Here is a 144,179-nt window from a genome sequence, read left to right as displayed (position 1 = left end):
GGTACTCCTAAAGTATGCTCCTTAGTTGTGCAGTATGACTCCAGACCACCAGAGAATAGATGGCTACAGCAGGTATTGAATCTTTGAATTACCTTAGAAAAAACATTGGGCAAATAAAATTACTAAGATGGCCTTTAACGGTGTATTATAGTTGTAAATTTTATTTCTGGCTTGTTTCACTGTCGCCGAATTGCACTCCCTTCCATTTTCCCAACAAAATAAAATCCATAGTAACTTTCTGTAGTAGATATATTCACTCTTTATTCTTGTTAAGCATTTATTTGGGGTCATACCATTGCAAGACACTTTACAGAGATTAATAAAAAATACACTCTTGCCTCAGAGAGCTTCCAATTAAAATTGCACAAACAGAATGTGAAGGTCACAGAGAGAGGAAAAGGGTGAAGACAGCAGGGATGAGGGTTAGAGCAAATAATAATATGATATTTTATAAATCCAATTCAACAGAGACTGAGTCTGACAAGAGGGGGAGGAGAAGATAGCACCAGTGTGGAATTAATCATGAGAGTAAGTCAAAGAAAGTGGGATTGAAAGAAGAGAGTGAGAATTCTTGGCGTAGAGGAAAAGGTATGAGGTATAACAAGAGGCGCTACAAGAGCATGAGGTGCAGAGCCAATGGGAAATAAGAGGGAGGCAGGACCGGAGCTGTACCAAGCATTAAGAGCAACGTGTTATGCTGGAAGATGTTACTGGCTGCCGTCAAGTGCGTCTTTGCAATATAGACAATTACAGACCTGGTTATAGCCAATGGTTGTACTAAGTATCCTTCTTTCAGGCTAAATGTAAGGAACAATTAAATGCCCCTTTAGGTACTGAGATAGCTGAAAACAATAGAAGCTACCACCCAAGGCAATAGGCCTCATGGCAAGGCCTGAGCAAAAACTAACCCAGAGAGATTGAGGGATTTCCTTGGGACTGGTTTCAAACGCAGCGGTTAGGGGATCTTTTGGCAACAATCTGTGCATATGAGAGGCAGGAAAGACAGGAGAGAGATGAAGTCATGTACATGGCCCCAAAAGGGAGCAGACACATTGTTGCTTGGACATGGAACTCACTGAAGAGGCAGGTTTGGGGATTTCTGAGCCAGAAAACTGCCTGCTGCTGTTTGTTCCTACTGTGGTCAGGGAAACAGGATTTTGTGATTCTTTGTCAATAAACAGGATTGCACCAAAGCATGTATCTGATTGTATCATCAATTTTTCCTTCGAAAGGAAACAAACCTTGAAGGCCCCAATACTGACTAACCACTCAAGCCAAAGGGGAAAGGGAGGACAAAAAGTTTGAATTTTATGCAGAAAGGGACGGGGAGCAGGTGAAAAGGCTTGGGGAGTGAAGTGCACTTCACTCCCCAGGAATTCACAACAGTGATAGTTCTCAGGGCTCTTTGTAATGCCAGTCTATGTAGGACTGCACAGCAAAGTGCTTGCTTAACATTAAATTAAATTAATATTTCATCATGCAATTTGGTGTCTCCTGTGTTTAAACTTATATTCCAAAGGTTAATAAAAGTGAATTTTAATAGCTGCATTTATATATAAACTCAGAGAAGCAAAAGCCTAATGATTCCATTAGTTTTCCATAATGGGTTAGATATCCATTTTGTACACAAAAGATGGATTTATCTGCAGATATGACATAACATCCTCCTCATTCCTATTTTATCATCTTGTCTAGATTCAAAAAGAGAGGTGGGAGGCACTGATGTCAAATGCATTTTAGAAATTAAACAAATACTCTGCTGCTAACACTGAATTCTTAAAGTGCGGTTGTACTCTGGATAACTAGCATCTTGAGGTTCCATGTTGATTATGTCTCAATAATGTTCAGCTCAAATCTACTCAATTTACAGATAAAAAGATGTTAGTTCCTATTTACCAGCCCTGAAAACGCAAGCAGAACTCTGATAGGGTCTGATTTTCAGAGGCGTTGAGCATCAGCAATTCTTACTGAAGTCAATGGGAGCTGCAGATAAGAACATAAGAACAGCCATACAAGGTCAGACCAGTGGTTTATCTAGCCCAGTATCCTGTCTCTGGCAGTGGCAGTAGTCAGATAATCATCACCTCTTCAAATCAGGTCCTAAAAGTCAAGCTGGATAGTTTCTAATTTATGCCTCACCTGCAATAAAGACGGGAACTTAGTTAACAGGATTCATGGAACAGAATATAATCCAGCTCCCTCTCCCACAAGTGTGCTGGATTTATAAAGCGAAACAGAGAAAAGTAGTATGAACTTAATTTGGTCTGAATTTTCCAAAAACACATAAGGTTGTTAAACCATCCATCTCCCATGGAAAGTCAAAGTCAAATACAGTGTTTATATTGTATGTGAACCACAGGATGGAGTCAAGGGACAGCTCTCACTTTACGGAACTACAGAGTCCCTGTGTAAGCTGGTGACATTCCACACCCCAGGGGCATTGATGTAACCAAGACTAGTTGTGCTGGGCAACTTTAACGTTTACACAGGTGACATATCTTGAGAGTTGGCTCAGGATTTCATGGCCGTCATGACAGCCATGGGGTTATCCCAGAGGGGCATTTGCTCAGTTCATACGTACACTCATGAGCTAGCGTAGGGGTTGGGGATTGAAGGGAAATTTTGTCCCTGCCATGGACCGATCATTACCTCCTGTGGCATGAGGCGAGGATTCAGGTCTCCTGTCAGGGCAAAGCATCTGTTTGGATGGTCTGCCCTCAGAGGCTAATGGAACTAGACTAGTCTTGGTGATTCATTGGGACTGCATACCAGTCTTCTGTCTCTACTATTGATGAAGTGGCCTTAGGCATCCTCTCCCACAACTTCATCCTCAAAGGTCACCTTGGTTTACAAATGACGTTCAACAGATGAAGCTAAAGGGAAGATGCCAAGATGGCTAATCAGTACATTAACTGTGTCCTGAAACCCTGGTAGATGATAATCCATGATAAATATTATTGGCTTTCATGTGAGGGGTTTCTAACCATATTCTGAGATCTAACCGTACCATGAAATCCCAATCACATTTTTTTCCAAGGAGTCAGACTTTCAGCTAGTGTTCTCCAAGCCAGTAGAGAAAACCATGAATACATTCTCCCCATCTGTTTGGAAGTGGTTAGTGAGTTGGCAGTGAATTTGATGATTATACAGGAAGATTGGCAGGGAATTTGTGGACTAAACATAGAAAACTTATCAGGTTTAACCTGCTAGCATTACAAAATTCTGTACACTGCCATATGCCAAAAATAAGGGGACATAATATTAGTGCTCCCTTGCAATATAAAGGTTGCTGTGCAAGGCGCAACCTTGTCCGTCAAGCATTTCCCTTTCAAATGTAACAAACACAATAAAGTCATTATGTTTAGAGAGTTCTCTCAAGAAGGGAAAATGAACCACTGAAATATTTAGATAATTCCAGCCAACTGTTGAATAGTGACAATACAGCATATAGAATTGGATGCATTTGTTGTTTGCTCTGGTTGAAGTGGGGAAATATCAGGCCAATTTAGTCCATACTAGATTTACGCGGGAGGGATCTAGTTGTAATGTACATACTGTTCCAGCAAAGTTTCAGTTCAGAAATCTGCTACATAATTATAACAAAATCATCCAAATACAAGCACTTATGACAAGGAGCAATACACCAATGCAGCTATTTCCAAACTTGTAAAATGACGTAATCCAGGGCCAATAATGAAATTTTCGAGAAAACAACAGAATAAATATGTAGTTGGCATGGCAACTAGAACAGTTGGGCCTATATTTTTACAGACCATGAAATATAGCCATATTTAAAAGAAAGATGCAATAACATTACATTTGTACACTCATGAACGGACACAATTCAAATATTTCTGATAACTGTCATCTTTGGTTTTGTATCCTTTCTGAACCAAGGAAAGGAATTATTGTGCCTAACTAAATCAGTGGCACTGTATATCGACAGGCTAAATTTTGCCCACGGGACGCATGTACTATCCCACTGACTTCTGCTTGCATGAGTGAGGCATGCAGGATTTTGCCCATTAATTGTACTTGTGTATTAGTTCTGAATTTTTAAAACTCCATTACCGTGCTTACATTCTGCGTTTTTCTTTGTCCAAGTTAAAAGGTAAAAAGATTTTTTTCAATTAACGCACATTTATCCAGCACCACCCCTGACATGACACTTCACAGACTATAGCAGAGGTGGCCAAACTGTGGCTTGCGAGCCACATGCAGCTCTTTTACTGTTAAAGTACGGCTTGCAGAGCCCCCCAAGCCCTCCCCATTCTCTGCCCACCAGACTGGGGGGCGGGGGAGCTCAGCACCTCTGCCTTGCAGCAGGGTGGTGGGACAAGGGCTTCTGTCCAATGGGGAGGGGAGGGTCTCAGCAGGAGTGGGGCTGAAGCCCTAAGCCCCAGCAGGTGCCTCCCACATGGCTGAAGGCCTGTGCCCCAGCTCTCAAACTTCTGAAGACTGTTGTATGTGGCTTGGAGGCTCAGTAAGTTTGGCCATCCCTCGACTATAGAAAAGCCAGGTTCTCTCCCCAGTGCTGTCCTCTTTGCACCACTCCAGCGGGGCAAAAGGGCCATATTCTGGCTCAGCCCCACCAGTTGAGGATTAATATATGGAAATATACCTATTTCATAGAACTAGAAGGGACCTTGAAAAGTCATCAAGTCCAGTCCCCTGCCTTCACTAGCAGGACCAATTTTTTTTGCCCCAGATCCCTGAATGGCCCCCTCAAGGATTGAACTCACAACTCTGGGTTTAGGGGGGCCAATGCTCAAACCACTGAGCTATCCCTCCCTATTCTCCTGGGATAGAGGAATCTCCTGCTGGTATAAAGCTGAGGGCTGGCTCCTACTCCACACCGACAGTTTGCAATGAAGGGGATTTGCTGGGGGCCTTTCATTGAGGAAAAAAGAGCCATGACTGGAACTTGCTATGCTCTATTGAAACTGAGCAAGTAGATAGCCTCATTGGAGGATCATAGCCTGCTAGTGGAAATTAGAGCATCCCTAAGACTGCTCTAAACTATGCCAGGGCCATATACTCCTCTTTAATAAAAGCATTATGACTGATTCACAATTATTGTTGTGGTTAGTAGCCATTTCTCTATCATGTCACCTACATTCTGGCACCTTGGACTTCAATGAAGGTTTTTGTTTTTTTAATAACTGAGAACCATATGAAAACATAAGGAGGGGAAACAAACACATCACTGCCCTCTTGAGCAGAGACAGCTGTATCCACAGCTGCCACAGAGCACTGCTGTGAAAAGTATACGGTAGCTTAGCAATCTTCTCCGTAGCCTTCTTGAGCATGAAAAATGTGGGGAAAATTGTTATGGAGGGCAATGTGTCAACCAGCAAAACAGTACTGTGAGGGTGGCCTCAACAGTCAACCTTCTCACTTAAGTGACCACTTTAAAAGATCCTTAGAATTTTACAGTATCATTTTGTTCAGCTTTCACTTAAAGGCCATGTCTCTGCTAAACAATCAATTTGTGCTGGTATCTTGGTCAGTCATTTAAGGTTTCACTGTATTTCTGAAATTAGTGCAAGTGGATATTTAATCAAAGGTGGCCAGTTTGCATAGTATGCAGATCTTACTCATGCAGAAATCATATTATTTTCTTCATGCTCTGCTCTGCTCAGCTTCTGAATGGAAGAATGACCAGCTATCTTTCATGCTTAAAAATCTGCTTTTCTCACCCTGATCCATACTCCAACATGTCTATAAGGAAATTTGTTCCATAACAATTCACTTTTCTCCATTAGCCTTAAGTTTTTCCGGATTAGCCGTTAATAGCACAAAGAATAGCTTTTAAAAGACAGAGCAAGATAAGCCTCCCTCCGAACAAAAGAAAAGCCTAAGTTAAGCAAACATGCGTTGGACATCCCGAGAAGCTGGGAACATCACGTAGAGCCAAATGCAGCTCACCTCATTCACAGGAGCACACTTGCTGACTTCACTGAGGCTGCCCGCATGGGGAAGGCAAGCGGGATTTGGCCTAAAAGGCTTTTTAAAATAAATTTGTAATGCAGGATGGGAAAGAGACAATGTAATTAGACATGCTAAATAGTGTATTTTAAATACTAAAAGCATGGACTAGGCTTTACCCTTCAATCCCTATTCTAAATCGGGGCAGTTTTGAAATTTAGGGAGATTCCAAATGCAATAGAATTGGCAAACAATTGTGTTACAGATTACAGCTGCATAAAACAACGTGTATTGAATTATCACTGAAAGGGAACCAATACTGACCTTCCATGGACATTCAATTCATTTTCTTTGATTTCAGTCTCCTGCCCGTGGGTAACTCAATTAAAACTACAAGCAACACATTGCATTTAATTTGGATATTAACGTTTTTTGATTCCACCTATGGAAAAGCATGAGATCTGGTAACCAGAGACCACAGCTAGTTCAAAACTGTATCAGAAGAGACATAATTAACCTATTTAGCTCCAAATATTGCTAGTTAACTTCCTTACAGCCTAGTATATCTTATTCAACAGGATTTTTGGAGGGCAACATCTATCCACACTTCAATTTGTTCTTGTTTGAATTAAATTTTATGAGCACAGCTTTTTTATGTTGTCCTTTAGAATGTTTTTATTGTATTATGGTACAGTGTCCTTAGCACCTGGGTGGTAGGGCATTTAAAATATACAACAATCATAATTATTGTTGCTGTGTTGTTGTTGCCATGTTGTAGATGTTGGTTCCAGGATACTAGAGAGACAAGGTGGGTGAGGTAATATCTTCTATTGGACCAACTTCTCTTGGTCAAAGAGACAAGCTTTCAAGCTAAACAGAGCTCTTCTTCAGGTCACCTATCACCTTGTCTCTTTCACCAACAGAAGTTGGTCCACTAAAAGGTATTACCTCACCACTTAGTTTCTCTAATCATAATTACTGTATTTACGCACACAAATAAGTATTATGTATAAGGACCTGATCCTCTGCCCATTGACTTCTATGTCAAAACTGCTACTGACCCGAAGAACAGACTCAGATCCATAGTCTATTGATGGACATGCACACAGCCTGCTTAGATCCTCCCCACCAACCCAAAGATAATAAATCATTGTAACGCATTCAACTCATTACAGAAGTCATCCCCTAGGATACACTGTGAGCTTTACCTTCTTTACAGGAAATCAAATTGGGGGGCGGGGGAAGAAATAGGTTGACAGCAACCCTTTAAACAGGAAGAAATGTCTGATGATAGTGGAAAAAATAACCAAAGCCAATAACAAACATGTTAAACTTAGTACTGGAACAAATTCAGTCAGTAAGTATTGCACCAGTGCTCATCAGGGTCTTCTTTCATACCTGCTGAATACTGATAAATACTGAGGGCCAGATCCTCAACTGGTATAAACAGGCTCAGCCCCATTAACTTCATTGGAGTCTCACTGATCAACACCAGTGGAGGATCTGGCCCTCTATTTCAATCAGTATCAAAAGGATTGTGTACTAAGTGGCTATGTGTTACTGCTTGCTGGCATATGAATTTGATAATGTTATTAGCCCAGTCCTATGTGGCTATTGACATTAAGTATTAGCTTTTACTGTAAAACCATTCTACTTCTTAGTGCATATGACAAAAGAAGTGGTGGTAACTATCCTCCAATTAATTACGTTCATCAGCAAGGAGGCATCTTAAAATAACTAAAGAACAGTAAATCATCTAAAGTGAAGCAAGGAAGGGGAAAAGATCTTCTGTGAATAAATCTTGACACAGGGACACATGCCTTTGAAACATCCTTTTGAAGTGGTCAAATGTGAAGTCAGCTGTGATAATCAAAGCTTCTGATGGGAAAGCAAGGGGGAATCATTTGCACTGGCCTCTGTTCACAGCTATAAGTCATGTTCGCCAGAACTTCACTTGAAACCCAACTGCAGGACCTGAGGCAGCAAAAGCAATACTCCTGAAGAACTAATTAATAATAATGGGAATGCTTGTGTCTAACAGGACTGAGCTGAGCCTGAGGAAGGTGTCATGGCACAAAGCATAAACACTCTTCTGGGAACCAGCAGAGCCTTCTCTCTCCATACGCCATATTTACAAAATGCTAATCTACCTATTTTAGGTACTTACATTACAGTACTGTCTGAACGCCTTACAATCTTGAATGTATTTATCCTCAACACCTCCATCAGGTAAGGCAGTGCTATTATCCCCAGTTTACAGATAGGGAACGGAGGCACAAAAAGACAAATTGACTTGCCCAATATCACATAGGAAGTCTGTGGCAGAGCAAGAAAATGAACTTGGCTCCCCCATTTCCCAGGCTAGTCCCTTAAGCACTGCTAAGCCATCCTTCTTCTCTTAGGCCCTAAGGTCCTATTTCAGCAACATACTTAAGCACATACTTCACTTTAAGCATGTGAATAGTCCCAATTGATTTTAAGTGCACGTGCTTAAGTATCTTGCTAAACAGGGTGGAAGTGTTGATATTAGTGACTAAAAATACATGGGGGGAATATCTCTGGTTTGTCAGCATCCACGTCTGGCACCCAGCGCCGGCCATGGCAGGGAGCGGATTCATTTTGTTCAGTTTGTGTTTGATCTGTGTGTGTGTCTTGTGCTGTTTCATTTTTGATTGCTCAGTTTATTTTATTCCTTGGTCATTTTATTACCCGGCTATCTTGTTTTTGGGTGGCTGCAGTGATGGGGTTTTATCGAATGCTAACCCTAGCGTGGGTAGTTGATGTAATTTATCTTTAGATTTGTTTTTACAAAGAGCCTCACTGCCACAGTAAAGGAATAAATGTAATCTACCTTCTGAGCTGCAAGAAACTGTTTGTCCCCCAAAATATTTTCTCACATTCCAAAACAAAAGGCTTATGAAATAAAGCAGGTTATTAATGAGGGAGAAAGCTCATGGAACAAAGAACTCTGATGAGCAGTCTGGCCAACTGGGGAAACCAGGCCTGCAACTTTCCTCATCCCAGAAAACAAAGTATTTTCTGATGACCACAGCCCTGCGCAAAGTTGATAATCTGTTTAATTAATAAATAAATGGACAGCAATGCAAAAGAACAAGGGCCAAAGCAGCTGCACAGTCTTGACATTCCCAGTAATAGTGAAGAAGAAAGAAAATGACAAAACTTTTAGCGAGATGGAAAATTCAGCCCAGACCGCCTGAAAAGTCACAATTAGAAATCAGAGAGGAAAATCATGTACAGATTGCTCCCAGGGCAGGCCTGCTGCTTGCAATTAACACTAGTTCATGTTAGGAAGGGGCTAATAGAAAAAGTAACTTGTCTTTGCAGGTCCCGTCCATTGAAAGTCAGGAAATAAAAGAAAATAGAATTAAAAGTGAACATGAGCTGTGCTGTCTTGATCCTCTTCCAGTGCCCTCCCTTCCATCATGTATCTAAGGGCAGCTCTCATCCTCTCCTCAGCTTCCCTACTATCATTCCAATCATCTTCCTCTTTCTCTTTCACCAGCACCACTCCAGCCTCTCCCCACTGTCCTAGGACTTCTTACCTGATTAGTTATATAATATGGCACCTAACGCCCCAATCCAAGATCAGGGCCCTTTTGTGCTAGGCGCTGTACAAACACACAGGAAGAGACAAGAGCTTACAGTCTAACTGACAAAGGGTGGGAAGGGAAACAAGCACAGAGAGACAAAGTGAATTGCCCAAGGTTTCACAGCCAGTCAGTGGCAGAGCCAGGAACACTACCCAGGATTCACGACTACCAGTCCAGTGCCCTGTCCCCTGGACCTCACTACCTTCCCCCTTGCTACCTCTTAAGCTCTACTTTGGTCACCTCTTTTTTCACACAGACCTTCTCACTTCCCCTAGACTGGCCCTTTTTTCACCTCTGTCTATACGAGCCAAAGTTATTCCAGCTGCCCCACACCTCCACCTCTTCCCCTGGCACTTGTGCTATTCGTAATGCCTGATCTCCCTTTGGTTAATTTGCAAACTCACACTGATTCAGGTATTTACCACACTGATTTCCAAACCACACCCCTTTGACCGTTTCTGACTGGCAAGTCTATCAAACCATCTCTGATATTGCTAAAGCAGCTCGTGACTAAATGATGATTGCATCAAACTAGAAATTATTATTGTTTATAATCCGTCTTTTCCTGGGTTAACGTGTGTATATAAGCTTAGTAATTAAGAGCCTGATTCTCAGAATGGCTGAGCACCAACAAATCCAATGAGTGCTGTGGTTGCCCAGCGCTGCTGGGAAAAAAAAACCCTAATTGACTCTAGCATTTCCCTACACAAGGGCAGTCCCTGTCCCAAGTTTTTATGCTGCAAAATATAGTCCAAGGGCTGGTGTACTACATACAAACCTGTCACTGAAATTACTACACACAAAGAGGTTACCCTGGGATGCACTGATTCAGAGCCTGGTCTAACTCCCACTACAGTTACCGCTCCGAGTGCAATTTAGGATTGAATAAGGTCTGGGAATGGCTGAGCCATTACAAACATTGAATCTATCTCCCCTTGTAAGTATTCTCACACTTCTTATCAAACTGTCTGTACTGGGCTATCTTGATTATCACTTCAAAAGTTTTTTTTCACTTACTTAATTGGCCTCTCAGAGTTGGTAAGACAACTCCCACCTGTTCATGCTCTCTGTATGTGTGTATATATATCTCCTCAATATATGTTCCATTCTATATGCATCCGAAGAAGTGGGCTGTAGCCCACGAAAGCTTATGGTCTAATAAATTTGTTAGTCTCTAAGGTGCCACAAGTACTCCTGTTCTTTTTGCGGATACAGACTAACACGGCTGCTACTCTGAAACCTACAGTTACCGAGAGTCTTTCCATAGACTTCAATGGGAAATTGGAGGGCACCCCACACACGTCTTTTGAGAAGCATTGTATTACCACTAACCACCTCCAGACAGACTTTCTGCTGCGAGAGGCCTCATGTCCTGCAATATGCCAGCTGAAGCCAACATGTCCCAGAGCTGACTCAATTTCAATCTGTGTAAGCAGGATAAGGCAGACAGAGAAAAAAAAATCCGTTGTTTCTAATTAATCTAATCTTGCAGAAAATTAAACCCTATTATATCAAAGAGCTAAACACAAACAGAGAGACTATGCTCAAATAGCATTAAGTCTGGTGCCAAACACTTTGCTGTTGGGCACTGGTATTAGGGACGTTTCAGATCAGTGCATTAAGTGATGCTCTACAAGGGTCCACATGCCCTCAACACAGTGCACAGGAATTCATCTGCAAAGTGCCTATGGATACTAAGCAAAATTACACAGTGTTAAGCCACGTGCACTGCTCCAAGTCTGTACCTACCCTGAAAGCCTGGGACATGAATATGAATGAAAGATGAAGCACTGACATTTTGCTACTCTGTAACAACAACACCAATGCTCTATGCTGCAGACAGAGAAAAGAAATCCAATCACCTCATTACTGTGGTACTAGGGTGATTGCTGCGAGTCCTACAGCATTAGAATTGCGATTGTATCAGAACTGTGACCAGACATTTAGTGCTGCATAGTTTTTTCCTTTATTCTTCTTTGCTAATGTGAATTCAGTGCTGGGAATCCCACAGAACTGCAGATGGTAACCTCAGTGTATCCTCGGAAAGGATTACAGCATGGGCAGCAGCAATGGAAGCTTCCCCACACAGCCTATCTAATGCTTCAGTCCTGACCAAGAAGGTTGCAATATGTCCTTTATACTCCACATTCATTCAGCCTGTGGCTTCTCTGCTCAGATTGCCAGCAAGCAGCAAATGAATGCAGATTGTAATGTGGGGTTTTGTGATATGGACACATCTGTTCACCAGGAAGCAAACTGAGAACAACAGCCATTACCAGAGGATAATTATTTTTCTTCACTACCAACTTGGTCCATATGCTATTTAACCTTATCTTGATTTTGATACTTCACAGAGGAAGATACTCAGTTCCTAATAAACACTAGGAGGGGAAAAAATCCAACTGGATAGGTCATCTTAAAATGATTTACTGAAGATGTGTGGGTGAATCCTTCGGGTGTGAGATTTCTGTGATAGGTTCCTTTGAAGAGATGCTGATTGAGCCACAGGGCATGTCACCATTGTGAAATTTAACATAAACCTCACAGAAAAGTTAGAAATCGACATTACACAGTGAGGGGGGGACACTAAATCAGGATGTCTAGTGTGTCATGCTCCAACCAGGAATAAGATCATTCCCTGGAGGATGTTTTGCCCCAGAAACTTAAGCTGGCAGCCATTAAGCACATAAAGAAAACTCAAGGAGTTGAATGGTGCATGATGAATGAGCAGGACGAGAATGCAACCCAGGTAGTGCAAAAATGCACATTCAAAGTGCAATGCAAACACTGAATTCACAAGGGAGTCCTACAGCAAAGCAGCTTGAAAGACAGAATATTGTCTGCAGTGTACATTCTGTTCACGTGATGTCAAATTTCTCAAGCACAGGGTCGGTTGGTACATTGGCTCATAGCACCATGCCACAGTCTTTCATTTCCTTTATAATTTAAACATCTGTCAGAGGGTCCCAAGTTACACAGCTGGATAAAATGGCTGTTAGTCCTCAAAGATAAACAGCGGGTCTGATATTTAATTGAACAAAGACCTTGCCTGAAGTGAAGATTTGCCAGCTCGCAATCAAGTTCATTATGCCAGTGATTTGTTACTGTTCCACAATCACTGGCATCAGCTTCTGAGTAGGTTTCTTTTATAGGTTTATATCAGTGGAAAGCTGACACAGGAAATAGCCCTGAGAGACCATTAGCAGACTGTTGCTTTATTCTAAGAATGATCCCAAATTAGTTCTAATCCTATTGTTGACCTTGGAATTCTTATGCCACATAGGGCATAATTCTTATGCATCCGAAGAAGTGGGTTGTAGCCCACGAAAGCTTATGCTCTAATAAATTTGTTAGTCTCTAAGGTGCCACAAGTACTCCTGTTATTATAGGGGTGGTGTGTTGCTTGTAAATTATAAAGTGCAAAGGGTTACCATGACCAGAGACACAGGTAGGAATAGATCCCAGGACTTCCTACCTCCCAGCTCAATGTTCTAGGTTATGTGGCCTCTTCACCTATGCCTGACTTTTATGTGATGTAAGAATCTTATATCTTCTAGCTGCATGCTTCCTGAAACATACCTATGCCATGTGTACCTGGGGCTAGATCCAGAAAGGGACATAGGTGCCTTGCCAGCCAGACAAATCCACAGCCCTGAGTTAGGTGCCCAGGCTCCCTACGCAAGGCCTGGGGAGAGGTACCTAAGAATGTGGGCCACAAAAGCCAGCCCGCTGAGGAGAGATCCACCTAAGCTAGCCAATGGGAGATGCTGACTAGAGGGGTGTATCCAAGCTTAGGCTCAGCAGCATTCAATTTTTACTTCTTTTCCAGTCTCAGTGATTAATAGCAATTTCCATTTCGAAGATTTTTTTATTGTTAACTATTTTTATTTTTACAGTTGCTGGAAATCCAGAGTGGGTAGGGCCGGGGTTGGAATTAGTGCTGGCAGCAGTGCTGTTGATGGCCACCTATACAGCCAACAGGCCCAAGACACCAGGATGCAAATAAGTCCTGGGGTCCTGGCCGGGCAGAGCAGAGACCTCCAGCCAGGACTGCAAGGAGGACGAAACCCCGGCCGTGGAGTACTGCTGAACAGTTCCAAGCTGGAGATAGTCCCACACTCCTGGCTGGGGAGTGAGGGAAGGGGGCTGTGACAGCGGGGCTGCGACAGTGGGGCTGCAGAGGCTCCCTGCAAAGCCAAAGAGACAGTGACACCCAGTCCCTGCTGGCACAAGGTGTGGGGAAGAGTGTGGTCCCTGTGGGGCATGGCAGAACAGAGACCCCTGGTCAGGACTGTGAGGAGGAGTCCTTGGCCATGGGGAAGGCCACACCTCTGCTGAATGGCTCCATCCCTGGGCAGGTTTGATGATTACGTGCTCTCCCATAAGAGACAATCACGGTGGGGTCACAAGAAGCAGAGAGTCTTCTCAAGAGCTTTGGAGCAGCATGTGAACCTGGCAAGGCTTATCTGACTGGACCCACTATACCATTAGTGGGGCACCCAGCATAGGGCTCAGCACTTCTGAGCAGCATGTAAACATCCTGGATGCCCCAAGGCCAGAGAAGGCTGGAAGAGCAGGGTGATGTTACGGATGGCCAATCCACTTGAGATAAAGAATTAACCTGAGGCTTCATCCTGGACTCAGGCTTATCCCCAACATTTTTTTTTTTTTTTTTTTTTTTTTTGCGGTAGGAAGTAATTGATGTTTAGAGTAGACCCTGGTCCCCCACCTTTTTTTAAAAAAAATCATCCCATGTTTTTGCATTTCCTGGGTCCAGCCAAAAGATGGAGAATATTTCTGGCCCAACTAGAAGCAGCAAATCTCATAAATCTCAGAGCCTGTTCTTGATTTCTAGCTAAGTATGCCAGATCCAAGACCTGTGGGTATTTTGGATGAAGTTCAGGAAAGCACCTGACTTATGGGCATGTCACTGACCCAAACCAGCCTCTAAGCCTTTTGCTGTTCACCTATCACTAGACACCATGACATGCACAAATGAGTCCATGAGAGCAAACAAAGCTAGCAGCTCATGTTTTAGGCCTAGAGTAGCAACCTTGGCATCATGCCTGTAGCAAACTGGTTTGCTATTGCAATTTCTCTTACTTCTGAGCCCTCTTGCAGAAGGAGAGATCATTGTTTTGAAGTAAGGGATCCTGGAGTTTGGAAAGAGGGCAGGCATGGTTTGTAAAACAAAGACCCTATTAATTTTAAGGGTCGACTTTCAGCTTTGCTACCCATGCATATTTTCTTTTTTTCTCCTGGAAATGAAGATGTTAATTGGAGCTGACAGTTTTCACAGGTTTTCCCCACTAACAATATTTTTAGTAAAGTCATTCCACAGTGGGGCCCAATTCTTCCATTACTTCAAACACTTTCCCAAGCGAACTTTTTAACCTTTCTTTTGAAATGTTTGATGCCACTTGCAGGGAAAAGAGCCCTATTGATTTAACATCTATCAAGCACAGGCAGTTATGAATTCCAGGCTCTTCTTCTGAATTTACGGAGGTCTGAGGTGCTATGAATACTGGCAGGCTGCTAGTTTGTTTTATCTACCCAGCCATTAACCAACGATGAGCCTGAAGCACAAATCTGACCCTTGGGGAGGTTGGAGCCTGAACACATAACTGGATACAAATATGATGACTGGCCCTTATCACTAGAATGGTTTGAACAAAACAGGTAGATGCCATAAGCATTAAATGCTGCCATCACCATATAGAATCAAAGAAGAACTGGGAGGGGAGTGCTTTCTTCACAGAGTCTGAACTGGAAGATGGTCTTTGCCCTATTCTTGGGACTTTTTTTTTTGTCAACCCCAGCAATGAGACATCTCTATAACCTAGGTGCCACTGACCCATTTAGAGCAGTAACATTTGCTAGCAGGATATTAATTGCACATGAGAACAACACATCACAACAGGAGAGCACAGGAATAAGAAAAGGAAAACTTTGGACAATATAACAGGACTTAAAAGCACTTACCACCTGGAAGAAAGGGAAATGTAGCAAGCAACAGCCAGTTACAAAATGGACACTTTAGGGCTGCAGCTGCTTGGCTCTGCCATATTTAAAGGACCAGCCCCAGAAAGCCATGGTAGGGGCAAAACCTCCTATCAGAGAGCAACCTCCCAGTGAGGAGAGGCAGCAGACTACAAGGGGTGCAGATGCAGCTCGGGAAGGTGCTGCTTCTGTGTGTTGCATGCTCCCCTGCTATCATAAAGTATTGATTTTTTTCCCCTATAGTCTGACACTAGCAGTTGCACAACATGTATTTTTTTAAGTTATGGTGCTATAAAATACACTTACATGATCAAAAAGTGAAGATGTAGAAACACACTTAGCCACCTCACAGCTTTCCTACACACATGGCCTAGAATTCCTTCAACAGCTGCGCAGGTTCCATTTTGATTTCTATTGTCACAAACGATACCTAACGTTTAGGGGGATTTGTGGATTTGAAGTGCTGATGTTAGTGGCAAAATATTTGTACTGTGATGCAAATAGCTAAGCGGGTTCTACTTAGCATTACCAGAAATTATAACACATGGTTTGGAAAGGCCTCTGCAAAATAATTGCTCATTTGACAGTAAAGAGACAAGTGGGTGAGATTATATCTTTTACTGGACCAACTTCTGTTGGTGAGAGAGACAAGCTTTCGAGCCACACAGAGCTCTTCTTCTGGCTCAAAAGCTTGTCTCTCTCACCAACAGAAGTTGGTCCTATAAAAGATATTATCTCACCCACCTTGCCTCTCTAATATCCTGGGATAGACACAACTACAAATACACTTCATTTGATAGTGGCAGTGGGTTTAACAGGAAGCTTGTGTCACAGCTGACAGGGACACTTCTTCCTGGTGCTTCAACCCAGTTCTCCTCATATGCTCACAGCTCCCAATGACTTCATGGTTCTGCTAAGGTCAAGAGGAATTTGCTGGTGTAGGGAATTCCCTAAGCTGCTGCTCTTCAGCTAAATGACCCCTGGAACTCATAGACAGGGCGGTTGCTTAAGTATTCTATTGCCACAGATTGAGCCCCTAAGTGTTGATATTTTGCTAACTTGTTGGATCCAAGTATGGTTTGTTCCCACAGCTGTGATTACTGATTTGTATACATAATTGTATTGGTTATATATAACAGTTTCCATATCATATACAAAGAAAAGGCTCCGAACAATCATATTCATTACATAATGTACCAGCATTTAAATTCCACTCTGACTAATTCTAGAAATAAATCCAAACAAAACTTAAGCCACAGATTACTTTTAACCCATTGACATCTAGGTATAAATAAGCTATAAAGAGACTGTGTAGCCTAGTGGATAGAATACTGGACTAGGACTCAGCTGATCTGTTTTCTAGTCCTGGCTCTACTACTACTAGCCTGCTGGGTGACCTTGGGCAAGTCACTTTCCTTTTCTGTGCCTCAATTTCCTTATATATAAACTGGGGATAATAATACTGACCTCCTTTGTTTCAAGATTTACTGATGAAAAGCACTATATAATCCCTTTGTCTGTGACCTGCCTGTACTGTCCTTGTAATCATCCCAGATGTTAGCTGTACAGTCCTAAAAAAACCTCCCCATCATGTGGAAAAGAAAGGGCTAGGTAAAATAGATGAGCAAGAAAACACATCTGCTACATCAACAAAACATGGTGATCCTCTCCTCCATAGCTATTTTATTACTGATATTTTTTATTATTATTAATCTGTCAGCTAAGGTCCTTTATTCTGGAAGTTTTAACAGATTTACATATTATTGCCATGTAAATATCGGCAACAAAACAATTATTACAATAGTGAGCTTTTGTTTAGAGAAACCATATACAAAAATAGCAGATCTCTACATGGAACTAGCCCCATATGGCTCTGAATTCATGGTAATTTGGGGAACATGAAACATAACATGCCTCCATCAGCATAGTATCTGAGCTCCTATCTGAGTTTTCATGATAACACAAGATACAAAAACACAGTATTATACATGCAATATAACAGGGGAAAAGTTCATGGTGAAGCTGTACATTATAGCAGAATAGAGGGGGATCGGGAACCAGACAAAAACATGTTATTTATTGCCTCATCGCTTTACCTATTACACATCGGTTGCCTTTCCTTGCAAATGTCAAGGCCGATTAACAGTCTGGTTAAGGTAACCTGACATATGTGATATAAACGGGTATGGCTTTGATACTTTTCACGTGGCTAAGCCTGGACCAGATTCTGCTCTTGTTTGCACCAGTATAAATCCAGAGAAACTCCTGTGAAGACAATCAAGTTAGTCTAGTGTAAATGAGAGGAGAATCTGTCTCTATGAGCCAGACTACATATGCTGAGTAGCACCGTACTCCAGAAGTAACGCCAGTAAAATAGATGTGGAGTAAGATTCTACTTACCGTGAGTTAGAGCAGCAATTGGATTCATTATGAGCAGGGCTTTGCAGGCAGAAGCCGGATCATGATTTGATGCCAAGACACTATAAGCATATCCCGGCACAGAAGCCTGAACATGGCAGACTCAGTTGTGACACACAGACAGAGCCCTGCTTTAGGGGAGGTACGAAGGTGCAATAAACATCAGGAACTCTGCTAGGTGTTCTCCTTGAAGCTGCTGCCTTCAGTTCAGATCCTCAAAGGGATTTAGGCTCCTAACTTCTACTGAATTCCTCTGCGGATCTGGGTCTCTGTGCTCAGTGCAAGCTAATGCAGGGCCAGTCTTTTTGGGGACACACAATAAATAATGTGAGTGTTTGTACAATGGACATAATAAAAACATATGTCAGAAAAATGACAATTGAGAGACGTGAAGTCTGAAATACTAGAAAGTCACAATTGTCAGGAGACAAACCTAAATGAAAACGAAATGTTTATAAGACACCATGTCCATAGCCCTTTTCCAACACAGGACACCACCCCTCATTAATTGTAAAATTAGGACTTAGCTCATCCAGCCTCTACATGAACACGTTTGAACTAGATCCAAAGCCCACACTGAAGTCAATACTAATATTCCCCTAAGTTCAATGGGCTTTGGATCAGGCCTTTACTGAGGAAGGGACTCATAGGCCAGGCCTAGGTTTGGAAGGCTATGTTGGTATAACTACACTGGTATGCCATACTGGCAAAAGGCTCCTAGTATATGCACCTTATACCAGCAAAGCTCGCACTTATGCCGTATGGCTTATTTAGGGTGACCAGATGAGGGAAAGAAAATATCGGGACACATGGGGGGGTGCCCGCCGGCGGAGCAAAAAAAAAAAAAAAGCCGAGTCAGTCCTGCGCTGCCGACGGATATCGGGATAAATTGCATCCCGACTGATAAATTTTATCGGGACGTCTGGTCACCCTAGGCTTATTCTAGTCCCCTGAGTGAAATAAACTATGCCAGCAAACGCAGTTTTGCTAGTATAACTGGATCTACACGAGGAGCTTTCGCTGGCACAGGTATGTCTGTCACACATTATACCCCATCTCACCCCTGGCAGACAAACCTATGCCGCCAAAACTTTGTAGTGTAGACTTGGCCCAAGCTAATGACCTCTCCCTAACGTACAGCTACATTACACTCCCACACACGTCTTTTTCTGACTTGTCTCTGGACTCTAATTTGCTGTTGCTCCTTTTTGTTAGGAGTTTGTTCCAGGGGGAAATGTCACCACTTTGGCCTATAAACACAGTTACTTGCTGTGATCATGACAAAGTTCTCACAGGCAACACTGAGTTTTCCTGAATTGGTTCAGTTTTGCCATTTTCACAGCAAAAGAGGCTGTTTTTCATGGAGAAATAGGAGTTTACCTTTTGGAATTTCATTTTCACAAAGGCTGACTAGACACTGGAAACACCCCTTTTTCTGGTCTTGTGTATTAGTTCAGAGGATTTCCTAATGGTGAGAAGTCTTATACCTAATTATAACTATTATAATTACAAGTCTCTGAAGGGAAGGGACGACTAACAAAATTAACTGTTTAATTGATCTATTTGCCTGCTTAAATAAGTAGAGGAGACTATTCCACACCACAAGTGCTGGAGTTGAAGTCTGGCTTTAATCCATGAGAAATAAAGTTTTCAGAGGTCTGATTCGGCAATCAAAATGACAATGTGAAATGAACTCGTGTTCACCTGGGGCTTGCCTTGTCAGATACAATAATGCTTGTTCCAATCAGGTCAAATAAGCAATAACCCATTTGCCTAGTTTTTATGGGGGTCACTGCAGCTTGTCACTTCATTATTAGATACATTTGAACATAGACACTTAAATTGTTTTTTTAACTCCTGGCACTTAGAAATGTACTTTCTTTAACAAAATGAGAAGAGAGGAAAACATGCTTGTTGCTGCAAAACTGCAAGGTGCTGCAGACCATCAAGTGGGCCCCCCAGCTCTCTACCTATAGAAACAATAAGCCTAATTTACTAAAATTAATTATATATGAGCTCACAGAAGACTTTCCATTTTGGAGACAAAGTCGTCCTCTGTGGCTGTTTCATAGAACTAAAAGTAAACTCGCATGGATATTGCCTGATGCTGCAGATACAGGAGACAGAGCATGCTCTTTTAGGTGTTTTTATGAAACTGTCCTAGAAAATGTAAAAAGGTAAAATATTCAAAAGCACCTAAGTGACTTGGGTGTATAGGTGCATAACCCCCATTGATTTCAATAGGAGTCTGTCCCCTAAATACCTTTGAGGATCTGGACCTAAGATCCTTTGAAAGTCAGTGGGATTTGCGCTTGTCTATATATGGAGTTTCTCTTGATTAATTCCAGGTGTGGGCACTCCACTCAGGAACAAAAGAGCCTTCTTCCTGTTTAGCTTAATCCACTTTGAAAAAAACCAAACAGCTATTGTACATTAAATCCACACATCACCTTAATCCACATTAACTTTGAAGTGTAACCAAGCACTTGAGCCCCCATATCCTATAGATACTTTTGAAATCTTTACTTTAAGGCCCCAGTTCAGATAGGTACTTGTGCTTAAAGTTAGGTACATGCTTATGTGGAGTCCCAATGAATGGGACTCGCTGAATCAGGATTGAATCCACCAGAATGTTCTAGAAATTGAATAGGGTTTTATAGAAGTTACTTGAAAAGCTCTATAGAAATTCTTCAGGGCACGTGCCTGGAAGTCACTAGTGCATGGACTCTGTAACCAGATGGAAGGGGACACTTTTTGCCCCAAGGTTATTTGGGCATCCAATAACAGTAAGGCTGCAGAATGATTTAATGGCAGGCAGATGCCTTGCATAGTGGCAGATGTTGCGGAGGTGGCTAGTTCTTTGAAATGCTTCCCTCTTCCAACCAGCCGCACCTTAGACATGGCTGGGTTCCTCTTCAGCCAGCTGATGATGATGATTTTGATAACCAAGGGGATGGTTTTCGCAAAGCATTGAGAAAGCTGGGAGTTATGGTCCAGTAACCTCCATTCTCCCCACTGCAGCCAGTCCCGATCCAGCAGGGGAGTAAATAGGGAACTTTACTCTACTGTATGACTGAGTCAGGACTGTGACAATCTAGCCCACTGTGAAATATTTCAACAGCCACCCCATTACTTTACCCTAAAGATGCTGCAATAAGTAATTTTTGGCAACATCTACACTGCACACCACAGGCAGCGCTGTGTACCGTATGGGTAGGTACTTGGTGCAATGAAAAGCAAGCTGTGTCCACACAGCAGGATGTAGCTACACATGTCAGTGAAAGTCTCTGGGAGGAGAGGGCTGTGGGACACTACACTACTAAAAATAGCAGTGCAGATGTGGGAAGCACTGCTTGGGTGAGCTGAAAGCCAGGTAGGGTACATACCCACAGGGTTCAGGCATGTCTTTACTCTACTTGCCTAAGCAGTGCCTCACTGTTGTGACAAAGTTCCTCCTCTATCTTGGTGGATCCTGCGCTTATTTGCAGATTTTCTTGCTTCAGAGATTCACCATGTGGGTTGGGGGGAACAGCCCAGGGACCTTCCCCTCTGGAAGAACCCACAGTCCAGGTCAATTGGGAGGTTGGGGGGGAACCCAGGCCTGCCCTCTACTCCAGGTTCCAGCCCAGGGCCCTGTGGACTGCAGCTGTCTATAGTGCCTCCTGTGACAGCTGCATGACAGCTACAACTCCCTGGGCTACTTCCCCATGGCCTCCTCCAAACACCTTCCTTATTCTCACCACAGGACCTTCCTCCTGGTATCTGATAACACTTGTGCTCCTCAGTCCTCCAGCAGCACACTCTCTACTCCTTGCACCTCTTGCTCCTAGCTCCTCACACTCACACCACAAACTGAAGTGAGCTCCTTTTAAAACCCAGGTGCCCTGATTAGCCTGCCTTAATTGATTCTAGCAGCTTCTTCTTAATTGGCTCCAGGTGTCCTAATTAGCCTGCCTGCCTTAACTGGTTCTAGCAGGTTCCTGATTACTCTAGTGCAGCCCCTGCTCTGGTCACTCAGGGAACAGAAAACTACTCATCCAGTGACCAATATATTTGCCCTCTACCAGACTCCTGTACCCCACTGGTCTGGGTCTGTCACACTGTCTACACTGCTATTTATACCCATGCTGGGGGGGGAGAGGGAGGTTTGCAGTAGATGTATACTGCATGCCACTGTAAGGAGTGTGCACTGTAGACATACCCTTTAAATCCTTTCCTGCTCTTCCCCTCCCCCACATTGAGTTTGTAGTTTTGGATAGGAAGGAAAACCCTTCAGAATTAGAATGCAGTAAAGAAATGTAGTAGAAACCTCACATCTAACAAGAGAATCAGAGGGCTCGGCAGTATTAATCCCTGCAAGATGTACAGTAAGCTATGTATCTGTAATAACTGAGTAAATTCAGAACCTAATTAATGTACAAACATATTATCACTGCTTGTCATCCCGTCAGATGAACAGATACCAGATTTCACAAATCAAGGAATGAGTGTTAATTGCTTTATTACACTTGCACCATGACTCAAAGTAGAATGGAATAAGTTCTGGGTCCTCTAATTATGCCAACTCTTTAGAGATTAAATAGACGGTTGTCAAAATCCTCAGCTTTCTCTCTGGCTTTCTATGGAACATTTTCAAGGTGAATAAGACCTTGTAAATATTTCCACCATTCAGGAACTGCCAGAGGTATCCTGGTTGCCCCTAGCAGCATGAGACAGCACTTAGCCATCAAGCCAGCAATGCGTTTTGACTTTATTTTACATTAATTCATTGCAATATCATCAAAAAATATAAACAAAGGAAGCATAGAAGCTATGGGGACTCATGCAGAGTGAACTGAAACATACATTGCTCCAGCAAACTTTTCTTTTGATGGAGATATACATTTAAGAAAGGGAAAGGGAAAACAGATGCGAGAAAGATCCTACTCATCTTATGAATGTTAGACAGTAGGTGGAAGATTGTTCATTGGATACTTTCCTGTTGGGTAAAGATATGCTATTTGTAAAAGAAAACGAGCCTAATTCTCCACTATGTTACATCCTGTGCAAAGTGGGTGTATAACATTCTGTTTTGATAGCATTTTATACCCAGTTTGCACAGGGGTAAATGACTGCAATGCAGACCAGCCCTAAACAATATCATGGGTTAATTGCCAGGAAGAACCCACACATTCGTTCCCTAGATCAATGGTCGATTGCGCCTTAATTTTATTTTACCCTCTCACATTTTACTGTCAGCCTTGGAACTAGTTGGTTATATTGGTGCAAACCCAGTTTACCTTCATTGACCACAGCCTGTGCCTCAGTGTGCTATCTGTGCACTGGGCTAATACAGCCCTGCCTCACAGGTGATAATGTGTGGGTAAGATTTAGTATTAATGATTGTGAGGTGCTCAGATGCCCTGGTGATGAAATCTATTTATGTACCTGGACAGACAGAAGTACAGCTCAGCTGGTCCGGAGAATATTGTCCTTTGTTTCTTAGTCCTTGTAGCTCTTAGGGCCAAGATGTGGGGCTTGCTAGAGCTGGTAGGTTTATAGCTCTTGGAGTGAGCCTAAGTCTCCTAGTCCCAGATCCTCAAAGGCACTTAGGAACTTAACTCCCATTTATTTCAATACCTTTGAAGATCTGGGTCTTATTTCTCTCACTGAAATAAATCCGGTGCTGGTTTCATCTATCAGTATTACAGCCAGGAAATCCACAGCTCCATTTCTGTGAGGAGCAGACTAAAATGGGCTAGGGTAGGTGGGTGACTGTCAGCAGAAAGATACGAATTACCCATAATACACTACATCCCTGTGAAGAAGCCTAACTTTTAGAATGGTTAAAGTGGAAAGTAAAGTACAAAGCAGCCAAAGGCACACAAGCCACCAGATGGAGGGAATGCTTTATAAACAACCCGCAGCTCAGCACCCACAAACAGAGCCGTCAGGACATGAACTGTAGCATCTTTTTATTGCTTAAAGGCGTGTGTGTTTTGTTGAGGGGGGCAGAGACTGTGGAGGTGGGTGAGAGATGGAACAGAGGCAGGAGCTGCAGAAGCTTCCTAAAAGTGGGGGGACCCACTGGCACCTGAATAGTGGCCCCACCCCTCCCCCAAGGTCCCACCCCCACACCACCCCTTCTCCCTAAGGCCCTTCCCCCATCACTTGCACTTACAGCCAGTAAAAAGTGTGTGTGTGGGGGGGTGGCCCCCTCACCTCCCCCGTTCCGGTACCTCTGAAAAGACAGCTAAGGTAAAAACCTGCATTGTCACTTCAGGGAGTGACCAACAGGAGCTAGCAAAAGGTTTGGTTCCTGCAAGCGGCTGCGGGCTCTGAGCTCCCACTGCAGCCAGTTGGGAGAGGAGCATGTTCAGTACTGCACAGGATCAGGAGAGAGAAGAGAGTTCACTGGAAGTGATACCTCCAGCCTGTGATTTGGCTTGTACAGAGCATTCTTGAACAGCACCAAAGCAGGAGATTATTGCATGGTGAGGCTGTTATTTTGAGTACTGCTGTACATGAGCATCCAGACTGAGCCCGCTGCATTTATGTCACATACCTTTCATGCTCCTTTGAATCAAGATCCCAGGAAGAACGTGTCAGTGCTTTATATACTAAGATCCTCAATCTGCAACTCATGCTGCTTCTGTTTCGGCTGCATTGCTGCCAGAAGAATTACCTCTAGCTGTCTGGCAGCCTGTGAGCGAGTTCAGTGCTCAGAAAAGCGAGAGCTAAATAGCACTGGGGGCGGCACGGTGTGGGCAGATGCTGTACAAGCCTCCCAAGGCTGCTCTGCTACCGCACCTCAGTCCTGACCTGCGGTTAACTCGGCCAAACTGCAAGTGTGCATGCCTGAGAGCGGGGTGGAAGAGGGATAGCAACGTGTACAAATGGAGGCTGGGAAGAGACCATCAAAGTCATTCCAATTAACTGTCTAACAATTTGATCCTACTCCCATGGACAGCAGTGGCAAAAGTCTCATGGACTCAAATGGAGCAGGAAAGATCCCTAAAATAGAATTTATCCTCGGGTCTCTAGAGGTGAGAGGCTAGCTCCTACAGCCAGCTTTTTGGCTGTGACAGGGTTGCATAGCTGGTCTGAAATCAGGTGGTGTCTGACTCCATTTTCTGTCTCAGGGCCATGTGTCAGCAGTCACCTTCTGGCTGGTAGGGTGCTTTGAGCCTTTGCTAAATTGGGGATTTGGCCTCCTAGCCAGACCAATGAGGCCTCCCCTTCCCAGGGAACAAATAGAGTCTAAAACAAAACACACCTTTACCCTGCCCAGGCAGACTTCACTCCAGTTGATGAAGGGCTGTTATAACAGCTATTGACCCTCTGAATGCATCCTTCCTTCACCCTTTCCCCAGGGCAAAACAGTTCTTTGCATTGTGTTGTAGCGTCCTGCTTAAAAGCACTTGGTGGCACCATAGAAGAGCCCATACCTTCCCAATATTGCAGGCCCCTAGGATATTAAACCACGAGCAGCAATCTGCCTTAAACCAGAGACTTCCCAGGGGCACTTCCTGCTACTGTGTTCTCAGCTTTTCTGAATCATCACTCTTCTCCAGGATTACCCACGCAGTCCTGGCCCTAAACCATTTTTCAACTTTCTGGGAAGTTTCTTCTTAGTGCACCTTGTGAGGTTGCACTCCATATGTTTATGGAAATATGCTTTTGAGTGTAAATATAATGTAACTGGAATATGCTTTATGCAAAAGGTCTCTTGTAAGGTATCATTACAAAGCTTATAATCTACTGAGTGTGGTCATCCTATTTGTATGAATGTATCATTCTTGTATCTGAAAATAGGAATATGAAATATAACTCTGAGGTCCTATTGTAATTATGAAAAGTGTGGGCCATTTATGGTGGTTTGGAATCTTAATGGCTTCCATTAACTAGGACAATTGATTGTAAATGGCTCTGTTTACTTATAAGCCTTTCTGTATACGTGTGTGCCAGTGAGTGGGTAATGAAATCTTACAGTGACATGTGAACATGTCACATGATACTGGAATCCATCTTTAACCTGGTGCTTTTCCATTTCGATGGAGGGGTGGGAATCCAGAGAGAGACACAAAGGATTCCTGCCTTGTGCCAAAGCTATAAAAGGGGATGGAACAGAACAAAGGGGGTTGCCAGTCATGAGAAATCCCCTAGTTGCCACCTGAGGTGGAACTAACAAGAACTGTACCAGGGGAAAGGATTGGGCCCAGACTAGGAAGGAGTCCAGCCTGTGAAAGAAGCTTATTGGAACATCTCTAAAGGTGATATTTACCTGTATTCAGTTTCTTAATGTATTAGGCTTAGATTTACATGTTTTGTTTTATTTTGCTTGGTAACTTACTTTGTTCTGTCTGTTCTTATTTGGAACCACTTAAATCCTACTTTTTATACTTAATAAATTCACTTTTGTTTATTAATTAACCCAGAGTAAGTGATTAATACCTGGGGGAGCAAACAGCTGTGCATATCTCTCTATCAGTGTTATAGAGGGCGGACAATTTATGAGCTTTATATTTATGACAATATATAAGCTTTATACAGAGGAAAACATATTTATTTGGGGGCTGGATCCCAGTGGGAACTGGGTGTCTGGGTGCTGGAGATAGGTGACCTACTGAGCAGTTTTTGGTTAAAGGCTGCAGCTCTGGGGGCGTGGCCCAGACCTGGGTCTGTGTTTGCAGCAGGCTAGTGTGTCTGGCTCAACAAGGCAGGGTTCTGGAGTCCCAAGCTGGCAGGGAAAATGGGCTCAGAGGCAAATTCAGCACATCAGGTGACAGTCCCAAGGGGGTCCCTGTGACCGAAACCGTCACACACCTGTTTCTAGACCACCTTCCTGACGCTCTTTGTCCTTCCCTGCTACCTACCCACAGAACCCTCTCAGGTCATGCCTCATCCTTATATAGAGCACAGAGTGTGCTTTATATAGTACTGCAATCACATGATCCCCTAGTCACATGGTCCAGGACTATACCTCCCATTAGTCCCTCTGAACTAAATCTCCCCACCATAGCTTTGGTCTGAGCTGACTGGAACATGCTTGACCTATAGTCTCCCTTAAAAGGTCAGTGCACATCCTGTTAAAATGCCTACCTTTAATCATGCCAGTTAATGGGGTATTACGCATTTCAGCGCCCATTTTTCTTGTGGAGATCTCCTAAGGGAGCATTTGTAGGACATGTTCCACTGCAATTTAATACAGCATAGCAAGTTTTAGTGAATGGACATATCCCCTGAAGTTCATTATAAACGGACGTGGTTAACATTCTATATATGTCCTTGAAAAGGTAAGGCTCAAAATAAAGAGACATTATCAACTTTAAAAAAAAATAAATCTGTTTACTGCCTTTATTTATAAGCATAAAATGTTTTGATTGTTTAATATTACGAAAATCAGTTGTAGCAATGGTCTGGCCTGGAAGAGTCATCAAACAAAAATTTAGCACTTTTCTTTTATAGCACCACGCCTCTGAGGATTTCAAAGTGTTTTACAAAGCTCACAACACTCCTAAGTATTATTATCTCCATTTTATAAATGGGGAAACAGAGGCTCAAAAAGTTTAAGATGAACATCTTCAAAAGTGACCTCTAATTTTGGATGCCTCATTATTCAGCGGCCCAGCTTGAGACACCTTGGGCCTGATTTTCAGAATTGCTGAGCTGTCCTCATTGCTCCTGACTTCAGCTGGAGTTGTGGATGAAAAACGATGGCCTAAGTACCTTGCCATGATCTTTCACCATGGCTGTGAAAAAGCCAGGAACAAAACCCAGCTGTTTGCACTTTAAACCACTATACATGTGTGGAAAGCCCTATTTAAAGCTTGTTCTTTATTTGTGTCCCCTGGACTTACAGTACAGCCAGCTGCGCTCACTCAGAGCAGTTAGAGTCCAGCATGTTATGCTCTACCATTTGTACTGGTTGCACATCCACATTGAAGGACAACAGCCGGCGGGATTTGATGTAGATTCATTGTGTTCACAACACTGGGTTGGGTAAATATTTGGTTCCTCAATGCAGAGTATGAAAATAGATAAAGCAGCAATAAGCTCTTTCTTCCTCCACGTACTGATTAACAAGCTATGAACCTGAGCAGAGTTTTGCATTTAGGGGGAAATTACCTGAGATGTGAAGGTTGGATCTGAACTAACCTAAAGTTCAAGAGAATTCCAGTTTGGATCCATCTTAAAGAGGAATTTGGTTTTGGAGCTGCAGCTGACTTTCCCAAAATTTGAAGATTTGACATTCTGGATCAGTAAAATGCCATTGCAGATTTGTACTTCTCGTGTTTTGCAAAATGAACAAACACAGATTCATTGATGGCAATTCAGTTGAAGAAGGTGGACAAGATGAAGTGTCCTCTTCACAACTGCTTCTTTACCATGCTCTCCCTAAGTTTCACTCAGGAAACTGAACACTTTAGAAAAGACCATGTTTAAAATATCACAATGAAAGGTGACCTTCTCCATGAAATTATATGCACCGCGCAGTGGTAATTTCTCTTTCATGTGGGGGTTGTTTCATACACCATGAGTGAATATTTCAGTGTAGATTTCAAGTGCCTTTTTTTGGTGGTGTTATTTTTGACCAAATAATGAAACAATGTATGCTACACAACCTTAGATAACATCTATATCCATTTCAACAAGCACACCACCATGAAAACTGCTGGTACTATAAACATGCCTATTATGATTAATAAATGAACAGTGTTGTTTAGTATGAGGCAGCACTGGGCTCTAAGGACCAAGTCTAAAGGCTATTAGAGTTAATAGAAATACTTCAGTGGGCTATCAATCAGGCCCTAAACATACAAAGTCCATATCTATTCCAAAAGATAATCTCAATATTTCAATACATTTTTCCATAGATTTTAAGGGCCTGATTTTTATAGTGTCCTCAACCTGGCCTCCCTCTTTGCACTCACAATTTTGCATTTGCAAATAAATAAAATACAGTTTTGCAGATGTAGATATCTAACCTCCTGATTTGCAAATGAAATCCAGTTGTTAGACTGCTCAGTGAATTCAGTTGTCTGCAAGTGTTTTTGCCCCCAGATTGTAAGATCTCTGGGGCATTGTATTTGTTGTTGTGTTTGCACAGCTGCACAATGGCGGCTTGGTCCATGACTGAGGTTCCTAGGCCAGGGCCGGCTCCAGGCACCAGCCGACCAAGCACGTGCTTGTGGTGGCACCTTGTAAGGGGTGGCCAATCTTGGGGTGGCGGGGGGCGCTCGGGTTTTTTTTGTTGTTTTTGTTTTGGCCGGGCAGCGCTGGGGAGGGGGTTGTTTTTGTTTCGGTGGCGTGGCGCTGGTGGGGGGGTGTTTCGGCGGCGCTCGCGGGGGGTGTTTCGGCGGGGCAGCGCTGCGCTCTTTTTTTTGCTTGGGGCGGCAAAAAAGTTAGAGCCGGCCCTATTCTAGGCAATACCACAATACAAATAATAATTATTCCAGTGCAAAAACAGGGTAGCCAGGATTCATGCAACAGGCGTTAAATGTTGCATCTTCCTGTTTTTCCAACACTAAAAATGATGTAACTTGCTTTTATCATCTTTTCCTTCATGTGTTTTAGGGGCAGGAATTAAAGGCTTGTCTCATTTAACATCTGCTAAAACCCAATGGTTTCCATCTGGAGGGCAAAGATTTATGCAAGCTCAGTTTGAAATTTAACTGCAAACTTCTAATAGAGGTTGAATGTATTTACTCCGAAAAGCAATGATGTCAAGTTTCTACAACCCCCTAATGGCCTTGGGCTCATTTTATTTAATGTAATCACTCCAAAAAAGGATCAGCTTTCAAACCCTTTTTTCCACCCCATCGTGTTTCCAAGATAGTGATATCAAGAAAGACCAAGCAATTTCATTGAGATATGGACCTGAGCTTTTAATTGCCTCAGAAAGGGACTAGACGTAGGTATGTGTAAAAGTAAAGAAAGTACTCTAACTAGCAGTATCAAGCCAAGAAAAGTCATTTTTTAGATCAAGCAGAAGCAACATCACTGCCTGAAAGAAATCAAGGAGAAAATGAAGTTTATTTTTATCTAGAAATCAAACAGCTAACCAAAGAACATATGATCTATGGTACTTTATATTCCTGTGACATGTTTAGAGAAAGCAACGATGAATATTTTAATTTTACATTTTTCTTTAACAATGGAACCTTCAATATCTCTCCAGCTACACGCCAGATAAATTCCAATACTCCCAGCCCGGCTGTACACAGCAGGGCTCTGCACGCGTGTGTGAATCTGATGTCAAGGCACCCTTGTGTAGGATAGGATACATGCGCACTTCCATATGACACAGGATTTATGCTTACAGGTCTTTGCTCGTCACATTTCAAGCTCCAATAGCTTTTAGAAATCTTGTCAAGCCATTCCTGAAAGTCTGGAAACCTCTAGCTGAATAGCTCACTCAATAGATGGCCAATATGTTCAGAATAAGCTGGAGAACTATTCCTGTCCCTCTCGGGGCGGGGGGGGGAGGAATGAATGATAATGTGAAATCAAAGCTTGTGACAGTTTCCAGGTTATGTCTGGACAGTGATTCACTGAACAGGAAGCATTTCCCAGCACCGCATATGCTTCTCCACGCTGCCCTGCCAACAGGCCTCAAACCTGACCAATTCCTGGGGTGAGAGCATTTTAGTCTCTATGCCCATACAGTCCTTGGACTCTCTGAGGAGCCCACCACAGTTGCTAGCTGAGAAGTTGGGTTTGTGTATAGTGGATGCACTGTCCTGAGCAAGGATTGCGGTGTAAACTGCCCCACCGCAAGAGCAACCCCAGGAAGGATTGTGCTTCAGAGACACTCCTCCAAAGCAGAGCTGCTCTTCTGTTTACTCCTTGGTCCCATTCCCAGGGCATCAGTGATTTACTGCCAGCCTAGACAGCAGTCAATGACTAGCTGCGCCACCCAGGCTCAGTTACTCTGGCCAGCGAGCAGAGCTGGAACCAAGACGCTGATCATTCCCCACCCCTCCTTGTCAGCTGTCCAACCACCTTGCTTGCTCCTCTGAGTCCAGACTCAAGGTCTAAGTAGCCCTGGTTAGGTGTTTTAGCCTCTTGCCTAGCATGTAGTCCAACCCACAGTCTAACCCTAAACAAATACTACAGATGTATGCTTGGTTTATTACCATCTCTAGTTGTTTATTTTCACTATTTATTATTATATCATAGTGAATCAATCTCGTCAGTGGTTGATTAGAACCACTTGTTGCTCTAGTTTATTGTTTATGTTTATATTAGATAAATTTTTAGAACTGCAATAAAGTGTTTAACAAAATCATGTTATGGATTTGTTTGATCTTTTCCCTTTTCCCATCCTTATTGCCAGCCCAGAGTCTTAGGCCTGGTCTACACTACCCGCTTGAATCGGCGGGTAGAAATCGACCTCTCGGGGATCGATTTATCGCGTCCCGTCAGGACGCGACAATCGATCCCCGAATCGACGCTCTTACTCCACCAGCGAAGGTGGGAGTAAGCGCCGTCGACGGGAAGCCGCGGAGGTCGATTTTGCCGCCGTCCTCACAGCGGGGTAAGTCGGCTGCGATACGTCGAATTCAGCTACGCTATTCGCGTAGCTGAATTTGCGTATCTTAAATCGACCCCCCCCCTGTAGTGTAGATGTAGCCTTAGACAGCTTTTTCAAAGGGAGATGGAGTTGCTTGGTCTTTCTGCAGGAAACGATGCTATTTCTTAGAAACAGAAAGAATTCTGATTGATTTTCATTGGTTTGGTTGGATCAAAAGCACGCGGATAATACAAAAAACATGGTCTTGCCAGCTGAGCAAACAAAAGGTGACTTAGGGCATTTATAACTGTGTATCGTATGTCTTCGTTACTTCTTTATGATGCTCACAACGTTACTTTTGTCAGCACTGGGTTATTTTAACTTGACAATGTAACTCACATTTATCTCCTGGTCCTTTCAGCTGTGAAGCAAACTCTTCAGCATTCTAGTGTGTTTTTCTCTCTTATTCATTTGCTGTTGCTATTTCTGGAACTCACTATCGCAACCTGCAGTTGAGATAATGAAACGCAGTGATCATTCCAACTGTTTTGGCTGCTCTCAACACCTCATGGCTTTGCTGGGGTTAAAAAAAAAAAAGTCATGTTACTTTGCCAGGGTTGCAGGATAAGGGGGATGAAGATGAGGTACTGCTGCATGTAGAGGGGATTAACTTAATTCTTTCAAGTTGTTATTAATATTTTCACAATGCATAGTGCTACAAAGCCTTATCAGCATACAGTGGTGCTGGAACAGGTTTTTATAGTGGGGGTGCTGAAGGTGGAAACCATCTATTTGGATTATTATTACTAACAGCACTTGTAGTTCCGGCACCTATGGCAGTATACGCCAGGTGAAAGATTATGTCCCTGCTCCAAACAGCTTACAATTACTATCAACTGCAATCATCATTACACCCACTAGTGTTTCCAAGCTGGGCCCTTCATATCCAACCATATATATTTATGCATGTGAATAGTCCAATAGCTTCCTGGGGTAGGGTTGCCAACCCTCCAGGATTGTCCTGGAGTCCCCAGGAATTAGAGATTAATTTTTAATGAAAGATTATGTCATGTGATGAAACCTCCAGGAATACAGCCAACCAAGATTGGCAACCCTATTACTGGGACCACACTTGTGCAGAGTTAAGTACAGGCACGTATGTTTGTAGGACTAGGCTCTTAAGCAATGTCTTCACTAGAGAAGTAACTAGTTGTGAATCACTCAATTGTAAACTATTCAAGACATGGCCATTAGGCCTGATTCTGCTCTCAGGTAATAACAACTTGATTAACTATTAAAGGAAGGTAATATAATTAATGCTAATCCACATGGGTTTATGGAAAAGAGATCCTGTCAAATAATTTGATATATTTTATTGATGAGATTACAAGTTTGGTTGATAAAAAGGTAGTAGTGTTAAAGTAATATACTTAGACTTCTCTAAGGAGTTTATCTTGGTATCACACATTTTTATTAAAAAACTAGAATATAAAATTAACATGGTACACTTCAAATGGATTAAAAGATGGCTAGCTGGGTCTCAAAAATATAATCGTAAATAGGGAACCATCATCTAGTGGGTATGTTTCTCAGGGGGTCCCGCAGGATTGGCTCTTGCCTGTATGCTATTTAACATTTTTATCAATGACATGGAAGAAAACATAAAATCATCACTGACCAAGTTTGCAGATGACACAAAAATGGGGGGACTGGTAAATAATAACAAGGACAGGTCACTAATACATACATGGATCGCTTGATAAGTTGGGCACAAGCAAACAATGTGTGTCTTGATATGGCTAAATGCAGACATACATCTAGGAAGAAAGATTGTAGGTCATATTTATCGGATGGGGGACTCTATCCCTGGGAAGCAGCAACTCTGAAAAAGATTTTTTTGGTTGGTGAGGGGTGGATAGCCAGCTGAACATAGCTCCCTATACAATGCTCTGGCCAAAATCCTGGGCATTCCAGGGGAGTCTCAAAAAGGAAGAGAGGGGTTATTTTACTTTTGGCTTTGGGACTTGTACAACCACTTCTGGAATAATAGGTCCAGTTCTGGTGTCCACAAGTCAAGAAGGATGTTGCTAAATTGGAGAGGGTTCAGAGAAGAGCCACGAGAATGATTAAAGGATGATTGAAAGTCCTTGAAGACATGTTTTCTATTTAACTTAGCAAAGAGAAGCTTAAGGGATGACTTGATTACAGTCCATCAGTAGCTATATGGGGAACAAATATTTGATAATGGGCTCTTCATTTTAGCACAGAAAGTGCTCAAGAATATGGAGCCTTGCTCCTGGGTTTTGTAGGACCAATAAAAGTTATCATTTTTTTATACGGGAAATGGTTTCTGGTGTGCCACGCTTTACATGGAGCTCTTATAATGATCACTGTGTGATCTATTTTACAGGGCCACCCAGAGGATTCAGGGGGCCTGGGGCAAAGCAATTTCAGGGGCCCCTTCCATAAAAAAAAGTTTCAATACTATAGTAACATGTATTTGGAAATGTAAAAAATAACCAGTGAAACACATTCAAAATTTTTTTTAATAAATTGAAAATACATGAAATACTTTTAAAAACATTAAATGCTTTAATGGTGTGTATACATTTGCAATTACATAATGGGCTGTCGCTGGGTGATGATTGGTGCCAATGGGCTGTCGCTGCCTGGAGGTGGCGCTACTGTTGCCCAGGGCTGGGTGGGGAGCTGGGCTCTGGGTTGGGGGGTGCCCAGCTCAGAGGGGCTGTGCTCAGAGCTGGGGGTCAGGGCTGTGGGGGGATGGGGTTGGGGGGTGCCCAGCTCAGAGGGGCTGTGCTCAGAGCTGGGGGTCAGGGCTGTGGGGGGATGGGGTTGGGGGGGTGCCCGGCTCAGAGGGGCTGGGCCCAGAGCTGGAGGGTCAGGGGGGTGCCCGGCTCAGAGGGGCTGGGCTCGGAGCTGGGGGTCAGGGGGGTGCCTGGCTCAGAGGGGCTGGGCTCGGAGCTGGGGGTCAGGGCTGGGGGGGGTCAGGGGGGGTGCCCGGCTCAGAGGGGCTGGGCTCGGAGCTGGGGGTCAGGGCTGGGGGGGGTCAGGGGGGTGCCCGGCTCAGAGGGGCTTACCATGCTGCTTACTCCCCCCTCTCCTGGAGCCTCAGCGTGCCGCGGCCCTGGATAGCGCTGCAGCGGCGTGTCTGCATGGGACCTGAGCTCCCGCCACTCGGCCCAGAGCCCCGCCCCCTTACCACACGGCTCTGAGCGGGAGGAGCTCAGGCCACGCCGCTGCAGCGCTGTCTGGGGCTGCTCCTGGACGCGGCACGCTGAGGCGCCGGGGGATGGGGGAAGGCGGGGGCGGAGGGGAGCCTCCAACATTCTCGTGGGGGCCCCTGCGGGGCCTGGGGCAAATTGCCCCACTTGCCCCCACCTCTGGGCGGCCCTGCTATTTTATGTAGGTTCCTATACTCCCCTCATCACTGTAGTATCTGTGCAGCTTCCAGTCATGCATTAAGCGATGTGACTAACATCGGTCACATACAGTTCATTCTCTCACATCCTATGTTTGCCTCAAGTATCAGTAATGAAATTATCACTAATCATGGAAATATGACAGGTCATGAAAATCAGTCTCTTGTTTATCCTGAGGTGGAAGATCTAATCTAATACTAGTTTAACCTATGCAGGACATGAGATGCCTGGGAGACTGAGTGTGGGGTGAAAGCTTAAAATGCTGAAGGCCTGTTTCCTTGAGTCATGTGCCAAGTGGTTTGAAATAATGCAATAGCTCTGCACATGGGAAGACTGATCTATCTAGATGGTGATGCTCAATTTTCCACTTTCCCTGCTAATTCACCTTGGACGATTCCGCTAGTGGTTACTGCCACCCACTTCGAATCCTCATGTATCGCAATGGTCAAAAATAGAAATACAATAAAAATGGGAATAATTTCAGGTGGTTTATTTGCAAGTGAAACTGCAGCCTTGAGTAATGTTGTGCTTTGTGTGGGGCCCAGAGCAAATCTGGGGCAAGTGGGATTAAATATAAACAGGTATAAGCACTCATATCAATGCAGTTCCACTGGCGCAACTGACAGCAGAATTCAGCTCATATCACGAGTCAATGTTTAAAAGGACTCAGTGAACACAGAGCATGGGCAAAGTAGAGGTAGTCTGGATCAGTTTCAAAATATTGATATGTTTTAGAATACGCTCAAATTCCACATGGACCCAAGTTTCCTAGACTACATCGGCAAATCGCTAGCTCTACACAGACTACCATATTCCAAAATGTCTTTAAAAAGTTTGCTTCAAACTGTATGCCAAAAAAGTAACAGAACAGTCCTTAGGGGACTACATGCCTGATCCAAAGCCCAGAGTCTTTGCACTGACTTCAAAGCACTTTGGATCAGGCCCCAAAACATTAGTGTAGAAGTAACTGCTTCTAATAACTATAGACATTTTAATGTAAATAAAGACTTAACAACATGAGCATTTACCTGTCTTTATAGATAAACCTCTGGATGCTGCAGACAGCCTTGTTCTGCCTTTAGCATCCCCAGAACTGTGTTTATAGGCTGATGGGCTCACATCAGAGCACTAATAAAACATTTAATTTGTACACAGGGGAGAAGAATTTTTATACAACATAAGCCAAATTCTGCCGTTGCTCCAGCATTGTGTAGACTCACTGAAGTCAGTGGAGTGATATAGGATAGAAATCAGTCCAGAATTTGGCCCTATATTCAAAGAATTATTACTTTGGATGGTGTAACCAGGTGGCACTCACATCTCGTGAGCAAGTGCATGTGCCTGCACTTTCTCTCTGGCTTGCGGTGGGTTCTTCAGTGACTCAGCACTCCAGCGAAATCACACAGTCTGTATGAGATTAAAAACCAAACCCCTTCTGGGGTACAAGTCCAACATGGGGCCTATCTCAGCACCCTCTGTAAAGTCCCTTTATCTGCAGTCTTATCCCTAGGCTCGAGTCTCAGTCTGCCCAGCAGGGCCAATCCTAGTACCCTGGTTTGGACTGTCTCTCAGCCCTTTCTGGGTTCTCTCAAATTATCCCTGCTCTTCAAGCAGGCTTGGCCCTGGTGTGGGGCCACTTCCCCCAGGACTCCCTCCCTAGAGACTCTTTGCCGCTCTGGGCCTTTTGGGCCCCAGCTCTCCAGCCAGGGCACTAAACAGTTCAATTCCCCTTCTGGGACTGCATCAAAGTCCAGGCCACTTTGTCAGTGACTGGTGGGGAGGACCTGGACCCACCCTCTACCCCAGGTCCCAGCCCAGGAACCCTAACAATAGCAGCCATCCACTGTGCCCCTTTAACTAAGGGTACGTCTATACTTACCCGCTGGTTCGGTGGCAAGCAATCGATCTTCTGGGATCGATTTATCGTGTCTTGTCTAGACGCGATAAATCGATCCCGGAAGTGTTCGCCGTCGATGCCGGTAATCCTGCTCCGCGAGAGGAGTAGGCGGAGTCAACGGGGGAGCCTGCCTGCCACGTGTGGACCCGCGGTAAGTACCTTTAAGTTCAAACTAAGATACTTCGACTTCAGCTACGTTATTCACGTAGCTGAAGTTGCGTATCTTAGTTCGAACTGGGGGCTTAGTGTGGACCAGCCCTAAGTTGTGTTGCTGCTATGATTCCCTGAGCCACTTCCCCACAACCCCAGGACGTTCTTCACCCTTCCCTCAGGGCCTTGAACTGGTTGAGTCCCAGCCACCAGCCCAGATCACCTTCTCATGCCCACTGGTCTCTGCCAGCACTGCTCTGTCTGAGGTCCTGTCGCGCCCTCAGCCAGACACACCATTCACACTCCTCCAGCTCCAGCAAGGAACTGAACACTGCTTTGCACTGCAGCTCTTTTTATATGAGCCTGCTGAGCCTGGATTGGCTACTACCTGCAACCCCTCTGATTGGCTGGATCCCACACTGCAGCTTGGAGGACTCTCTCCGCTGCCCTTTTCTGGGGCAGGGTGTGGCAGGACCACAAGGCCTACAGCAGGGGGGCCTTGGGGCCTAGTCCACCCTGCCACAGATGGCTACTGTTTCTAGGGAGCAAGAGTAATAAAAATAAGTTATCTGTGACTTAGTTATGACCCCAACAGCGGTGTGTACCATGGACTGATCTCCTGTTATACAAAACCCAATTTCCCAAAAGACTTGTGGCATTGCCAAAGACCTTGGGAAAAAATGGGGTTGCTCAGTATCTGCATAATGGATTAGCAAGCTAATTGCACCAAGAACTCAGCAGTACAAAGCATTTCAAAGGTAAACTTAACTAAGTAGCACAAGATCACCTGGAAAATTACATCTAATGAATTACACTCCCTTCATGGAAAAAATGTTGCCAGGAAGCTATGTCTGCCGCATTGTCTTGTGTTAAGGTGAGCAGCTGTCAGATTTCTAAGAAGCATTGGAAGGCTGCCTTGTTTCCATGGATACAAGCAGAAAAAAAATTTCTGGAAGAAAGTTAACCTCAGTGGCTTGACACTCAACCATTTTTCTGAACATCAGGAGTTGCTTCCTAGTAGTTTGCAGACCGCTGCTGCACTGCAGCCAGAAATAGAGAGAGAGAGAGAGAGTGTGTGTGTGTGTGTGTGAGAGAGAGAGCGAGAGAGAGAGAGAGAGAGAGAGAGTCAGCTACATGTTATTGATTACCTATTTCAATTTTAACAGACAGAACTGATTTGGTTGAGTTTACCCTAAATTAAAAATATAATGCCACACTACTTTGAACATCTGAGCTGTGGAGGGTCATGTACTTTACAAATATCAGTTAATTAAGCCCTGCAGCACCCCATGAGGTATCAGACCCATTTTGCAGATGAGTACACTGGAGCACAGAAAGTGGCTTGCCCAGGGTTAGTAAGTGAGGTGGTGGCATCAATTAAAATATAAACCATATATCCTAACTCCCTTCCCCCTGCTTCCTCAAGACAAAGGCAAACTTCTCTATGATGAAAATTAGAGAACCATCACAGCTATTGATAAGTACACATATGAACCACATTGAAGTGCACGCATGAACCACAACACTAGATCTTGTGCTGAGAATGGATTGGATATTATGGAGCTTAGTTACTTTGCCACCTTTCTTTTCCTTGGCTCTCTTTATCCCGCTCCAGCGGTTACATTTATTTTCCTGGCCTTATTTTGAAGTTGAGATATAGTCACCAGGGCCGGCTTTAACTTTTTTGCTGCCCCAAGCAGCAAAAAAAAGCGCCGCGCCGCGCCCCGCGCCGCCCCCCCGCCGAGCCGCCGGAGCCCGGCCACCCCCCCAGCGCCGCGCCGCCGGAGCCCGCCGAGCGCCGCGCCGCCGGAGCGCCCCCCCCCCCGCGGAATGCCGCGTCGCCCCCCCCCGCCGAGCCGCCGGAGCCCGCCCCCCCCCCCCGCGGAATGCCGAGCCGCGCTCCCCCCGCCGCCCCTTACCAGGTGCCGCCCCAAGCATGTGCTTGGTTGCCTGGTGCCTGGAGCCGGCCCTGATAGTCACTCTAATCAGTGTGCCAGTTTGTACCTATCTGACTGAAATGTTCCATGGTTTTCTCCATTAAGGCCAGATTGTGACCCCTTTGCTCATAATGAGTAGCACTGTACTCCACAAATAGCTTCGCTGGCTTCAGGGGAAGAAATTTGAAATTAAAAACTGGCTTTTTCAGTTTTTGTCCCAAAAAAATGAACACTTGTCAGTTTTAAACAAAATTTTTCATTTTTTAGGGCTTTGGATTTTTTTCAAAGAAAATTTTTGACAAAACCAATTTGTTTTCATCTAATATTTTCATGGGGGGAAGCAGAAAATTCCTGACCAGCTTTGTACACCTCAGCATGAGGGACGGAATCACAGTCCAGCCCTTAGTCATGAAGCTAGTCCTCAGCCCGAAGTACTGAATCACGTTTCCTTCCACAAGGTATTGACCATTAGTGATTCTTTCTATCTGGCTGGTTTTGTAATTTGTCCCCTGGATAGAATGATTTGTTTCTTTTAATCAGTGCATCTAGTGCGATAGCATACCACTGAGCATTAAAAAGAAATACATCCCAAAGCACCAGAAGCTACAAAGCTGCACAGAATGGCCATAGACTTCACCACCTGCAGAATGAAAGGTAAATCACACTTCTCTTTTCCATGGCCTCTATCAACATAGTGTCCGAGCACCTCACTGTCTTTTGTGTATTCATCCTCACAACACCCCGTTATCCCAGTTTTACAGAGTAGAGGGAGACTTAAGTGACTTGCCCAGGGTGACACAGGATACCTGTGGCAGAACAGGGAACAGGATGCAGAGTCTCCTAAGTCCCAAGCAACCATACTAAACCCTGGACCGCTGGCAGCTTTCTTTTACTAACCATACACTCTAGCAGAACGATTCCCTTTGACTGGAAGAAGGAAGGAGAAGCAGTGTGTGAAGTGCTCACATACTACAGCTGCTTAAAGTTAAGAAGTTGCTTACATGATTGTTGGATGGAGGCCAGAGAGCTCCGCACCTTGCAGGAACCCGGTGGTTGCTGTACAATCCTGTGCAAAGGGAGCTACTGAAGCCTTAGCTGGATGAGAAGATCATTGATACTCATTCAGTTCTAGACAAATAATGACTATCACGAGACTTTGGGCAGCTGATACATGGTAGGAGATGGGGAAAGGTTTCATTTATCTGTTTCAAAGACAATATGACCTCAGATTTTGCATACAGATGACACATCTTATAAAGGTAAAATAACAAGGGACGTCCCAGAAAAATGGGGCCTCCCAGAAGAAATCTGCTACTGAGATGATTCCTCCTTTGGATAAAAATATAATTGGCTCCCTGTGTCTGATGGTATTGGCTCCAGCTAACACATCTATCACCCCACAACTCAGCTGTCCATTGACCCTACTTAATACATCATTGTAATGATTCCCTGCTGCCTTTTAAATTTAACAGGCACTCACAGTAAGGTGCCAAATGACACCGGTTCAAGACATGAAAGTTCAGAGGCACAATAGAGGCTGAGTATTTTACAGTCAATGATTTGTTTTCACCTGATGGTCAGAATGACAGATAGTATGTAGGACAGTGGCAGTGTAAAAACCCAATAGGATGAGAGGATACCTGCTGTGAATCAAACAGGCTTTATGTGAGACAAAAGGCAAAAGAATGAAACCCTGGGACAGTGTCGGGGCAGCCATCTCAAGCAAGACCTTGCAATGCTAGTTGGACCAGTTCTGGAACACACGCAGTTCTCTCTGCGTCTCTATCGCACGCGCGCGCACACACACACTCACAAACATAAAATGCCCTGAAAACTACTTAAAGTCACAGAAGTGTAGGACTGGCAGGGACCTTGAGAGGTCATCTAGTCCAGTCCCCTGCACTCAAGGCAAGTCCACCTTATGGTGCTTGAAGGATGATCCTGTGGTTACGGCATGACTCCAGAGACCTGGATTCAATTCCTTGCTGTGCCCCAGCCTTCCTGTGTGACCTTGGATGAGTCACTATGTCTCTTTGTGCCTCGGTTTCCCTTCTGTAAAATGGTGGATCTTTTCTGTCATGTCTATTTACATTGTAAACTTTTTGAGGCAAGGAGTGTAGCATAGCACCTGGCACAACATGGCCCTGATTTTAGGGCCTCAAGGTGCTATAGCGGTAAAAAATAAAAGTAGAATCATAGTGATAACTCTTTTTCTCCTGTAATGAAGCCAGTAGGAGAAGAACAGCAGGGTCAGGACCTCCCAAAGGATTAATCTGTTCCTCCTCAGCAGGAGCATCTGATGTTAGAAATGTCCCTCTTGTGAGTGCAGCTTTGAGGACAAAGGCCGCAGAACACAGAGGTGAACTGTCAGCTGAGGATGAAAAGGTGCCCGAAATCCCAAGGACGTTGCTTGGATTGACCTACATAGCAGATCCCTACCTTCCTTTGTAAAGCACATCCTTGGCATATGAATCTGCTACAGCTAGGGCTGAACTGCAAAACTCAGATCCAGAGCCTTGTTTCCCCAGAGTTTGTTGGGGAGGGGTTTTAGTTCACCCCATTGTCCTATCATGCTCACGGAAGTTTGCACCATGACTAGTATAAATAAAAACTGATACTTCCTGCCTCCTCCTTTCAGCAGTGTCTTCTCCTGTTATCCAAACAGAGCAAACTGGACCAACAGTAAGCTGTAGATATACCAGTCTCGCACCACCCATCACTGAGGTGCAAACATCTGATATCAAGAACAGCAGTGAGCAGAAACAATCTCCATCTACCTATGTAAACTAGTGTAGTACCATTGACTTTAATGGAACTATGCCAATTTATACCAGCTGAGGATCTGGCCCCAAATCTGTAAATCTACTCTTGCACCCCTTCATTCTAGGAGCCCTCTTATTCCACAGAGGAAAGAAGTGGAGACAGAGGATGTGATTTATATTAATTCATTATCCACATCTGAAAGGAGCTAACAAATTATAAAAAAGTAACAGAAGCGTACCCAGCTGCACATGGTTTTAGTCCAGTTTGTTTTGTATTTGTTAATAATAATTTCTTTTAAAAACTCTCAATTTAAAAAGAAAAATATTTCCCACTGCAATTATTTTTGCAATCCCCAGTCCAATATAATAATAAAATAATAATCTTGCTTTTTATAGTAAAACAGCAGTTACCAATTACAGAGATGTGCTTTGTATATCTCATATAGGCACCTTGTTTATTCTGACATGTAACAATTTTGTCCCCTTTTTTGCACACGTGAGAGAGAGAGAGAGAGAAACAAAAAACAAAAAAACCTGTAATCCTGAAGGAATGGTGTTAATGGAAATATTTGTTCCAATATAAAAAGTTACTGCTTTGTATACTGCATGAAAGCTTTTTTCCCCCCTTTTGATTTCTTCAACAGTCAATTGCCAAAACTGAGTATAAAAGCTGGTTTGGATTTGCACCAGTGTAAAACAACCTGTATAAGCTAATGAACACGTATATTTCAGCAGTGTTAGAAAGAAGAAGGAACTTCAGTATGCTGTTTACAATGGATTTTAGTTGTGAGAAAGCAACTTTAGCAACACATGGTATTTTGCATAATTTAGCAGAAAATGACAGTCCCTCCTAATTCCCACAGGCTAAATTATTTAGTACAGTCCCCTGTTACTTTATGATTACAGTCTGAGTGTTTGTAGTAAAATAATTCATTTCTTGTTATGGGACGGGTTGATATATTTAAAATCTAAATATGGGCTCAAATCTAGAGGTCCTTACTCAGCTTTTACTCAGGTATAACTCCCATCACATTTGGTCTGAGTAAAGAGTGAATATGACCTGAGCATGGACTTCAATATTTGGCCGAAGCTGCTTTATTTGTACAATAACGGTATAGATGTGTTAGCATCTTATTCTGAGCTCACATTGATATAAGTTATGAATAGTAATTCAATTGAAATCATCCAGTATAAGTGAAATCTGATTCAGGCTTTTAGTTTTACTTCATTCTGACATCAAAGTTCAGAAATGATGCAGAATGTGTCTTCCGTAGTAATGAACTCTAGTTTGTCACTGCAAAAGGGTTATTGTCTTGCTCCTCAGAATGCTAGAGAGATTTCCAAATCCAAGGACCAGTTAGGCAGTCCTTTGTCACACAAAACTCCCACTGAGGGCAGTAGGATTTTATGGGAATGAGGACCATAGAATCAGACTTTCTCACTGTCTTGAATTGTTTCACCTGTTTAATTATACGTATAGGTTAAGAAATCATTTTTCAGTCACAGAGGTCTGGATGGAGATGCAACACTGAAATTGTTCCTAGACCATGATAAATGTACTGGCTTGACTGTTCACCAATGCTCTTTGGTCAGCCATAGCATGGACAAAAGCAAGAGACGGGTAAGGTATTTTCTAGGTGGAGTAGCTGGCATCAGACATATAACTAGTTATTTGAGCCACTAAAATTGTCTCTGATATAAAATATGCCTTTGGTCAGACTGACTTTATTCCAGTAGTTTGGTAGGTTGACTGCTGCTGTTTGTTATTGTGGGAGCGAGCTAATCAATTGCCAGGGATGGAATCTTGCAGACAAATGGGAATTCTCTGTTGCAGCTGTTGTCATTCCATGAGCGTAAAGCTATAGAGGAGTAAGAATAAGGAGTTAGTTAAGGTTTTAAATGAAGGTGTGATCACATGATGAAGGACAAAATTCAACTCTAAGTGCCTCCATGAAGAAATGACATACAATGTATACAGAAACACCAAATTTCCTACACAAAGGAGTTTGTTTCACCCCCAAACCTTAGCTCTGAAGAAAAGTCTTGTCAAAAGATTCTGTAATACAGACACAATTCTGACAATATACTTTTGCATAGACATAAGACCATGCTGGCTAGATATAGAGACTATTACAGTCTTACCAGACCCAGCCCTGGATACAATTATTCATGCATGTATGTTGTGCTTATTCCTGTGCAGATTCCCATATGACAAGAGAAAAAGACTTATTTGTAATGCTCCTTGTCCTAGTCTACCCTTTCCTCAATCCTATTGTCTCCCTCCTCCCCCTAGTGACTGCATCTCTGCTGGTGTCTCTTTCCAATAATATATTCCTCTCATTATTTCCTTGGTCTGGAAATGTCTCAGGACTTTGTCTTCACGTACAGCGCTACAGCAACGCTTCTCCGGTCAGCGTAGTTAATCCATCTCCCCAAGAGGCGGTAGCTATGTTGAAGGGAGAAGCTTTCCTGCCAACATAGTGCTGTCTTCATGGGGGTTTAGGTAGCATAACTACATCGCTCAGGGGTGTGGATTTTTCACTCCCCTGAGCGATGTAGTTATACCGATATAGGTAGTGTAGACCTGGCTTCAGTTGACGGGGAAGCAGGCAAGCTGGTGTCTTTATACTGCCTTTGATTGATAGTTCTTTACCTCCTTGCTTCTTGGGGAGGGGCCAAATTTCCTCCTCTGCAAAAACAGTATGTTAAGATACTCACGCTGCCAGCATCTTTTTGTTATGCATAGAAAAGAGTGAGCCTGCATTTCACTGAGTTTATTTACACGTGCTTCCTGGAAAGCGTGGTGTACAGCCTGAGGCTCAACAGTGAAATACCTACCACTGTTATATCTGTACCAGATCTGTACACAGTCCTCCTCCTCTGGAATAGAGTGGATCCCATCATCTGGCTGGTTGCCATCCCAGTAGTTATAGTCATAGGAAGAACCATCTGTCCATTCAAAGTGGCCTTCCTATTAAACATCATCCGGAAATTAGGGGGGGAGAATGGAGAAGTGCCGTGATTTCAACTGAACCTCTTTGGAAGTGTGGACTTCAGGATTGGCCAACAGAATATTCTCTTCTCCCCTGTAGAGAGTGCCGTCATCAATCTGACCTCATTCCTATGTCTATATGGCAAAAACTAGGTTCATGCTGAACAAAGGCCCTTCTTCTATTGAGTTTTGCACTCTGCTAGCATATCGTTTGAGATCATAGAGTACGACTACACTGCAAAGAAAAACATGCAGCGTCGAGTCTCAGTTGATTCACCCTCATGGGGCTTGGGCTGTGGGGCTAAAAATAGCAATGTAGACATTCCCCCTTGGACTGGAGCCCAAGCTTCGAGAGCCTCCCCCTCGGCAGGTATGAGTGCCCAGGCTCCACTTCATTGGGTTTCCTTTTGTTACTGTGTAATTTTTGAAAAGAAGATTTCAAAAGTTACAGAGTAAGACAAAGAAAAATGAAAAAGTGGGTGGGTGGGGGGCTAGACATCATTTATTGTATTGCACTCAACGTGGGTGCTGAAAGCCATTGAACCAAACCGCAAACCCTGAGTAGGATGGAAGCCATGCATTCAGTTGCTATTACTTCAAGCCAGGGGATGCTGGACTCCCAGTACTCACTGTCCTTGTCCCCTACCTGTACACCCCCTTCCCCAAAAAGAGTGGAGAAAGGAGGAAAATATTTTGCATGAAATTGTTCCCCCCCCCCCTTTTAAACTTTTATTGGCTACCTCAGTAGTTGTGGAGATTGAATTATCCTCTAATGTTCATAGGTCACAGCTGAAGCATTGGAAGGGCAATGTGGATAAGCAGAAAATCTTGCTCTCCAGGGCTGTCAGTCCAGCACTTTGTATTATAGTCAGAGGGAAAAAATTGAAAGGTGTAGAGGGAAAACAGAAAATATAATTTTGCCTTTTATGTGAGTCTGATGAAACTGGCCAAGGGTTACATCTCAATGCGCTCCAGGCTGAATAGATTTCCAGTTCTTTTTATGAGAAAACCTGCTTGTATGATGGTCAAGAGGAAAAGCAGGCGGTAGCTAATGTTGTAGCGGTTTCTCACCTCTCTTAGGTCATGAAGTCCCATCCAGATATCGGTGGGTATTCCAGGCACTCGGCTGTTTACCAGGTCATATACAAAGACATTCTCTTCCCAGCTGGTAAAGTACCATAATATGAAATAGTTAGGAGGTTGGTATTAGTGAAATTAAGCAAACACTATCCCTAGGCATTCAGACTGCACTTTGGCACATGGGACCCAATCTTTGAAATTGTCCATGGAAATTTTGGATTCATTTTCTTAGGGCTGGTCCACACTAACCCCCCAGTTCGAACTAAGATACGCAACTTCAGCTACGTGAATAACGTAGCTGAAGTCGAAGTATCTTAGTTCGAACTACAAGGTACTTACCGCGGGTCCACACGCGGCAGGCAGGCTCCCCCGTCGACTCCGCGTACTCCTCTCGCGGAGCAGGAGTACCGGTGTCGACGGCGAGCACTTCCGGGATCGATTTATCGCGTCTAGACAAGACGCGATAAATCGATCCCAGAAGATCGATTGCTTACCGCCGAACCCGGAGGTAAGAATAGACGTACCCTTAGTCTGTGTAAGAGGATGGCTTAGTATGGCAAAACCCAGAGCTGGATGGAAACGCAGGGAAAAATACGTGACAGTGATTTCAAATCCCTGTCCCCTTTCAAAATTAAAAAATTCTAACTTTCAAAAATTCAAAATCATTTCACCAGCTGTAACAGCAAGCAGGAGGTGTGGTAACGTAAAGCATCTACTGCCTATGCTCTGCTGGAATGGTGTGAAATGAATTCAAGCAGGTCAATGAGCTTCCACATCTTAAACCAGTGCTCTTCACTATTTCTGAAGTGGGGCCACTTTGGCAAAAAACCTTCAATTTGAGAGCCACATCAACCCGACACAGATGGTTGAACACTCTGAGTTCTTTGTTGGTTGATATGGTAATATTACTGTTATTGGTAATATTGCTTGGGGTGAAGGGCTGGGAATGGGGGGCTGGTTCTGGGAGGGGGCTCAGGACTGGGGCAGGGGCTTGGGGTGCAGGAGAGGGTGAGGGGTGCAAGCTCTGGGAGGGTGTTTGGGTGCAGGAGGGGACTCCAGACTGGGGCAGTGTGTTCGGGTGCAGGAGGGAGTATGGGGTGCTGGCTCCAGGAGGGGGTACAGGGTGCAGGCAGGGGTATGGGGTGCGGGCTCTGGGAGGGGGTACAGGGTGCAGGCAGGGGTATGGGGTGCGAGCTCTGGGAGGGGGCTCAGGGCTGGGGCATGGGCTTGGGATGCAGGAGTGGGTATGGGGTTCTGACTCTGGGAGGGGGCTCAGGGCTCAGGCGTGGGGTGCAGGAGGGAATATGGGGGGGCTGGCTCTGGGAGGGGGCTCAGGGCTGGGGCAGAGGCTTGGAATGCAGGAGGTGGTATGGGGGGCTGACTCTGGGAGGGGGCTCAGACTTGGGGTGCAGGAGGGGATATGGGGTTCTAACTCTGTGAGGGGGCTCAGGGCTCAGGCTTGGGGTGAAGGAGGGAGTATGGGGGGCTGGCTCTGGGAGGGGGCTCAGGGCTGGGGCAGAGGCTTGGGATGCAGGAGGGTGTATGGGGGACCGGCTCTGGGAGGGGGCTCAGGGCTGGGGCAGGGGTTTGGGGGGCTGGCTCCGGGAGGCTGCAGGTTGAGTGGTAGAAGAGCTATTCAGAACCTGTCCATTGAAGGGGCGGCACTTACTTTGGGCAGCCCCGGCCCCACACCGCTTCTGGAAGGGGCCAACGTGCTCCTGTGGCCCCTGAGGGGGCACGTGGCCCTGTGTGCCGCCCCTCTCTGCAAGCACCGCCCCCACAACTCCCATTGGTCACAGTTCCCCGTTCCCAGCCAATGGGATCTGCAGGGGTGGTGCTTGCAGGCAGGAGCAACGTGTGGAGACCTTTGCTCCCCCACTTTCCCCCCGGGGCTGCGGGGGTGTGCTGGCCACTTTTGGGAGCAGCGTGGGGCCGGGGCAGGCAGGGAGCCTGCCTTAGCTGCCGCCCCACTGCCACCAGAGAGCATGATCAACAGGGAGATGCACTTAGGGTCCATTGGAGCCGCCCCTGGCTCACCGGCCTTGCAGTGAAGAACACTGTCTTAAACCATCAGGAGTGGCTGGGCCTTGGGATGGAGGAAAAAACCTGGAAACAGGACATGGCACAGTGCATAGGTGCTGACTTCCCTCTGCGCGGTGGGTGCTCGACCCCCCCCCCCCCGCCCACCCCTGCACCACCCTTGCCCCACCCCCATTCTACCCCCTTCCCCCAAGTCCCTGCCCCTGCTCTGCCTTTTCTCCGCCTCTTCCCCTGAGCGTGCTGCATCCCCGCTCCCTCCCGGAAAGTCCTAAGTGCTGCCGAACAGCTGTTTGGCGGCGGGGGTGGCGGGAAGCGCTGGGAGGAACGGGGACGCGGTGCGCTCGGTGGGGAGGAGAAGGAGGCAAGGAAGGGGGAGTTTGGCTGCCGGTGGGTGCGGAGCACATGCTAATTTTTCCCCGTGGGTGCTCCAGCCCCGGAGTACCCACGGAGTCGGCGCCTATGGCCTGGTGAATGCCCTTTCGCTCACTAGGGACCTGCTTCAGTACTCCTTGACATCAATGAAAACACTTCTGCATTACCTCTCTGGCAGTTTTCAGTATTAGCCTGTGGGGGGCGGGGGTTGGGGGGAAAGAGAGAGATTCTTGAATTTGAGATGAATTATAGATGTGCCCACGTAGCAAAGTCTTCCTCTGATACCTGGATGTTTAGATCCAGCATTTTGCTTTGGGCCCCATTTCTAATCTGGGTTTGTGAACTGTTCCATGAAACATGGAGTGGAAAACCTTTCTATTTTGAAAGTTCTGAGTCAGACAAAATTGTAACCAAAATTGTTCCCTTGAAAGCAAAGCCACCCTCCTCTGTCCAGGGACTGATTAGCATAATGGGTACAATGTGACTGCAGTTGTCAGAGTGGCGTCTGTTGTAATTGAGGGCCAAATTTTCAAAGAGTCTCCAAAAATATGACCATAAAATTGGCTCAAGCATCTGGTAGGTGGTGTGCAGTTTATATGCAAATGCATGGGGTTTGCATGCACATTCACACGGCCTTTTGAAAATGTGGCCCTTTAAGTTATTATATTGTACCACCACAGCCAAACCCAGGGTGATCCAAATAGCTTTGTTGTAACACAGAGCATAAGGTGACAATTTGTTATTTATGTTAATGTAACTAAACAGTGTTACAGACCATGGCCATTTCACAAGCGCCTCTGGACTTGACTAAGGGCTGGTCCACACTGGGGCGGGGGATCGAGCTAGGAAACGCAACTTCAGCTACGAGAATAGCGTAGCTGAAGTCGACATTTCCTATATCGAACTAAAAGTACTTACTTCGGGTCCACGCGGCGCAGGCAGGCTCCCCCGTCGACAGCGCTTCCTCCTCTTGGCGAGCAGGAGTTCCGCAGTCGACGGGGGAGCGCTTCTGGGATCGATCTATCGCGTCCAGATGAGACGCGATAAATCGATCCCAGAAGATCGATCTCTACCCGCCGAATTAGGCGGGTAGTGTGGACCAACCCTAAGAACAATAGCGATAGATCTGCTTCAGAATTATTGGTTCTACCACTTGAGCTAAAGGAGACTCTCTGATAGACATCTAATTAATACAGTTGAGGAGTTTTGATTCTGTCCATTAGAGGGCAGAGATACACATACACACTAGCTAGTGCATTTCAGTACACATACACAGAATTTACGACAGTGGTACATTTGGCTTGAATGGGTTTGTTTTCTCATAGGAAGGCTAAACTCCAGCTGAGGAATTATTTATATATTTATTTATTGCAGCAGACATCGTTTAGCTGGACTTTGACAATGTTTTAGAAACAGATTTCTTTGATTCTTACCTGTGAATCGACGCTAATTTGGCAGATTTTATGCCAATGGAAAATTCCGCACAATAGAGATCGGCTTCAGCCCATGTTTTATTGATGGGAAAGTATCTGTAACAGTACCCTTCATATTCTGTCCAAAACAGTGGGCAGGAGTAGGACTGAATTGGCTCTGGCATAGCTGGGGAGAAAGGAAAGAAAACTGGAAGTGCATTTAATACACAACAGCTGCGGGGACCCCGGAAATGGTGAATGTCTCTGTTGTTTAGGACCTGTCTCCTTGTTGGCTTTACAAAAAACAAAAACAAAAAATTCCCCCAAGGGCCTAGATTTTCACAAGCAACTGGGGACTTTGCGTGCCTCCATTCTTGGATATCTCCTCAAAATATCTGAATTTCAGAGGATGGGAGCTCAGCACTTTGGAATGTTTGAGCAGAATTTGCCATTTTTGAGTAGTCCAAGCAGGGAAGAAAAATACTTTTGGATGCTACCATAATATAAATATTTACTAACCCTATTGTACATTTTCCAAGTAGGACGGAAGTAACACTATGGAGTTCTGTAGGGGTCAGGTCTGGGCCCTTTCTCATTCACATCAATGCCTGGAAAGAGCAAACTTGTAGGAGAGGTTGTACCACCATTGCAGATAACACAGGGAGGAGGGAAAAGACTCCAATCAAAGGGACCAGGGGAAAAAAATGGGGGCAGTGGTGGGAAAGGGATACATGCAACTTAATGCAGTAAAAGCATTGAAAACAGTGTAGAAAGATGCCAAGAAACATTCTACTCTAAATGGTCACAAGATACAAGACACTGAGGGTGAAATAGTGAGCAGAACTTTAAATCCATCAGTCACATTTCTGGGAGATAGGTAAGAAGGTAAATAGGGCCCTGATTCAGCAAAATATTTAAGTACATGACTGGTCTTGCTGAAATCAATGGAATGATCTAGGTGCTTAAAGTTAGATGTGTGCTTAGGAATCCTGCTGGACTAGGGCTTTAATCACCAGGACACATCACAGAAGTTGAGAAAGCTCAGTCATCTCCATCCAGTCTATCTCCTTGCCAGTGTGGGATTGTTCCCTGCACTAAATTCATTCTTGAGTGCTGTCCTTTGTTTATTTGGTTTAAATCAATGGACTCATGGAGCACTAGTCATCCTTCACAAAGGACGAGCGAGCTCCCAGCTGGAGTGACCACTGAAGACTTGGAAAAGGTAGAGCCGAGGGCAGCAAGGATGAAATGTTTCAGGTTTTGGAAAAAGGGGGAGGAAAACGCTGCTGTTGTTCTTTAGAAAAGAGGAAGCACAACTAATGTGTATGAAATCCTGAGAGGTCCAGCGAAGGTGGATGCCACAAAACTATCCAAGCAAATAACAGGCTCAAAACCCAAAGAGTTCAAACTGAAGCTAGGAACGGATCTGGTATTCAGGGACTTCAAGGGGAATCATCTTTACAATGACCATAATTAACCTGTAGAACAAACTCTGCCAAAGGCAGCAACTGAAGCAGCAAGTATGAGCATATTAAAAAGGGGGGGGATTAGCCAAGTCCAAATCATCACAGGGTATAAATGCTAGAACTAGCTGGACTGAGCTCCTTCCTCCCCAAATGTCACTACGTGAAGCTTCCTTTGGCAGTCATTTTGCACCACATTTCTTTAGTTCCTTCCACTCAGGGCCCTCAAAGCATTTTACAAACATCAGCCGATTAAGCCTCACAGAAGCCCCCTGATATAAGCATTACACTCAGTTTTCAAATAAAGAACACCTGAGAGGCCAAGGTGCTCATTGATGATAACACAGGAAATCGGAGCCACAGCCAGCACTAGAACCCAGCTCTTTTGCTCCAAGGCCTGTCCTTTAACCATTACATCACCATTCCTGAGTACAGAACATAAAACTAGCTCTGGTTATAGATCAGCTCCCCAGAAACTGGGAGACTTGTCACAGTCTGTGGCAGAAGAATGACTCAGATACCTGGAACTGACTGTTCCCAGCATTTCAGCGCTCACAATAGCACTGTGAATCAAACAGCAGGCATTCAGGGGAACTGGAGTTCTGTGAGTCAGTCTCTCCTGCTGACCCAGGGTATTATATGCCTCCATAATGTCAAATATGCTGAGCCCAGTTATTTCAAGTACTGCAAAACAGGCGCTATTTTGTGGCTAATATAAACAGCTACTTTTTCATTGCCTTTCTCTGACAGCCCCAAGCCTCCACCAGCACTCTTCTGTCCCTTGAGCTCAGATAAAAGATAATTATTCTTCCTTTGTGGTGACCCTTCCCCTTTCCCCTCCAGAGCTCTTTAGAGGCTGTATCCTGATACAAGTGCTCTTGGAGCCAGTTCCAGTCATTATCAGCCCTGAGAAGTGCCATGCCTAGATAACTAGGGTCAGTGAGCAACTCGGATCTCAAGAACCAAGTAACATTGTAGAGATGAACGAGTTGCTTTCAGATCATTATGTCTGACTGTGTTAGTGATGGGCTATGCAAAAGAGCTCTAGTCGAAAATCAGATCGATACCTTGAAAAATGGAAGCAGCTTTTTAAAAATCGTAGCAAATTTGTATTCAGTTCATAGAATCATAGAATATCAGGGTTGGAAGGGACCTCAGGAGGTCATCTAGTCCAACCCCCTGCTCAAGGCAGGACCAATCTTGTTAACAGCAAGATGCAATGTTTATTCCCATGGGCCACATCCTGCCATTGTCTCACAGAGAAAACAGTTCTCAGGGCTACCTCACATCCTGTTACAACAAAACCCAAGCGAGAGAGGGACAGAAGTATCAAACACCAATGAACGGAAGTGAGGGATCGGCCTCCAGCCTCCACAGATCCCAGGACAGGAACCACCAAATAGCTGCAATCCACCCTGGGCTCCACCTTCCCTCACGTGTACTGAGGGGTCAGTCATGGAATATAGTTAGTGCTGCTTATAACTTCTGTGCATCTCAGCCTGGCTGTCCACAGGGTCCCTAGCCTCCCTCCTTACGTACTCCCAGAGCGCCTCAGATCCCAGGGAGGGTGGAATTGCCAGGAGAGGCCTTAGTGAGTGATAGGGAGCACGGCACACCAGCTTTGCTGGTTTATGCGGGGCTCTTCCACCCACTCATTTTACTTCTCTTTGCTCCCCATCACACCTCACTACAGGGTCCTCAGCCAGGCAAACTATTGATGTCCATAGGCATTTTAGCTTGAGGGCCAAATCCAAAGCCCTTGGAGAGCAAGAGGAAATCTCCCATTAATTTTAGTGGGTCTTGAATTAGATGTCAGTGGGCCCCATATTCTGATTTTATATATATATTTTTATGCTGCTGATGTAACTTATTACCAATTCCAGATGCAGTAACATTGGCTTGATACATGCTTCTTCCTGCTCGCTGTGGGTTCAGTACAGCAAGTGAGGACTCCTGTGGGTTGAGGACACCCCCAGCTCCTCAGGAACACTCAGCACCTGGAAGGACTCAGCCCTGCCCACCAAGCATTTAGAATGCCTTGGGGTACTTAATTATTGGCTGGGGTGACTGGAGACACTGTGAGCTTCACGGGCAGCCTAGTCATTGCTATTTTTGGAACGCTTGTTAAAAATGGCTGCGAACTCTTCACCTTTAGTTGCACGACGGCACAATGGACAAGCCAAAACCAGCAGCCGTCTCAGTGTTTCGCCTTTTCATGTGAAGCGTTATGGGCGTTTGTTGTGTGCTGGTTTGAAATTTCAATTAGGGTGGTTTTGGCTTCCCTGAAATTTCATGAGAAAATTGTTCCCCTTGATAGAAATGGTTGAAACTAAATCATCAGACCAAGGTGTTCATAGAGGCTTTTGATCTCCTACACCATTTTCCCGACTAGGTGTCATTAATTTGATTAGCTTCAGTGAACAAGAGGTGCCTGGAGGATTTTAAGGTTAAATATAGCAGAAAAGAGAACAAAGGTAGGTCAATGCTTAATTAGCATCTTTCTGTTAGGTCAATGTAGGAAGCCTTTGCACTCTCTTTAGAAGAGGGGTTATTATTCTTAAATTCACAGGAAATAACCAAGGAACCACTTTTATGCTAGAACACTTAAGTCTATTTTTATTTTCAAATCTGTCAGATATAGTATGGCAGACAAGCCCACTTCTCAGCAGGAAAACTTTAACCAAGCCCAGCCCGTCAGAAGGGTATTTACTAGTATGGAAAACAAGGGCAGTGCCATCGGGTCAGTCATATCAATTTTCTACATATGAAACTACGTCAGCAGAACACCACTGTAACCACTGTTTGACCTCCTTGGTAAAATGCTTTGAGATCTCCTGCCGCAAAGAGCTTTATAAGAGCTAATCCTTTATTATTTTTATCATCATTAACGCTTTCACTGAGAGAAGAAGGATCACCTGTGGTTAAGGCTGTGGGCTAGGACTCAGGATACTGGGGTGCAATTCCTGGCTCTTTCTGAGTGACATCGGGCAAGTCACTTAATCTCTGTACCTTGGTTCAATCCTTCCTTTGTGCTTCGGCTGAACACTCTATGAGGCAGGAATGGCCTTTTACTCTATGTATTGACAGCATCCAGCACAACAGAGGCCCAACTGTGATTGAAGCGTCTAGCTGCTCAATATTTCCAACCAATATTTTCCCATGATGCTACTGAGAAAGGAAAACCAACAACAACCTGAGCCCTACAGAAATCTGCTTCTCGAGTCATTTTTTTCATAACAGCTTCAAATTTAAGATTGGAGGATGTTTCTGTGATAAAAGTGTGTAGCTCTGCAATGTGTGTAGCCCAGGGTCTGGGGCAAGACTGACAAGTGATATCCATTCTGGTAGCATTCCTGGCACTTCAAAGCACTCTCAGAGCATCTTTTCAACAGCAGATATTAGCAGTCTTGTGCTGGAAGCAAATCATATTCTTGCTGGAGACTATTAAAGGGCTTGATTTCATCACGGGCTATGGATTTATCAGTAAGAGTCTAAACTGTAAACAAGCCATTAATGCCCTTAAAAAGACGACTTAGCAACTCAGAAAAGAGGGTTCAGCCAAAGGGAGCCCTATGGCTACCAGAATGTATGTGTAGGGCCCAACCAAATTCACGGCCATGAAAAACGCATCACGGACCGTGAAATCTGGTCTTGTGTGTGCTTTTACCCTATGCTATACAGATTTAATGGGGGAGACCAGCACTTCTCAAATTGGGGGTCCTGACCCAAAAGGGAGTTGCAGGAGGGTCGCAAGATTATTTTAGGGGGGTGACGGTATTGCCACCCTTACTTCTGCGCTGCCTTCAGAGCTGGGCTCCTGGCCAGCAGCCGCTGCTCTCCAGCTGCCCAGCTCTGAAGGTAGCACCGCCGCCAGCAGCAGCGCAGAAGTAAGGGTAGCAGTACCGCAACCCGCCCATACAATAACCTTGTGACCCCCCCCACAACTCCTTTTTGGGTCAGGACCCCTACAATTACATCACCATGAAATTTCAGATTTAAATAGCTGAAATCATGAAATTTACTATTTTCAAAATACTATGACCATGAAATTGACCAAAATGGACAATGAATTTGGTAGGGCCCTAGTTATGTGGCTTTGACTGTGCCTGCTACAGAGATTCAGAGACTTCAATAAACCGTGCTGTATTGCAAATAGCATACCTAGCCTTTATGAGATTAATGCTCTTCTGGGGCCCAATCCTCAGAGGTGCTGAGCAACGTAAACTGCACTAAACTTGCTGGGTATCAAGGGTCCCCTACCAATACTCAGGAGGCACTGAGCACCTCACAGGATTAGGGACCTAGAGTAGACTGAATGAGAGAAAACTCCCTTTACATGTAATGATCAACTAACTATCTGCTATGGAAACCATTCCTGGATCTCTGCTGGGACTAGATGCCAGCAAGTGTGTATTCTCTCTTACTTCTTGTTCATGCAGTTAGTGTTGTCAGGATCAAGGGGTAAGCACATTTTTGGGGAAAGGGATGTTAATTTTTCTTCTCTTTCCTCTAATGTAGTCCTTTTGATTTTTCATCTCATTTAGTTTACAACTTACCTTCAGCCACAGGAATACTTGTAAATACAACATGAAAGCATAGAAGGACCTGATGTTCCATCAATGCCCCTCCACTGCCATGTTCGATATATAAAGAGGGTAAAATCCTGACCCCACCGAAGTCAATGAGAGATTTGCTATCAGCTTCAGCGGGGAGAGGATTTCCCCCAGAGTATGGACAAAATCAGAGAAATGAGAATTTAAAAATGTTTGGAGTAAGGAACTGAAATGGATTTTCCAGAAGAAAATCCCAGTCCTAGAATGCTTACTCGCTGCCTTATCTGCAATGGCCTGCAGAACTGAGCCACGTACATGCTTTCGGCAATTCTCCCAATTCAAGCAACACATGAGGCATCTGTTAATTTATTTATTATTTATTTCCATTTTGGAAAGGGTTGGGGACGCAACATCACGTCTTGGTGCGATAGATGATGTTAAGCAAGATCACAGAAAATGTGCACAATTATGGAAGGTGTGAGTATGCAGGGAATGGGACACATTTTACAAGCTCCACAAAACAATTCATATGAAGACTTTGGCACCATCTTCTACAGACATAACCTAACAATAACTATACACTCCCAGTGAGGATACAGAGTGCCACCCTAAGATAGATCTGTAATACCTCACCAGAGTAACTTTTCTACATTCCCCTTACACTACACTCGTTTTAACCTCTCCCTGTTGTTGAATAAAACACACTGCCAAAGGATAAGCACCAAAAGAGGAGTTTATGATGGATAGAAAAAAAATAAGCCAATGTCATTAAGTATTACTGAGAGATTGTATGTGAATAAGGGCTGTCCTTAAATACAGACACCAAAAATTACATAGGGTGTCTTCAATATTATTATCATGCAAAATATTTAATTTGTATGATTATTTGCCCCCTTTCATTACATGACTGCTTTCAAAACAAGCAGGTCGTGACAAGGCTTTATCTTAAGTGGGTGTGTGCGCACGTATTGTACTCTGAAAGTCTCTTTGAAGCCAGCTGCTCCTCTCTTCTGCAGAACGGCAGGGCAGAGTTGGAAGGGAGTGGTGACCAATGGTGAGTGTGGAGATTATAGATTATCCAGGCAACGGACTGAAACTTTAATTGTGCTGCAAAAGTGTCACAACCTCAGACACATAAGAGAATTTTTTGTAAATATTTTTTATCAAAATGAAGTTATTTTTATGGAATAAAATTCTATGGTATTTGTATTTCAAGATGTAAAAATACTATAGTCAATTCTGTAGATCTCCTGCAGCACAGAAATACTATACGTCTAGCTGCAACCGGATAGGAAGCATCTTTGATTTTTCTCTCCTCAATTAGTTTTTGAGGAAGCTCCCATTGATTTGTTGCCTGGCACCAAAGCCAAGCTTGTGGTAATTATTTTTCTCACTAGTTCATTGAACAATACTTATTGGGTGAGAGTCTGCTCACAGTCCCATGTAAATTTAGAAGAACACTATCAAAGTGAGTGTAGTTACTCTGGAATTACACTGGTGTAAATGAACAGAATTTGGCTTATTCTATCCAAGTAAAAATGTACCGCAAACCTGGGTAATACAATGAAATCACAAAGCCAGTTAAAATTTTATTAAAATACTTCTCTCCCCTAAAAAAGTACACTTTGTGATTAACTGTAGAGAAACTCTTCAGCCAGCTGTATATGTGTTATATGATCTAATATGTAGAGGGACAGTTCTCACATATAACTTCACTTTATGTTAAAAAGGGTGAATAAAAGAAACTTTGCAAATCACTGTTCTCTGCTTTTTGCACTTCCACAGAAAGCTGAATATCCAAAGAGTCACAATCCTTTACAACTTGCAATTGCTTTATTAATTATTATTGAGTGCAATTACTAAATCAGATTAAGAGCATTGTAAACATAATGTAAACTTCTTGGCACCATTGTACAGGACCACATATTGTTTATAAGATTAAACTGAACATGCCTCCAAAACAAAGAAATAAAGTCAACAGAGAGAATGCTTCAACACACTGGAACAGAAAAGATCAGCATTACTTAATAATACATCTTCCCAAACTAAGCAGATTATTGAATTTACAAGTTTGGGTTTTATGGAGAAGTTAGCAAAACTGGTAAGGAGAATTGCATACATTACAGGATGCGTTTGTAAAAGTGCCTGATTTTAAGCCATCAATAACCTAAAGTTTACTCACCCAAACACAGTGATTTGCACTCACCTTGACTGATTTTAATATTTGTCTGTGGGAAAGCCTGGGTAGAGAGCAAAACCATTGAGAGGAGCACACAGAAATCCCATCTGATCACCATCTCTGACTGAGAACAAAATTTCATTTCCAGGTGTGCAGAGAGCCAATGACATGAAGCCTTTCCTTAGTTCGGAATCGCCTTGCTCTGTTGCTGAGATTCCTGGAGCAGATGTGAATATACTTTTTACACTGCACCCTCCCCCGAAACTCCAAACTTTCACAATGACATGCTAGGAAGGCTGGCCAAGCTCCCTCCAGTGTAATATCACACTCTACACAACAACCAAGAGCTTCCCAGCTGAGACATTACAGAGAAGCTGCTCCATCCCATTTCACTAGCAGAAGTTAGTTGCTTTAAACCATTTTTTTTTTTCAAAAGTTCTGGTGAGGTTTTAGAAAGCAGGCATGCACACCTCCTAGTCGTGAGCCTTCGAATGTTAAGTTCTCTGTTCAAGCAAACCACATCCCCTTTCTGCTTTCATGGCTGCTTCTTGAGAGATTTTGTTTGTGTCTATTGACTTATCCATGTTTTATGCCACTCTTAGCACTGCACGGCAGACGTATGAGAGGTACTTTCTGGCAATACAGTCCTACATTCTGGAGCAGCAGCACTCAGAATGGGACCTAATTGGTTAGACCTTACGGTTCGGTGCTGGAAAGATTTGTAGATTTCACACGATGTACAGAAAAGTCACAACTTCAAACAAATAATAATGGTGGGGGAAGTCTGTGTTAATATCAGCAAAAGATGTACCTGACAAGCAGCCCTGGAGTTATAGGCGTGCTAATTTAAGCCTTGACACTGCAAGTTCTCCCAAATGGGTGGACCCCGGCACTCATATGGACCCCCTCTGAAGTCCAACCCTATTAAAGTTAATGGATTTCTGCATGCGTTCAGTGGGTCTGCCTGCATGGAACAGCTTGCAGGATTGGGGCCTTATGTGGTGTATTGAATTTTTTTTTCCAATCCATTATTCCTGAATTTTATGCAACTTTTCTGAATGCTTTCAGCTCCACATAGATCGAGACGCTAGAGCCGGAACCTGTATCTGCCTGCAGCAATGCATACAGCTATGCACGAAGCCATGGGATGGCCCAACCCTCCACCTTTGTTTGACCTCCAGACTGAAAGGCTTGAGCAGTGAATGCAAGAGCCTGCTGGTTATTAAGGAATTACATTCCGAGTGAAGGGCAGGCTAAGAGCCCCAGGGGCTGTCTCTGACCCTTCTAATTGGCCATCCGCGTTGATATGGCAGCATTGCAAACTCACACTTCGAGGCCCGGGCTTCCCATCACAACATGGGTAAACACTTCAGAAGACAAGAGGGATATTTCTCCCTCTAAAATGGAGATACAGAGAGAAAACAAAAACCGATCATCAGGTCACGCTTCCTTTAATTCCATTATTTATTTATTTTTATATGGACTCTGTAAACAAAGCGGTGAGATTCATGAGCATTTGGGGCTGACGTGGCCATGTTGATAGCCAAAGAGATGAAAATGTCAGTCCATGGGGAGTTCGATTCCTAATGGGTTTTGGATCAGAACCTATATGCAGTTCGAATTCTCCTCCCGCAGCAGATTTACACCAGTGTAACTCCATTGACTTCACTGGAATTACTCATGATTTATCCGGGGTAAGTGAGAAGAAAATCAGGACCAACAACTTGGCTTTTCTTTTTGTTGTGCAATGAACATAACTGACCGAATTGGACACATACCTGAGTCGGGCTAATAAGTACCACCTCAGTATACATGGCACAAATAAATAGATCTTTATTTTCAATAAATATACACTCTCCATCAGACCAGACAATATGCCATGAAAAAATGTACAGAAGCATCCAACAGAACAGACAGCTTGATTGTAGCTAAAACTCACTCAGTGATTTGAAAAACTACCTTGTTTAGTACATAAAACACAGAAAGACCCACTGCAGCCTGCTAAGAAGGGAATTAAAACCGTGTGTTGTTTTGGGTGTTCTTATCTGCAAAAGCTCCCAAAGCAGGATCTTTTGCACAACATAAGAAAGGTCTTTAAAACTTGCCATGGCTTTTCCAGAATACACTTTATCGAAAAGGTTTATTTTGCTATATCATACTCTATCTACTTTACATACAGAGATTGCTATATTAGAGTGGCAGGGTCTCATTACTGACATAACATTAGCTCCATGTTATACATGGTTGTATGTGAGGGTCTGTGTGTGTAACACTGCACATGCACACACACAAACACATACACACACCCAGACGCACAAAGGCACACATACATACTAACAGGAGTTTAATTTTGTTGAACTAGTACAAAGACAAAACTGGAGTTAGAAGTGATTTTACCACATGTTCTATCATTTAAAAAATAAATACTCTAACCTATTTACCACATTCACCAAAGAGAACACACGAATACTTACATCTCCAATAAAATGAATCATGGATCGGTACTGTAAGGGTAGCGGAGGCAACTCAAAAAGTTTCCAGTTAACTCAGAATCTCCATGGCAGATCAGCCTATAATCTGCTCTGCAATACGTTGGAGCAGGTAAAGAACGCTTCTGCGTTAATAGTGACCTTTTGAATAGTCTCCATTATAATGTACATGGATTAAAAACAGTGGTGTGGATGCAGCAGATGATGCAAGTAGTAACAGGTCCAACAGGCCACATTAGTAGTGACCCTGCGAAAACACTGGGCACATGAACAAGTGATACATGGTTTGCATTATGAAGGTTCACTGAGGCACGTAGGCTAACGCAGCCAGTTTGTTACCAGCAGCTGTAACAGTTACTTTCAATTCCATGGAAATCACATGGGAGCGTGTGTGGGTTTGATTTTTTTCCTCAGTTGTTTGCTTGTGTTGGTGATGAAGGATCATTCTCACGTCACCTCAAGAGATGCTGGAGAGACACGATCACACTCAGCCCTGGACCGCAGGCTGTGCCATTGCTCCACGGCTGTTCGATGGGAATTGAGCATTCGACGCCAATGGTTTGACTCTGGTGAACCTGTCGAATACTGACCGATCACAATCCTTCCAACAAAGTCATTGCTGCTTTTCACGTTGTGGCCATAAACTGAAGAAACAGAAACGAAAGCGGGTCAAGATCAACACCTACAACAAACATCCCCATCGCATCTACAGAAAGCCGCCCTTCTCTCGGTTACTAACACCACATTCGGTGAGTGCAGAAATCCCACCAGGCAGCTGGGACCATTTTAAGATCCAAAGAACCGTTTCGCAGTTGGAATTGTACAGGAATGAACCCAGGTAAATTGCAGAACTTATGTACAAACCAAGAAATCCTCATATCCCCACAGCACAGCGAGGAGCAGAATAATGCAGCAAAGGAAGGGGGAATCTAGAGCAGTCAAAAAAGGAGCTCAGTAGCAAACGGTCCTCAAGAGTGAGATCCTGGCCTCACGGATTGGGAAGTTTTGCCATTGACTTCAATAGGGCCAGGATTTCATCACTAGAGAATAACATCAGAGTAATGCAGTAAGGGAACAACCCAGAGGCCACTGAAATCAATAGAAAAAGACTCCTCCAGACTTTGATGAGTTTTGGAGGAGGTCCTAAGATTAGCAGCATCTTTGGCAGAAGGGAAGAAGGAATCTTCCTGCAGTAGATGTCTGCGGTGATCAAATGTATTTTTGTATTAGACCATATGCCACATAGAGGACATGGACAGGGCATGGAATATGGTATGTAAAATTCTGGTTATTGTATAGAAAAGACTTTGCAGAAATTGTAAGCAAAATGCCTCAGCATTTTGGCCTATGAAAAAGGTTATGCAGACCTGGTTAGCTGCTTAGAAAAAATAAATGTTATTTTATAGATTAAAATAAGATTCTAATCTGAGATGGATACCTTGGTGCCAACAAATTAGAGCTTGTTACAGTGGTATTTAGAAAACAGAGAAAGTAAAGGGAAAACAACTAGCTCATACACAATTATAGTAGAATTTTTTTATGTAAAAAGAGGTTGAGATTTTGGTCCAAACACACTCTAAGGATGAAACAGGTAAATATAGTGACGGATTTTAAGTGAACGGATGCTATATATACTCCTTTCATTTTCTAGTTGCAAATGTGCTAATTAAAATTACCAGAGATCTTGATCTACAGAAAACAATCAGACATGACAAGGCTGTCCAGGGTGATGTCTATAAAGGGCCAATTTTCAGTAATTATCACTAGAGCTACTTGTTAAAAGTCCAGCTAAGCAACAAAGAGGGAGGAATAAACCTAATATCCTGTTCCTTCTATTAACCTCCCCTAGTGGAACAAATGGCCACCCACAGCAACAGAAATCATAATTATGCAATATAAAGGCATAACCCTGGAAAGCAGGGAGCACTCCCGTGAGATTGGATTGAGGGCACCCAGCAGCTTGCAGGACAAAGTCCTCCATCAGTGCAGCAGGAAGGTGGGTGAAAGGGTTTGAGAAAGCCAAAGGCTTTGTCTACACTAGCACTTTTGTCGGTCAGAGGTACACACCCCTGACCGACATCAGTTTCATCGACAAAAGCGCCGGTGTGGACAGCGCTATGTTGGTGGGAGATGCTCCCTCCTGCCGGCACAGAGCGGCTACACAGGAGACCTTATAGCGGCGCAGCTGTGCTGCCGTAAGCTCCATAGTGAAGGCACAGCCAAAGGCAGAGGGTTCCCAGGCACTAGCTAGAATCGGAAGGATCAACAAAAAATCTTTAAAACTGGATGGATTTCTAAACTTCCAGTACAAAGTGATGCAGAATGTAACTCTTCCAGGGGATTAATGGAGGCAAGTTACCAAGCACTGGATGCTCTATCCCTATTCCCTACAAGAGTCTTTTTATGATTCTATATTTGCTATTATACTAACACCACTCAGTAAATATGCTAATTAACTATGTATAATGTACTGTTCTTAGCATGCAGCAGGAATGGCCTTTGGCTTGTAAAACAATCAGTGCCTGAAGCCCTGGGCTTCCCCTTTTCTGTCCTTTTGGCTAATACATCATGCTGCCTCAGGCTGCTAACTCAGGGCCCAAGCTGGCTCCCATCAAAGTCAGTAGCAATACTGCCATTAACTTCAGCCAGTGCAGAACTGAGCCCTCTGTTCATGCCACTGTGTGGTTGGTCACATCCCATTTAGGGTTACACATTCTTAGTTTACTCCATTGGCATTATTTGCTTGTTAAAACAGGAGCAAGCAGAAGCAGGGGATTGGACTGAGGTAGTGCCAGGAAAAGGGTTGCATATACAAAGTGCCATCTGCAGAAGGGGGAAGTTTACTCAGGAATAGGGTGACCAGACGTCCCGATTTTATCAGGATTGTCCCGATATTTGCTTGTTTGTCCCGCATCGCGACCGATGTTCGGTCGGGACACTGGACAAACAAGCAATTTTGCCCTCCGCTCCTGCGGGACCCGAGCGGGACTGGGGGGCTGGGGCCTGCTGCCCCCACTCTGGGGCCGCCCGCGGGATTGCACCAGCTGGGCACCTTCCCCTACGGGGGGAGGTGGAGACGAGGCGAGCTGGTGCGGGGGGGGGGGGGGGGTTGCTCCGGCGGCTTTTTTTTTTTTTTTTTTTTTCCCCTCCGCCACCCCCTGCGTCCCGATATTTCAGTTTTGTCATCTGGTCACCCTACTCAGGAATCTTCAGACAAAATTCCTGACTCGTCATCACCTGGGGAACAGGGTTTTGCAAGGACAGGGCGTAGACCTGTCCCTCTGCACTGTTCCCTGGGGCCTTCTCCCCTCATGGCACAGCTTACATACCAGACCCTAACACCCATGGAGCAGGAGATACAGCTGCAACTATCAGCGTGAACTCCCACAGCAATTCCCAGTGGAGCTCTGCCCCAACCAGCAAGCCATTCCCTCTAAACCTGGAGCTCTCCGAATGCATGATGTTCCCTAGGGGGAAACAGACAATAATGTCTGTGTATAATGCCAGCTCCCATTTTCTCTGACACTTACGGTATATCCAGATGTACCTGATGTTCTATCAAACTATTCTGGAATATTTCTAGTTGACACTATTAAAATGCATAAAAGTTTTGTCTCTCAAATTCTTGACAGTTCCAGTTTAGAAACAGTTAACGTCATTTTGCTGAGCCTGTGCTATAAAAACAATATGAGCTCCAAACATGGAGGGCAGTGTTTGAAAATTCCACTTTAAAACTCTGAATGCCATGTGTGTCTTTAAACTACAATCAATATTTTAATTTGATTTATACCCCAAGACAGGAAGTCAGATTCTGGTCTCAGCTACACCAGTGGAGATCTGGAGTAACTCGATTCGCTCTAAGGGAGCTACTGCAAAGGAAAGGATGGTGCGATGAGAATCAGCGCTGTTTTCTGTGGAATGGCCATGCATGCAAGGCAGAATTTCAGACTATCCATCTCTTTAACTAGTACACAGCCTGTCGGAGTTATTAATGAGCTCTCATAGAAGGCAATGCATCTCAAACATACCCAGCAGGACTATGAGAAATGCCTGAAAGATCCCAAGGGGGATTTATTATCTGACAGTAAACAAACATTATGCAAAAAACAACAACAAAAAGCCCCCCAAAAAACACCCTCACCCAACTTCTATAACGGTATTTTTTTCTCTTTGTTTCAACAACGAAAGAGGAAGCAGAACCCTGAGACACAATACCATGTAATTTAAACCATCAGGGATAGGATGTTCTACACTAATTAATCACAGCACAGATTAGCAAATGCAAAGTATTCCAGGCAATAAAAGGTTCCTTAACAATCAGTTAATGTTGGGACTGTAAACTGAGTAGCTGAGTTCAAATGTGGGGATCACTTATTGTTCTGGTGATGCTAGGCAGATTGGATTGCAGTGATTTTATGTGCACTTGCCTTTTAAAAAACAGGAGTACTTGTGGCACCTTAGAGACTAACAAATTTATTAGAGCATAAGCTTTCGTGGGCTACAACCCACTTCTTCGGATGCATCCGAAGAAGTGGGTTGTAGCCCACGAAAGCTTATGCTCTAATAAATTTGTTAGTCTCTAAGGTGCCACAAGTACTCCTGTTATTTTTGCGGATACAGACTAACACGGCTGCTACTCTGAAACTTGCCTTTTAAAGTACATACATTTCAAACCATTTTCTTTAATTCCAAGAGAACTACCTGAGGGTACAGCACTCATCTCCCAGCCTAACTACCCAAAGGAGAGTTCCAGTGCTTATCTGGTAGTGTCAGATAATTAGCATATTGAATCGTTAGTATGCTAATTATACTACAGCTTACTACTATCATTATTAGTACTGCTATCATTGGTAGCACTGGTGCAGTTTCACGATTTCTGAAAAAAGGGAAAAGAAATTTCCTGGTGTTCACCTCCAGAATGGATGTTAGACTTACTTCAATCAGGTGGCATTTTAGGACTGCAACAGATAGCCCTGTCCTCTACTATAATGTCTACAAACAGTCTCAATGAATTCACATCTTGAGATAATAAAGGCTGCTGCTTGCTAAGATAAAACATCTTTGTCTGCCAAAAATTCAGCTCCATTTATCAGTCCATGAGCTCATTTTAAAATTCTAGGCAGTTCATCATTGGGAGCTAATTGTTTTATTCTACTGTTAAAACTGTCCGCATTTGCTTGGTAAACCATCTGTAATGGCTCAGAGGAACAGAACTGCTTAACAGGCACCACCAATCAGAAAGCTCTAAAGATACAGCTGTGAAATTAAGCCTCTTTTTAATCAGATCCAAGCCCTGAATTTCTTTTCCTGCTAATTTTGTTTCTTACAAGAACAGCTTGGGAAGGGAAATTTGAAGACTCCATACACAGGGGTAAGAGAAGCTCAAAATAAAAATGGGATCTTTGTAGACTGCACCAGTCGTCCAGCAGATTGTACCAGTTAGATGTGTGATAGGTTTCCCTCACTGGGTGTATTTTATAATGTGCTTCATCTCTCAACTACAGAGGAAGAAACTGTTGTTCATTACCTGCTTTAGAAGTAGAACTTCCTTTATCAGCGTGCCAATTAAGCACTGCCTGGTACATTGATAAGGGTGTGCTAGCCATTCTCTCTTCTCTACACTATTTATGCTCTCTTAGTAATTGCACACACAGAGGGTTGGTTTAAAGGGCAAACAGCACATGCTCTCCTTTCCCAAGGTGTATGTATACTCAGAGTCCTGGTGAAGACTCTCAGCTGCTTCAGACATGGTCATTGCTACGTTTGTCCCATTATACACACTTGCAGGTCTCCGATCTATTTATTCACATTAAGAGAATTATAGTTTTGCCAAGATACGACACAAGCCACAAGCAACCCTAGCTGGCACAGTGAGGGGAACAGAGTTGCCACCTCTGCAACAGGAATTATTCTGGCCAGGCAAGATTCCACAGGGAGAGATGAGAGAAGCTGACCAGCAGTAATGGGTGCATCCACTATCAGACAACTAGCAATTGCTTCTAATGGCCACATCCGCGCTAGCTGAGGAGATAGAAATGCCCCAGACACACAGACCACACATCTTTGGGAAGTTCTGAGTGAGCCAAATGCCCTGTGTACTATGCATATATCCAGCCTTCCTGCCTTCAGGCCTGGGGAAGAGGCTCCAGATGCCCTCTTTCCACCTCCCTTGTGCACCAGAGTGAAGCACATAAGCACTCGTAATTGGGATTGCTTCAGATGAGGCAGCTCTAAAAGAAGGCAGGACTCCACCCAAAGGAGGTGTCCAAGTAGTGCACATTCATTTGTTAAATAACACAAGGCTTGCTTCAGTGAGGTCACTGCAGGCCTAGAAGATGGGTTAAGTCATAGACTTTTAAGGCCAGAAGGGACCATCATGATCATCTAGTCTGATCTCCTGCACACAGTAGGCTACAGAACCTCACCCACCCACTCCTGTCACAGGCCATTAACCTCTGTCCTCAACACTTGATTTAAAGACTTCAATTAAACTGGTACTAGGTCTGCAAACCTGATAACCCGGCAGGGCTTTTTAAAGCATAAAATAAAGTACTTTTCTCATCATCTGGATTCCCCCAAACTCAGCCAAGTTCTGGTTATGACCAGGTGGACACTTATTTTCCATTTTAGTAATCTCTCTTCCTAACAGAAATTGCACAACCGGATCTCATGAGGTATTTCTGCATGATAGTAGTCATTGCTGTGACAACAGCATCCATTTCGAGGCCAAGATAGAGCAAAAAGCAATTAAAAAAGAAGAGATCAGGTGACTGGACATACTGTGCTAATCAAACTAATTCCTTCTGTATCTGCACATACCGCAGCCGGTCATTGAAGAGATCCACTCTGGAATAAAAAGGTTCCCCTTACCCTTTTAATGGAAATGTTGAAATATACATGAAAATTGGGTTCGTTTATGTGCACTAAAAGAGCTGCATTTTTAAGGATGAAGAATATGGTGCAAATAACATAATTGTATATTATCTATTTACTTGTGTTCTTCCTAAATGCTTTTTTCCTAGCTAAAGTACTGGTTGGACTTTGTGCACTGTGATGAGGTTGTCTCCAAATTCATTGTGAAGTATGGGGACCAACGGATCCAGCCACGTAACTCCTTCCTCCGACGAGCCCTCCTGTCAGTACTCCTGATGACATTGCATGAGTAAGGGGTTGCTGGATCATTTCCTTAGGCCAGTGGTTCTCAAACTTTTGTACTGGTGATCCCTTTCATGTAGCAAGCCTCTGAGTAAATTATAAATTTACTTATAAATTAAAAACACTTTTGAATATATTTAACACCATTATAAATGCTGGAGGCAAAGCGGAGTTGGGGTGGAAGTTGACAGCTCGCGACCCCCCATGTAATAAACTCGTGACCCCCTGAGGGGTCCCGACCCCCAATTTGAGAATCCCTGCCTTAGGCCCACCTCGGCCTGAGTAGCCAGGCCAGGCACTGGGCAGATGTGTGGAGAGACACTTCCTTCCAAGCCTGCAGAGTAACTGCTGAATGGCTCGAATAGGCTACTTCAGTGCTGTGCATGTTCCTAATGCAGAGCCCCATGATACTGGCCATTGGGAGATTCAAGCAGCAGCACATTCCCAGCCATGTTCCTCTCCTAGCCAGCCCACGCATTGCCCCCACCAGTCCTCTCTCTGCATGCTGCGACACAGGGGTCCCTACAAAGCTGTGTGCTGGGGAGCAGCAAGGTTAAGCACCCTCTATGTGACATCTCTTGTCCCCTGTGCATTGGAACCATACAGCTTCACTGCTAAGAAGGCCTCAGTGCATACAGGGGACAGGGCAGTGTGTTTGCCTTAGTGAATAGGAACATTTCACTAAGGTCACAACTCCATTTGGCACAGAGCATTTAATGGGACCTATGCACCCATGCCCCCCAGTGAAGTAAACTCGCTCCTGTGGCATTCTCAGACCCTGTAGGCCACATTCTCAAGAGAGCTCAGCATGACACACACACACACATGGCGCGCGCGTGTGTGTGTGGCTGAGCTCTTCTGAAAATCTGCACCTACTGTCACAATGGGAGCTGGTGGGTGCAGAACTTTCTCAGATCTGGTTTTGTGTGCCCACTGTCCTCTTCAAAGACTTCTCCATGATCTCACTGGTCTTCTAAAAAAAAACACATGCAGACAATCGTGTCTCCTGATCACTTGCAATTGCTTTTCATTTGGTAAATATTGTTAATGGTTTAAGGAGGTTTGTTTCTTACAAGGCCAGTTAGCTTGTGGGCAAAGTGACTCATTCCAGCCTCCTCTACCTACACAGATGTAACTCAAACTTGTGCATAGGCTGTGCCGGTGTAAAAGATGACTTGCAAGGCAATTTACTCAGGTTTCAAACTACAATGGTACAAAAAGAACCCAACAATGTAGGCAAGGCCTAATTGAGAAGTGCAATAAAAGGGAAGCAGTAAAACAACTCTAAGGAGAAAACCCAAATGACATATTTATAATAACAGTCCCCCAGCTAGCTGCATATAGTGCCTTTAGCTCCAATACTATTAAAATAAATGGTTGTTTAAAACACTACAGTACTTTGCTCTTCTAGAGGAGAGACGGCTCTTTTTTGGCTCACTCTCATTTTGAAAATACACCCCATGGAGTGTGCATAGTGGAAAATGAATCAACTGATGGGGTAGAAAGCAGATAGGATTAGCAAATTAACTGCTTATGCACTCCAGGCTCCCTAGAAAACCAATGGAAACGGTACATAACTCATTAGAGACCTCTTCAGTTTGCATTAACATAAAAATCAAATCCACTGGGCTCAGCATCTTTGCCACTATGTAACATTAAGCTGGCTTTTGCATCCTGAATATTTTGCCTATCCAGTACAGGTCTAAGGGCATGGTCCTGCCATTCTTGCACAGAACTTCCACTGACTTGCATGTGATATCATTTTGCTTATCAAACAAGACTTTCAATTTAAGCAAGTCTTATTGAAAAGTTGGATTGGAAAGCATCAGCAAGCACAGATTTTAATACGTTGGTATTAAAATATAGATTCCGCCTTTGAATGATCATTATAGTTATGAAATAATCTGCACAGAGGTCCTCATTCAGCAAGGTACTTAAGTATGTGCATAACTTTAAGCAAATGAGCAGTTCCACTGAAGTCAATGGGGCCATTAAAGTCAGTGGGGCTATTTACATGCTTACAGTCAGGCAGAGGCTTAAGTACCTTGTTGAGCTGGGGCTGTAAACATATAGATATCCTGAAAAATATGTCATACTGAGTTATTTAGCAATGACTGTATCAAGCTTTAGGTATAAACAAGCAGGAACTCTGCTGCCCCCTGCAGGCGAACAGGTTCAATACCCAAGTAACAAAATAATTTAAAATTAATAAATGGAAATTATTTATTAAGCGCCTGATCTCAAAAGGTGCTGAGAACCCACAACTCTTACTGAAGTCAATGAGACTTGTAGGTTCTAGTCAACTTCTCTCAGGATCAATCCCTAAATCAATTACATAAAGAGATGCTATACTAAACTGTTTAACTCCAAAGGAAAACAATAAGAGAGAAAATAATGAAATGAATGAATCCTTATGAGTTTATCATCCATGTTATAATTTCAGTAGCTTCAGGAGTCCCTCCTGGCTTCAAATGGAACATTTTCCCTCAGTTACTCTGAATTCCCCATTAATTTATCTCTACCGTACATAATTCATTTCCTATCAAATTTTACCAAAGTTTTGTTTAATGTATTTGCTTTCACATTGCATATTTTAAAAGCCTTTAAATAATTAAGCGCTGCTTTGTGCACATCACATGTATACATCTGCCACAACAAATTGCACCACAACTCTGACAATACACCCAGTATGACAATGGAGCCAGTCCAACACTGCCCTGTGGCCATTTCCTACCTACCCAAACATAGCCAAACAAACTACACGGCAAAAGGAAACCAAAACAGAGTAAGAAAACCCTGACGTTTTTCTATTTTTATCAGTACAATATAAACCTAATTTTTCCCCAAACTTTATTTAGCAAAACTCCAGTTTCATCTTTTAGTTCCCTGAGGCTGTTCTGGGTGAGACCACCTGCTGGTTATGCAAATCATTTGCTTCAAAGCTATATAAGAGTTTATTATATTTATATTATTGGTATTACAGTAGCACCTAAAGGACCCAACTGAGTTCAGGGCCCCACATGTTAGGTGTTGTACAAACACATAATAAGCGACATTCCTACCCCAAAGAGCCTACCAAAAGATGTGAGGTGATGAGTCATCCCCAAACTAGAGTCTGATCCCGTATGTGGCTGAAGTCATTCCTGTGCCAGGCTCCAGCCAGTCCACAAGTCAGGACCTGACTCACAGGGCAGGTATTTAAGCTTCACAGGAGAAACAGCAGCTCAGTCTGCCCAATGTAACTTCATGGTTTTGAACTCTCCCTTGCCTGATAGTGGTGGCAGACTCCACAGTCCTTAGGCTGCTCCAGCCCTGTCCTGTCCTGTCCGTGCTCCAGTCCAGCTCCCAGCCCTATGCTTGCTTTGTTCCCACCTGTTCTTGATTCCTTATTCCAGCTCTAACCTCTAGCTCGGATTCCCAATAAAAAATAAATTAATGGAGATATCCCATCTCCTAGAACTGGAAGGGACCTTGAAAGGTCATCGAGTCCAGCCCCCTGCCTTCACTAGCAGGACCAAGTACTGATTTTGCCCCAGATCCCTAAGTGGCCCCCTCAAGGATTGAACTCACAACCCTGGGTTTAGCAGGCCAATGCTCAAACCACTGAGCTATCCCAATTTCATCCACCACTGGCAGGCATGACCCTCCACATCTCGGTTTCTGACAGATAAGCAGACAAAGGGTGGGTTCCCCAGAAGCAGGTCAGTGCCAAGACTAGAACCCCAGTTGAGTCTCCTGACTCCCAGCTGAGTATCCTACCAGACCACGCTCCCGCTCTGAAATGGGCAGTGCTCCAGTTAGCACAGCTTCTTTAAAGCCTGCTAACATTTTCTCCTTTACGCTCCTGAGCACCTGAAACCTTAGGCTAAATAGGGATGAACTGTACTTCTGAACTGCTGACATCAATATTAAAAAGCTAGTTAGTGTAAAGAGCATAAAGTTAAGAATATACAGCCACGACGGGATACTAATGTTATGCTACTGGCAAACAATGATGAAGGTCCTAAAATAAAGAGCACCTCTCATAGTGCAATAAGCAAGATTACAGACAAAGTTGTTTTGTTTTTTAAATGGTTTATGAACATGATGTTGGACTTGGCGTGGAAAGTCCCTTGAAAACCCGCATGTGAAGATGACAAAGAAATAGTGACATTTTAAAGCCACAATGCTCTCTAACTCCTCCCCCACCCAAATAAATTAAGGGTTATGTTGATATACATATATTAAATTATGATACTGAAATATAAAGATTAAGAACTGCTAAATGGTAAAATTAAGCTCGTAATTAGTTATACTTCAATAACTTATAATTATGGACAGTAAATGAGTTTAGATGAGGTAACACTTGTCTCAGCCAATGCCTCAGCCTTACTTTGTCTGGCTTGAGTGTTATTTTGCCATTTTTTCCCTCTTACATAGATTTTCTTAAAATCTAATAATGGTTTGTTCATGGCATATGTTGTGTTTTGGGTCAAAAGCAAAGTTAATTAGCCTGATAAATATACAAACCTGTAATGCTCAAAGTCCTTTTCCTGGGAAAAATAAGGGCAAGATGACATGAATACATAATGCAATGAAAATGGTATAAACAGCAAAAGCTGTGTAAATTGATGCTTGCTCATATGTACAGTATGGTTACATAAGACAAATGCTTAATGCTAATTGGAGAAAAACTAATGAATATGTAAATGTGGAAACATATGCAAATCCAAGCAAAGGAGGGGCCCTAACTGGAGAAATAGCAGACTAGAAACTGAAGGAATGAGACAGAAGGACCAGACTGGGATTGGATGCATCAATGACCATCGTGAAGTAAAGAAGAACTTCCCAGTATCCCAGAATTCAGTGACATGGGCCCCTACCTATTCCATCTTAACTGTTTATCATCTGGCATAAATATATGTTCAGACACTACAACTGACAAGGACTCTGTCTGCATTTTATAAATAAAGATGAAAATTTAAGCCTGAATAGGGTGGACTCATGACTCAGTTTCCCACCTTACGGTGCCAACAACTGGTTCACGGATATGGAGCAAATTCTGCCTTCAGCTACACTGAGGCAACTCTATTGAAGTCAACAACTTCAGTGTAACTAGAATTCAGCCTATATCATTTATCAGAGAAAAAAGAAAATCAGAGACAAGAGGCAGTGGTTTGACATTTATGAATTTGGTCTAAGTGAGTCTGTGAACTGAATGTAAAATTCATTTCCCAGAATTTTCCTTCATTAAGCTACTCTCTGCAACATCTGCTAATGTTAAACTGCAGATGGAATTTTAATCACTATAGCTAGTTATTTAACCCTTGTGCTAATGTTGGGTTGCTGGGATTGATGGGGCAGAGAGTGCAATGCTTCTAAGCAATATGTCTCTATCATCCAGCTGCTGCCTCCCACAGGATAACAATACTAACCAACTTAAGGAAACTCTGCCTTGGCAAAATTATTTCCCGCTCCTGGTCCTGCTGCAAAGACAGCCCCATATATTGGCCTGCACAGCATCCGGACAAAAGAAAACCCAAAATATGAGATTGCACATGGGCTTCAAAAAAAAAAAAAAAAAAAAAAAAAAAAGGTTTGGCTGCTGGTGTATGAAGTTGGTCCAGTAAAAGATATTACCTCACCAGCCTTGTCTCTCTCATATCCTGGGACCAACATCACTACAACAACACTGCATATTTGGAATGTGAAATTCAGGCCTGGCCCTGGGAATTCCCTTACTGAGCCTATAAAAGTACTGCACCGGATTTTGTGGGCAACATAGACTACCATGATATTGTTATGAGCTCGGTGAAACCTTGGTATGGGTTAAGTTAAAACCCAACTGAGACTGATAGGTGTGAATTCCCCAGTCAATTAACATAACTAAGCATAAGGTTGACACAAGACTCAATTAATAAAGAAGTAGAAAGGGTAATATAATTAAAGCTAATGAACATGAGGTTATGGAAAATATCAAGTTAATTTGACAGCATATTTTTTTTGATGAGATTACAAATTTGATTGATAAAGGCAATAGTGTTGATGTAATATGTTTATACTTCTGTAAGGTATTTGACTTGTCGCCACAGGATATTTTGATTAAAAAAACTAGAACAATATAAGATTAACATGGCACAGATTAAATGGACTAAAGCTGGCTAACAGATATGTCTCAAAATATAATTGTAAATGGGGAATCATCATCGAGTGGGTGTGCTTCTAGTGGGGTTCCACAGGGATCAGTTCTTGGCCCTGTGCTATTTAACATTTTTATCAATGACCTGGGAGAAATATAAAATCATCACTGATGAAGTTTGCAGATGACACAAAAATTGAAGGAGTGGTAAATAATGAAGAGGACAGCTCACTAATACAGAGTGTGACAAAATTGGGGAATTTTGTAGTGTTTTACATAAATAGGGTGTGCACGCCTCAGTTTCCCTGTGTGCTGCGTGTTTAACAAGGTGGTGGGAGAGGGTTTGTTGCTGCAGATGACCAGGTGTGACCCTCGCCTAGCAGCTGGGTCCCCGAACAACAAGAGGCCCGGCCCAGCTTGGAAGGCAGCCAGTTCTGACCAGTGGGAGGACACTGGTCTGAGGAGAGAGGACCCCGATGACCTGACCAACCAGTTCCAGCCAAAGAGGGAACAAAAGACGGAGGAGAGAGGGCCCCAGTGACGTGACGTGGGACGGAAGACAACGGACAGGGGAGGAGCTGTTGGGGTCGGTGATATAGGATGCCTCGGCTGGAAGGAGGGGGCTGCGGGACTAGTGAGAGCAGCTGTAGCCCACCTGGATGCAGGAGAGACCTAGATGTACTGTGCTGAGGGATGCTAGGCCTGAGGGCCCCAAAAGTTTCCTGTGCTGGGTTCAGATGCTCAAGAAATCTTTCTGTTTTACACTGGCTGAGAGTCACTCCAGTCTAGAGACCAGCGATGCATTATTCCCTCTGGGGGTGGAGGCCCCGGGGGTCCAGAGTGAGTGGACTCCCTGAGGGGGCCCACGGCGAGAGACAGGTGTACTGAAGGCCATAGGCGCCGACTCCGTGGGGAAAAATTAGCAGGTGCTCTGCACCCACCGGCAGCCAAGCTTCCCCCTCCTTCTCCCCCCCAAGTGCACCGCGTCCCTGCTCCTCTCCCTCCCTCCCAGTGCTTCCCGCCCCCACCCCCGCCCCTAACAGCTGTTTGGTGGCACTTAGGACTTTCCGGGGGGGGGGGGAGGAGCAGGGATGCAGCGTGCTCAGCGGAGGAGGCGGAGAAGAGGCGGGGCAGGGGCAGGGACTTGGGGGAAGGGAGTGGAATGGGGGCAGGGCGAGGGCGGGGCAAGGACAGGAAGAGGTGGGGCAGGGGCGGGGCCAGGGGCAGACAGGGGTCGAGAACCCACCGGACAGAGGGTAAGTCGTCACCTATGCTGAAGGCTCAGAGAGGTGCGGTTCCTGGAGGTGGAGAAATCTAGGAACAAAGAACATAGGATATATTTACAGGATGGGAGACTCTATCCCTGGGAAGCAGTGACTCTGAAAAAGATTTTGGGGGGTGGAGGGTGAATAATTAGCCAAACATGAGCTCCCACCGTGATACTGTGGTCAAATGGGCTAATGTGATCCTTGGATGCATAAACAGGGGAATAGAGAGGTTATTTTACCTCTGTATTTGGCACTGGTGGAATACTGCATCCTGTTCTAGTGTCAACAATTCAAGGATGTTGAAAAATTGGAGAGGGTTCAGAGAAGAGCCACAAGAATGATTAAAGGATTGAAAACATGTTTTATAACAATAGACTCAAGGAACTCAATCTATTTAGCTTAACAAAGAGAAGGTTAAAGGGTGACTTGATTACAGTCTTTAAGTACCTATAAGGGCAACAAATATTTGATAATGGGCTCTTCAATCTAGCAGAGAAAGGTGTAACACAATCCAATGGCTGGAAGTTGAAGCTAGGCAAATTCAGACTGGAAATAAGGCGTGAATTTTTAACAGTGAGGCTAATTAACCATTGGAATAATTTACCAAGGGTTGTGATGGAGTCTCCATCAGTGGCAATTTTAAAATCAAGCTTGGATGTTTTTCTAAAAGATCAGCTCTAGGAATTATTTTGGGAAAGTTTTCTGTCCTGTGCCATATAGGAGATAAGACTAGATTATCAGAATGGTCCTTTCTGGCCTTGGAACCTATGAGAGCCCTCACCTAAGACAAAGAGTATGTGAACCCACCCAGGAGTTTTGCTGAATATTGTTTTGGGTGAGGGAGTGAGGGATGCGTAGACAAAACAGACAAAAAATCTGGGGGAAGGAGAGAGAGAAAGCGTGCGCCTGAAGGAACAGCTGAAAGCACATGGCTGACTCTGGAAGAAATATGGGGAGAGGTTTTTGAAACAGTGGTGCAGGCTGAAAAGAGTGCTCTTGGTGCTGTCAGCAAAAAACACTGTTTCCTGCTATTTGATTCCTTGTGCATTCAGAGACACAGGGTTTTGTACATTCTTTGCAAACAAATAAAATCGCACCAAAGAAATATCAGTCACAAATTTCTCTTCCTAACTGGAACAACTTACTAGACCCTGAATTTTTGCCTAGCAATTTGGGTCAAATGGGACAATAATATTCTACCTCGAAGAGGCAGCCTCTACCAGTGCAGTGATTATATTCTGGCATTTCCACCTCCAGTTCACATTGAATGTCATCTACTCATGGTAATGCTGATAATGCTACACAAACCCTAAAAGGTTCTCCTACACATATTACTGTTGCTATTATGTATTCTTGGGAGGGAGGACAAGGCACCCTATAGCACAGTGCTGGGACCCCTAAATAGCAAGAAATGTGTAAGCACAGATACCTGTCAAGAAGATCTTGAATACAGCCAGAAATTACACCACAGGAAATATGATCCCAGGATGAATCAGAACAAAATACTAGCTATACCAATGTATCATTTTTCCAATTTAAAAAAGAAGTTGGTAAAGGGAATACATGCAATTTCACATGAGAGTAGGCCCAATCATTTCCTTTTCTTACCATCTATTCCCTGCACCATTGGACCTGGGCCCAGCTAAGCACTTAAGCACGTGAGTGACTTTAAGCATATTTCTATACTTCAAAGGGATTACTCATATGTCTAAAGGTACCCATCTGCTTAAGTGCTTTTCTGGGTCAAGATCTTACTGCATATGCAGTCCACCCTCCCCACCCCACCTAGCTACCTAGGAGGCCAAACTTAAAGAACTGTTGTCTGTGGTGATGTTACTATTTGTAACCCTTGACAGAATAAAGACAGAATAAATCCATGCTAACCTTCAACTCTTTAGAAACATTGCATGCCATCAGTGTTAAGCAAATGGATGAGGACAAAATTAACAGTGAAAGATGCTTTATTTGCAGTCATTCCTGTGTGTATTACAAACAATAGAGAGGGGGGGGGGGAACTCTATGAAATGCTACTTGACACTTTCCTGTTAAGTAGCACTTCATGGCATTCACAGCAGCAAATCAATTATCCAAGAAGGGGCATTTTTTTCTCTGGGCCCTATTGTTTGTTTTCTAATCAAGCAGGCAAATAATATTGGAATTCACAGGAATTTACTTAATGACCAGAAAAACCTTTCAACTATTGGGGTTGTGCAAACATCATGCTCTGTGAGATGATCTGTTAAAACTATCCGTGCACTACAGATTAGAAACGGGATATTTGTTCCAAATACAGGTGTAGAGAACAAAGAGGCTTATATAATGTGAAATAAAAATCAAAAGGATGCACCATCAAAAGCAAAGGATGCTGTGCAGAAGAGTTTGGAATCTATTCCACTGCATTCACACGGAATTCAGCTGCTGTATCAGTTCTTTGTATTTTCTTTCCCCTCTAGTTCTAAATCCATTTGAATAAAACAGATGAGCACGACCAGATACTGATTCTCCTTTCGCTTGCACTGGTTTTATATTGGGACAAATCCACTGATTTCACCCAAGTTAGTCCTGAGTTATACAGGTGAAAGCAAGAGCAGAAACAGGGCACTTGGGATTAATCCTGAGCTGCACAGAGCTCATGTTTGCACCAGATGGACAAGGAGGCAAAGATTATTCAAAGCCACCTTTCTACCTCCCCAAATCCTAGGGGTGGTTGGGATTGAACTGGCGCTGGGCTCTTACGCCAGAGAGGATGACCAGAGCATGGAGCAGAGCAGCTCTGCTCCTTCTGCCCCCTGGAACACCTCCTCCTAGCCCAGAGTGCTCTCTACGCAGCAGGATGGAGGCACCAGGAGAGCTGGCGCAAAGGGGGCTAGCATCAGCTTTATGCTAATTGAGGATTCCCCCTGCATTGGAGCAATGCCCATTTAGGTCAGGTTTAAGGTCCCTTTGCACCATCTCGTAGGCGCAATGGGACCCTACCTGGGCTGACGATCTGGTTCTGGGTGGTTACACCTCACCTGACATTTTAAGGCCAAATCCTGCATTCCTATTTCAGGCAAAACTCCCCCTGAAGTCGTGTGAAAGAATGCAGGATCAGACCCGCGTGCTTCAGGCATCTTTGCCTGGCCTCCAAACACAACCAGTGGCTTTGTTTACAGATGTGATCTGGCTCTGAGGACCCAGCAGTAGGGCTGTATATGGTAAGCCTGAGCATGCAAACACACAGCACAGCATAGCCCCCAGCCATCTGCATGTCTAGCAGAATAAGCTAAACTTGAAGGGGCATATTTTCAGGCAGTTATGAGGCCAGGGCTTATGCCTGCATTTTGTCACCTGCACAGTGAATAGGGTTGCCAACGTTCTAATTTCTGAAAACTGGACAGTACAGCAGGAGAGCCGGAACCGACCCCCTCCCTACCTCTTCCCCCGAGGCCCTGCCCCTGCTCTACCTCATCCCCCAATCCCCTCTCAGCTCTCCCCCCTCCTGTTTCCTCCTCCCTGGATCCTGTCCACCTCCCTCCCCGCAACCAGCTGGGCTCCCTCTGCTCCGGGGCTAGGACGGGAGCCTGCCCACCCACGAGATGCAGGTAGGAGGTGGCCTCAACTAAGCAGGGGCTGGCATGGGTTGATGACCCAACAGCTCCTCCCTTGCCCTCCCTCCCTCCCCCTCCTGTGGTAACTGGACTTTTGGTGTCCGGTCAGTACATATGACTGGACACTGTACAGGTCCCCTTTGAAAACTGGACACCTGGCAACCCTAAAAGTGAATCACAGGCATCAATATGAGTAGTTACTCCTCCAACCTCTGGATTTGCAAACTCCCTTTGGGATGCCATGCCTCAGATCCACACTCATAATAGAACTGTGGCTGCATTTTTGTAGGTACAAATTGACACTGCAAAAGGAGAAGCCTCTATCTCCAAAAATTGTTCCTAGTACCAGAAAATGTCAGGGATCGCATTGAAACCCAGTTCCAGATAGAATATCTGCGCTGATTTTAAAACCGTCGCAGGAAAGGTAATTATGTTATCAATTTCACTGCAGACAGTTTTATTAGGAGAGAAGAAGCACTGAAAACAAACTAAGGAGATAAAGGAATCTGATGGGAAAGAGAAATGTAAAAGCCATATTTACATATGAAGAGTCTTGAATGTAATCCATTATTGCTTAGCCTTCCTTTGGAGGCAAATTGGATAATAGAGCGAATCCTCAATACTGTAGCGCCATTGCTATGCAGCATCTTAAAGTCAATGGTCTCTGGGTTACCGAGACAGACTCTGCCACCACATTCACATATATTATGTGACAATTATGGAAGCAAAGATAAATATCAGGTTCAATGAGAACGCTTTCCACACTCAGTATTCTAGCTACTGATACTTAGAGCGTTTTAGGGTACAGAGCATAGAACAGATACAGCCTAATAACAAACTGTAAGGAATCCTTTCACCATAACAAACAAACAAACACAAGACAGATAAGGCAAGGAGGCAGAGAGGCATGACACAGTACAAATAAATGCACTTGCAAAATTGGCTAGTAAATCAACTTGTAAATAGGAGTTTTACTAAGTTCTTTTTATTATGCCAGATTCAACAAAGGAATATTAAATATAGGTGAAAACCAGTTTATTTTATACTATGGCAAAAGTTGTATATACTCGGACACTGCACACCTTATTAACACGTTCAATTGAATTTGAGAGTCTAATTTTACCTTCTAATGAGATGATGCCACATTGACCAAGGTACTGCAACTGCGCTGCTCCACAAGGACTTCTTGTTTTCATAGGTATTAATTTTAAAGAATATTAATGTTCTTTCACTCTCTTATTTAACTTATTAAACCATTCAGCATGATATAAGGAGCCAAACTCGTCCCTGGAGTAACTCCACTTACTTCAGTGGAGTTATAGCAAGGATCCATCTGGTCAAGTTGTCTAGACCCCGACTGCCTGCTCGGCACTTAACTTCATTGGCCACATCCTGGAGTGCTTACTGAGGGCTGGATCCTGCAGGCTGCTGAGTGAAGCACAGAGAGCCACAGGGCTAGAACTCCACATCCCGGGGCTGCTCAGCACTTGTGCAGGGAGGCTTGTGCAGGGTGTGAAAAAGTGCAGGCAGAGCTCAGCAGCGTGAGCAAGCGTCTGTTGCACACGCTGGGGAGTACGGGGCTTGTGAGGGACATGCTGAGGATAGAACGAGATCAGGGCAGTCTTGTTTAGGTATAATCCAGTGAAAGCGAACAATGGGCACAGCTGCCGTTTGGGGGATTTTCAATTACTCTCATTGCCAGCCAGTAGTGGCTACTTCGATGAGACCGAGTATGGCAGAACTAAGGACCAACCGCTGTCAGAACTGCTTCCAAAGCAGTGTCACTGGCACTGCCTCTGCCTCACTGTCCCTGGGGGCCCAACAGCCAGCAGTGCCTGCTCCCCTCAGCTAACTTTCCCCATGAAGTGAGCCTCATGACCACACTCAGCCAGCTCTCTCAAGTCTCACTACCCCATGCTGCAGGGAAACAAAATTTTGACGGGGTCACCTGCTCCACACTAGCCAAAAAATCATGCCAACGTTACCTTCTGCTCTTCTCTAATGGCTTGCCAATTGCCAGCTTGAGAAGAGTGCCAGTGCTGCTAACCAGGGCCGGCTCTAGGCACCAGCAAAACAAGCTGGTGCTTGGGGCGGCACATTTTTAGGGGCAGCATGGCCGGCGCCAGAATGCCGCCCCTAAAAATGTGCCCCGGCCGCCCTAGCTCACCTCTGCTGCTGCTCGCGCGCCGCTGCTCCCCCTCCCTCCCAGGCTTGAGAGCCTGGGAGGGAGGGGGAGAAGCAGCGCCCGTGCCCCGGCCACTCGGAGTCTCCCCCTCCCTCCCAGGCTCTCAAACCTGGGAGGGAGGGGGAGATCCCGAGCGGCCGCGGTGCGCGAAACAGCCGTTTCGTGCGCCGCTGCTCCTCCTCCCTCCCTCCCTCCTAGGCTTGAGAGCCTGGGGGGAGGAGGCAGGGCTGGGGATTTGGGGAAGGGGTGGAGTTGAGGCGGGGCCAGGGGTGGGGTAATTAAAAAACGGGGGGGGGGGGCGGCCAAAATTGTTTTTGCTTTGGGCGGCAAAAATCCTAGAGCCAGCCCTGCTGCTAACACACACGAAGACTGGATTCAACAGGACGGCTTGGGGGCTGGTAACAAGAGACAGATTCTTCCTCCTCTAGGACACCGTTTCAAAATCAGTACAGAACCGTTTGTGGCTGAAAGTCAACGCTACCGGAAAGCAGTGTGGTGGGCTGCTGTACTGGTACATTACAGGAGTCAGGAAAATCAGTTAAGAACCTTGCCCTGCTACAGTACAGTCCTATGAACAGAGGATACAGCTTTGCCCTGAAAAGTGATTAAGTACCATAACGTTTAAAAAGGAAGCCCCCTGAGCAAGCATCCTTTGCTAATGCCAGATGCACTGCCGGGTGGCCGTCATGGAGAAAGTTATGCCATGAATGATAAGTCATGGGATACTGCGGTTGTTTCTCCATCATTTCAGCACTTATCCAATAGTATAATACCAGACAGGTGGACAGACTAAGAGGATTCCTTTTCAGAACACACTTTACATCCTAGAAACAAGGCTATAATTACTACGGAGCTCAACAGAAGGCAGAGTCACATCCTCATATGAAAAGCATCTCATGATCTAACTTGGGGTTTGGGAAAGAATGTTCGTTAGATTCAGATTCTATCCATGGTTTCCAAGGCATCAAGAAGGGATGTTCATTAATGGATACAGAAAAAAAACCCACATTACTTCCTGGTTCACTAACAATATACCCATTTTTGTCCAAAGGCTTCCATGGAGTCATCATTCACTAGCAAACTATGCACTTGAAAACGATTCATTAAACTCCCTTTGCACAACTGCTGCAGCTAGCTATATGCATGTGAGAAGGGTGTTCATGCCTAACAGAGATGCAGAGAGAAGGGAAAGGAACCAGGAGAGGGATATATCCTCCAGTACTGGCATGTGTAGATTTCTTTTTACTATCAATATTTGCAAACAGCATCATATGCAACTTGGAGGGTGGTTTGTATTCTGTTAATATTGATACATCCTTTACAGGAAAGTCCCAATTTGGTTATCTTTATAATTAAATCTTAGCTCAGATTTCTGGGGAGGGTTTCAGACACTGCCCCCATTCCATGCTTGGAAGCAGAGTTCAAGAGGGTGTTGCGCTGATACCGTGTAGCGCAAAGAAGACAAGCAGCATCCCAGCTCCTTGCTGGGGAACTGCCATAGGAGCGTTTCCCATCCTCTGTCTCCTGTCTGGGTCCAGCACCCAAGGGCTTCTATGATATCTGAGCTCAGTCAGTGAATGATCACTCTCATTTAAACCACAGGATCACTCAATTGCTCCTGATGTCTAGGATGAATTCACATTACACTTCTGCCATAGGTATGTCAGCACCCTGCTGGTGGAGCTTATTCATACATTCCAAGGCCAGAAAGGACCATTGTGATCATCTGGTCTGACCTCCAATCATCATCTAGCTTCTGTCTCTTCATCTGCTTTCCCATGGCTGGATGGATTTAGAAAGCTTGCCTTTTACACTTTTAGTTAAACTAGAACAAATACATTGCCTGCCACTTTGTGCTGGGCTTGGGTTTAATTAATTAATTATTAGCTATTATTTTTATAAGAAACTCTCAACTTGCAGTTTCCATTCTGCATGAATTCCTGCTAGAGGTTAAGACCATTTCCCATTTATTGTCTACGTGTCCCTGACCTACCAACACTGCGCCCCAAGGACCACTGTTCGCTTTCCCTACATGTTCTAGTAAGATCACTAGGATCACATTCTGAAGCCTCAGGGACCTGGAATAATGACCTGCCAGGAACACGGGCGGTGCTGACAGCAATTGTGTGCTCTTGTTAGACCTCCAGATCAAGGGCCATAGAGTGTGTGATGCACAAATTCATGAATGCTGAGTTAAGGGTATTTTAAAAATCCTGACATAAAAGGCCAAATCATGATCTAAATGCAACGGGTGCAAATCCTAAGTGACTTCACTTACATCAATGAAGTTTTCTTTGCCTATGATTGAACTACACAGATTTAATGGAAATCAGCTTCAGCCTTTGTGAGTCAGGTATGTAGAAGCTTTGGAGACAAGGAACCCAGATGTTTCAGAAACAGCATCCTCCACTAGACCCAGGCTACCCGTGATGAGCTAATTTAAGGGGAATGAGCCCATCAAGGTAGGGAGTTCAATAACGAAAGCCTGGGCCTGATAAAAGGCCATCAAGGGTATGTCTACACAGCAACAAAACAGCCTGAGACAAAGTCTATAAAATTGCACTGTAAACGTCAAGCTGGAGCCTGAGCTCTAAGACCCCACGAGGGCGGAAGGTTCCAAAGCCCAGGCTCCAGCCCAACCCCAAACCTCTACATTGCTCTTTTATAGCCCCACAGCCTGATCCCCATGAGCCTGATCCAGCCACCCAAGGCTGTTTTATTGCAGTGTAGACGTACACCAAGGCTCACCTCCAGGGAGGTGCTCACAGAGACGGAGTCTCTCCTAAGGGAGCAGAACTCCCAAAGTCCACAGGCCCCAAGAAGAGGAGGCTGTGCAAACCCTGAGCCAAGGGGACAGATTTCATGTCAGGTTTATTTGTGTTTACTAAAGTATAATCCCAGAAAGGGAATTTTGTCTTACACCATTTTGGACTCTATGGAGTCCTTAAGGGGTCCTGAGAGAAAAGAAACTCAGGCAAGGAGTGCCTGCAGCACCACACTAGATCTGGAGAGGAGGGGCGTGCCCTGTGACAGCACTGAAATGTAATTTTTAATGGAGGTTGCTTAGCAGCAAGATAGCTATCCCTGTCTGTAGCTAGATACTTATACAGCTCCCATCACCACAGTATCAGAACGCCTTGCAAGTATTTTAAAATAGAAATAATCTATTTTCTTATTTCCCAGCCTGGAAGAAAAATAGCTTGATTTGCTTACAGTGAGAGGGGGGTGTTTATTTTGTTTGGGTATGAAAGCAAGAGGCTCTCTGTGTGTCTAAATGCGTGAAGAAATTTTTGACAGAAAGGTACGTTGAGGAAATGAGCTATGCACATTGAACGCTGGGTCATGTTCTGGCGCCACACCTAACACAGTTTGCAACCCCTGCAAACTGGCAGTTAAAGGGGATGTTGACATTTAACTACTTAGATATTTGAAGGTCAAGTTTCCACATATTCAGGCAGCTCAAAATTCAGGTGCATCTCTGGTCATGCCTGCAGCTGAGGCCAATTTCATGCTTCAGCTAGGGTGACCAGATCACTGACATGAAATATCGGGACGCGGGGGGGTAAGGGGGTTGGCGGAGAAAAAAAAACACCAAAAAAAAAAAAAAAAAGCCGTTTTGCAGGTGCCGGGGGAATTAGCAAGCCCTGGCCGCGCTGCGGCCACGTGCGCTGCCCTCCCCGCCCCCAGGGCCCCGGGCACATGCAGCGCGTCCCGCCGCCCCCGCGGGGAAGGAGCCGCTGGAGAGCAGCCGAGTGGGAGAGGCGCGGGGCTCCAGACCCCGGCAGCGGCAGGGGAGAGCAGCTCAGGGCCGCGCGAGTGGCCTGTAAAGTTTATCGGCTCGGGGAGGACCCCAGCCAGCTCCTCGCCCTGCCCTGTAGGGGGGTAGCGTTCCCGCCCCCCGCCAGCATGTTTCGCCGGCCGCCGCAGGCCAGGTAAGGAGCCGAGTCCCCCCTCCCCCCTCGTCCTGGCTCCTCAGCTGAGCGGCATTCCTCCTCCCTCCCAGGCTTGCAGCTGTAATGCCGGCACAAGCCTGGAGGGGGTGGGTGGTGGCCGGCTTCCAGTTCCTGGAGCTGGAAGCACCGGGCGGGCAGGCAAGGGGACTGCTCCCCCAGGAGGGAGACGGGGGGCTCAGCTGAGGAGCCAGGACAAGGGGGGGGGGGGGGGACTCAGCTGCTTACCACCCCCTACAGGGGCGAGGACCGGCCGGGGTCCACCCCGAGCCGATAAACTTTACATGGCCACTCGTGCGGCCCCGAGCCGCTCTCCCCTGCCGCTGCCGGGGTCCGGAGCCCCGGAGCCCCCCCGTCTCCCTCCTGGGGGAGCAGCCCCCTTGCCCACCCGGTGCCCGTACTCACCAGCTCCAGGAACTGGAAGCCGGCCACCACCCCCTTCCTCCCAGGCTTGCCGCCATTAGCCTGGGAGGGAGGAGGAATGCCACGTGCTTGGGGAAGAGGCGGGGCCAGGGCGGGGATTTGGGGAGGGAGCCAATGGGGGAAGGAGGAGGCGGAGTCGGGGTAGGGATGGGGCGAGAGCCCTTCCGGGAGGGCAAAATTGCTTGTTTGTCCAGTGTCCCGACCGCACGTCGGTCGGGACGCGGGACAAACAAGCAAATATCGGGACAGTCCCGATAAAATCGGGACATCTGGTCACCCTAGCTTCAACATATGAAGCTAACTGAAAAATTTAAAGATTTGGCTTTAAATTACAATACCAGTGAAAAGCACCAATATCTCAGTGTCTTGATCATGTGATATATTTTTTTGCAATTAAAATACACATCGTAATCACCACTCTAATATGGCCAGAGGTACTGAAGGCAGAAGGCCTACTCCATTAACTGTGATTGCTATGAGGCAGGGACAGGACTGAGAATGATTTTCAGTCAGGTTTTGTTTTTCCAGAAATTGAACCAGCGATAGGTGTGTTTTTTAATCTAAGTCCCAAGGTTCAGATATACAGGTCTTGTTTATCAATCTGCATTTCAGTCACAGATGTGCCAAATGGGAGTGGATGCATTTGTTTTTACAAAACTTTGTGCCATTGTGGTTTTGCTTTGCAAAATAAGGAGGGTTCAGATCCATTTTCCAAAACTTTGTGCATGTCGGTCAGATAAATGGTTCTGGTTTTGGCACATACCTATTCACAATCTTTATTTGTAGATAAAGGGCCATATTCATTACTGGCATAAGCAGGCACAACTCTGTTAATGTCAATGCATTGCTCCTGCTTACACCAGCAGGGTATTTGGCCCAGCATCGTGTTCTGGTTCAGCGGTATGCTAAGCACATTTTCACTCAACTACAACAACATCAAGTAAAGCCTCACCAGTGAATATGCCCCACATAGAAAAGGTCTCTCCCTCATTCAAGAGTCCTACTATGAAGTGTGTAGAGTACAACACAGGCAAAGTAAAGCCTGTAGAATAGTCACTAATAGTCTGAGGCCGGGTTTACACTATGAGGTTAGGTCGAATTTAGCCGCGTTAGGTCAATTTTATAATGAATGCGTCTACACAACCAACCCCGTTCCACTGACCTAAAGGGCTCTCAAAATCAACTGCTGTACTCCTCTCTGATGAGGGGAGTAGCGCTAAAATCGACCTTCCTGGGTCGAATTTGGGGTAATGTAGATGCAGCGCTGTGCACTTCGATGGTATTGGCCTCCGGGAGTAGGGTGACCAGATGAGAGATGTGAAATATTGGGACGCGGGCGCCGACGGAGCAAAAAAAAAAAACAAACCCAAGAGCCGAGGGAAAAAAAAAAAAAAAAAAAAACAAGAGCCGCCGGAGCATAGGAAAAATTGGTGGGGGCTGAGCACCCACCGGCAGCTCCACGCCCCGCCCCCCTCCCCCCCGCACCAGCTTGCCTTCGCTTCGCCTCCACCTCCCCTGAGCTGGGGGCCGCGTCCTGCTTCTCCGCCCTTCCTCCAGCGCCTGCGCCGCCATACAGCTGATTAGCGCAAGCCTGGGAGGGAGGGGTGAGGAGGAGGAATGCGGCATGCTTGGGGAAGAGGTGGGTCCAAGGCAGGAATTTGGGGAGGGATCCAATGGGGGAGGGAGGGGGCAGAGTTGGGGCGGGGGGGCACGAGCCCCCTCCGCCTGTGCGCTGGAGGGCAAAATACCAGGACAATTCGCGTCCCGACCGAACATCGGTCGGGACGCGGGACAAACAAGAAAATATCGGGACAGTCCCGATAAAATCGGGACATCTGGTCACCCTATCCAGGAGCTATCCCAGAGTGCTCCAATGTGACCGCTCTGGACAGCACTTTCAACTCTGCTGCACTAGCCAGGTACACAGGAAAAACACCGGGAACTTTTGAATTGTATTTCCTGTTTGGTCAGCGTGGTGAACTCAGCAGAACAGGTGACCAGATGTAGCATAGTGATGGAATAGTGACAGATTACACTATTTCACTGTTACACTTGACTAGCCATTAGTGTCCATGTATTCTGTGTCACAAAATGGTGCCTAAAACAAGGGGTGCTGGAACAATTTTTATGGTGGGGATGCTGACAGTCATTGAACCAAACTGCAAACCCTGTATATGATGGAAACCACTTCAAGCCGCGCGGGCAGCTGCACCCTAAGCACCCAGCACCTATGCCTAAAACAAGCATCTATCACCACCACCAACAGCGACACAGAATTTCATGGAAGCGCTAGTTCTTCTCATCAAGTTGTAATGGCTTAAAAAAGGAATAGATATCCTTAAACACAAACAGAAGGAATCTTTTTCAATAATATGTGGATGTTCAAAACCAAACCAACAACAACAAAACCCAAACCAGAAATATTCTGCAAAAATTCAGATGCAATTAAATCTCCCTTGAATCTTCCTTGGGGAGGGTGGGGAAAAGAGGGGTGAAACAGGTTTGTTTTACTACTGGGCAGTGTAATTTGATTATTATTTTAGCCAAAGCAGTTTCTTTGAGCAGAAGTTAATTAGAGCCCTGGGGTAAAATGTTCAAAACCACCTAAGTGATTTAGGAGCCTACAGGCCAGGTGTCATAGGCAGTTGGGCATCTAAAGATGCAGATACAGCTAGGCACCTACTGGAGTTTTGATAAGCGCCTAGGTACCTTATTTCCATTGAAATCAGGCACCCATCTGAATCTTTATGCAGCTAAATATCTTGGAAAATCTGGCCCTAAATCCCCATTAAAAATGGGACTTGGACACTTTAAAAGCTGTACCCTCAGACTCTATTGAGAAATGGCACCATGAGAAGTGGAGCTAGCCAGACTGAAAGCTACAAACAATTTAGAAGTAAAGGATTTCACTGACTGTCACATAGACATACCAAAAGTTATCGCCAGATCCTGCAATCCGCAATTATACAGTGCCAACAAGCAAAAATGGCACAAGCTCCCTTCCTCCCTCTGCTTTACAGCACATCCCTTTAAGAGCGCTCTGCTGTATTTTACATTTTAGGGTGCAGCAAGAGGATTCCTGCTATGCCTCCATTTTAAGAGCAATCTCCCCGCTTCACCTCCTATTGTTTGTTACACAGACTCATGTTCAGAATGTAAACTCCTTGGGGCGGGGCCCATGTTTCTGTTTCTCGCTGTGCTTGCACAGTGCCTAGCACAATGCAATTACTAGCTATTATTTACATTATAACAGTGTTCTGCTGCCTCAGTCAGAAGCAGGGCCCCACTGGGCTCGGTGTTGTACAGCCATAAAGGAGAAGACGACATTTCTTGCTCCAATCGTTTACAATCTAAATAGGTATAACATGGATGTGTCAGAGGAGGAAGAGAAGTGTGACAGCAATAGGATCACATGGTTGCATATATTCCCTTACTGGAGGTATCAAAGGATTATTGTTTTATATCAGGTAAGTGAAGAAAAGATGTTAATGAGTTACTAACAGGCCATTTGCCTGGGAGGGACTAGTGCTTTGGGGGCCATCTGGACAATACTGCAATGCAAATATTATTAATATTAACAACATTAATACTTATTAACTAGCTTACAGACATGAACGACCAATTTCTTGGATTCTAAGAAGTTTCTTTCCACTTTATAATGAAGTGTCTTTTGGAAAATGATCAAAACTCAGATTAAAAAGTATAGCCCGGCAAGTTCCAGCATCGCTCTTGACTGAGGTGAGTAGGTATCTTTACACCCCCAACACTGACATCCACAAGTGCACTTGGAGGTATTAATCTCTAGGGTTTAAAGCTCCCTTTTTGCTTGCTTGTGTACTTGGCAGGCAATGATCCTATGGCTCCACTTGAAATTAACTGCCTATAATTCTGGTGTCCAGGCCAAATTCCATCTTTCCTTTAGTAAGAGACACATGACAATTAACATGTACTATTCTTTAATAGCTGCTGTGTTTGTCTGCATAGAGCCAATCCATGCTCTGTGTGGAATTAACCAGCTGATAGCACTGGGGGCTATCAAGTGCACAAAAGGCTAAGAGAATAAAAACACAGTGCATTTCTACCACGCTTTGCATATGAATGCACACCTCCTAGTCAATAGGTTTGAGGCACCAAAATAAAAAAAAATTCTCCACTAGCTATTGACATGCTATCTTTTAGTTATACGAATATTTAAGGGTAGTGGAATGTATCAGTAGTATCAACAGCTGCTATGCATATAGCACCTTTTAACCCAAAGCACTTTACAAACTACATTTTTAGAAGTTTTGACTGCCTTTCAAATGCAGCACCCAAAAATGAAGGCCTCCAGACATGTAGGCCCAGATCCACGTAGGTATTTAGGCTCCAACTGAATTGAAATTGAAATCAATGGAAGTTAGGAGCCCAAATACCTTTGTGGATCTGGGTCCTAATGCCTGGGACCGCTTCCTTCTCCCATTCCTTATCACCTCTGAAAATTAGGCACAAAATGTCTCCAGTGGCGCACATAACATATAACTGTATATTCTTATGAAAATCATTTCACCAACCACTGAAAGGGTGGAGGCAGTGTAGCAGACAGACGACCAATACACAGCACATTTCACAGAAGCAGGAGGAGGAATATTTTGGCTTGTAAATGCCAAGGATTTACATCATGGGATATATAATATTTACAAGGAGCAAATAGGATCTCAGCTTTTAAGGTCTTACTCGAAAACACCCAACACCATGAGCTACACAGAGCTCAATTTATCTGCACTACTGGGTTGCCTTTGGGTCTGTGTATGCTACTGTCGAAGGCCAGTTAAATTCACGATGGATCTCAGATAAAAGATAAAGAGCAAATATAGCATCCACTGTGGATTGCCTGGCAGTGAAGCCCAAGGTGAGTAGGACATGTGAAGACTTTTCCAAGAACAGAGGGCAGAGTTAATTGACCTACAGTTACCACATTCAATGCGGAGGCTGTTCCCCCTTTATAGAGCAGGATAATGATCCCATCCTTCCACTCCGCTAGTAACTTCCCAGGAGTCCAAGCCCAGACAAAAAGTTGGTGTAATGGTACAGTTATAGGCTCTATGGCACACCTGAGAAATTCAGGCATTATGCTGTCAGGTCCAGCAGCATGCCCGCTTCGCGGTTTCTTTAGAGTGAACCTCTTCCAATGTAGGTACATTTACAAAAGTTTGCAGGACTTCTTGGATAAAGCATGTTTTACCCTAAGCCTTGTTTGTCAGCAAAGATCCCACAAAAAGTTCATTTTTGGATTGAAGTGACTGTATAGCTTTGAATGGCTGCTGAAATTTATTAGGTCTCCTTTCCTCTTCTGACTCTTTTGTCAAGTTCTCAAAATAAGCTTCAGGGGTCACTTTTGCTTACGCTTGAAAAATACCTTGTAAACATTTCTGATCAGTGTCATCATGGTGCTGTCTATTTCTTTTGCAATATTTGAAATGTCCCACTGTACAGCTGGAGGCGTCGCTTGTAGCATTTCAGTTCTGGGATGGCATCTACTGCTGTTCAGATGATTGTGCCTATGACTGTCCAAGCTAATTCTACGTCATCCAGGAGACTGCCAAGTGTGTCTAATTTGTTTTTCCACTGAGACAGACTACTTATTAGCCAGTGCTGAATTTTCACAGATACCTTGTGCTTTATGTCTCATGAGGGGCACACTTTTATGTTAAAATAGAGGAGTAACTGGCATTTTAGCAACAAAATGATGATGGTGAGCATTTGCCAGGGCTTATGCACCTCTGTAGACCCAGTATGACCTTACTATGCTACGATTCTGATCAATATGTGGTCCAGTTTCTCCCTCATCCACCCATCGTTGAATATCCAGGTTTCCTGCCAGATATCTAAGTGCCTGAACCAACTGCCAGTGTTGGTAATGCTATGAAAAGCACAAGAGAAGAGTAATCTAACAGAGTTGTCATTTATTGTTCCAGAGGAAAATGGCCCAAGAATAGTTTTGAAGCCATTTCTGGGACAACTTGGTGTGGCGTTCATATTTACGAGTACAATAAGTTCGTCGTGCAGTGGAACAGATTGCATCACAGCTGCTAGCTGCTGATAAAATTCATCTTCATTAGCATCTGTAGCTTCCTCAATGGGAGCATAGGCTACACTGATGGACAGCTGTCCATGGCGATGTCTCAACCTGGCATATAACAGTCAATCAGAAATAGGGTGCTATGTTGTAAGTCAACCATACTAAGGTTCAAACTCATGGTTCATCTATGTATAGGTAGATCCAATGCTGTGCTTAAACAGGATGGCTACAATTCATATTTTCAGTCCAAAGCTAGAGAGAATCATATGATAGGTGGGGGGGCGGGGGAAGTGGGGTATATGCGTGGAGGGGGAATTTGCAGAAATGAGACTTGCATAAAGGGAAAGAGACCTTCATTTGTCAGCGTTGTCTGTGCAATGTTGCACACTCAACTCTCATTAAAAGTAATGGGAACTGTATGCACGTCCCACCATAGTACACTGAAAACTATGCAGTTTAAATAAATGTACACAAGAAAAATATACGCAAACGTCTTATTGCTCTAAGGCTATATCTGCACTGGAGCTGGAGTTGTAATTTCCAGTTTGGGCAGATATATCTGCGCTAGCACTGAGCAAGCTAGCACACTCGAGACAGAAGTATATCCATGGCTGCCTGGGTGGTGGGAGAGGCTAGCCACCTCGAGTACATACCTAGGGTTTCAGATGGGAGTGTATTGTGGGGGCTAGCCTGTCCTGCCACCCACAGAGCTGCAGCTATGCTGCTAATTTTAGCGGGCTAACTCAATCAAACCTAGCAGTGGTACATCCATTACACCTCCCAGCTCGAGTATAGGCGTAGCCTAAATCAAATAGTGTGTCACTTCTGAATTTATCACCAACTACACAGAGAGTGCCAGGATCCTCAGCTGGCATAAGCTGGCGTTGCTCCACTGAATTCAATGAAACTATGCCAGCTTAAGCCAGCTATGGATCTCGTCCAATATCTGAAGCCACTGACATGGTTTATTTTAAATTATTGAAGATGATCTAGCTACTGGCTGGCCTGGGTGCTTTTACAGATCTACATACCTTCATGGTATCACTAGCCACCCTTCGCAGCATGATTACTTTCCTTTTTAATTGGCTCTTTTCTCATCAGCAAATTTAATTAACTGACTTAAGGGATGCTAGCGCAAGCAAGACCTAAAAGAAAAAAAGGAGGTGGCTTTAGTTCCTGTTGTGCGTACATGCAAAATAACCAAAGGATTTGGGTTCCGCTCCTCTCGTTTTCAGACAGAAATTCAGCTCCGATAATGATAATCTGCACTTCTAGATCATCTTCCACTTGAGGATCTCAAAGCACTTCGCAAGCATGAACCAGTTAAGCCACACAATACCCCAGTGATCCAGGAAAGGCAATGTAGGGAACACTCACCCAACAGAGAAATGCAGCCACCCTTGGAGTAGTCACAGCTGCTTAACTTTATTTATTTAAAAGCACACACGGACATAACATGAAATTGGGCTAAATTTTCTACTGGTTTAAATGGATGCAACTGCACTGACGTCAATGGAGTTTTGCCAGTTTACACCAGCAAAGAATTTGGCCCAGAGCCCTTACCATCACCAAGTCCACTGGACTATGTTATTTCCATTATATTGCTTCTGGATATCTGTTCTCCACTTGCTTCTATGTGGCCATATAGGATTCCTTCTTCACCACTCTTCATAATAGGTTTTGATACCCCTTGCTAGCACGGAGTAGGACAATGGAAAGGCAGCGTAGTCTTGTGGCTAGGGGATGAGAGCAGGTTCTAATACTGGTTCCGTAACTGACCTGTGGTGTAACCTTGGGCAAGTCAGTTCACCCTCTGTACCTCTGCTTCCCCTTCCACCCTTTGTCTGTCTCATCTATAGACTGTAAACTCTGCAGGGAAGATGCCGTCTCTCACCATTGGTTCGTATAGCACAAGGGGGCCCTGATCTTGGCTGGAACCTCTAGGCATTACTGCAATATCAACAGCAACAGGGCTACTCAGAGTGATATACTACTCAACATGAGGAAGGTTATCAGAATCTGGCCCTATCGATCTCGCCAAGTACTGTGTACTCCATGACACTGTGTTTTGAAGATGCAGTAGATAATCACAGGTCCGTGATTTCAACAATGAATATTTTGTGCCCTCTGGTACAAACAACCCTGTGATGTGATCATTTCAAATATTAGCAGTTAAATCTGACTGCTACGTAACAACATGTGATAGTTTATTTTTATGAATCAGTTAGCTTCTGATTGACTCATTTAAAAAAAAAAAAATTATCCATAATAAAAGGTCAGCCATCCAACCATCTAACACCAACTTCATTTGCTCTAATGAATTGTGTTGTATTTCATTCCTTGTTCCTGATCATAGGGAGCTGGTATTTTGTAGGTAAGCACCAGAGTATTTCACTCCTGCAGAAAGAGATCACCTGGCTGAAGATTCCAGGAACAAATTCATCATTACACATGAAAGGGAACATTTAAGATGGCGTGCATGTAAAGTCATGCTTAAATATAGCCTTTTTGCTGTGGAAATTTCTGTGCATGAAGGGCAAGATTTAAAATGCTGATCAGCATCACTTTTGTTATGAAATGTTTGGAAACAAGCTAATGGATTGAATTTCAGCTGTTTATACTGACTTGACAGCCGTTTCTGCCATGTAAGAAATACAGAGTTTTACAATAATATTGTCTTTTGGGTGCAGATTCTCTTTTTAAAATGGCTCAGAAACATTGTTGGAACATTACAAAAAAAGAAAAAAAATCCTTCTCTCTTTTCCTTTAACTCATGGGAGCATAAACTCCTCTCATGGCCCTTCCTTGGCTGCAGGACTGGGGCACATCAAGTTTCAGGGTCTCTACAAGGCTGCAGAAGAGGCTGTCCACAGTGGCAGCCCCTGTGCTCCCTCAGTTCTAGGGCCTGTTCACTCCTGCGCCTCCCAGAGACCACAATGCCAAAAGGGGGGCAAGTGGGGTGAAGAGCAGATGGACTCATGGCCATGGAGGGAGCAATCAACTGCATCTCAATGTCTGGGGCAAAATGCACCCCTATACAGCACTGGGAGAGATAGTGCTCCTCCGGGGACTGTTTGGCTCCACACTGCCCTCTGCACCACAGTGGCATGAATGCTACCATCTAGCCCAGTGTAACAACTGGGACTGAATCTTATTTGCATTATAATTTTTAGCAAAGGCATTGCCACCATTCACAAAATCAAGTTAACACAGAGAATGCTTGGGGATGAATTTTGCTCTTGGTTTCCCCAGTGAAACTGCACTGGTGCAGATGAGAGCAGAATTTGTTTTTTAATGCTTCTGAGCATGGCATTAAAAAGTGGAAATGAAAGTTAAAATACAATTCAAAACATTTTTTTGTATTCTTGAATTTGATATTTTCTCCTCCTGGTAACAAAAGCATGTATTAAAATATGAACAACAGAAATGTATAAATGGTCTTTATACAACTCTGTTCTTTTCTACAACTTGTTTGCCCACAGAAATATCATTCAAACCCCTACTACTGATGGGGATCGATATGAAAATCCAGAGGTGGATAAAGAACTGGTTAAAGGGGAGACTGCAGCGGGTAGTACTGAAAGGTGAACTGTCGGGTTGGAGGGAGGTCACCAGTGGGGTTCCTCAAGGTTCGGTTTTGGGTCCGATTTTATTTAATCTATTCATTACTGACCTCGGAACCGAATGTAGGAGTGGGCTGATAAAGTTTGCGGATGACTCAAAGTTGGGAGGTATTGCCAATTCGGAGAAGGATCGGGATATTCTGCAGGGAGACTTGGATGACCTTGTAAATTGGAGTAACAATAATAGGATGAGATTTAATAGTGAGAAGTGTAAGGTGATGCATTTAGGGATGACTAACAAGAATTTTAGTTATAAGTTAGGGACGCATAGGTTGGAAGTGACGGAGGAGGAGAAGGACCTCGGAGTCCTGGTGGATCGCAGGATGACTATGAGTCGGCAATGTGACGTGGCTGTGAAAAAAGCTAATGCGATCTTGGGATGCGTTAGGCGAGGTATTTCTAGTAGGGACAGGGAGGTGCTGCTTCCGTTATACAAGGCGCTGGTGAGACCTCATTTGGAGTACTGTGTGCAGTTCTGGTCTCCTATGTTTAAAAAGGATGAACTCAAACTGGAACGGGTACAGAGAAGGGCCACTAGGATGATCCGAGGAATGGAAAACCTTTCCTATGAAAGGAGACTCGAGGAGCTCGGTTTGTTTCGCCTAACCAAAAGAAGGCTGAGGGGGGATATGATTGCTCTCTTTAAATATATCAAAGGGATTAATACCAAGGAGGGAGAGGAATTATTTCAGCTCAGTAGTAATGTGGACACGAGAACGAATGGATATAAACTGGCCGTGGGGAAGTTTAGGCTTGAAATTAGACGAAGGTTTCTAACCGTCAGAGGGGTGAAATTTTGGAACAGCCTTCCGAGGGAAACAGTGGGGGCGAAAGACCTCTCTGGCTTCAAGATTAGGCTTGATAAGTTTAGGAATGGTTTGATGGGATAACGTGATTTTAGTCAATTAGGCATTAACGTGCCATCGCGGGTAAAATGAGGGTCCGGCTGTAGAATCTTGCCTGTATGCTCGGGGTTCTACTGATCGCCATATTTGGGGTCGGGAAGGAATTTTCCTCCAGGGTAGATTGGCAGAGGCCCTGGAGGTTTTTCGCCTTCCTCCGCAGCATAGGGCAGGGGTCGCAGGCTGGAGGATTCTGTTGTGGGTGGGTCAGCTTTTGTGGCCTGCATCATGCGGGAGGTCAGACTAGATGACCATATTGGTCCCTTCTGACCTTAAAGTCTATGAGTCTATGAGTCTACTGAAAACAATTGGGAGAGTGGACTGCTCAGTAGATGAATAGTAAGCTATGCAGCCTTTCACTTCTAGGTTACTAGTTCAAATCTGACTAAGGTCAGCAGAGACCAAAATTCCCACCATCCAATGGCTGTTCAGTGGCCCACTGAAATGAGCTAGTGGTCTCTGCCTGATTCTCAGTGAACAGACGTCCATACCATAAAATCATCACAACAGGCACCGTGTCAGCTGACTTGGGCTTGTGGAGCTATAAAATTGCAGTGTAGACATCCAGGCTCAGGCTGGAGGCCCCGTTGTGGGGTCCCAGGGCTCAGGCTATAGCCCAAGCCCAGACATCTACATTACCATTTCATAGCCCCGCAGCCCAAGCCTGCGGCAGCTGACACAGGCCAGGTGGGGGTGTTTTTTTGAAGTCTAGACATACCCTTTGCTGGAAGTCTCAGCCAACAAGCCAAGGGTTGAAGAGGCAGGAAAATACAAACTACCTTCTTCATTCCTTTTGCTACAATAGAAAACCCATAAAAGCAGATGCTTCAGGTCTGGGTTAAGACACTTTGAAAGGTAGCGCATGGAAGCCTGCACTGCCACTACTTGTGCTGCATGTACTGTGCAACTACTAAGAAGGCTTCAGTTTCCAGTTACCCTGTGTCTGCTCCTAGAAACGTCTTAAATGTTTTTCCGCAATAATGCATCTTTTCCGGTGCTATCAACCAGGTAAGCCACAGCATAGACCAGAAGCAGTCATTTTTACCACTATGTTATCTAACCTTGCTCTTAGAAACTTTTCTGTGTATCAATTTCCATTGCCTGTTTCCATAACTGAAGTAAGAAAATACCAAATTCAAGAAAATTTGGTGGGTAAAAAAACCCACCAAAACGCCAAAAAGCCTGGACATTTGTCATCAATCTCTTTTCAGAGTGTTACAAAATCCAAACAGTCAACAATAAATCTCAGCACTTACTTTGGAAGCTCAGTACCTTAATAGTGTCCCTTTAAAAATACAGGCATAAACAAATCAATTTATATCACAGCAGTACAATGGGCTAGCACAAGACATGTGCACAATCCTCAAAGTAAAAATTATGTTGAGTCCCAAAATGAGTATTGTTTTAAGTCCTAGGTTGATCATCAGATACTTCTTTCCACCTGTCTCTCATTCCTCTGACTTCTCCATGAAGCACTTCAGGACCCAGTTCAATTAGCCTGCCTCTCTCCTCAGTGGAAATGCTTTCCCAGTAGCACCAATTAAGAATGAAACTGACAAGGTGAGTTCCTAGACAGTTCCATACTACAGGTGTCAACACCAGGAAAGCTTCTGTGCAGAGAAGCGTGATGCTAATTAAGCTCCTCTAGAAATGACAGAGCTGATTGTCCCATAAATGTTAACTTGCTGAAAAAGAGGAAGATACTGCGTAGGCTAAAGTGCATGCATGGGGCAGCTAATTTGTTTACCTCTGAGACAGCCAAGATAGCATCAATTCAATAGCAAGAATGCTTTTACCTGTAAATACTAAGCTGGCATTTTCCAGTTCTTCTTGTGGAACCTTGAAACTGAAGGACTCGTTGTAGAAAGGATCTATTGTACCCTTCATGCAAGAGGTTTTCTTGGTTTTGGCTAATTTTAATCCATGAACCAGCTGGATTTTCACAAAGGGATCTGAAAGAAACACAAACACAATTCCAGCTTTACAGTTGCAGCCAGTCAATGTTCCTGTCTCAGAAAGGTTCTGCACAGTTGGGACCAGAGTGTGGAGCGGCACGGTGCAGGAAAAGAGCTCTTGGGCGGGATCTGGACTCTTATCATGTCAAGGTACCAGGTGACTTGCAGTGAAGATGTACAAGTCTCAGGCAGCAGAATTCAGAATGTTTCTGTTGATTCTGCATGGAGTGCAACGAATGGCGACCTTGACAGAAGCCAGGTATGTTGGTCTCACTGACAGATGTCAATAGTCTGACATCAGCAGCAGCTGAAGTAGGGAGTCAGGGAAATATATCGTGAGGGAGAGAGAGAATCACCAGCTGCTAGAATGATGACATCGAACTTTCTCCATACTCAGGTAAAGCAGGTGAGGGGTGAGTAGACATTGTCAAAAATCACACAGCATAACAAGTTTTGCAGAATTAAACCGCCTTTATATTTAACACTCACACAACACTTTGTGTCTGCAAAGCACAGCACGAAAATTGAGAAATAATCCTAAACCACAAAAGCAGAGGCAGGGACAGCATTTGGAAATTCCTGGTTCCCAATCCTATGCTTCAACCAGTAGACTTGGACTCTCAATGTTTGATATATATATATATATATATATATATATATATATATATATATATATATATATTTTAAAAACATATATTAGAGCTATTCAAAGCCATGCATTAATTTTAATGGAACCGAGTGTCCAAATCACTTAGGTGGAATCAAAAATGGCAACCTAACTATACAGGACAACTTTAGAGCACACACAAACATGCAGGCGTGATCTGAGAAATACACTGCCCTTTACCTGAACCTTGGCTCATATCTGTCTGAAGAAGTTGTTTCGCTCGAATAATGTCTACGTTCAGTCGTCCTGCACTGGGAAGGTAATTTAGTGATAGCAGCAGCTCTCCCAACTCGACTTCATTCTACAGGGAAAAGGAAATATGAGATTATACAACTGCAAAGTCAGCTAGAGAGACAACTGCAATTCAACCAACAAAAACAGATCCCCTAATTGATTGAAATGGCAGAAAAACATTTAAAGTCACATTCCATTTTCATCATCTTCAAGAACCATTTGGGGCCTTGCACTGAATAAGGTAAAAATAAGAATACTATCCCCTGCTAGTAGGTTTGCTTCACTATATTATACTTCAATCACTGAACATGGTTCTGTTTTAAAACTGCCATCATTACTCAGTAGTGAGCCTGTGACAGAGTGCTGGGAACCAAGAGCTGAGCCAGCACTCTGGTCACTTAAACACCAATTAATTCTCCCCAGGGCCTAATTAGTGGATTACAATGGGCTGGAGGAGGAGCAATGAGGAAATTGGCCCGTTAACCCAGGAGGTATAAGAAAGCACAGGAAGGAAGTGCAAGAGGGAGAATGAGAACCAGTCTCTGGAGAGAGAATGCTCTCTCCTCAGCAGAGACCCGAGGAGGAGAAACTGAAACTGTATCGAATATGATGTATGGAACAGTAAGGTGATGGGAAGAGCAAATGTGAATAAACTGCACTGGGGTGTTTAGCAGCTGAAGGGCCCTCATCTGCATAGAGAGAGCAGAAGACAGGAACAGATTGTCACCCTGTCAGAACTGTTTCAACAGGATGCACAAGGAGGAGGAATCTCAGGAGCTGTAATTTTTCTTGCTTGCATTTGAAGTTTTTCCGTCTAGTTCTAATCTTAATAATTTAACATGACTGATCTGCTGCTAACATACAAAATACGGGCCCAATCCTGAAAAACAGCCACACGCAAAACTGCCACTGACAACTCTGGAAATTCTGGGCACGGAATGCTTAGAGAATCAGACTCTACAGGATTAAGTAGCATTTCCTTTGTGATATAAACTGACAATAGGGAGGAAATTCAGAGGTGGCATTCACTTAACGAACTTGTGCCCTTATTCCCTGATATTGCAGCATGTCATGCAGTTATCTGTGAGCCAGGCTTACCTGTGTCCTTGCTATTCAGCAGACTGTGTCCTGACCTTAGCTTTATATAAACATAGCTGTTTATCCATTAATCCCCCTTTCGTTGACTTAATTGAAACAAGTAAAAGAAAAAGTGTCTGAGAGCTGATATTACTAAAAGCTGCATAAAAGCGATGGCTTAAAATACTAATGATTGACATGCACTGCCTTTGAAGCTTCCTGATGCATGAGTGTGATTGAAATACATATCCAGTGAGCACCATTGTTGGTTTTACATTCACCTTTCCGATACCTGCAATAACCATAGTATCTTTCTATTCTCACCACCAGAGCTGAGCCCACCCCAAAAACTCCCACATCCAAGCACTGGAGAAGTTCACACCCAGGTCCAGATCTGATCTGTGTGGCCCATCTCAGCAAGGAATAGGAGAAACAATGGTACCACAATCACTACAGAAAGGGCAAGGGCACCCACAGCATGAGATGTTATAAACCACAAGTGGACACAAATGACAACAGCTCTGCATTTTGGGCTGAAATGAACCATAACACTCAGAACAAAACTCGAGCAGGAGAGCTCTCTTCAGAAGTAAATAAAGCCTCAGGATTCCTTCTAGGTTTGGGAAGGACCCTCCATTTCCTGCCACCCTCCCCCATCCTCAGCTGGGAAACTCTGATCCCCCTGTGGCCTGCAGCAGGACATCACAGAGGTGGCTGCTGCTTCTTAATACAGGCCCTTTTTTACTTCCCTCATTAAAGATCCTAGGGCACAAGATGAGTAGGAGCCATTAAATCTGGTATCCTGGTCCAATCCCAACTCTGGTAATTACATTCTGCCCACCCAGATTCCCCTGCAGTAGTTTCTCTTCTATATTGTTTTTATTGACTTTTCAGGACTACATGACAGAGATGCATTTGGTACACAGGTGAACACATGGTAGATTGAGCAAAGCTCTGCGCTTCAGATCTGAATTGAATATGGCATTCTTTTCCACTTTATGTCCTAAATTGATGTGTAGCGTCACTGTGGGTTAATTAAATAATTGTCTGGTTCCACCCTAGAGGTGGCTATATTTCAATAGTGAGTAAAATAATTCCTGTGTATTTAACCCCACATTCTCCATTCTGCTAACGCAAGCCGAGTTAGTGACCACAGTGGAAACAAGCCAGGTGTTGTGGGAGTATTTGCCTCAGCCCCCTGATTGCACAGTGACCTGTCCACTGTATGTCTGTGGGTCAAGGCTGGGAGGGGGACTGGCTGGCCTGGGAGGGAGAAGATGGGTTGATGACATCATCTCCTCTCAAACCTGCATAAACTCCTTCATGGGGGGGAAATAGTCAGTATTTGGAGCAGCAACCAACAGGAAGACTATGGTAGCAGCGCCTATGGCAGAGGGATTTTCTGGCAATGCCCACAGCCCTGCTTTATGAATAGGGTGAGGGACAAAAGGTTAACCCAGAAGATTTAGGCAGACAAAACATTACATGACCTGGCACTGCTCATTTTCATTAAACAACTAGAACATACAAAATTAACATGGCACACATGAAACAGATCAGTAACTGGCTAACTGCTGCTGGCATACTGTGGCTATTTCTTTGGTGTCCACCACTGAAGAAGGCTGTTGATAGGTTGGAGAGAGTTAGAGAAGAACCACAAGAATGTTTAAATGATTATTTTTAGTGCCTTTTAATGACAGACTCAAGGAGTTCAATCTATTTAGCCTAACACAGAAGGTTATGGGGTGACGATCACAGTCTGGGTACTTACATGGGAAGCAAACAAACATTTGATAACGGGCTCTTCAATCTAGCACACAAAGGGATAACAAGATCCAATGGCTGGAAGTCAAAGACAGACAAATTCAGTCTGGATTAAAGGTGTAAATTTTTAACACCTAAGGGTAATTAGCCAATGGAACAATTTACCAAGGGTTGTGACGGATTCTCCATCACTGGCAATTTTTAAATCAAGATTGGATTTTTTTTAAAAAAAGATCTGCTCTAGGAATTATTTTGGGGAAGTTCTAATGCCCCGTGTCACACAGGAGGTCAGGCTATGTAATTACAGTGGTCCCTTCTGACCTTGGAATCCATGCTCAAAGAAATACAAAAGGGAGTTTCCGGTCACAGAGCCTGGTTCAGTCAATGGGCTACGCAAGGTGAGTGTGCTGCACTACGTAACAGACCTAGCTAGGCAACTGGAGTTGCTGAGTGACAGTCCATCTGGGAAGACCCTGCCCATTGCATAGGCCAAGCTGATAAACTTGGGGATGGCCAAGCAGGTCAGAGAAATCAAGCAGGGGGATAAGTCAAACCTAAAATCTGAGGCGATGGAACATATCAGCCTTAATGAGTCTTCCTGAACGGATGCCCTGATCCTGAACCCTCATCATTACTTCCTTAGCCTGATTACAACAGATGGCAATATAAATAGATGCAGCACACTCACACTCCAAATTAACTATTCACCACTCTCCATTTCTTCCCACAGTAAACTTCATTCTTGTTTTACCTAAAAGAAAGATGAAGAAAGCCCCCCACCCACGCACTTCCTCTTGTCGGCCTTAAGGAATTTACACATCATAACTGTGATACTAAGCCCTGGTCTACACTGGGTGTGGGGGGGGAGGAATCGATCTAAGTTACACAACTTCAGCTACGTGAATAATGTAGCTGAAGTCGACGTACTTAGATCGACTTACTGCGGTGTCTTCACCGCGGTGAGTTGACTGCTGCCGCTCCCCCATCGACTCCACCTGCACCTCTCGCGGCGCTGGAGTACAGGAGTCAACGGGAGAGAGCTCAGGGATCAATTTATCGCATCTAGACTAGACACAATAAATCGATTCCCGCTGGATCGATCGCTGCCCGCCGATCCGGCTGGTAGTGAAGACATACCCTAAGAGACTAGCATTGTATTCTGAATCTTCATTACACAGGTAATTCCCTCTGGTCAGGAAGGCACTGCGCACGGGAGATCGAAGTCTGAAAATATACACACTGTACTCTGCACCAAGGGTAGGTCCAAACCCTACCTAAGCACACGACTGTGCTCAGTCTCAGCACTGAACAGGCAGCTGAGTGGGTGTTATGATAGAGGTGTTTAGAAAAATTAGTGGAAATGTACTGTCTTTACCAGACGATTTTTCCCAGCCAGTTTCTTATTGATATTGTGCATGTGCTCGGGGAACTACTGCCAACCATCTGTGAGATGAGCCCAAGCCCTTAATAGCTGGCTTAAGCTAGCAGAAAAGCCTTAGGCATATTATTAAGGATAGTTGATGCCTTCCTTTTGGAGAGCAACACACCATCCATGCTTCAACAAATACTGTCTAGGCCCTTGCTCAAAAAGTCATCGTTGCTTGTGGGGCACCTAGGCAATTGTAATATCCTGATCCCTAACCCTTTCCTAGTACCACAGCAACCCTTAGGGTAGCTGATTATCTACTTGCTTACACATGGCTGATGTAGACAGTAGCTTGACACTGGGTCGCTCCCAACGTGGGTCTTTACACTCTATGAAATCAGTTCTGGATTAGTCTCACAGACAGAAAAAATTTCCCAGACATCACTGCACTTCATCCGCTCACTGCACCACAAAACAGGCTGCTGCCACTCAGGACAAAGTCTATTGAACGGCTGATTCTGAATCCTGACAGACCAGTCACAGGTTGGCATGTAGGGTATAAAACAGTGGTGGGCAACCTGCGGCCCATCAGGATAATCCGCTGGTGGGCCGCGAGACAGTTTGTTTACATTTGCACGGCCACCCGCAGCTCCCAGTGGCCATGGTTTGCCCTTCCCGGCCAATGGGAACTGCGGGAAGTGGTGCGGGCTGCAGGGACGTGCTGGCCACCACTTCCCGCAGCTCCCATTGGCCAGGAACGGAGAACTGCAGCCACTGGGAGCTGTGGGCAGCCGTGCAAATGTAAACAAACTGTCTTGTGGCCTGCCAGCGGATTACCCTGACAGGCCGCATGCAGCCCCTGGGCGGCAGGATGCCCACCACTGGTGTAAAAGGTCCATACTGTCTATGAGACCATCTGCATAATTCTGAATCCTGTCACTACCAGTGATTTCATGTACAAATTTAATCTGAATCAGGTATTCTTCCATCCCTATTAACATTGTTATAACATGCCATTGGTTTAGGGTTGCCAACTTTCTACTCACACAAAACCAAACATCCTTGCCCCGCCCCTGCCTTGCCCCTTCTCCAAAGCCCCGCCCCTTCTCTAAGGTTCCACCCCCTGCTCACTCCATCCCCCCTCCCTCTGTCACTTGCTCTCCTCACCTTCACTCACTCATTTTCATCGGGCTGGCTCAGGAGGTTGGGTGCAGGAGGGGGTGAGGGCTCCAGCTGGGGGTGCGGGCTCTGGAGTAGGGCCAGGGATGAGGGGATTTGGGGCACAGGAGGGGGCTCTGGGCTGGAGCCGAGGGGTTCGCAGTATGGGAGGGGGCTCTGAGCTGAGGCAGGGGGTTGGGGTATGGGAGGGGGTACAGGCTCTAGGCTGGGGGTGTGGGTTCCATGGTGGGGCCAGAAATGAGGGGTTCAGCATGTGGGAGGGGTGCCGGGCTGGGGCAGGGAGTTGGAGTGCAGGGGTGTGAGGGCTCTGGCTGGGGGTGCGAGCTCTGGGGTGGGGATTTGGGGTGCAGGAGGGGGCTCCAGGCTGGGGCTGAGGGGTTCAGAGTGCAGGAGGGGGCTCCAGGCTGGGGCAGGGGGTTGGGGCACAGGTGGGGGCAGGGGTGCAGGCTCCAGGTGGCGCTTACCTCAAGCAGTTCCCAGAAGCAGCGGCATGTCCTCCCTCTGGCTCCTATGTTGAGACACGGCCAAGAGGCTCTGCGCACTGCCCCGTCCGCAGGCGTTGCCCCTGCAGCTCCCATTGGCCACGGTTCCCAACCAATGGAAGCTGCAGAGCCAGCATTTGGGGCAGGGGCAGCATGCAGAGCCCCCTGGCTGCCCCTACACGTAGGAGCCAGAATGGGGACTTGCCACTGATTCTGGGAACCACGTGGAGCCACGGCAGGCAGGGAGCCTGTCTTAGCCCCACTGCGCCGCTGACCAGACTTTTAACAGCCCGGTCAGCGGTGCTGACCAGAGCCACCAGGATCCCTTTTTGACCGGGCATTCCGCTCAAAAACTGGACACCTGGCACCCTACATTGGTTTGGTTTTTTTGTAACGTATCCATTCTTATTTGTCACTTGCAGTCATTGTTTAATCTGGTTCATTGCAGAGTTCAGCTTTTGCAAATTCCAGTATGTTTGGAAAACACAAATTGGAAAACTGTGTTACATAATGTAAGATACCTATAACTTTTCTCAGTAGCGTAACTAACAATTAGTAACACCACCAAACAATTCATTTTGTAAATATCCATCAAAGCATAAATATAAGATGCAGGGCAGACACTAAAACCGTGTACAGCAGTGGTTCTCCACCTATTTACCATTGTGTTATGTGGGCCACGTCCACACAATACATATACTATCCTCATGGCCCTGAGGATGTCACATGGGCTGCAGCTGTGTGCTGACTGGGCCGCAAGAGGCCTGCAGGTTGAGAACCACTGCTGTACAGAAATGCAGGGCTCTTCAAGTCACCCTAGGCTCAGGTACTAAATATCTGCACCAAGATTCAGGGGAATTACTGCTGGGTCCTGGTGGTAGGTGGACCCATTTAGTTTCAATCAGGATCTACAGGAGTTTAAAGTATCTCCTTGGCCCAAACGGAACTCTTAGGAATAGCTATCCTTATGCTGAAGTTTATGTGGTTTTATTGTTTTTGAGTCACCAGCATAGCCAGACCCCAGGAAGTGGAATGGAGAGGGCAGTGAGTTTGGGCATGGAACAGGGCCTGGCGCTCTGTCAAAGACAGGGTAGGGACTCCATGTATTCATGGTAAGCTTTAAATAAAATTAAATTTGTATATTCAAAAATGGAGCTTTTTTAAACATTGCTTCATTTTGTGCACACACAAAATTGGTGTATGAGTGTAAAGCTCAGATTTGCACACACAGATCAGGCAGTCAGGCATCTACCCACACAAATCTAGGCAAATGCAGGTTAACCAAAACACTTTTTAAATTTTTTTTAAAAACTTGGTCTATAGTGAACTACGCACAATGCTGCCTACTGAATGATCCCGGATTCGGTTAGCACAAAGATAATGTAAGGTCCTGATCTTCAGTTGTGCCCTTTTGCACATGCCTAACTTGTTCATGGGGCAAAGCCCCCGTGAAAAACTGGGTCTATATTTTACTAATAGTCTTGCATGCAATATTCAGACAGAAGGTGATGAGTTACAAACTACTGTGCGTTATGCTCCAATCCAAAGCCCATGGAATTGAACAGAAAGACTCCCATTAACTTCAGTGGGCTTGGGATCAGGCATCATCTGCCTAAATTTCCCTTGAGGCCTTTTTGTGTGTCACATTGCTTTCCAGCTTAGTGTCAGCAATGTCCAAACACCGCATGTTTCCATTAATTGCCTTGAAGGAAGTAATGTGCAATCCAACCCACAAAGACCACATCAGAATGGGTTTGCTGGAAAATGGCAAAAAGTAATAGTCTTAACTGTTTCATTGTTGAGCACAGCTGGTAATGTGCTTTCCAGAATGACAAACAGCATTTTCAAAACAAAATGCAGTTCACTGAATAGCCTACCATACCAATGACTCAGGGACTTGAAAAGGCATTTAACTTCAGCAGTGAACTATACCTGATCTTATCCATATATTTTCAGCTCAGCTGTAGGAATATGAATGCTGGATAGTCCAAATCCTGCTACAATGCAGGGAGGTGGACCAGATGACTACAATTCAGCACTGAAAAATTTTCTTTGAATTTGTTTGTAACCTTGCACTTCTCTCCTGGTGCCTTAGATTTATCAACCCATTGTTCATTAATCAGGTTCATATGCTGAACCATGCTTGCTAACTTTATTCTTGTTCTTTGGTCACCTGTCATTCACAGTCCTCAATAGCGCCACATGGAGTCCAATTAACAACCAAGTTACAAATGGATCAGTTGCTCCAGAAAAACCCTGGCAAGAGTTAAAACTTCTCAAGGTTTAGTTCCTGCCTCTCCTATACACTCTGCAAGACAAGTCCACACTGCTGAATCTGAGCATTGATATCTGACACTCTGTCTAATTAGAGCAGTGGTTCTCAACCTTTCCAGACTACTGTACCCCTTTCAAGAGTCTGATTTGTCTTGCGGACCCCAGGTTTCACCTCACTTAAAAATTACTTGCTTACAAAATCAGACATAAAAATACAAGTGGCACAGCACACTATTACTGAAAAATTGCTTACTTTCTCATTTTGTCTGTATGAAATGTTAGTTTGTGCTGACTTCGCTTGTGCTTTTTATGTAGCCTGTTGTAAAACTAGGCAAATATCTAAATGAGTTGATGTACCCCCTGGAAGACCTATCTATCCCTGGTTGAGAACCACTGAACTAGAGAAGCCAATGGAAGGGTTTGTGTCAGCGATGAAATCCCCAGCACTAGGAAGAATGGGTGCTGAATAGAGTCATTTGTTCAGCCAGCAAAATGGAGACAACTGGGGAAAGTCAGCAGTTGATGTGAGATGGCTATTTTTATTACGACAAGTCAGCTGGGAGAGCTGACCAAGTCAGATGAGATTGGTAAAGGGGTTCTTACTTAGTTTGGTGGGAAGCAAATTAGAAGCCTCAGGCCAATTCAGGTTGGCATAACTGGTTGGAGAGGAATGTTTCTCACTTCCGTGTGCCTGTCAAATTTGGGAGGGCTCCCTCTCAATGCTCTGCATAAATACGGCATGACTCTATAATCATCAGCCCTTTGGTTTCCTTGATTTTATTATATAAATATATATCATATATACTATTGAGGAAATGTTACAATATTTTTTCCCTAGTGACTCTGTGCACTTAAGCATCTTTTTGTTACAACAATGAAGCCTTTTCAGGCAGGATAGGGAAGGTTTGATAAAGACATCTCTCTCTCTCTTCCACATAAGTGCAGGGTTTGAACAAAGAAAGGGGGAAGCTTATGTATTCGGTGCCATATTTATTTTATTGGTGCTCAAGGAAGAGAAGAGTCTAAATTTTGTTTGTCGAAGACCTTTTAATGAAAAAAAATGCTGTGGGTTTTGCCTGTATAGGTCCACTTTATATTTTGCTCACAGTAGTTATGGCAAAACCTCTAATATTTCCCCACTACAGGATCCAGGGATACATTTACATCCCAAAGTTTGTAAATTTAAATGCCTAACTTGATGCATAAGGAAAAGAGATTACACCTTAAAACCACAAACAAAACCAGTATGTGGCAATCTTTACTACCCCCTTTAAGTGAATGTTCATTTTTTTCTGATACAAGGCAGGTATATCGTTCAGTATTACAGGTGGGTATGTTTCCAGTTCTGTTTAGAGATACTGTAGAATACCACAGGCCGTGAGTTTTTGAACCTATGCTGTTTGCTGTATATGTCTCCCTTTGGCACCATCATTTAAAGGCATAATTTCAGTTACAATTGTAATGCTGATGACATGATGTGTTTTGATCCCAGCTGACCCTGGGAAAGCAATTTCCTGTTAGATTAGGTAGCTAAGTGACATCCAGTCTTGGATGTCCATTATTTTCCTGAAGTTCTGATTATTGCTTCATCCTTCACAGTTCCTTCTTATGGGTGCATTATGCAGCCTGTTACTAGTCTGTAACCTTGGGGTTGTCTTTGATGCAGAACTTTCTGTAACTATCATTGGGGTGGAATCTAACCCTCACAGAAAAGGCTCGTTTTTTCTGCCATCTCTGGAACACAGCAAGGCTGTCTCGAGAGAAGCAGCGTTTAATTTTGCCATTAGCACATCTTGTTTGGAACAGTGCAGTGCACCGTTCACAGGCCTTCCGGACTGTTTGAGATCGCTACAACATGCCCAGAGTTCTACAGCTCAAAGGCTCCCTGACTCCAGAGGTACATAGTGTATTACATCAGTGTGCAGATCTATACAGTGCTTCTAATGAAGGTTCAAATTGATTTTCCTCCTCAAGGTTATCCCTGGCATTACCTGCGTGGGTATATTAGAACACTGCTGCTTTAGTACACCCTGCTCCCACAGGCTTCCTGCAGCTTCCTACAGTAAATGACTAAAGACTTTTGGAGGTCTGAGCTGCTGTATAGTATGCCTTGGCAACAATTTACCCACCTATGGTTAGGGGTACTGAGCACAAAGCCTGGTTAAAACATAGCCATGAGATCTGGGTTGTAGTCCCACTAGCTTTGCCAGTGAATCCCTCTAGAATTTGGACAAGTCACTTATTCTACCCAGCCTTACTTGGAGAGAATACTTTCCACCTTGCAGGGTTGTTGTGAGGCTAAATTCTTTCAAATTTGTCACGCACTTTGAGCGCCTGGGATAAAAGGAGCTAGTGAGCAGCACAGGATTATTCTTATATTATCAATGCACCATGCAGACCCATTCAAATTAATGGGGATCACTTGGGCAAATCCCCATGCAGCACACTGAATATTCATCCAACATGTGTAGCCCATAGAGCTAGCTTAGCCTTTTATTATATTCAGTAACTCAAGGAACCTACAGACCCATATCCTGTAAGACAATCGCTTAAGCAAGTTAGCATAAATATAGCCAAGCCTCGTAGGTCTGTGATCCTTGGGATAGATAAATGGCCTGACAGCTACCTTTAGATTTTGGGGAACTAGGAATAGCTTGCTCAATAGCAGGAGTTGGAACCTAATGGTACTAAGCAACTGCAGGAACACTGAAGTGCTACTGGGCTTGGATATTTTAGGATAGAATCATCGGCAGATATCTAACCACAAACTTGGCTGAGCAATAGGTGACATATGTAATGATGAGTTAAATGGCATTAATATGGATAAGGGCACCCCAACATGATCAGGGCAAGGAAGTCAGATTTGGACATGGAAGGCTGGGCATTAGCATGAATATTCATGATAATGCTCAGGCCCTATAATAGGGCAAACCTCCAGGTAGAGGGGGTTAGCTTTCCATCGTTCAACCCTTCAGCTCTACTGTTATCTATCGCCAATCTTAGGCATTGGGGAACTTGGACCATTGGACTCATTTGGCCAGCCAGAGGCAAGGCTGGTCCTTTGTCTCTCACCACCAGGTTCTCAAGGAAAGTTGTACAGTAAAAGCTGTGTTCTCCAGCTCTTTACCAACCGGAAAGTCTATTAACCGGCATTTCTGATATCTCCCAATACAAATCTTCAATCTAGTAACCGGGACTAGTATCCTGGCCAGGAAGTTATGCAATTGCACATTCTGCACTCTCCTTTTATGCAAAAGAGGCAGAAGACAAGCAAGCAAGCTGATATGAGGGATTTATTCAAAAAAGCAGCTTCCAAGGTGTGTCATAGGGTCATTACAGATTCAGCCCAATCTCCTACACCTTCTGCATCTACAATGATAATTGATGTTGATAATGAGGACCCTGAGGCACTGCAAGATGCTGAAGTGCCTTCTGAATCATCAAAGATTAAATTATGTTCAGTATAATTTAGTGTTAAGTGTATTTTTAGTGATCTGGGTGTACGCCATGCGCGGCCCATAGTGATATGTAGTGTCAGAAGATAACCTATTGTATAGAAAACTTTACCTGTATACACCTAAGTGCTTCAAGAAGCCAACCACTCTGCAGTGCGATACTACTACTGAATTGGTGAGTACCTGTATACTATTTTATACTTTATTCATTTTACTGTATTCTAATTCTTTGAAAATAGGTATTCCATTGGTAAGTATAACTCTTAGTTAACCGGAATATTTGAATTACCAGCACCCCCCATTTCCCCAACATGCCGGATAACAAAGCTTTTACTATATACAAGTCTAAGAGCTTATGCAAGGAATGATACCAGAGATATCCCCAATACTGTATTATTCCTCTCTGCTTATGTGGTTTGGAGCTTTTCTGCCTTTATCATTGGCTCTAATAAAAATCACCAAGGCTTTGCCTGCAGTGTGAGTGTCCTTGCCATATACCACGAGGTTCCCTACAAGATACTGAACGTGTTGGTTTTAGTTCTGTGCAGATTGATTCTGGGACAAGAACTCTATTACCCTCAGCTCATTAATTAGGATCAATTGGCAATCAATACTATCATTATTAACCATTAAATAGGATCAGGCAACACATATAACCAATATTAGACTGAAGGAGCATTTGTTCAGCTCCGCTTCCACCTCATGGGGGGACTTTCTCCCAGGTTAGCTGTATGTATATCCCTCAGGTCACACACCAACTAGCAGTGGCCCTGTGATCTTCCCTCCTTACAGAGAGTTTCAGTTACCCCCACTATCATCACAGAGAAAGTGAAGCAGCTGCTCTGTGATGCCTCCTCTTGGTCCCAGGATGGGGTTGGGAGGCCTCCTCCAGCATAGGTGGGTCAGAGTTGTACAGGAGGAAAAGTTCAGGTAGAAAGGGAGCCCACAGCTCTTCACAGGACCTTTTCTCCTACTGCAATCCACCACACTGGAACCCAATCCCCATACCACAAGACATACTGGGGCCTTGTCTCAACTACACGTATCTAATCCCATTAGCTCTGTCTTCAGAGGGCAGGCCACTTACAGCATATCCTCCCAGGAGTTAAAGTAAGGAGCAGCACTGCTAAAAGGCAGAGGAAGAACTCCCACTCCTCTCCCTCACCCTGGCTGAGGAGAGTTTAGCTAACCCCAGCATTCAATCCTCCCATCTCCTCACTGTCTAGTGAGGGAAGGACTCAGCAACAGAACCCTGGTTTCCCTCCCTTACTGGAAGTTCTGCTTCACTTGTTTAGTTCAACAGCTGCTACGGTTTGGGGCATGTTCAAAATACTGACTGGAGTCTCTGGCATGCTCAGTGGCTTTGAGCCAAGTTTGTGGAATTAGTTTCTATGCGGATGCACAAATCTCTGAACCAACTGCTGTTTCAAAACTTTTGCCAAAGAAACAACTGTCCGATGATCAGTTTTACTGGTTTTTAATTTTCTGTCCAACTTCTTTCATCTATCTGTGAAGGGCATTATGGAAACCTGCTTTTTTTTTTTTAAATGATGGATATTACAGCCAAATGCAAATGATGTGCACATTTCCACAGAATGGCACTTGCAGCTCCATAGACCCAAAACTGAAAAGTCTGGGAATTCTGCAGCCAAGAATGAATTCAGTACATTCACAAGTGAAGACTTCCAAAACAAATGACATAAACGGTGCAGAGTTCATTATAAGTTGCTAAAGAAATGCTCAGAAATGACCTATAAACTGAGTCTTTAATTTCTCTACCCCTCTTCTTTACCAATCAATATCTCTGTTAAGGTCAGAGAGGAACAATGAGGACACATATTTTGTGTTTACTCTTGAGTCAGGAATCAAAACTAGAGCTTCAGAGAGCTGTTGGAAGCTTGAATCTCTTGTAAGCAATTTCTTTAAGGCTGAGTGCAACATTCAAGCAAGAAGCCCATTAGACTCCCACTGAGCCCTGTACTTATGAACCTATGTTCCCAAAAAGTGAATGCCACTCAAGTGTACTAGCGATATGAAGGTTCAAAGGAAAGGTACAGCAAGTACCCCCCCATCTTTTATCAGACGTAGCTCCATGACAATCTCTGGGGAGGGGAAAAGGAGTTCTTATGAATTTTCACACACCAGCAAGACATGGGTTTTCACATGCAGAATAATGATCTCTCAGCTCTGATCAACACTGGTCCAAAACATTTCAACTCACCTATTCATAAACACCCTTCCCCCTCAAAAAATAATAATGTGTTGATAAAACTAGGGGTGCACCATACTCTATTTTAATCAATCTCTACAGAGAAATGTGAGACTCTGAGCATAGATATAGCAAGTACTTTCAACCTACTTTACAATAGTCAGGCAATTCCATTGTATGGAGTTATTTAAGGAGGGTAAAATATTTCTTCTTTTCTGGCTCTGGTACTATTTGAACTGGCAGATCACTGGCCCTCTTTCTGGACTCAATCTTGCAAGGTGCTGGCACTCTGGCCCCAATTCAGCTGAGCACTGAAGCACATGATCAATGTTAAGCCCCACCGAAGGTAAGCACCGGTGTAAGTGCTTCGCCGGACTGGTGCCAGAGTGCTCCACTCCTTACAGGATCAAGCCCTCTATCTTCCTTGTGAATGTAGTGTCTGTGAAAGGCACTGGTTCAACAGCCTGGCAGAATATGAAGCCCTCGATTGATCCACAGACCAGGGACGGCATATGAGGTGATGCCCTGCCAACATGCCCCAATCCTGAGCTGGAGGGATCTCTCCTATGGGCCGAGGGGACAGAACAGTGCTCATGCACTTTCAATCCTGAGCATCTCTGATAACAAAAATGTCTGCTGGGATGGTGGTTTTTGTGATGTGGACTCCTGCTCACTGGCCTGGGAACTGAGCCAAAATAATTGTACATGCTGTTGACTAACAAGCAGCCAAACGGTAAGAAATGTCGCTCACTATTGATCTGGGCTGGATCTGAACCAACTCCCTAGAAATTAAAAGCTGTATATTCCATTATGAATCTTGTGAGGGCTAAAGAGCTTGCCTGATCCAAACCCCAGTGAAAGCAGTGGAAAGACTCCCATCAGCTTCAATAGGAGATGGATCATGCCTTTAATTTAGGGAAAACATGCATTTGCTTCTATCCACCTTCTCACTTGCAACAAGATGTGTGCCCACACTCCCTTGTCTCTGCTCATTTCCAGACCCAGTTCTAAAGATGCACTCCTTTTTTAAAGGAACCATCCCTGGACTTGCTTCACCCTACACTGCCTCACAGCCGTCGGTCCTGATTCTCCATTGCCTTGCACTGTGTGTTGTCATTTACACTTGGCCACAGTAAGCACAAAGTAGTTGCCATTCTGATCTGGTAGCTTTTTACAGCCACTTTCTCTGCACTTCTAAAACCCTTGTCCTCTTTGCTTTTTCTCTCTCTCACCACTATTCACTTCTCTTCTCTGTAGCTCTTGCCATCTGGACCAGCCTTCCTGTATCTTTCCAGCTCATGAAGTTTCCGTCTATTTTTAAATGTCACCATAAAACAGACATCTTGCCTTCTATCTTTACATTCCTCGTCTATGCCTTTTCATTTTTCTCTCCTTCTGTTAATGGTCTTATGACTGACTGTTTCAGCATTTTTCACCACACAAGTTTTACCACATTCATTGCTTTCTGTCTCATACTGGGGCAGATCCTCAGCTGGTGTAAACCATCATAGCTCCACTAACTGCAACTAAGAATCCACACCCGTTTTGTATGGCTACTTAATTCTGTAAGTGTCTGCGGATACCTTTATGCAAAATCAAGTTTCACTGAATTGTAAGCAGATTTTTTTTCTCCCAATGTATTAAGATTCCTAGAATTCGTTTGGAAGATACAATTGGAGCAAATTCAATTTAAATGTAGTTAACAAGAAATTTAAAAAGGCTGACAGTGAACTTTCTTCTTCATCGATCTTACAGGAAGCTTCCTCTCGGCTTCAAACTCAGCACTTTTAAAAAATAAGATGAGTAGAAAAGGCTTCCTTAGCACAGGTATAAGCAACACTATTTTTTTTTATTTCCATTTTTGTCATCCTGCAGATGGAACTTTCTGTTTATAAAAATAATAGATACAAATTGCAAGCATACACCTTACCCTTTCACTACAAAATATTAAGACCGTACTTTAAATTAATATGAATTAATATTTTACTTATTTAAATATCTATTTTTTCCTTTGAGCATATTCTGTGGTATTTGAGCTGTCACCTACCACCCCACACGGGAACCCAGACGGGGTATCATCAGAACAACAGATGCAAAACCTGCATCTCCACTGCTTCAATGATCAACCCCGCCCCTCAAACACACCTTTCAAGTGCCTATCACAACAACATGTGGAGTACCTCATCCAGTACATGAAATGCCCCAATAACAACTATGTGGGTGAAGCCAGACAATCACTACTCTCTCGAATGAACTCACACAGGAAAATGATAAAAGACAAAAACACCCTGTCGCCTGTGGGTGAAACACTTTTCACAAAGCAATCACTTTATATCAGACCTATCAGTCCTCATCCTCAAAGGAACCCTGCACAACATTTTCAAACGACAAGCCTGGGGGCTTAAAATCATAATTTTGCTAGATACTAAAAATCATGGTTTTAATAAATGCACTGGATTTATGGCTCATTACAACAATCTTTAACCCACTAACCCCCCTTTTTGTCCTGACTACAAGAGTGTTAACAGGCCACTTCACCTTGAATGATCCTTTAGAATAGGTGCTAACTACTTATGACAGTGGTCCCCAAACTTTTTCCATCATGCCCCTCCTAGAGTGGCATGCCCCACAGTTTGGGGACCACTGACTTATGTTCAACTATCTGTTCCATCTTGTATTTAGCTGTGACAGTATAAAGACCTTTCCCAGACCCGGGGAAGAGCTCTGTGTAGCTCAAAAGCTCGTCTCTCTCACAAACAGAAGATATTACCTCACCCACCTTGTCCCTCTAATATCCTGGGACCAACACAGCTACAACAACACTGCGTGTATCCTCTATAACAGCTGTTCCCTGATCCCTCACCCTCCTCCGGTCACAAAAAGAATTCGGTGGAACTGCTAGGGCATATGGACTCTGATGGACATTATGTTTCTTGCAGGAATATTGATACCACTAAGACTTATTGAACTTAATGACTTATTGAACTTAATGATCAAAAAAAAAAATCCATGGTCTCAACTTCCCAGTGCTTTTGACAGCTCCATTCCAGCTTAGGCTGCATGTAGTATGGACCAAGTGATGTCGAAAACACATTTTAAACTGTCCTTATATTTTAATTTTTAAAGAAAACAACTCTCATTCATCAACCTGACACGCAGACACAGTAGCACTAGGACTGTCCCAGGTTTCAAAGGACTGAAAGTTCATCTGACCTGAGGATGTTTGTTCCCCCTGGGTAATGCTCTGGCTTACAATGGCTTTTTCAGGGATGCAGTGCAGCCCAGAATTTCTGGAACACTAAGTGGTATGGCTACATTCCCTCCCTCATCTGTCCACTGATGGCTAGAGTAGTGCAGGGGTTCAGTACCTCTTGGGATTTAATCCAAAATGTTCAACCTCAAGGGCCAAAGTTTTGGCTGTCCTGGGGGCCTGATTTTCAAAGGCACTGAGCACCTGGAACGCCAATTGGTCTCAGTAAGAGAAAGATTAGGCTACTGTCCTTTAAAATGAAAGCCAGGCTTGATGGAAGAAAGATGCAAAACAAAATCTACTTCCCAACTAAAAAAAAGGAATCACTCTAGCTTCAAAGGCCTCGCAAAATCCAAGCTCGAATGGCTCTCTCTGTGAAAAGCGAACTACAGAATCACAGCATGGTCTGACTGACTATCAAAGGAGAAGCATCCAGTGAAGTCAATGGGGTCGCTCAGTGGTAAATGAGGGCAGAATTTAGCCCATTAACTTCAATTTTCCATTCAGGAACACAATCAGTATTTTATTGGTCCATTGGGGCTCAAATCTTCTGGTTCAAGTACTCTTGAATTTTAAACTCAGCAGAAATTCTAGCCATAGCTTGTCTTTTAAAAGTCATATTCAGATACTGTGGGACAAATTCTCCTCTGTTACAGTGATGCAATGATAGTGTAACAGAGAGGAGAATCTGGCCCACAGGATTATGATGTAGAGTTTGGGGTGCTCTGCACCTCTGAGGATCAGGCCCTAAATTAGCAAGTGAAGAGTAAGCTGCACAAGTGCAGCTCTTCACATAACATGCATGTACCACATGACATTTCAGTTGCTACGCTAATAGAAATAGATCACTCTGCTTGTAGCTTGGTTTTTTATACCGCCTTCTGTCTGCCAACTTAAGAGATCGAATGTATCAGCAAAACTCTCCTTGTCCATTAACGTAATGATTAATTAATACATGATTATCACAGAGGTTTCGAGACACCAGGCCAAATTCTGCTCTTGCTTACATCTATGCAACCTCATTAAATTCAATTGGCCTGGTGAGAGCAGAATTGGACTGACTGACTTTAATGCAATACATGTGGACTAGAACAGTGTTTTTCAACCTTTTTTTGGGCAAAGGCACACTTGTTTCATGAAAAAAATCACGAGGCACACCACCATTAGAAAATGTTAAAAAATTTAACTCTGTGCCTATATTGACTATATATAAAGTAATTCTCTTGAATAGGAATCAAATAAACACAAAGAAAGTATTTTATAATTACTTTATTATGAAATAGTAAGTAAACAGAAATATGAAAAATTATAAAATACTTTATTCAGTGCGCAACCTGGGTTTAATATTTTTTTCCCACGGCACACCAGGCAACATCTCGCGGCACACTAGTGTGCCGCGGAACAGTGGTTGAAAAACACTGGACTAGAAGACTGTATAAAGCCAATGCTCTCTGGTAGGGAGGCAGACTGCCCCACCAGGAGCTCCGCCTGATGTAGGCACAGTGAGCCTGATTCACCATTACCCTGTACTTCGTGCTGGCACACACATCAGTGCAAAGCGGACATAAATAGCTGCCAAACCAGAACGTTGGCATTTTAGAATCACTTTGCACTAGTGAAAACAACAACATAGGGTGAATTGGGCCTAATACCTCTGGAATCCCTGGGACAGCCCAGACCAGAAGAGATCTTTCCACACTCCTGGAAGGGCAGAGGGAGGGGGGCCATGATCCCGAGCATGCCCCTCCCTACCTCACCCTCTTTTGGGCAAGACTGCATGTTGAGAGAACTAAGCTCAAGAGGTTCTCGCGCACAAGGATCAGCCATTGCCCAGGAATCCATGGGTGGAGGAGGCTCCTTCCATCATCCCCACACAAACTAGCCACATATGCATATACTGGGCTAAATTCTAATACACTGTAGTCTGAAATGCACCCAACAGCACTATGTATCTTGTAATTAATCAGAATCCATCAACTTTTCTTCACTACTGTGAAACACTTGTGGTATTGCACCATATGGGTCAGACCCTCACCTGGCATAAATTGACACAAGTCAGCTGAAGCCACTGGAGCTACACCCATTTACATCAGCAGCGGATATGATTCCATAGCATGCAGGCCAGCGTGAAGTAGATACTATTACTTCCTTATCACCAGACATGTTAGGACCAGATCCTGTAAGGGGTTTGACTTGAAGGCAGTGAACACCTTGCATACTCAGGCCCTTAACTTGCATTAACATGACACTGTTATATCGTATACATAATGGTTTCAGCATGTGCTGACAAGCATTAATCATACACAAAAAGCCAAGTTGGAAAAAAAATGCAGGGCTGCAATGGGTTTGCATGGCTATAAATGAGAACAAAATTTGGCCCTCTGCCCTCAGATACACCAATGTGATGTCCACTGCCATCAATGGGAACTGCATACATGTATGTGAGGGCATATTTGTAAATACAGACTTGGGAGAACAAGGGATAGGATGCAAGATAAGCCTTGTAAGGCTGGTTAAACGCTTACGCATTTAAACACAGAGCCCTTTAGCTGTTCTACCACCCCTCCCAATATCAGACTCTAACCAGTGGAGCTGAACACCCACATCTCATTTTCACCCATGGAGCCACTCACTTTGGTTGGTGAAAGAATTTTTCCCTATGCATTTACAAAAAGTGTTCTTGTTAATCTCATCATGCTACTAGCTTTATTATAAAAAAAACCAAACTTAGTCATCTGCATCATAATAAATAAATAATATTGAGAAATCAAGGGCCTGATTCTCCACTCCCTTGTGCATTTATAGCAGTGCAAAGTTAGAGCAAAGGGGGTGTGTAGTGAGGCAGCCTGGCTCCCAGTCGCCCCTGAGAGGGACGAGCCAGAACAGCCGCCAGAGTGGGCGGAGTCACCGCCGCCTGTCTCAGCCCCCCGGAAGTCAAGGGGCGGGACAGGAAGTATAAAGGCCTGGCCCCAGCGCTCAGTTGCCGGCCGACCGCGGGAGAGGACAGACGCTGGTGCCCGAGCTCCTGCTGGGCCGAGCCTGCCCCGAGCCCGGTATCCCGAGGAGGACTGGCCGAGCCCGGTATCCCGAGGAGGACTGGCCGAGCCTGCCCCGAGCCCGGTATCCTGAGGAGCGGACTGAACTTCCCCTCACCGAGGGTCCGGAGGAGCCGCCCAACCTACCCAGCGCTCGCTGCCCTGAGGAGCCCATGATCTGGGACATGGCGGACGAGGCTAAGGACGTACAGGTACCCATGGAGGAGGAGATGGGAAGTGGCCCGGGGATAGCAGACCCCGAACCCATGTCAGTGTGTTGCGGTCAGGATCCCCACTGACCCAGCAGCAGACGGATTGCTGCTGACAGGGCCCCGGGCTGGAACACAGTAGAGTGAGTGGGCCTGTGTTCCTCCCTGCCACCCCACGCCGGGTGGCAGTCTCTCCTCCTCCCCTACCCTCAAGCCAATTCTGAGCCCCTGAACTATTGTTTGTTTGCTCAGCCCCTGCCTGAGGGCCTGAGCCCCTGAACTGCTGTTTGTTTGCTTGCTCAGCCCCTGCCTGAGGGCCTGAGCCCCTGAACTGCTGTTTGTTTGCTTGCTCAGCCCCTGCCTGAGGGCCTGAGCCCCTGAACTGCTGTTTGTTTGCTCAGCCCCTGCCTGAGGGCCTGAGCCCCTGAACTGCTGTTTGTTTGCTCAGCCCCTGCCTGAGGGCCTGAGCCCGGGACTACTGGTTGCTTGCGGCCCCGCCCCAGGGCTCGGACCTGCGAGACGGACCTGTTCCCCAGCCTCGTGTAGTGAGGCAGCCTGGCTCCCAGTCGCCCCTGTGAGGGACGACCCCCACCCCGGACGTCTACAGGGTGCAAAACACTTTCCAACCACTTTGCACAGGTGCAGATGCCTACACAAGGTGCCAGACAATGAAAAATCAGGCCCCAAGACTTTGGGATTTTGAACATAAATACTGCCTCAATAGATTTTAATTCTGCAGCTTTCTGAACTCAAGTTATACACCTGGGCCACATTCTGCCCTCAGTTGCAACAGTGTAAAACTGGGAGTAATGCCAGTGAAATCAGTGGAATTACTTCAGATTTACACCAGCATGCCTGAGATCAGAATCTGACTAATCCCTTATCCATGGCTATATTGGCCTTCTGTGAATGTTTAGGTGCTGTTAACCACCAGAGAGAGATCAGACACAGCCTTACCCAAAACTGAAAACGTAAGACTGACAAATCACACATCACAACAAGTGACGAGAGAGAGAGAGAGATCTAAGGGTACGTCTATACTTACCTCCGGGTTCGGCGGTAAGCAATCGATCTTCTGGGATCGATTTATCGCGTCTTGTCTAGACGCGATAAATCGATCCCGGAAGTGTTCGCCGTCGACGCCAGTACTCCTGCTCCGCGAGAGGAGTACGCGGAGTCGACGGGGGAGCCTGCCTGCCACGTGTGGACCCGCGGTAAGTACTTTGTAGTTCGAAGTAAGGTACTTCGAATTCAGCTACGTTATTCACGTAGCTGAAGTTGCGTATCTTAGTTCGAACTGGGGGGTTAGTGTGGACCAGCCCTAAGTGTATTACACTAATGCTAAACAGTATAGTGTCTCTTAAGCTCAGGGCAAACTCCCACCCTTAGCATTGGCTGCTGGGCGGGGGGAGCATAGCAAAGCAGGGCAGGCTGGTTCAAGATGAAGTAGTGCAATGCACTGCCATTTGTTTCTTCTTTTACCAGAGTAGCATGTACCCTTACGCTAGTGGCTGCTGCTAGCTGCAGCATACTTGCTAACTAGCCTGGGAACTAGTCACTCCCACAAGCCAGCTTGTCATCCCATTGGGAGCCATAGTGGGGTTGGCGCACTGGCCAAGAGTTTTTCCTAACATTCTTGTGAGTAGTAAGGGGAGAGAACCTGCACTGATGTCTTGAGAGAGGATATGGGAAGACGAAGAACCCTACATCATCTTCCCCCTCAACACATCAGAGGGCAGGGGCTAGCCCAGAGAGAAGATTAGAACATTGCACATGTGCAAAGAGTCATTACAATCCAATCGAATATGCTGCACATTCAACTTCCGTCAACAGATGCAATGAAAATAAATTCACCCTCACCAATATTTGGCCACATGTTTCTAGCTAGGTCTGTACAGAAACACAAGAAGAATCCTCTGACAATTGGACTACCAAGATGTCTCAAAGAGGACCAGTCTCTTATGTATTTGCTCACAAACTAACTGTGCAGATATCAATGGCAAAACAGACACACACACCCCAAGCATCGTTCTGTTTTCATGATCATAGTACTGCTTTTCTAGCCTGGATAAACTCCCTACAGCAGTAGTGGGCAACCTACAGCCCATCAGTGTAATCCGCTGGCGGGACACAAGACAGTTTGTTTACATTTGCACAGCCACCCGCAGCTCCCAGTGGCCACGATTCGCCGTTTCCAGCCAATGGGAGCGGTGGGAAGCGGCGGCCAGCACACCCCTGCGGCCCGTGCCGCTTCCCGCCGCTCCCATTGGCCGGGAATGGCTAACTGCGGCCACTGGGAGCTGCGGGTGGCCGGGCAAATGTAAACAAACTGTCTGGCGGTCTGCCAGCGGATTACCCACCACTGCCCTACAGTGACAGCGAGCACAGCCCACTGCAGGGAAGGATTTGTTCATGAACCTGCATCTGCAAGAAAGGCTCTCCCAGAAGTTGCAGATTCACAAAGCAATTTCCAGCAGTTTCCATTATGCACAGTAGAAGGTCTTTCTAATTTCATCTCCTTTATGATGTTGTTCCTTTAAAGCCACAATGGTGGGCCTGGTTCAGGTCTGTCTTACACCAATGTAAATCAAAAAGAATGTCACTGAATTTACACCAGTGTAATACAGGTATAAGCAAGACTAGAATCAGATCCAATGCCTTTTCAATCTAGAAGGTGCTTGAATAGCCATGAATGATCATGGCTATTCAAAAACCTCTCATTAACCCCAAACAAGCAAAGGCACCACAAAAACAAAGTAGAAATATTACATAATAACCGTCTGATAAATTCCATTACCTGCGAACTGGGAACAAGGGCCTTCCACCAATGTCCACCCTTCACAAGGTCAACTTCACTTAATGGCATTGACACTTTGCCTATGACACAGTGGCGTGAGAATTTGTCAAAATCCACTATGGTTAAAAGTAGAGTTCTTCTTTGGGCTTCTAAAAATGGGATTTCAAAGGTGTATCTCTCCTCAAACACTGGGTTCTGGGTTTTGCGTTTTACTCCTGTCTGCTTGGAGTTCTTCTGATCTGGAAGGAGGCAGATCTTGACATAAGGGTTGGAATGAGCCATATCTTGTCTTGAACCATCATATGAAATTGGAGGAGGCAGATCTCTAGCCTCAATTACCCTCACTATTAGATAATTATGCAACAGATCATACTGTGTGCTAAAATGCAGCATGCCCAGTTGATACTTCGATAAGATTTCCTCGTCTGTCAAGGAGTCCATGTCATCACTATTAGAGTCAAGAGAGTAGAGTCTTGGTTCGAATTTTCTAAAATAGTCATCTGGGGTATATGTTTTTCTCAAGATAGTTGGCTGAACTATTTCTTTTTTAGCTCCTATGATTCCAAACTCAATAGGTTTAATGTCAATTAGTGGAGAACTTGGCCTTCTTGATTCTAGACCTAGGCAAAAGAAACATACAAATAGCAATGTCGGTAACTGGAAAGATCTTATTACATCCCAACTTAGTCTCTGCCCCACAGCTCTTACAGTCAGTCTTTTTGTTCTGTTCATACAAAACCCAGCACAATGAGGTCCTGGCCCATGACTGGGGCCTTAGGGGCTACTGCAACACAAATAATAAAATAAACAATAATATCATAACTAGTTAATCGTTAAGTGAAAACATCAAATAGATTTCTCTCCCCTGCCCCTGTCTAACTCTGTGATTCTGTCACATTCATCCTTTAGCAAAAATATACGTTTGGCCCCTTTCACAGTCTCTTTGTGGAACAGTTTAAGATTTTAATCAACATACCTTAGGCTTGACTTGGATCTCTCTCTAAAAGTTGGCACTAACCTAAGCTTTGGGACATTACATTAAGTTTGTATGGCTGACAGCCTTACTTGAAATCCGCCTTGTGAGGCTGTAAGTGGACCGTGATGTATCTGAAGATGATCGCCTTCTGTCAGGAGAAGAGTCTTGAGGAGTTGGAGGTGGCTCGCTGGTTGTGTTATCAGAGTCTCCGTCTTTGTCCTCATTTTGATTGCTTATCCTGTGAAAATGAAAGACCTCTGGATGTCTGAATCCAGTAAGTGTACTGTACACATAACAAACAGGATAAAAAGCCCTCTTCTCTGATACTTTAGATTGAACCCTGGATGAATATCATGGATGCTAGAGCTCATCTTCAGATCTAGCTGGAAAACAGAAGAGTGCTGAACTCTATGGTTTCAAGGCCCTACAAAGCATGGATTCTCTATCCTTTATTTTGTCTTTCAGACTTCTTAAAATGTAATGAAGCTTACTAGCAACAGCAAGGATATACACCAGTAGGCACTTTAACACACATCTATATAGATATGCTCCTGTTTCAAATACATCCATGCGATACAGACCTTGCAGCATTATTGATATATGTAGTGAAAATATTTATACCATTACTTACTGCTGTATATTTAGGGTATAGTGCTGGAATTATGGCTTTCATTACGATTGGATAGTCACACTATGAATAGCATGGGAAATAACCATGATCAATCTTCTCACATCATGTTTAATATTAATATATGGTAGTAAATGAGCCATAAAGTTTGGAAATGTGGCCCTGTAAAGCAGGATTTGTTGACATACCTTTTAAGCAGTTCCTGTCCCCTTTTTATTCACTCTTTTGCATAACTGGATAGGACAATAATTCTGCTATATCTTGTTTTATTTGTGGGAGAATTTAAATAAGCAAGAAAGGTTACACGCCCCTCACTGAAACTTTGTGAAGGTTTAAAATGCTCAAAGTGATTATGAGAATGGGATCATACAAAAGTCCACAAGCAATCCCCTTGTTACTTTATGTAGAAGATTTAAATTAAGTTCAGTGAAAATCTCAGCCTCCCACAAATTGCAGCAACTCACATTAAACAGAACAAATCAGAACCTCTTAAGTTTCCCTCAAAGAAGAGCAAGAGCAGACAGGAACAAAAATCTATAGTTCAAGATTCTGATGTCAGTTGCACTGGTGACAGTCTGGAAAAAGTCCAATGAAGTCAATGGAAGAACAATTTTATACTGACATAATTGAGATCAGAATCTCACCTTTTTTTTTTTTTTTTTAAACAGTATTTCATTCTTTGTAGTGTACCAAGATAAAATACACTTTTCTGGCTAAGCCACAAGACAAAAGAACACTCAGAAAATAGAAACTGGGCACAGCCAAAGTTCAGCATGAAATAAGCAAATCAGATAGAAGCAGTGCTTGAGTTTTGCTCCTCATTCACTCTTTCTATATTTCTGGCTATGTCAGGTATAAAATAAATATGTTGAATCATTTGCCTCACAAACCACTGATGAAACTAGGCTGTTAACGATATTCTGTAGCAAGTAGTAAACTCAAAAATCTAAAACCAAACTTAGGAATAGACTAAAAATAGAATTCCAGATCTGAAACTACCTCTCCCCCAAGTTTGGGGGAAGAAGTTCAGATCTGGATCTTGTGGTGCTTGGAGATCTGAACCCACCTGAGCTTCACAGTCCATTGATATTTAATAGATTTTTGATAGCAAATTAAAAACATACATTAAATGGACTGACAATACCCAGCTTTCAAACGCAGTTGCTTAAATCCTTCAACTGGATATAAAAATCAATACTTAGGAGCATAAAAGTCTGCTTTTCATGCCAAGACACAGATTTGAGGATTTGAACATACTTATTATGATTCACATGCCTGCAAATTAAGCCTACAGAATGGGGGCAAAGCAGGGGCAAAAAGAATCAGAAAAAAAATCATTAAGGATATTCTACACATGCTAAACATAATAGTGAATTAACTAAGTAACAAGCAGGTGACCCTTTGCAGGGAAATTGCTACTGAACCACAATAATTTTTCCTCAAATAAACTTTGGCTGTGTTTGGAATATGGCTGTGTTTGGAATAGCTCTGTTCATATTTAATCAGAACCTTTGTTAAGGAGAATTGAGCTCTAATTTCAGTTTAACCTTGCAGAACACACAGTATTTATCTTCGAGTTTTTATGTAGGAGATTTCATAATATGCAGAGCTGACAAGCACCCCAATTCCCTGCCAATTTTTTTGCTAAGGCTAGGAAGCAAACAATCATGATGAAATCACAATAAGGATTTGCCATGTGTGCAAGTCAATACAATTAGATTTGCTTCAGCAAGATAAACATACTTCTTTTAACATTGATGTTGTAGGGTGCTGTAAAAATTCAGGAAGTGTGAAAAGTCAACATCTACTGAAAGAAATTACTTAATTTCACAGCAGTTGGGCCCAATCCTGCTTCCCTAGCATACCCAGAGCTTCTACTACTGACTATGGGAATGCTGCAGATACAAAGAATGGAGGATCGACGCAGACATTAACAAGATTGCTCCCATTCATCTAGAGACCATGAGAAGGACTGAGTGGGGGGGAAAGCACACCCCATATGACAGCAATGGCCATGTCAGGTGGACAAGGAGCGGAGGATTGGATGCTCTTAGTTGTGAGCCCTTAGGCATTTTTAGATACTTTTCAGGGGGAGAAGGGGCAACTCAAGAAATTTACTTGTTCCCCAAACTCAATGCATTGAGGCAGAATGTGGATCTTTTTAAATCAGGGTGTTATACTGCTGCCCAGCACTATAGTATGGGAACATCTACCATGCAAAAACAATTAGTGTAACCAGACCTCGGAGCAGTTTTGAAATACATATACACATTAAAATAGCTCATGCACAGCCCAATTCTGCAACTCTTACTCAGGCCGAGTAGCACTTACTCACGTGATGAGTGCAGTACTGCAAACTCCAAACATTTAGAAACCTCCCCACCTCCCTGCACCCAAAACAACAACAAGACCAGGCAAAAGGCACCACTTCTCTCTTCTATCTCCTGAGGTGTCATTCTGTCCCTCTCCATTCTCCTCTCCATCTTTCCAGCCCTCCTCTCTCAGTCTCCTTACCCCCTATACATATATTCTCTCCCTTTCCCCTCAGTCACCCATATTCTCCCAGCATCTCCCCCATATTAGCATACCCCCAAATCTCCTTCCCTATGCCTGTTTTCCTTTACAGTCTATCTCTCAGCCTCCCTCCCTCCTCACCCCCTCCATATTCCTTGGATAAAGTCAGCTGCTACCACCATACATTCCCCTATCCCCTCACTATCTCTTGCCTGGGCTACATACAGGAAATAGAAGCTGCCATTTTAGCTGAGGGCATCTTGGATTCAATCATATGAAAAGTAATGGGAGACAGCAGCCATTTTGAAGCAGTTTGCTGCCCAGCTTCTAGAGACAAAAATCTTTAAGGAAACAAAACAAAACAAACCCTAAACTTGTAAGATTTGTGAAAATATCATGAGAGCTGATGACTTTGATAGTCCCTAGAGGCTGCTGGTCTGACTATATGTAACACAGCATAAGAAAGGATTGCAGAACAGGGTCCTTTAATATAACTTTTTTCACTATGATTTATTGCAAAAGTTAACCAGGAGGGATCCTAGAGGCAGCGGAACTGGTGCGGATCCAAGACGCAGGTGGAAGGGAATACTTCTGGAGCCCACAAAGGGGGTCCACATCAGCTGCACATTGCAAAGTCCAGCTCCCCAAAGGAACTGAAGAATCACCACACAGATGGGTTAGCGGGGTGGGGGGGGGGGGCAGAGAAGGAACAGAGGCCTAAAGGTGGTGATCTACCACTACACAGCCCCAGTGGCCACAGGGGAGACTCAGAGATGGTTGGAATTACTGCCTCAGGGCTAGAGTTGCCAACTTTCTAATCACACAAAACCGAACACCCTAGCCTGCCCCTTCCCCAAAGCCCCACCCCCCACTCACTACATTCCCCCTCCCTTGGTGGCTCAGTCTCTCTAACCCTCACTCACTGTCACTGGGCTGAGGCAGGGGGTTGGGGTGTGGGAGGGGGTGAGGACTCCAACTGGGGGTGCGGGCTCCAGAGTGGGGCCAGAAATGAGGGGTTCAGGGTGTGAGAGGATACTCTGGGGGGGGCAGGGGGTTAGGGTGCAGGGGAAGGTGAGGGCTCCGGCTGGGGGTACAAGCTCTGGGGTGGGGCTGGGGATGAGGGGTTTAGGGTGCAGGAGAACATAAGAATGGCCATACTGGGTCAGACCAAAGGTTCATCTAGCCCAGTATCCTGTCTTTCGACAGTGGCTAATGCCAGGTGCCCCAGAGGGAATGAACAGAACAGGTAATCATCAAATGATCCATCCCCTGTCATCCATTCCCAGCTTCCGGCAAACAGAGGCTAGAGACACCATCCCTGCCCATCCTGGCTAATAGCCATTGATGGACCTCTCCTCCATGAATTTATCTAGTTCTTTTTTCAACCCTGTTATAGTCTTGGCCTTCACAACATCCTCTGGCAAGGAGTTCCACAGGTTGACTGTGTGTTGTGTGAAGAAATACTTCCTTTTGTTTGTTTTATACCTGCTGCCTATTAATTTCATTTGGTGACCCCTAGTTCTTGTGTTATGAGAAGGAGTAAATAAAACTTCCTTATTTACTTTCTCTACAACAGTCATGATTTTATAGACCTCAATCATATCCCCCCTTAGTCATCTCTTTTCCAAGCTGAAAAGTCCCAGTCTTATTAATCTCTCCTCAAATGGCAGCCGTTCCATACCCCTAATCATTTTTGTTGCCCTTTTCTGAACCTTTTCCAAGTCCAATATATCTTTTTTGAGATGGGGCAACCACAGTATTCAAGATGTGGGAGTACCATTGATTTCTATAGAAGCAATATGATATTTTCTGTCTTATTTTCTATCCCAGTGGTTCCCAAACTTGTTCCGCCGCTTGTGCAGGGAAAGCCCCTGGCGGGCCAGGCTGGTTTGTTTACCTGCCGCGTCCGCAGGTTCGGCCGATCGCGGCTCCCAGTGGCCGCAGTTCGCTGCTCCAGGCCAATGGGAGCTGCTGGAAGCAGCAGCCAGTACGTCCCTCGGCCCACGCAGCTTCCTGCAGCCCCCATTGGCCTGGAGCAGCGAACCGCGGCCACTGGGAGCCGAGATCGCCCGAACCTGCGGATGCGGCAGGTAAACAAACCAGCCCGGCCCACCAGGGGTTTTCCCTGCACAAGTGGCGGAACAAGTTTGGGAACCACTGATCTATCCCTTTCTTAATGATTCCCAACATTCTGTTTGCTCCGGGTTTGGGGGCGGGGAGCGGGGGGCTCAGGGTTGGGGCAGGAAGTTGGGACTCGGGGTTGGGGCATGGACTTACCTCGGGCAGCTCCCAGTCAGGGGCGCAGCTGGGCTAAGGCAGGCTCCCTGCCTGTCCAGGCTCCGCACTGCACCCCGGAAGAGACCAGCAGGTCTGGCTCCTAGTCAGGGGGCCAAGAGGCTCCACACACTGCTCTCGCCCACAGGCACTGCCTCCCCAACTCCCACTGGCCGCAGTTCCCAGCCAATGGGAGTGCGGAGCCAGTGCTCGGAGTGGGGGCAGCATGCAGAGCCCCATGGCCCCCTGCCTACGAGCCGGACCTGCTGGCTGTTTCCGGGGTGCAGCGCAGTGCCAGGACATGAAGGGATTAGCCTGCCTTAGACCTGCAGCACAGCTGAACAGACTTTTAACAGCCCGTTCGGCGGTGCTGACCAGAACCACCAGGGTCCCTTTTCAACCGGGCATTCCAGTCGAAAACAGGACGCCTGGCAACCTTACTCAGGGCCTGCCACTCCACAGATCAAGTGACGATTTCTTCTACCCCACCCCTTCCTGGAGCCCCTATCAAGCCTAGCCACTTGTCCCCAAGTACTCGATCATTTCTGCAGCGTATCTTTCTAAGTCCAATAAAGCTGTCTCATCATTTTGTTCACCTGCACACGATGTTTCCTTATTTAGCATTGATTTTATTTCCAATTCCCATTAGCTGCAGATAAATGAGTTTCTAAGCATAATTCTGACCCTTAAAAAACGGCTCCCTGTTTAAGAACCACTATAAAGCTCTACTGCTAACCTCTCTGCACCTTCTTTCTACACTAATTCAAAACAATAAACAAGATGCTGTAATTCAAACAGAAAAGGATGAATTTTATATACCGTTTACACACAAACCTGATAGATCTGGCAGGAAAAAAAATGAAAGCAAGGAAGCTCCCAGGGGAGGATGATACTGATCACGTGTCTTCCTATCTATCCTCCAGCAACACAGCGAAATGTGATGCATTAGGGAAGCAATTAAGGGGGCACCTCACCTGTTGTGGTTTCAGAAACACATTGCACTTTTAACCCTTGAGTGTCAACTACTCTGCTTCTATGGGAGGCAGTGTGGCCTTGCAGATAAAGCACTGGACTGGCACTAAGGCTCCTGCTCTGCCAGCAGCCTGCTGGGTGACCTTGGATAAGTCACTTTGCCGCTCAGTGCCTCAGTTTCCCCAGCTGCAAAATGGGGATAACAATACTGGCCTCCCTTGTAAACTGCTTTGATGTTGTTGTTATTGTTGTTGTTTTAGGATCAGATTTTAAAAGCACTTAAGTGACACAGGAACACAAATCCCATTAGAAATTCAGTTTTTCTAGGGGATATGTTCTCTTAAGTCACCTTGGTGTTTTTGAAAGTTCCCCCCTTTAGCCCAGTTAAATTAGAATAACATTAATAAGTTCAATATCTATTTCTTACTCTTATAATCCTCAAAACATTCTAGTAGATATTGTTTAGTTTCACTAAGTGCTGCTTGTATGCTATCTTTCTGCCTAGAATAATATCTTACAACCAACCCTAAGCCCTCCTAAGAATACAGATTTATCCTGGAAATAGCTAAAGTTAAGGGTTATTTCAGCCATTTTCCGTGGGGCTCTGCATGGGTACAGGGATCCACCGACATGCAACAAATTGCTGAATTAGGGCCTGTGCCTGAATCCCTCTTTGTCTGAACAGTTATCTGGTGTATTGCATATGTCTATGGTTAAGGTAGATCATAAGCTCCTCTGGTAGGAACCTTGTCTGTTATGTGTTCATAAAATACAGTGCATGCTCTAAGTAATAATAATAATAATAATAAATATAGATCCTCCTACATAGTCACTTGACTGGCAGTCTGGAAAATTACAGCAATCAGAGGGCTAAAGTGCTCAAAATAACATAGTCCAATTTAGAGATTCAACAAGAATTCAAATGAAATGTATTGTTCTCAGCATGGAATACAAAGCTAGGCCAATTACCAACTTGCTGTGTTGGCTTGCAGGATAGTTTCTGACTTAAGCACTGGGATAGCTATATTTCAAAGACTACCTGAATTAGCAGGACACGTTGTTTAGCTTTACCGCAGTTATATGCACTGTTTATATAGTTATATACACTGTTTCCACTCCTAACACCGACTCTTCCCACCAATCTCTTATTGTATGTATGCCATTAGCCAGGTGTGTGGCATTTTTGGATTCTTATGGCCTCATGTTTATGCCCTCACCACAGCCAAAATAACATTACCTTTGTCACGCTGCTATACACTGGAGATAACATTTGCTTAATATGCACATCTAAACTTACAGCCAGGCTGGCGTCTGTGCAGGAAAAGGTCCCAGGATTTCAACTTCATCTTCGCTCGACTGACAACAGCTACAGTCAAAACACTTCTGACAACAATTTCTACAAGTCCATCTGCACAGCAAGAGATCCGAGAGTCTAGAGAGCAGACCCTGAGACCATTGGAAACCAAAGAATAAGATTACAACCAGTAGATCATTGGTGAGAAATAACACTCCGCTGTATTTATGTTTGTGTCTCTGCAGCAGAACATTTGGTACTCTATTTATTCCATTTATATAAACAGACAAGTGCCGTGCAGTTACTGGCACAATCTCACTGAAGCCATAACTAGGCAGGGAAATAAACATTCACTGCAGGTATTTTCTTTTATAGCATTATTATGTACGTGGGCGAGACAGCGATTTACAAAACACTATGGCATAACAATATGCTAGAGCAGAAACATGCCCATTATTTCATTCACATTAACAAACTAATATATCAACAAATGCATGGCAGAGAGAAGAAAAAACTAAAGATTAGTGAAAACCTCAATTTAATTTCACAAGTTGTTGCACAGCTGAAAAAACCTAACGCAACAATATGAATGTATTTTAATACTGTATGCATGTAACCATATGATATTCATATGCTCCATACATGCAGTATTACAGCCTCAAATTTGTCAGCAAAATGTATCAGCCTAGGTACAAAATCTTGCCTGACTCTTACTATGATAATTAATTTATTGAAAAAGCTAATGATTTTTAAAAAAAAAACATTATTTGCCCTCAGTAAGTACAGAAGTACCCTCGAGAACAGAATTTTGTATGGTGGCAGTAGTAACTATCTAACAGTGCTATTACATTTATTACATGCACACACATAATATGTAATAATGTACACAGACTAATGTATACACTTCGCCTGTGTATATTTATTATATTATATATGTTATGTTATAATGTTATAAATAAATATACACAGGCGAAGTGTATACATTTATAGCAAGGGGGAGTGCATCCCAAGAAAGGAACTGTGTCAGAAGAAGCCACAGTTCCCTTCCTTCTCTCCCTTGCTTCAAGAGGGTATAAACTTGCTGGTGTCTTATATCAACAACGAATAACTATCCCTCTAAACTCAGCTTGCTGGTGCACTGGAGAGAGAGGGGAGGAGGCATGAAGCCAGGGTTCTGCTCATTCCCCATCCATCCCTACCCACCTTTCCCAGGTAAGGGGGGGGAGAAGAAAGTGTTTGTAAGAAGGCTTGCAGAGCAGTACATAGGACACAGACACACAGATTCTAGCTATCTGTTCTCAGTGGTAGGTGAAAACCCAGAATGCATTATGAAACCCTCACAAAGTCAAAATTTGAGAATAGGCTTTTTATAATTGTACCAGAAATTCTTGAACTGTATCATATTTGCAGTGTTCAACACTGTCTGTATAGGGAGACAGTCGGCACTCATTGGGAGGCCTTCCCGGGGAGCACAGGGCTGCAGAGAAGGACAGTAGCAGATTGATAGTAAAACACATTTTTATTCCACACCTGTAAAAAAACTGAATTTTCCTGCTATTCAAAAAAATTAGTTTTTCTATAAATGAACCCCAGAAATCAGAAAAGCCACAAAGCAAGGAATCTGGCGTACCATCTATACCTACGGCATTAGAAAAGATTCAGAAAATGCAGGACAATCTCCTCTGGATGACGAGATGAGACAGAATAGGGAATGAATCATCAGATTAACTCACCTCATTTATCGGTTCCAACTGTCCTTTTAGATATCCATGATGGAGCAAAGGGGAATAAAATGAAAAAGACAAAACCAGTTTAGCAATGCTCAAATAACTCTAAATTAGCACCGGCCAGAGAACAATTTCTTTAATTTCTCAGGACATGCTATTTCCCAAGCTTGTCCTACTTAATTTTAGGGGAAGGGGAAGAATCTCCTGAGGGAGCAACAATGTCTTCTTCTCCCCTTCCCTTCCTGCTGCTCACCCTTCCCTAGGAGGATCTCACCACTCTCACCCCTGTTTACAGCAAAAGAAACGTATGTATTGCTTTTGCTACCATCCCCCTCCCAAGAGACATCATGTGCAACCACACTCTTCGTATGTCCCTAGGAAATTACTTGATTTCTACAACTATTTACTGCATCAGTAGCAAACCACATCCAGGTCATAGATACACTACAAGCTCCTGGTAATAGAGACCTTGGTCTCAATTCAGTTCTGGCAAAAATGGTTGCAACTCCAGAGATATTAAGACCAACACTTTCAGAAGTGGACACTAATTTTGAGTACTCCCATTTCTGTGTGCCCAACTCAAGACACCCGGTGCCTGATTTTTCAGAGATACTGAGCACCTTTAACTCCCGTTGTCTTTCACTGGGGTGGTGAGTCCTCAGTATTGGAACAATCAGTCCCAAGGTGTCCCAAGGAGAGTGCTCAAAACTTGAGTCACCCAAGATCACTGACCACTTTTGAAAATTTGAGCTGAAGTGACTTGCCCAAGGTCACACAAGAAGTGTGTGACAGAGCCAGGAACAGAACCCAAATCTCCCACGTTACAATCTAGTGCTTTAATCGCACCATCCTTCCACTCTTATTCACTTTGTGCTATTCCTGCTGTAACTAGCACTATTAGCACCTTTACTTTCATGAGCACTGAATTCACCAAAATTCACTAAAAAATCTCATTTAAAAAAGTTTGGATCTCTACTGTGATTGCTTTGCTATCTTTAACCCCTGCTCATATCTAGTAGTTTTCTGTCTCATGTGCCTTCCTTTAAAGATGGTTTCCTTAAGGGGCTTGCGCTCCCAAAAGTATACTGCTTCTATTGGCTAAATTCTCTATGGAAAACATAGACAATACAACTTTTTAAAAAGGAACTAGATTAGATTAGATGAAATTTAGCTCTACAATGGCTTCCATAGAAAGCATTTTAGCACAAACATCCATCGTCACGTTCTCACAGACCATTGCTTAGTGAAAATACCGCCACCTGTATGAGGTAAGGATTGCAAGGACAAAAGTGCTGTATTTTGATATGGCTACACCCCAAAAATCATTTTTAAAAACCCCAGGGTTCTGTCATCCCCCAATTTACACACTAAATTCCACCCAAAACTGGTGTGGCATATTCCAAGCCTGCACTAAAATGCCTACGCTGCATTAAGACGAGTCCATTGGATTCATGCCTTGCAGCCAAACAGCCCAGCATGTACTGTGAGAAAAGGCCATGTGGCGTAAGGGAGTGGGGTGTGGTAACTCCAGGCAGGCCTGCATCAGACAATCCTCCTGGCTAAAATGTATCAGTTGTGCAAGAGAGGCATCAAGTAAAACAACCTAGATCTGCTTTACAATAAAATAGGTCCTTGGGCAGCCAGCACCCCACGAACATGAGCAATGCTACCCACAGACTCTATCATAAAGTAAGTGGAGTTCCATCCTGTCTGTGTGCTCAATCCAGCTCCCCCAGAAACCCTAGCCAGGAACACAGGAGTGATGACAGAGACAACAGGCAGGAACTAATCACCATAGCACAGCAGAAGCAAATGAACAGCCAGTGCCATAAAATACATAAATGCACAGATCCATGAAATAAAAGCAAACACGAACAGCTGTCTGTGTCCATGCCAGTCACATGCAGCAGGGGGGCTAGTTCTGGGGGAATGACAAAGGTTTATAGAGTACAAATGATGTGATAGCCAGCAGGTGCTGGGTAAGCTCAGTTGGAGTTTAAGACCATAGACACTATAACAAACCCAGCACATATAGGCAGACTGGGTCTACCATGAGATTGGCCTACTCCACTGGGAATGCAAAAGGAATACCACTCGAGTCACTGCTGCTGAGCCTAGGCTTATTGTACCAGATCTGCAAATTCAAGATCAACTCTTCAACCCAGGAGCATAATCCATTTGGGAGTCCTGGTGCCATGAACAAATCCCCATCACAAAACAACACACAGTATGTGTATTGTGGCCTAGGGCGCCTGCATAGTCCTTGCTACTTGATGACCTGGCTGACAGCTGTTCCTTGATACCTTGGTTTCCAGGATCTGCCATACGTGGGGCTGTTTTGCTATCTTTACCGTTACACTTCCTGTGCCCCATATGCTGCTGTGCTTAGCAGTTCCCTGCATCCTCCAGATCAAGAGTTTTTTAGGTGGGTGATATTGCAGAGCCGGGGCTCGCTTTTTCTAGCATGAATATATGTACATACATGCATGTATGGGCATATACATGTCCCCTCTGCTTCTGTACACTTTGGTCACTTGGGGATGACAGGGTCCAGTTCTACACCATTGATATTACAGATATGGGGCTAAGAACATTAAGGGTGGAATTTTCAAAGGAGCCTGACTTAGGAACACAACTCCCAATGAAAGCCAATGAGCCTTGTGCTCCTAAGTCACTTATGTACTTTTGAAATAATAAATCGTAATACTTCACACACACAAAGCCTGACCTAAAGCCCACAGAAATCAATGCAAAGATCCCTACTGACTTCATTGTGGTTTGGATCATCATAGTATCTTTCATCCCAGGATCTCAAAGCACTTTTTAACTAATTTGCAGTCAGTACATCCCCGGGAAGTAGGTCACTATTGTCATTTCAGAGATGCGAAACTGAGTCACAGAGAGGATGACTTACCCAACAGCATTTTACATCCACTGTGCACAGATGTCATTGTCAGTGACTGTGCAAGGCAGTGGAGAACCAAACCGAGTCATTGTCAGAGCTCAGATAAGAAGCCAGATTTCCTGGCTAACATCTTCCAGGAATTTTTAAACCATAAAACCATGGGTATCAAAACTCATTCTGGGGAGCAGGTCAAATTACATTTTGAATTATGCACCATGGACCCAGTTTATAGCATTAGGGTCTCGTATACAACAGCCTATCCACCAAAGAGCTCCTTCTACCCTGGCACAATTACACGAGGGACAGGCCAGGCTGAGAGTAGTTATAAACCTAGGGGTTCAGGGCTCCCTGCCCATCTAGCTTTCAAGAACCCCTCAAAGTAAGGACAGCTTTAAGTGAGTGTTGTTTTCATGGCCTGGGGCAAGTTGAGTGGGCCCCTGTTTTGAAGTTCATAGTTGGTGGTAATATGTCAGTATACCACATTGGGGTGAGGGTCCCTGTGTCTGTGTCCATAGCAGGTCCCTTTATTGGTGTGAGGGGCCCCAGTTTCAATCTCTGAAGGGATTCCCATATGTGTGGAAGCCCCCATTTCTAGGCTTCCACGGTGGGGGGATGTCTCATGTAGGTGGGGTTCCGGAGCCTCCGTTCTCAAGGGTCCTCGTGACAGTGTGAGGGGCACTTCCCATCCCTGCTGGTGGTTCACAGGACTGCAGGGTGTGAGTAGCAAGGTCATCTCACACCCTGGGGGAAGCTCTGTGCCCTTTCATGACCTTCTGGCTGGCTGATTCCTGAGCCTCTCAGGCCCCTTCCAGAGGCTGCCCTGCCTAGTCCTCCTCCCTCAGCAGCAGCCACCTAAGCTCAACTCGGGAGCAGCATCCATGGTAACACCAGCTGGATGAATGGGGGAGGACTTGGTAAAGCACCCCTGGCTGCTCCTACTCCCGTCTCCCTGCCCGCTCTTGCTCCCACTCTGAATTCAGTCCTAGACACGGAACACGCAGTCAACAGCTGGATCCCTGAACGTGCAACAGAACAGCAGCAGAGGCAGCTGCAAAAACTGTTGCTCTGCTTCTCTTTGTGCCCGGTATATGCAACTCTGCACTATGGCATCACAAACCTCTCACACACACACTCACACAAGAACTCACATATATGCTGACATTTACACGCACAGACCGTGCACAATCCCATGCACACACACAAACATAAGCACGCCTACGTACAACACCCCCCCACAGACACAAACACAGTCAGTCCCATACGTACACCATCAGTCAGATGCACAAACACACACGTTCACACAAACACGCACAAAAGGGGATGTTCAGCTTCATTCTTAAGAACAAGGCGAGTTCCAATCACACATACTATTCCCCCAAACCCTTCTCCTGTAGTACTCCACAAAGTGTTTCCAACAACCCACAGTTCTGGTCTGAATCAAGATGCATTGGCTGACTGCTGCTATTAAACAAATGCAAAAAGCCGAACCACTAACGCGTCAGTTTGGGTATGTCACTTGAGAGCTTCACCTTCTCGGCAACTAACTAACTCACACACCCAAGTTTACCGTTAAGCGGGAGAGGGAATCACTAGCCTGGGCTGGATGAACATACAACTAGTAATTGAGCTGAGTGCTAACCCAGGTCAGAGCAGACCAGGTTTCCCTGTGGTCCCCGGGTCCCCACCCCGGCAAAGAGGACATTACCTCCCCAGTGCTGTTCAGACCTACCTGTATATACGCCATCTTCACTAGGTATCACATTAGTTCCCAGCACAGCCCGAGCATGGCGCCTCTCTCCCCTTTGCCCTCAACAACAACAAAAGACGTGACTTGGTTGCTAGATGAGCACTGACCATCTCCGCTCCCCCTGGCCGCTCGCTGCCGATCGGCGCCTCCCCCCCAGCGGTTCTCTAGCCCGGCGCTGTCTAGGATTTCGGGCAGGTTTTGTCTGGGTCCCCAGGCTCTCTGTGCCGCGCTGGGCGGGGAGGGATGTGCTCTGGCTGCCTGTCACCCGCTGCACCCTCCTGGGCATGGCTCGGGGTGAATTCCCCCTCCTTGGACTGCCGTAGCCGCAGCCCTCCCTCTTCCCGGGGTCGCCATTCGCCTCTCTCGGGGTAGCCTCCCTGAGCGTCGAGCCCCAACCTCAACCTCCCAGCCTGCGGCCGGGACCGTCACCCCCGCCACCCGCCGCCGCCTGCGGCCGGGACCGTCACCCCAGCCACCCGCCGCCGCCTGCGGCCAGCAACACGCGGCGCAGAACAAGACCCAGCCGGAGCCCGACGCCCTTCGCCGGGGCCGCCAGGGAGAGCAACTGGGATATAGCCCCGGCCACAGCAGCAGCGCCCCCTGCGCACTGGGCAGCTGGAGCCCAGAGGGGATCGCCCCCGCCAGGCGGCAGCGGCTGGTGCTGCCGCCCCGAGGAGCCGCCAGGGGGTGGAGGGAGGCTGCCGCGGAGGCTCCCAGTGGAGTTCGCAGAGCCCGTGGAGCCTGGGTAGGCGCTGGGCATGGTGAGACCTGTGCGTCTGGTAAACGGGGGAGGTCTTGGGTGGGGGTCAGGCCCCCAGGAGGGCCCTGTAAATCTGGGCTGTGGCTGTGCCTGCTGCACAGGATGGGAGCTCAGGGTGGAAAAGGAGTGAGGGGCTGAAGGAAGCTGATAGGGTGGGGAATAGCTCAGTGGTTTGAGCATTAGCCTACTAAACCTAGGATTGTGAGTTCAATCCTGGAGGGGGCCACTTAGGGATGGGGCAAAAGTTAGTACTTGGTCCTGCTAGTGAAGGCAGGGGACTGGACTCAATGACCTTTCAGGGTCCCTTCCAGTTCTAGGAGATAGGTGCTTAATAATAATACATGGAGATATACCTAACATGCAACAGAGCCGATGGAACTGCCTGCCACCAACATGTGCCACAGGCTGGGGACCAGTCAGCTAATGTGTGCGATGGGGGCAGGGGGGAAAGAGATGGGAATCCCCATAACATATGCACTGGTGGGACTTGTGTCACACTCCATGTGGCACCCACAGAGGGAATCCTGCCTCTAATGCCACTAGGGAACTCACCAGGAGCCTGTCACATACAGTAATAGAAAAAACACCTTGAGCCAGTGCTGCTAACTCCAGGGTTTCACACATTAGCTGACTGGTCCCCAGCCCCTCGCACATGTTGGTGGCAGGTAGTTCCATCGGCTCTGTTGCATGTTAAGTGCTGGGGGATCCCCACCCCATCACTCACCTCAGCTTCCTTCAGCCCCTCACTCCTGCTCCAGCTGCTACTCTCCTGTTAGTGCCTGAGAATCACTGCTTTCATTTTTGTTGTCTTAAAGTAAGTTTCTAGCCCTACGGCCTGTCGAGAAATGCTTGAAAATGTGACTCCTAAATGCCAGAAGGCAAATAAAAAGAACCCAACGTTTATTATATTTATAATCTCTCAATTGTCTAGGGGACCTGACTGATGATTTCTAAACACTTGGGTTAGCAATACCCATTATTGCAATGCAGAATATACTCTAGGAAATGTACACAGTGTGTAATGGGAAGGGGCATATAATTACTGAGGGAACAATCACAGTATACTCCGTTTGCAGGGGTGCCCGAATGGGAGGGTGTCTCATATGCAAGTTAGGACCCCATTTTCAGTCTCCTCTGTGTTAAGCTAGCCCTGTTTTAACCTTTGCATGGGGACCCCATGTGAGTATTTGGGCCCCTCTGTCTGTGTATCCACAAGATCCCAGTGAGTATGTGTAGACCCCTGGGTTTTGGATTCACAGAGCTCACTGAATGCATGCTGGGGTCCAGTCCTCCTTTCTGTGTTCACAGATGAAGGGGGCTACATCTAAGTGTGGTTCTCAAGGCCCCATGTGACCTCCTGAGGGGCACTTCCATGCTGGCATTTCATAGGATTGCAGGCTACGAGTCACATGGTTAGCCAACAATATCAGGAAGCTCTGCCCTTTCATGCCCTTCTGGCTGAGTCCCAGGCCCCCTCCATTTGCATCCTCGGGGCTGCTCTGCCTGGATATCCACCTGCTGTCCAGCAGCAGCAAGCTCCCCTCAGCTCAGCAATTAGAAGAAGCATCCATGGTAACACTATGGATGAGGGCTGGGGTCGTTGCTGAAGCACTCCTGGCTGCTCTGACTCCCATCTCCCAGCCTGCTCTTGCTCACATGCCAAACTCAAACCCAGAAACGGAACCCTGGAGTTAACAGACGGATCATGGCACATAGAGCAGCAACAGGAAGTGCAGCAGAGGCGTCTGTGAAAACTGTTGTTCTGTTTCACTCAGGGCACAGTTGCACACACCGTGCAATAAGGCATCAAACATTTGTCTCATCCACACACACACACACACACACATGCAGACATTCATACACATAAATAATACTTCACACAAAGATACCAACATCACACATACACAATGTCAAGTATCGGGGGTAGCCGTGTTAGTCTGTATCCACAACAACAACAAGGAGTCCAGTGGCACCTTAAAGACTAACAGATTTATTTGGGCATCTGAAGAAGTGAGGTTTTTTTACCCACGAAAGCTTATGCCCAAATAAATCTGTTAGTCTTTAAGGTGCCAACGGACTCCTTGTTGTTTTTGTACATACACAATGTGTATGTCTGAATGAATGTAAGTCTCTCATACCCACAGAATCTCACTAGCACATTCACAGACACACACACACACACACACAGTATGTTAGTTTCCTTTTGTTTTACTGATTTGTACCAACACAACCTTAAAAGAACATGCACCCAACACATAGCTAGAAGGGATGCATTCAATTTCTTTTATTTACTTTTTTTAATTAAGGTCCAGTCACAAGAACAATTTCCTCAAACTTATCTTGGAAGAGATTGTTTTGTAACCCTACTTAGTATTGTCAACCGCCAGTAAGCCACAGTTCTTGTTTCTAAATACATTAGAAGCAAATATTACTATTGAATGCAAAAATCAGAACAAATAATAATGCTACAGGTTGCATCTGTCACTAAAGAACTTAACCTTTTCTGTAACTAACACTCAAGTTTCCCATTAAGTGGGCGAGGGAATCACTAGCCTGGGCTGGATGAACATGCAGCTAGTAAATTCAGGTGAGTCTAAACCAGGTTAGAGCAGACCCAGTGTCCCTGCGGTCCCCCTCCCCAGATAAAGAGGACATTTCCTCCCCAGTGCTGTTCAGACCTACCTGTATATACGCCATCTTCACAAGGTATCACATTAGTTCCCAGCACAGCCTGAGCATGGCGCCTCTCTCCACTTTGCCCTCAACAACAACAAAAAGACATGACTTGTTTGCTAGATGAGCACTGTTCATTCCTTCTCCCCCTTGCTGCTCACTGCCTCTCCGTAATGATCAGTGTTTCCTTCACAGTATTTCTTTAGCACAGAGATGTTGATTATTTTGTTTGTTTCTAATATTTCTTGTATGGTTTTCTGGGTTCCCAGGCTCTCTGTGCTGCGTTGGGCTGGGAGGGATGTGTTCTGTCAGCCTGTCACTTGCAGCATGATTGATTTCCCTCTTTTCCTTCTTCCCTATGCTAGGCTGGTGGTGAATTTCCCCCTCTTGGGCAGCAGCTGCAGCAGCTTTTGCACTTCCAGAGATCTGGATTCCCCTCTCTCAGTGCATCTCTCCTTGGATTTGTTTTTCCAACTTAAAGCCTGAGGATGAATCCGGGGGAAGTGTCTCCTGCAAACAGCATCATCCATCTGTCTGCAACCAGATGGACAAGAGCCTTTGAAACAGCAGCATGTAGGAGGGTCCTTTTTGTCACAGAACAAGAAGCAAAACGTGTCTGAAACCTATTGGTGATGATTTTCCATCAGCAAACCAAAAACCTTGCTCTTATTTCAAATTATATGTGACCAGGTTAGATATTTATATATTGAAAGGGAATGGTGTATATACTGAAGAAAACTCTTTCATTATGAGTTTACAGAAGGACCTGCAATAAATTATATCTAGGGAACCTGCCACAATCTACAGAAAATGCACCATGTGCATTGCAAACTGTCATTTCATGTCCACAAGGAAGCTGACGTAAATATGAGTAGAGGGCACTGCAATGTAATGTACATTTTGCAGTGTAAGGTGCTGAAAGAACTATCACCTTAATAGCCATTTGATTTGCCAGCACACACCTCTCACTTCTATTTTTATAATTAAAGCTTGCATTAATTATACCTACACCTTTTCCCTCTTACAAAGGGTTAGAAAAAGTATTTCACTACAGCTGTTCTGCAATAGGGTGGTTGCATTTTTTAATTTGGGGAAAGTGGTATTGTTAATCGGTAGAGCTAATGAAAAGAATTCATTAATAAATTAAGAAGACTAGTCTGTAGCTTGTATGTGTTTGCATTACGGGGCGGGCGCAGGTTCCTTTTGAAGCGGAATGTAAGTGTCAAAACTGCAGTTGCAACAGGTCTTGTGCAAAAAGGCAGAACAGTGACATCCAGAGGACAAAATGCAAAACTTCAGGGAACTGGAAAACATTTCCCAAGCTCAGTGAATCAACTGAGAGGACACAACCCTATATCTGGATTAGACTGGCTTCATAACCCACCCATATCACATGCTGGTAGAGTTCAGTACACTACAGTGCTGGTAAAACCTTATCTAGTGCAATTAACTAGCAGGTCTTAGTAGAAGTGAAGGTAGCTAAATATGAGTTTTATATCATTAGCAGTTATCGTCATAGGTGTACTATTTCACACCAGCAACCTGCATTATTATTGCTGTACCCCCTCAAAAAACAAGGATTGAATCAACAAGTACTAAACTGTAGAATTCATTGTAACAGAAACATCCAAACCAGGCACTGTGACTGGATCTTTAAAATAACTGGATAATTTTATGAACATTAGTTCACAAGCTAAAATAAGGGTAACGAAATCTTAAAGATCACATCATATAAGGATAAGTGGAAAGGATAAGGAAGGAATTTTTAGCCATCTATAACATTGCATATAATACCTCATTAGGATTTTTTTTTACTTTTTGATGAAGACTATTGCTGGAGGCAGGATATTAGACTACGTGGACCAATGATCTGATCTATTATGGCAAGTCTGATGTTCCTAAACAGACTATAACTAACTAGAATGCAAGCCACGAAAAACAAGGGCATATGAGGTGCTCAACTAGACTTAAAACTAATTGGAATGGGAGTGGAGAAGGATAAGTCTTAACAGAGAACTCTCATTTAGTGATCAGTCTAGTCCAGTGGTGGGCAACCTGTGGCCAATCAGGGTAATCTGCTGGTGGGCCGCCAGACAGTTTGTTTACATTTGCACGGCTGCCCGCAGCTCCCAGCGGCCGCATTTCGCCGTTCCCGGCCAATGGGAGCTGCGGGAAGTGGCGCGGGCCGCAGGCTCTCATCCTGCTCCCACTGAAACCAAGGGCCAGACTTCTCTATGCCTAGCTGGGAGTAGGGTCAGTGTCTTGCAAAGAAAAGCACCTTACTTTTGCTCTCCAGGAACAAAGGAGGGAGGGTATTCTGTGCCAGATTCTGGGCTGCACTTCTTGAGTGCCACCTTTGCACATCCCAAATTATGGCCTCAGTTTAGGGAAGCTCTAATTTAAGTCTCCTGCCTGTGGTTCCCTGTGAAGCTCCAGCCGAGTCCTGGCACACCCTTACAGGAATTTGCACTGGACCCTGGACAGATCTTTGCTACTGGAACCACAATAGCAGGCAACAGGGATAGGCTGTTATTGCCCATGTACCAACCACTAGAGGAGGATGCATAACACACTGAAACAGTGGGTTACATATCCATGAGTAGACTCATTTTACAGAGCATAGATGACTACTTAGATATGGCAGATTCTGAGAGACAGTGTAGCTAATGGGATGAGATTTGGCTCTGCCATATTAGATACATGGGTCCTATTCCCAGCTAGTGTAATCTCTCAACCCTTACTCAATAAGGTTGTGAAGAGAGAGAATTATTGCCATCAGAAAGTAGAAGTAGTGACTTTAGATGGTGGTCTCCTGGTTCTTAATCCAGTGCACCTTCCTCTGCACCAAAGGGTGTTTTGAAGGGGAAGAGGAGAAAGATGATAAAACCATTTTTCCCAGTTCTTGTCCAGAATTTCAGCTGCAGGTGGCAGGTTGAAGTGATACACCAGGGTGGCCTATGTGCTGATGGAACATTGAGCTGCCCGCAAACCCGCTGAGCACAACACGGATGGGAAATAGTGATTGTCAGCTGTTTAGAACTAGGCCCAATCGGAACAGGTTTTCATGGAGACCTTAAGTGGCAACTCCCTCACCCCAGGACTATCACCCTACCACATTTCTATCTCCTGTTGCAAACTCTGGAGGAACTGGAGCTCTCCAAAGAAATGATTAAAATTCTAAGCAACATAAATATATGGGCCACTATAGCTTCCTGCATAATGAGAGAGTGTCCCTCAGGTGCAGCATTGCTATAGGAGACTTCAGCACTAGAGTTTATATTTAAGGGCTTGTTTCTGCTCTCACTGAAGTTGATGGCAACACCCTCACTGTCTACATTGGCAATGGGCCCTAGGTTTCTTTTAATAACTCTATTTCTTTTCCTCCTGAAGGCAGCTCCTGTTTTAGAAGCACAATTCCCATAGTTTAAATGTAATCACTTCTCTCTCATTCTTGTTTTGGGTGGAGCAGAGCACACAGTTAAGTTGCGGTGCATGGCATTTCTCAATTTTTACTACGTGTTTAATAGAATTTTTTATTCTACAACTAACATATTTCTAAGTCTCAGCATTTAAAATGTCAGTCTTTACTTTGAATAGCTTCACTCTTTTCATCTTGACTCACTGCCACCTTAATGGGGCTTACAATAAATGAATAGATGAAGTTTTTCCATATCGCAATACAGTAAAGAAAGGCTTACAGCTTTAAAATAGTTTTCAACTCATGAAACCATCACGCAGTGAGTCACATTAAACCAGAACACATGACATTATGTAAATGTCCCATCACATGTACTGGTGTCCTGCATTTTTATGGTATATATTTTTTTAAAGAATATAAGAATGGGGCTGGGGAAGAGGAGAGAGAGAGAGAGAGAGAGAGACATTTATAGGTAAAAGATGAGACAGTCGTATATTTTGTAAATCTGTGGGATTATTCCTCTTGCTCCTACTTAGGCAAAAGTCCCCTCAAGTGCTTTATATACTTATAAACTATAAACAGTTTGACCCCAAAAAGGGAGAGACTCCATGAAATCCATTAGGGCCTTTGCTATTGTTGTTTATTTTCTGTGGAAGGCACCCAAATGCCATGATGATGGGCAGCAGTCTAAAACCCTGAGACAAAGACACATTTCCAGTTTTAAAAAATATCCACAAGTATTTGAATCCATATTTAGGAACTTTTCACAGTGGTGACTGACTACTTAAAAAGGTTCCTATATTAGGTTCTCTCATGATATGATAGAGAAATTTTACATATGCACACAG

At 44.6% G+C, this 144,179-nt stretch overlaps 2 protein-coding genes across 3 annotated transcripts; both read right to left on the bottom strand.

The window, feature by feature from the left end:
* Window positions 1–43,417: 43,417 nt before the first annotated feature.
* On the bottom strand, window positions 43,418–59,543 carry CLEC19A (C-type lectin domain containing 19A). The gene is made up of 6 exons (XM_065411993.1): window positions 59,508–59,543; window positions 57,757–57,790; window positions 49,556–49,721; window positions 45,702–45,795; window positions 44,477–44,609; window positions 43,418–43,497 (listed from the first exon to the last, which is right to left on the bottom strand). Exons 1-6 carry the CDS (start codon window positions 59,541–59,543, stop codon window positions 43,418–43,420), a joined length of 543 nt encoding a protein of 180 aa, XP_065268065.1.
* A 1,122-nt stretch (window positions 59,544–60,665) lies between these two features.
* Window positions 60,666–136,477, bottom strand: SYT17 (synaptotagmin 17). Of its 2 annotated transcripts, XM_065412742.1 has the most exons (8): window positions 136,463–136,477; window positions 131,835–131,852; window positions 130,105–130,253; window positions 122,509–122,657; window positions 121,444–122,063; window positions 98,293–98,413; window positions 97,287–97,442; window positions 60,666–60,862 (listed from the first exon to the last, which is right to left on the bottom strand). In XM_065412742.1, exons 1-8 carry the CDS (start codon window positions 136,475–136,477, stop codon window positions 60,666–60,668), a joined length of 1,425 nt encoding a protein of 474 aa, XP_065268814.1. The 2 variants fall into 2 exon arrangements, with proteins under 2 accessions (XP_065268814.1, XP_065268813.1); XM_065412741.1 differs by lacking the exons at window positions 131,835–131,852; window positions 136,463–136,477 and adding an exon at window positions 131,481–131,618.
* Window positions 136,478–144,179: the final 7,702 nt, after the last annotated feature.

Source organism: Emys orbicularis, chromosome 10, assembly GCF_028017835.1.
Source record: "Emys orbicularis isolate rEmyOrb1 chromosome 10, rEmyOrb1.hap1, whole genome shotgun sequence".
NCBI classification, from domain to species: Eukaryota; Metazoa; Chordata; order Testudines; family Emydidae; genus Emys; species Emys orbicularis.
This window is presented reverse-complemented; position numbering and strand designations above follow the sequence as displayed.

Coding starts and splice junctions, on each gene's coding strand:
- CLEC19A (XM_065411993.1), bottom strand. CDS start 59,543: ATGTATACTGAGGTGGTACTTATTAGCCCGACTCAG. Junction 57,791..59,507: donor TACTTATTAGCCCGACTCAG/GTATGTGTCCAA, acceptor CTCTCTACCCAG/GCTTTCCCACAGACAAATAT. Junction 43,498..44,476: donor CTGGTACAGATATAACAGTG/GTAGGTATTTCA, acceptor ACTCCTCTATAG/CTTTACGCTCATGGAATGAC.
- SYT17 (XM_065412741.1), bottom strand. CDS start 131,618: ATGTGTTTTACTATCAATCTGCTACTGTCCTTCTCTGCAGCCCTGTGC. Junction 130,254..131,480: donor ATACAGTTCAAGAATTTCTG/GTACAATTATAA, acceptor CAATGGTCTCAG/GGTCTGCTCTCTAGACTCTC. Junction 122,658..130,104: donor GCACAGACGCCAGCCTGGCT/GTAAGTTTAGAT, acceptor TCATTTTCACAG/GATAAGCAATCAAAATGAGG.